Below are 144,179 nucleotides of genomic sequence, written 5' to 3'. Positions count from 1 at the left end.
ACACACACATATGCATATACATACCTACACGTACATATTTACATGTACATACATACTCATACACACATACATATATATGCATGCATATATATGTATGTGTGTATGTATATATATGTGTGTATACACACACACACATATATATGTATATATATATATATAAATTACCTCTAACTACCCTAAAACTGAAAAAAGGTGTCATGAGTTACAAATAACAAGTCTGCATGTAGGAATGTAAACTTCAACTTTGACAAGTACCTTAAGGCTTTCCTTTTCTGTTAATCTTTACACATTTCTCTTGATTCTTGTATTTGAAAATCAAAGTTTCTATTCAGCTCTGTTCTTTTTGATAAGAATTCTTGGAAGTCCTCTGTTTCATTGAAATTCCATTTTTCCCCTGAAATATACTCAGTTTTGCTTAGTAGGTGATTCTTTGTTTTGATCCTTTCTCCTTTGACCTCTGAATATAACATCCCAAGCCCTTCGATCCCTTAGTGTAAAAGCTGCTAAATCCTGTGATATCCTGATTGTATTTCCACTGTACTTGAATTGTTCCCTCCTCGCTGCTTGCAATATCTTCTTCTTGCTTTTGAAACTCTGGAATTTGACTACAATATTCGTAGGAGTTTTCATTTTGATATCTCTTTCAGGAGTTGATTCCTGAATTCTTTCCATTTCTATTTTACCCTCTGGTTCTTGAATATCAAATTTCCTTGATAATTTATCGGAAGATGATGTCTAGGCTTTTTTTTTATCATGGCTTTCAGGTAGACGAAAGAATTTTAAATTATCTCTCCTGCATCTACTTTCCAAGGCAGTTGTTTTTCCAAGGATATATTTCACATTGTCTTCTGTTTTTTTCATTATTTTGGTTTTGCTGTATCATTTCTTGATTTCTCATAAAGTCATTAGTTTCCATCTGCTCCATTCTAATTTTTAGAGAACTATTTTCATCAGTGAATTTTTAAACCTCCTATTCCATTTGGCCAATTCTGCTTTTTAAAATATTCTTCACCTCATTGGCTTTTTGGGTCTTTTTTGCCATTTGGATTAATCTATTTTAAAAGGTGCTAATTTCTTCAGAATTTTTTGGGTCTCCTTTAGCAAACTGTTGACTTGCTTTTCATGATTTTCTTGTATCACTCTCATTTCTCTTTCCAAATTTTCCTCTACCTCTCTTACTTGATTTTTAAAATGCTTTTTTGAGATCTTCCATGGCCTGAGACAGCTGCATATTTTTTTTGAGGTTTTGAATATGGAAGTCTTGACTTTTATGTCTTCCTCTGATGGTATGCTTTGTTCTTCCTTTCTAAAGATTTACCCAGGAAGTAATCTTGCTTGGTTTTATCTTTTTTTTTCCTATTTTGGGCATTTTCCCAGCTGGTTACTTGACTTTTGAGTCCTTTGTGAAGTGGAGGGTATACTGCCCTAAGCTTCAGTTTTGTGCACCTATTCTCAGAGATATCTCTAGGGACCTATAAGTTCTTACTTCCTCCAAGGTGACACAATCAAGGTAGAGGAATTTACTCCTCTCCTTGCCTGAGTTGTGGTCTGTGAGCCACCACAAGCATGTTTTTCTGCCCTGGAACTGCAAGTAAGCTTCACTACAGCCACCACTAGCTCCACCATGCCAGTACTCCTCCTCACCCTAGGACTGCCAATAAGGACTGAGACTCAGATCAGCCATTCACTTCCCCCAGCATCTTTAAGCCAAATACTCCAAAAGTGAATGCTGCTGCCACAGTGACTACCACTGCCCTGTGGTCCAGGCTGGAGCTGAACGAGCTCCCCTCAAACCCTGGTGAAAGAGATTTCTTACTGAACTTCGAAGCTGTCTTCAGTATTTGTGGGTTGAGATATCTGGGAACTGCAGGTTCTACCCATGATTCCTCACCCTGAAGCCTGATCCAGTCCTGTCCATGCTGCATGACTCACAGAGATTTGCGATCTACTCTAAGCCTGGTGTGATAAACCCTTCATATTGGCCTTTCCAGACTGTTTTGGAATGGAAATCTGCTTCACTCCTTCATTTTGTGGCTTCTGCTGCTCCAGAATTTCTTTAGAGTCATTGCAAACATTTTTATGGGCTATGAGCTGGAGATCTTCTACAGGTCAGCCCTTCTACTCTGCCAACTTGGCTCCACTACAAGTTCACAATTTTGCCAACAGTTTATTAATATGCCTATTTTCCTTATCTCCTCCAGCACTTGTCATTTCTCATAGATGTGACATGGCACTTCAGAATTTTTTCTTAGTTTTGCATTTCATAATCAATACTAACTAATATTATCTTTTCACGTTTATGATAGATAGATTGAATTTCTCCTTTTGAATATTGCCTGATTATTTCATTTCATTATTTATCAATTGGAGAACAGCTCTTATTTTTATAAATTCCACTCAGTTTCTTTTATTTTTCAAAAATGAAGACTTTATCAGAGGAACAATAATCAAGAATACTCAATGATTAGCTAAATATCAGCACTATTCCTTAAGGATCTATTTATAAACACCATTTTCACCCAGAGTGCTATGAAAAAGGAGAAAGAATTAGTAGATGGAGTACTAAACTTGAAGCCAAGAAGATCTGGATTCAAGTCTGATTTTTGACACATACATGGCTGTGTAACTCTGTCTGTAATCTTACTCTTTGAAACTATTACGTGTACAGCAGGCGACTACTTGCATTAGTAGAGGAAATCATTTCATGCAAGAGTTCCCTATACTGGTAAAATTAAAGTCCTAGTCACTATCTCTTCCAAAGTGAAAGCTATTTTAAGTATTCTAGGTATATATACACCTTTCTACATTTTACTTTGACATAGAATAAGCTTCAGCACCTTATTCTTGATGGGACAACTCTTTTATGAAAAAAAGATCTAATAGTAATTGGTGATCTATATATTTACTTTCACTAGTGAATAAGGTGTCATGGATTCAGTTTTCCCTGAGAACATTCTCAGGAGGGGGACACAAGCTTATTGGAACAGAGAGACTAATACAGAAGATCTATGTCATTACTGAAGCTTACTATATGATGGTGATAAAGTGGTTCCAAGGGAGAAATGAATGTATGCATTATATGTTATAAAGTTCTCCAGTACAGAAAATAATCATTAAGAGCAACTAAATATCATCTGCGGATCCAATGAGAAGACTGTTGAACACAGTAATATTATTTATTAAATAGAATAAGTGTGCTTGGTACCAGTGGCAAAGAATTACTAGCAGAAATTATGAGGAAACATAAGTTGATATGGTGTGAAGGTGATTAAATGTATGTTTTACTTTCATGTGTATACACAAAATGCAATACACAGTCCTTGGAACCAAGATGTTCCTTGTGACCAAATTGTTTTCAAGGGTTAAAGGATCAACTCTGAGATCTATATATAATAAATAGAATTAATGATGATTAATTATTAAAATAATACTTCAAATGATATAACAAATTTAAAGTGTTTTGTAATCCATAAAATACTATATGTATGTACATATATATGCTACTTATTAACATTATATTCTTTTTCATTGTTCACAAAATTGTGGATTTTTGACCTCACTTGTGTGGCTACTCCACATAGCAAGAAATTAATCCATGTTCTCTCACCATTAATTATTATTTATTTATTTGTTGGTTTGTTCGTTCATTTGTTTGTTTATATTTTCAACATTCATTTCCACAAGATTTTGAGTTGCAAATTTTCTCCCCATCTCTCCTGTCTGCCCACCGCAAGACAACATGCATTTTGATTACTCTCCCCCCAATCTGCCCTCCCTTCTATCACACCTTATCCCCATTTCCTCTGTTTATTGTAGGGCAAAAAAGACTTCTATACCCCATTACCTGTATATCTTATTTACCAGTTGCATGTAAAAACATTTTTTAACTTTCATTTTTAAAACTTTGAGTTCCAACTTCTCTCCCATCCTTCCTCCCCACTCATCCCCACTGAGAAGTCAAGCAATTCAATACATGCTATACATGTGTAGTTATTCAAAAGGCTTCCATAAAAGTCAGGTTGTAAGAGGCTAACTATATTTCCCTCCATCCTATCCAGAACCCCATTTATTCTGTTCTCTTTTTTGACCCTATCCCTCCTCAAAGGTGCTTCTTTCTAATTACCCCCTACTCCCATTTGTTCTCTCTTCTATTATCCCGCTCAGCCCCTTGCTTTTCCCTTTCTCCCCTATATTCCTCTAGTGTAAGGTTGATTTTCATAGCAAATTGAGTGCATATGTTATTCCCTCTTTAAGCCAAATGCGATGAGAGTAAGATTTATTTATTTCCCTCTCACCTCCTCCCTCTTCCTTTACATTGAAAAAGCTTTTACTTGCCTCTTTTATGTGAGAGATGATTTGCCACATTCTATTTCTCCCTTTCCCCTCTCAATATATTCCTCTCTTTCCTTAATTTTATCTTATTAGATATCATCCCTTCCTATTCAACTCCCCTTGTGTCTATATGTATATAATCCCTCCAACTACCCAAATACTGAGAAAAGGCTCAAGAGCTAAAAATATTATCTTTCCATGTAGGGATGTAGACAGATCAACTTTAGTAAGTCCCTTATAATTTCTCTTTTCTGTTTACCTTTTCATGCTTCTCTTGAAGTTTGAAACTCAAATTTTCTATTCAGCTCTGGTCTTTCCATCAAGAATGCTTGAAAGTCCTCTGTTTCATTGAATGGCTATTTTCCCCCTAAGTATTATATTCAGTTTTGCTAGGTAGGTGATTCTTGGTTTTAATCCTAGCTCCTTCGTCTTCTGGAATATCATATTCCTTGCCCTGCCATCCCTTAATATAGAAGCTGCTAGATCTTGTGTTATCGTGATTGTATTTCCATAACACTCAAATTGTTTCTTTCTGGCTTCCTACAATATTTTCTCCTTGACCTGGGAGCTCTGGAATTTGGCTACAATATTCCTAGGAGTTTTCCTTTGGGGATCTCTTTCAGGAGATGATCAGTAGATTCTTTCAATATTTATTTTGCCCTCTGGTTCTAGAATATCAGTGCGGTTTTGCTGGATAATTTCTTGTAAGGTGATGTCTAGACTCTTTTTTTTTTTTATCATGGCTTTCTGGTAGTTCCATCATTTTTAAATTGTCTGTTCTGGATCTATCTTCCAGGTCAGTTGTCTCCCCAGTGAAGATATTTCACAGTGTGTTCTATTTTCCTTTCATTCCTTTGATTTTGTTTTATAATTTCTTGATTTTTTATATAGTTATTAGCTTCCATTTGTTCAATTCCTATCTTTATTGAATTGTGGAAAGGAGATTTGTACCTCCTTTTCCATCTAGCAAATTCTGCTTTTTAGGGCATTCTTCTTTCCATAACTTTTTGAATCTCTTTTGTCACTTGGGTAATCTATTTTTAATAGTGTTATTTTCTTCAGCATTTTTTGGCATCTGTTTTAGCAAGCAGTTGTCATGTTTTTCAAGATTTTCTTGCATAGTTCTCATTTCTCTTCCCAATTTCTGCTCTCCTTCTCTTATTTGATTTTCAAAATCCTTTTTGAACTCTTCCATGGCCTGAGACCAATTCATATTTTCTTGGTGGCTTTGGATGGAAGAACTTTGACTGTTGTCTTCTGTTTGCATATTTTGGTCTTCCTTGTCACCAAAGTAAAATTCTGTAGTTTGATTCTTTCTCTAGATTTGCTCATTTCCCCAGCCATTTATTTTACTTTTGTGCTCTTTGTCAAGGTAATTCTCTGCTTCCAGTTGGCGTGGGGTGTATACTGTCAGTACCTCAATCTCCCCCAATCTGTGGGTCTAGAGCTCCAGAAATAGTGGCTACAACTGCCTCTGCTTCTGCTGTGGCTGCTAGGGGTTCCTCTGCCCCCTCTCCACTGCTACCCTGGTCCTGAGGTTGGACTACTCTACTCTCTCAACCTAGTCCCACCCGGTATTTTTTCTGACCTTTCAATTTGTACTCAGTGTTTTGGGATCGTGAAATCTGAAAACCATTGCAAGTGTGAGAGATTCAGTCCCGCCAAGGCCTGCTCAGGTCTCAGCTGTGCCAGCATGGCCCACACTGCACTGTACTCTGCTCCCAGCATGGTGTGATAGACACTTCCAGGTGACCTTTAAAGCTTTCTTGGGCTAGAGATTAGCTTCAATTTGTCATTCTGTGGGTTATGCAGCTCCCAAATTTGTTCAGAGCCATTTTTACAGGTATTTGACTGGGTTTGGGGAGAGTGCTCTAGAAAGTCAGTGCTGTTACTCTGTCATCTTGGCTCTGCCCTGACCATTAATTATTCATGCTGTCATTGTTGATATTATTATTATTTTTAGTTCATCCTTGTGATTGTGTGAGCATAAAGAATTGCTAATCTTGCAGAACCTCTTTCTTTCCAAAGCATATAGTAACTGTGCTATAGTGTACAGTCTTAGAAAGCTGTCTAGTCAAATTACTTACCCAGGTATCTCTGACACTTGGGGGAAATGTTAGAATTTGCATTCAGAAGGACTATACTACTTGAGCTGAACTTTGAAAGACATTCAGGATTCTAAAAGTGGAGGTAAGAAATGTTAGGGAGAAAGCCTTTCCAAGGGTACTGTGATCGGGGAATGCATACTATGTGTGAATTACAGTGACAGGGGTGGTTTAGCTAGACCACAGTGTATGTGAGTAGGGGTAATATGTAATTTATCTGAAAGATAGAATCGAGTCACATTATGATGAGCTTTAAATATTAATCCAAAAAGTTTACATTTGATTTTATATACAATGGAGAGCCACTGGAGCTTACTGAACAGGTTGATGACTTGATAAGAATGATGCTTTGAGATTCCCTCTTCCATAGTCATGTAGAAAATGAAAAGGGGAGAAGTGTGAGGCAGGAAGACCAGTTAGGAAGACAATTCAACAGACTAAGCCAAAAGTGAAGATTGTCTGGATTAACCTATAGATGTATAAGTGTAGAGAAGTTTATGGTTATGAAAACTATTGTGCAATTGATTTATCAGGACTTGTTTTTGTTTATCCTTTGTCCTTGAAGAGGGCCATCCCATCAGAAGATGATGCTATGACTTGCAAGTGAGTTGGATTTAAGTGAGGAATAGCTGTACAAGGTCACCAGCTTCACTTTCTCCTCCAGAGCCATCTGGGTCCTATGATAAGATATAGAATAAGATGACTGGAGATGATCTTGTATCAGGACTTGGAAAGTAATTCAATATATGGACTGAGGAAGAGTAAAAAGTCGAAGCTAAGCTGGCAAATATGGGTAATGAAAAGGATCATAAAGACCTGGACAAAAAAAGAGCTAAGTTTGAGAAATTAGGTTATGTGGGGGAGGGGGAAGATGAGTTTATTTAGATTTGTTGAGTTTGAAATGTCTATGGGATACTTTCTTCAAAATATATAATTGAAAGTTGGACTCCAGGGCTGGAGTTATGAGAGACTAAAGCTTTGAGCTAAATACCACAGATACAAAGAATACAATCCCCACTATAAAGGAGCTCACAATCTAATGGGGGATACAGCAAGAAAAGAACTATGTATAACATGTACACACAGGATAAATTGAAGGTAGTCAAGAGAAGGAAAGGCATTAAAATAATTAGGACTCTAGATACACAATAACTCAGGACTCACTGGCTTATCGTGAAATGTGAGATTTTAGCTTATATTTTAAGGGAACTAGAGAAACTAGGAGTCAAAGATAAGATGAGAGAACTTCACAGGCACGAGGTATAGTATGTGAAAGTGCCAAATCGGGAGATGGAGTGTCTTGTGTGAGGAACAGAGGGAGATTCAGAGTATGTTAAGGAGGAAGAAGTATGCTAAAGGAAGAGAATTTCAAACTTATTTCCCAGAAGTTACTGCACTCTGCTTTGCGATGTTATCCAGCACTTTCAGAATTCATTCAGGTTTAAAGGTTTTCTGTCTGAGGAGTCTCTGTTGCTTCCACCATTGTTGGCTGTCATTCCCTGTCATATCTAAGAACTAAAATCGGACAGTAATGTGAAGTTGTATGATAGAGAGGAAGTACACTAGATGTGTCCATCAGAAAAGTGAGTTTCAAATCCCAGTTTTTCTATTTACTAGCTGTGTGTTTAATAGATGAATTCCTTAACGTTAGGTACTGCCTTGTAAACTTGTATTTGTATCCCCAGCACTTAGTGCATTGTAAGGTTCATGTTGTTGTGTTCAGTCATCACAGTCTTGTCCTACTCTTCAAGAACAAATTTGTTGTTTTATTGACAAAGATACTGCAACATTTCATGATTTCTTTCTCTAATTCATTTTATATATCAGAGAACTGAGGCAAACAGAGTTAAAGGACTTGCCCAGGGTAGCATAGATAATATGTCTGAAGCTGGATTTGAACTCATGTCTTCCTTACTCCAGGCCTGATGCTCTATCCATTGCACCACCTAGCTGCCCTCAAGGGTCATAATCAATGCTTAATAAATTTTTTCTCTCTCTCTGTATATATGTGTGTCTGTATATGTATATGTATATACATGCACATATACATATATATGTGTATATTTATTCACACACATAGATAGACATAGATATCTCCATAGATCTACAGCCATCTCTCTCTTTCTGAGAGAGAGAGATAACATCAAATTTTTTGACTGTATAAAACACATTGCACAGTTTCCTTATCCTATGAGATCTTTCCCCAAAGATATTAAAATGCCATTATGACTTGAAAAGAGTAAGATTCCTAGCGTATGCCAAGGAAAGAGGAAATCTAAAATTGGTAAGCTATAATGCAAAAGTTTAAGGATCAGATTCTGCCAGTAACTGAAAATGATACTGTCTTTTTTATCTCTAAATAAGAGATGTTTAGCAAAAAGATAGCAAAAAGTGGGCTGCGAATCATTGTATTAATAGGCTTACCAAGATCCTAAAATCCAAACTGAATGGAAAGGACATTTTTAAAAAAGCAAATAACATTAATATAACATAAACATGCAATTCAAGTATGCTTTTTGATCTATATAATTGGTCATAACATATGTGACAAGTATTCCAACCATCATCACCACAACAACAGCAACAACAAAAGCCAGAACTACTGTTACTTATTACTTTGAAATATTATTTTAATACTTATGAAATTATTAATTATTACTTAGAATATATTAATTTATTACTTATAAAATATTTTTATTTTGCTTATTATATTTTATTATTACTCATTACTTATTGTTACTTATTATTTCATAAGGAATAATATTATTACTTATTAAATTATTATGTATCATTACTTATGAAATATTAATTAAATAGGACCCACTACCCTAAAGCATCACTCACTCTTTCCCATCAAAATGGAGAAAGAAAATTGACACACATTTTCAAAGGAAGTTAGGTAGTACAGTTATTATAGCACTGGACATATAATCAGAAAGACCTGAGTTTGAATTTTACCTCATTTACTAATTGTATGACTCCAGAGAAATCACCTAATATCTCTCAGCTTCAGTTTATCTTATGAAAAATGGGAATAGTAGTAGTAGCAGCAGCATCTATTATTTATGGATTCCTTTGAGGTTTGCAAAATGCTTTCCAAATATTATTTGATTTGATCTTAAGAATAATCTTTTAAGGTAGATTCTGGGACAGATTGAGGATAAATGACTTGCTCAGGATCACTCAGTTATTAAGTATTCGAGGTAAAATTTGAACTCACTTCATGTCCATATTATTGACTTTAAGTCCATTGCTCTATCTATCTATCTCTAATAATGGTACTTTCCTCACAGGGTTGTTGTGAAGATGAAATAATATGAAAAATTTGTTCCTTTACAAACTCAATTCTATGTATAAATTCAAGCTCTTCTCATCCTTAGAGCACATGATAAACAAGCCAAAATCCAATGGAAATGTGTTTTGAATAGGGAGACATCACTTTGTAGGGCAGCAGTAAATTTTGACAACATGTATATACCATTGTATTTATTGAATGTAATTGTTTTGTCTCCAGATGCAGCCTATGTAACAACTCCATGTAGGAATCAAAAATCCCTCTATGAACATCCTACAAATAAATTCATCCAACAATATGTTAACAAAAAAGTTTTGAACTCAGGTCAAGGAAATATGGAATCTTTGGGGAAATAGTGTGATTTAAGTTCAAAAGTACCAGGTTATTGTCAGCAGAAATTATGAAAGAAATGTTAGAAAGCATGCAACATAACTGCCGACTGCAAAATATTTTGTACCTATTGAGTACCTAATGTGAAAGTTCTGATGGCTAGAATTATCCATAAGAAATTTGCTATTTTTCATGCACTGACAGATGATGAATGCCCATCTTATACATTCCTCAGAATATCCTGATGAATCAACCATTACGTCTCTGAAAAGGTGGCCTTCTCTAGTGCAGGAGGGGAAGGGAGGGAGGGAGACAATTCTGAAATTAAAATGTAACAAAAATAAGTAAAATTAAATTTTAAAAAATAACCATTAAACCATAGTGGAACTGGACCATTATCACAGACTGAATTATTGACTGCAATTACCTAGACAAGTATTAAATCACAAATACATTAAGCCCAATAAATGTTGCCATGCAAGATGTTCATAATTTCCAAACCACTTGAAATAATAAACTTACAAAATTTAAAGAGGAGATCAAAGTCATGAAGAAATAGGCTCAGGTACATGTCATCCCTGTTGTCCTGTCTCTTGCTAGAGTTTTGGTGAGAATGCTTTCACTAAATTTACAGAGAATGATCTGACCTTTTCAAACTTTCAACTTTAGTTGTGTTTATTTTGAGCTATTTTAGCTACTTATAATGGGATCTATGTTGTTGTTCAGTTGTTTTTCAGTCATGTCCAGCCCTTTGTCAACCTACTTGGGATTTTCTTGGCAAACATACTAGAATGGTTTGCCTGTTCCTTCTTTAACTCATTTTACAGATAATGAAACTGTAGTTAATAGGGTGAAGTTACTTGCCCAGAGTCAAATAGCTAATTGGATTCGAACTCAGGAAAATGAGTCTTCCATGAGGGGAGGTTCAAAAGATGGGAGGTAGAAGAAACAAAGCAGAGCACCCTTCCAAGCTTCTATATTCAGAGTCCTCTGACAGTGTTTGATGTTCTCAGTGAACTGTACTTCTCACTCTGCTGATCCTCCTCTGAATTTCATTTTGTTCTCTATTCTTTGCATAAAAGAAATGAGTGATTGCTAATCATTTCCTATTTTATGTTAGAAAGAGTAGAGTTTTGAGGAAGGCAGCCTGAGAAAAGTGGGGACATATTCAATTTCTAGCATGAAAATTAGAGAAATAAAAGATTATTGCATTGTTCATTGATGGGAGTGGGTATCCCTGATGGGACTGTTCTGCTAGAGATTTCCTTAGCCAGACCAAGGTGATAAGTGAAAGGAGGAGTAAACAGAGAGAGACATTCCTAACTTGAAATGAATAAAAATTCCCTAGACTATAAAAATTAAACTCATCAGAGTAAGTCTGAGGCTGCTCACAATGAGTACGGAGAGAGAAGTCCCTTCCTGGGACTTTTCCCTGAAAAACACTAGTTTTTCCCTGCCTCCCCTTACCTTCTTTCCCTTTCAGAAACAGCTAAAAGTGGATGAAAATATCTCTAGAGCCAAAGATTTCTCCTCATTCATCACCTAGACCCATAATGGGTATTTTATATCACAAGTAGATGGAACTATTATGATGTGTATTGAAAAAATACTGATATCATTTAATAGATGAGAGTATTTGTTTAATAAATGCTTAATCCTTTCCCCTTGCCCCAAAAGGATCATAAGATCAAACCTCCCACTTCCTTCTCCCCAAAAGAACATTACACACATCTCTTTTTATTCCTTATAGAGCTTTTAGACTTTCATTTCCTTGATAGCAATGTCTGAGTGTTTATTCCTTACCTTACTGCCAAATGCAGAACTCGGCACACAGTAGGACTTAAATGAACTTATTTCATTGCATTAGGTTGTATTGCCCCTATGTATTTGAAGTCCTTTCAGTGTTTCACAGGACTAAGCAAAAATAACCAGATGGGACTTCATCTAATTTACACAACTAATTTCATTAGTGATAGGAAAAGTGTTTTTACTTTCCCCTTCCAAATAAGCATATAAGCAACTATATCAATACAGAATTGCCTTATTATTTTCATGGTGCTTCTACACTTACTTGGTGCCTGTCAATTGTAGAGTTGATATCACACCCTAGATATCTTAACTGGGTGAAGTCAGAACATCTGAATCTTAGTACTGCTCTGCCATTTGTTGGCTATGTGATATTGGGAAAATCCATTAACCTCTTTGATCCCTTAGAGAAGATATGTGAAATACTGTTATTATCATTGTCCTTCTCATAATTATGATTATCTCACCAGACACTTAATTAAACTAATATAGGTTATTCCCATTGAGGAAATTCTATCTACATTGCACATCACTATTTACTTATAACAGCCTCACACATTTGACTGTAATATTTCAAGAAGTTTTCTATACAATAATTCTTACAGTCAGCTCTGTTGATGCTGTCTCACCTCCTTACTTAATACCTTCTACACCAAATCTTAGGAATAGATATGTTTATTTCTTGGGTAAATTAATCTATTTGGATCTGAAAATCTGGAATTAAGCCATCTTCATTATTGAATGAATGTGATTTATAACTCATTCAGCCAACTATCCAGGACATCTTGGCATTTTCTCTGCTCCCTTGCATATACCACCCAGAAACTTCTTCCTCACCTTACTATAGGTACAGTATTCAAAGGAACGCTATTTTTAAAAAGGGCATGCCAGTTGATTTCCTTGTGAAACAACTCACAAATCTCATGATCCCATGGAAGAAAATTACCTTTTAGTGCCATTTCTGCCTTATATGAGCTCATTTTTTCCATTAAAATGAAAGTTCCCTAAAGTTAGGACAATCTCACTTCTTTGTATTTCTCTTCCAAGTGCTTAATAAAATCAATGACATTTCGAATTATTTAATAAGCATTCATTCATGGAGAGTATTATGTGCCCAGAGTCCTATGACTAGTATATTTCATAAGGAGACCTTAAACTCAAATCTTCTTGACTCCAAGCCTAGCCATCTATCCACTGTATCCCTGTTCCTCTCATTGGTTTTTTTTTTTATTATTACTTTCATTATTGTTTCCATCATCAGCTTCCTTATCTGAGAAGCGATAGGGTTATATTTCTTTATTTAAGTGATCCAAAGTCCTCAAAATTACATATTCTTTATTGCATTAAATTTTGAAGACAAGTCACAGTTTTAGATCATTCAGCTATGGATGTTACAGCTGTGGATCATCCAGAAGGACTTTGGTCAGTGCCTTGATAAAAACAGGGAATTAGCATCTGGCGGTTTCCTGTAAACCACTCCTTCATGTTTCTCAGAAAGGGCAGTAGTTGTGGTTTCAGCATTTCCTTAAACTTCTATACACTTTGCAATACAATGTGAATGGCCACTCAGATAGATTTGCAGGATGGCATGTCATAAAGGAAATGTTGACGGACTTTGAACAAGGAGATTGAGTTCAAATCCCACGTTAAGGAAGTCACATGAATTCTCCAAGTCTTAGTTTTGTCAGTTGTGAAATGGGAATAATAATATTTGCAAAACTTTCTTCATGGGATGATTATAAGGAAAACACTTAGAAAACCTTAAAATATTTTATAAATGTGAGTTATTATTACTTGGATACATTGACTTTTTGATTCTTTCTTGTTCTTACCATTTTAAAAATTCCTCAATATATGTCAGTAATGCATTAAATATATATAGATAGATATGTGCATATACATATACATATATACATACATATACATAGAGACATGTATATACACATATACATATATCTACACACATATACATCTGTATATATATATATATATATACATATACACATATACATACATATACATACAGACTTGTATATACACATATACATATATCTACACACATATACATCTGTATATATATACATATACTTACACACCTCTCTCTCTCTCTCTTTCTCTCTCTCTCTCTCTTTCTCTCTCTCTCTCTCTCTCTCTTTCTCTGTCTATCTATGTATCGACTTATCTAAACATTTCCTGGTCTGAAATTCATAGGTTTAAAGTCTATTTTGCAAAAAAATGGTACTCTTTCTGAGAAAACTAGAAAGACGTGTGTGGAGTGATATGATCAGTCAGAATTATCTATACAATTACAGCAATGATATAAAGAAAAGCAATTTCAACTGAAACTTTATGCTCTATAATGACTATTTACTATATTATATATAATAACAGAGCTATCGACCTTCTGACATAGAGATAATGGAAAAAACACAGAGAAAAGTTAATTTTTGGATATGACTAATGTGAGAAATTGTTTTGCTTGACTATGCTGATTTCTGTAAGGGGTTTTCTTTAGTGGAGGTGAAAGGAGGAAGATAGATATGAGAGGGGTAAGGATAGGCTTCCAAAAATAGAAATAGAAACAAAACATGAGAACAGAACAGAAGGAATGTCAGAAGGAATCACCTATCAGCAGGAAAGCTATGGAAGTTATATTTTGCCTTATTTTATCCTTAAAAGGAAAAAAAAGGAAAAATACTACTTGCACAGAAGAGATTTGCAATTTTATGTCCAGGTCTTCCTTCCTTTCACACTTATTATATATTTTTAAAATTTATTTCATATTTTGTTTTTCCCAGTCACATGTAAAAATATTAGAGTTCCAAATTATCTCCCTTCCTCCCTCCTCCAAATCCCTTCACTGAAAGGTCAAGCAATTCTATATAGGATATACATGTGTGATCATGCAAACCATGTCCTTAATAACCTTTTTGTAAAAGAAAACAGACAAAAAAATTCAAGAAAAAATAAAAGAAAAAGAAAAAAATATGCTTCGATCTGCGTTTGGACACCAGTGATTCTTTCTCTGGAGTTGGATGTAATTTTTTATCATTAGGCCTTCAGAGTTACCTTGGATCATTGTATTGCTGAAGACGCCTAAGTCATTCACAGCTGATCACTTTACAATATTACTGCTACTTTGTACATAGTACATTTCACTTTGCATCAGGTTATGTAAGCCTTTTCAGGTTTTTCCTGAGAGAATCCTGCTCATCATTTCTTGTAGCACAATCATAATCCATCATCATCATATATTACACTTTGTTTAGCCATTCCTCAATTGATGGGTAATTTCTCAATTTGCATTCCTTTGCCAACAGGAAAAAAAAACTGCTATAAATATTTTTGTGCATATAGGTTCTTTTCCTTTTCGATTTTTTTAATCTCTTTTGGGATACAGACCTTGTAGTGGTATTGGTAGGTCAAAAGGTTTTATAGCCCTTTGGACATAGTTCCTAATTGCTGTAAAGAACGATTGAATTAGCAAGATGGCGGAGTAGAAAGACGCACATACACATAGCTCCGAACCCACAACCCACAGAACGTTAGAGGGGACCAACTCACGGGGAATCCTTCACCCAGAGGCCACGGAATATTGGAGCGAGGGAGATTTCTGTTCCAGAGAGACCTGCAAACCTCTCGCGGGGGGTCCTTCGCGCTGTGGACTGGGTGCCGGGACTGGGAGCTGAGTGCAGCCCTGCAGCGGCCGCGACACCGTGAGGAAAAGATCCAAGCAGGCTATGGGGACGGGATCTCCAGCAGCCATGCGGATCCCTCCACCCACAGAGGGACCTGCAAACCTCTCGCCAAAGGTCCGTTGCGCTGCAGACGCGGAACCCCGCCCAGACCTGCGGTGGCCGCGGCTCTGAGAGGTACAGATCCGAGCAGGCTTCAGAGACGGGATCTCCAGTGGCGACACAAGCCCCTCCACCCACAGGTGACGGGGGTCGGTGAGAGAGTCTCTTTGGCAGGTCGAGAGGAGAGTGGGGTGCCCCCATGGCTCGGGCCCCCCCAGGAGATAGAAGCTGAGAGGCGGCTGCAGACAGGGGCTCCCCAAGTGGGCGGGAGCCTGGATCCATTGTGGAAGGTCTGTGCATAAACCCCCTGAGGGAACTGAGCCTTAGAGGCAGCCCTGCCCCGACCTGACCATCTGAACTTAATTCTCACACTGAATAGCAGCCCTGCCCGTGCCAAAAGCCCTAAGGCGGGAAGCAGCATTTGAATCTCACTCCCCAAACGCTGGCTGGGAGGACCAGGAGGCGAGGTGGGTGTGAGGAGAATATTCAGAAGTCAAGTCACTGGCTGGGGAGAATGCCCAGAAAAGGGAAAAGAAATAAAACTATTCATGGCTACTTTCTTGGAGAACAGACATTTCCTCCCTTCCTTTCTGATGAGGAAGAACAATGCTTACCATCAGACAAAGACACAGAAATCAAGGATTCTGTGTCCCAGCCCACCCAATGGGCTCAGGCCATGGAAGAGCTCAAAAAGAATTTTGAAAATCAAGTTAGAGAGGTGGAGGAAAAACTGGGAAGAGAAATGAGAGGGATGAAAGAGAAGCATGAAAAGCAGATCAGCTGCCTGCTAAAGGAGAACCAAAAAAATGTTGAAGAAATTAACACCTTGAAAACTAACCTAACTCAATTGACAAAAGAGGTTCAAAAAGCCAATGAGAAGAAGAATGCTTTCAAAAGCAGAATTAGCCAAATGGAAAAGGACATTCAAAAGCTCACTGAAGAAAATAGATCTTTCAAAACTGGAATGGCACAGATGGACGCTAAGGACTTTATGAGAAAGACAGATATCACAGAACATAGCGAGAAGATTGGAAAAATGTAAGATAATGTGAAATATCTTATTGGAAAAACAACTGACCTGGAAAATAGATTCAGGAGAGACAATGTAAAAATTCTGGGACTACCTGAAAACCATGATCAAAAGAAGAGCCTAGACATCATCTTCCTTGAAATTATCAAGGAAAACTGCCCTGAGATTCTAGAACCAGAGGGCAAAGTAAATATTCAAGGAATCCACAGAACACCGCATGAAAGTGATCCAAAAAGAGAAACTCCTAGGAACATTGTGGCCAAATTACAGAATTCCCAGGTGAAAGAAAAAATATTGCAAGCAGCTAGAAAGAAACAATTCAAGAATTGTGGAAATAGAATCAGGATAACACAAGATCTAGCACCCTCTACATTAAGCGATCAAAGGGAATGGAATAGTATATTCCAGAAGTCAAAGGAACTAGGACTAAAACCAAGAATCACCTACCCAGCAAAACTCAGTATAATACTTCAGGAGAAAAAATGGTCTTTCAATGAAATGGAGGATTTTCAGGTTTTCTTGATGAAAAGACCAGAGCTGGAAAGAAAATTTGACTTTCAAACACAAGAATGAAGAGAACCATGAAAAGGTGAACAGCAAAGAGAAGTCAGAAGGGACTTACTAAAGTTGAACTGTTTACATTCCTACATGGAAAGACAATATTTGTAACTCTTGAAACATTTCAGTATCTGAGTACTGGGTAGGAGTACGCACACACACATGCACACACACACACACATACATAGAGACAGAGTGCACAGAGTAAATTGAAGAGGATGGGATCATATCTTAAAAAAAAAATGAAATCAAGCAGTGAGAGAGAAATATTGGGAGGAGAAAGGGAGAAATTGAATGGGGCAAATTATCTCTCATAAAAGAGGCAAGCAAAGACTTATTAGTGGAGGGATAAAGAGGGGTGGTGAGAGAAAATCTTGAGGTCAACTCTCATCATATTCCACTAAAGGAAAGAACAAAATGCACACTCATTTTGATAAGAAAATCTGTCTCACAATACAGGAGAGTGGGGGACAAGGGCACAAGCAGGGTGGGGGGGAGGATAGAGGGGAGGGCAGGGGGAGGAGAATGCAATCCGAGGTCGACACTCATGGGGAGGGAAAGGATCACAAGAGAATAGAAGTAATGGGGGACATGATAGGATGGAGGGAAATATAGTTAGTCCTATACAACACAACTAGTATGGAAATCATTTGCAAAACTACACAGATTTGGCCTATATTGAATTGCTTGTCCTCCAAAGGGAAGGGGTGGAGAGGGTGGGAGCTAAAGAAGTTGGAACTCAAAGTGTTAGGATCAAATGTAATGTTCTTACCACTAGGAAATAAGAAATACAGGTTAAGGGGTAAAGAAAGCTATCTGGCCCTATAGGACAAAAGAGAAGATGGAGACAAGGGCAGAGAGGGAGGATAGAAGAGAGAGCAGATTGGTCACAGGGGCAATTAGAATGCTTGGGTTTGGGGGGGGAGGGGATAAAAGGGGAGAAAATTTGTAACCCAAAACTTTGTGAAAATAAATGTTAAAAGTTAAATTAAAAAAAAAAAAGAATGATTGAATTAATTCACAACTCTTTCAACAATACATAAATGTCTCATTTTTTCCCATATCCTCTTCAACATTTGTCATTTTCCTTTTCTGTCCTATTAACCAATGTATGGGGTAACAACTCAGAACTCTTTTGTGTTTCTCCAATCAATAGTGAGTTACACCATTTTTTCTGTATTGCTATAGGTAGCTTTGATTAATTCACCTGAAAACTAAGAATATATTTTGATCCAATATGATTTGAGGAATGGTTCTTATTCTTATAAATTTGTCTTAGTTCTCTATATGTTTGAGAAATTATGCCCTTATGAAAGAAACCTACTTTGATTTTTCATCGTTACAATTGTTCAGTGTATTTCTGTCTTTCCTGTGTCCCTTGTTTATTCTATTTTCCCTCTCTTCTTTCACCCTGTCCCTCCCCAAAGTGTTTTTCTTTTGATTACCCCTGCCCCCAATATACACTTCCCTCTGTCACCATCTACCCTTATCCCTTTCCCCACCCACTTTTCTGTAAGGTAATATAGTTGTCTACACCCAATTGCATGTTTACATTATTCCCTCTTTCAGACAATTCTGACGTAAATAAGGTCCATTCACTCCACATCATTTATAAGTATCATATTCCCATGTAGGATTGTACAATTTAACCTTGAGTGTCTCATGATTTCCCCTTCCTATTTACCTTTTATGATTCTTTTGAGTCTTGTATTTTATAGTCAAATTTTGTTTTTAGTTCTTTTCATCATGAATGCTTGAAAGTCCTGTGTTGTCCATCGGCCCTCCCCCCCTCCCCCACTGAAGGATTATACTCAGTTTGGCTGCGTAAGTGATTCTTGGTTATTATTCTAGCTCTTCTGCCCTCTGGAATATCATATTTCAAGTCTTATGATCCTACAACTTAGGAGCTATGAAATAATATCTTATCTTGACTGTGATTCCACCATACTCAAATTGTTTCTTTCTGGCTGTTTGCAATATTTTTTATTTGATCTGTTAGTTCTGGAATTTGGCTTTACTATTCCTGGCAATATTCATTTTGGGATCTCTTTCAGGAGATGATTGGTTGATTCTTTCAGTTTCTACTTTACCCTCTAGTTCTAGAATATCAGGACAGTTTTCCTTGATAGTTTCTTGAAATATGATGTCTAGGTTCATTTTCTTATCATGGTTTTCAGGTAGCCCAATAATTTTTAAATTATCTGTCCTAGATCTATCTTCCAGATCAATTTTTATCCCAAGGAGATATTTCAAATTGTCTTCTATTATTTCATTCTTTTGATTTTTATATTCTTTCTCAATTTCTCATAAAGTATTTATCTTCAATTTACACAATTCTAATTTTTAAGGACTAATTTTCTGTAGTACCTCTTTTCCCATCTGTCCAATGCTACTGTTTAAAGAGCTTTTCTCCCCCTTCAGTGACTTTTTGCGTTTTTTTTTTTCCATTTGGCCAATTGTGTTTTTTTTAAATATTATTTTAAAATAATATTTTGTTTTCTCCAGTTCTATATAAAGATAAATTTTCACATTTGTTTTTTAAAAAAAAGTTCCAAATTTTCTCTCTTCCTTTCTTATCTATCTACTCGGTGAGACAGTAAGCAATCTGGCATGGGTTATACATGTTCAGTCATACAAGTCATATTACCATATTGGTCATATTATGAAAGAATACATAGACCGAAAGGAAAAAATCTTTAAAAAATACAGAAAGTGAAAAATAGTATGCTTTGATGTTCATTTAGTCTTCATCAGTTATTTTTCCGGAGGTACATAGAATTTTTCATCATGAGTCCTGTGGAATTGTTGTGGATCATTGTATTGCTGAGAATAGCTAAGTCATATCCAGTTGATAATCATATATTATTGCTCTTACTGTGTGCAGTATTCTCCTGATTCTGCTCACTTCACTCAGCATGAATTCGTGTAAGTCATTACAGGTTATTCTGAAACAATTTCTTATAATATAATAATATTCCATTGCAATCTTATAACATAACTTGTTCAGCCATTCCCCAATCAGTGTGCATCCCCTCAATTTCCAGTTTTTTGTCACAGTAAAAAGAATGTCTCTTTGTACAAACAGGTCCTTCCCCCCCTTTTTAATCTGTTTGGGATATAGACTTAGAAGAAGTATTGCTGGGTCAAAGGACATGCACAATTTTAAAACCCTTTGGGTATCATTTCAAATTTCTCTCCAGAATGGTTATATCATTTCACAACTCCACCAACAGTGCATTACAATGCCAATTTTCCCCCATCCCATCCACTGTTTATTCTTCTCCTTTTATGTCATATTAATCAATCTCATAGGTGTATTGTGACACCTCAATTTGTTTTTAAATTTGCATTTCTCTAATCAGTAGTGATTAAGAGCATCTTTTTCCCTCAACTGTAGATTGTTTCAGTTTCTTCATCTGACAAACTCCCTACTCATATCCTTTGACCATTTATCAATTGGCAATTGTGATTTTTAATGCATTTTTTCCATGATTTTCTTGAATCACTCTCATTTGTCTTCCCAATTTTCCCTCTACCTCTCTTACTTGATTTTCAAAATTCTTTTTGAGTTCTTCTAAGTCTCAAGACCCATGCTTTGTTTTGTTTTTTTCTTGGAGATTTTGGATATGAGAGCTTTGACTTTGTTACCTTCTTCTGAATGTATGTTTTGATCTTCATTGTCACCATTATAACTTTTTATGATCAGAATTCTTTCTGTTATTTTCTTTTCCCAGTCTATTTCTTAACTTTTAACTATTTGTTAAAATATTGCTCTGCTTCTAAAGTTGAATGGTCATCATCCTAGATCTTAGCGTTTTGTCTAGCTGTTTTCAGAGATATTTCTAGGGACCTATTCATTTTCAGTTCTTCCAAGGTGGTATGATCTAAGGAGAGATGTGTATTAGTGTCCTGACCTTTGCTCTGGTCTTTGAGTGGCCACAAATACTTTTTCTGTATTAGAACTGTGAGGGTCCCTTCTCAACTGGGACCATAAGTCCTGGCGTGCTCAAGCTCCTCCTTGATACTGTCACCTAACACTGGGACTAAGATCCAAGTATGGGCAAAGAAATAGAGTCCTGCCTCGGTGCTAGCAAGGAGACCCTAGTAATCTCCTTCTGACCAGCTATTCTTACCATCTGTAGGCTTAGAGCTCCAGAAGCAGCTGTTGAAGGTGCTGCTTCAATGACTCCCAAGCCTGCTCCTGATTTGCTGGGGCTGCATCTTTGCTGGCACAGCCAGGATTGGACTGTGCTCCACCCTCACCTAGGTGCAACAGACCTTTCCTTCTGTCCTTCTAAGTTGTCTTTGGTTAGAAAATTATTTCACTCTCATCATTTTGTGGGTTCTGTAGCTCCAGGAACTATTTTATGGAATTATTTAAAGTTGTTCAGAGAGGTTTTGGGGAAGAGTAGCAGAGTTTTCTCAACCATCTTGCCTCCACCTATTATATTTCACTATGTCTTTGGTAACCAGAATATGAAGACAACAATAAAAAAAAAAAAAAGACATGAAAAGCGTGTTTGCTTTCTACCAGGTAAGAAAATACGTCTGTAACTAAAAATAAATACAAAAAATGAGGTAATTTTTTTGGAGGGTGGGAGCAGAAAATGAGAGTGCTAGCAGCTGGAGAAGAAAATATCTCATTTATGATATCGTGCAATATGGTGATTGTTTTCTTTCCAATCTAGAATTTTTTTCCCTGTGTTTTTATCTTCTAACAAGAGGGACAGTTTACATTCCTAAGCTCAGGCAACCTAGTATTTTGAGAAAGTGGCTTAGAATTAGGCAACCAGAGTTCAAAGCACTTCTGTAACAGTTAATAGCTCAGTGACCATGGAAAAGTCACAACCTCTGGTATCTTCAGTTTTCTTATCTGTAAAATTGGGATGATATACTTTTCCAAGACATACTTCAAAAATGATAAATATGAATTTAAAAAGAGAAAATCTCAATAGAATGTGTAGTATGAAGAGATGAATTTTAGGTTAGAGTAAGGAGACAGCCTTTGTTCTGTCCCCTTCTAAATAGCATAGCTACGTGAGTTCAAAAAATTCACTTCAAATTGAGTCTCAATTTCTTAGTAAAATGAGCTCATAATATTAACATTAATATACCTTAGGAGGCAACTAGGTGGTATATCACATGGTGCTGGGCTTGGAATCAGTAACACTCATCTTCCTGAGTTCTAATTTGGCCTCAACTAGTTACTAGCTATAAGACCCTGGGCAAAACACTTAGCCCTGTTTGACTAAGTTTCCTCATATGTAGACAGAGCTTGAGAAGGAAATGACAAATCGATCCATTATCTTTGCCAAGAAAACCCCAGATGGGGTCATGAAGAATTGGACAAGACTAAAAACTCTAAACAACAACAAAACCTTAGGAAATTTCTGTGAGGTACAGATTATGTAAGCAATATTGCATAAGGCACTATATGCAAGCGAATATTAGTTATTATCTCATTCTTTTCATTCTTTATTATCCACATCCTCTTTATTAATTATTACATATTAGTAATAAGCGTGTGTTTGTCCTTCATTGCCAAAGAAGACCATGCCATCAGAGAAATAACGACATGACTTGCACTTGACTTTGATTTGAGTAAGGGAGGGCTGTGCAGGTCAGCAGCCTCATTTCTCCTCCAGAACCATCTGAATCCAGTGACCAGATATTCATCAGGATGACTGGATATGACCCAGGATGAGGCAATTGGGGTTAAGTGACTTGCCCAAGGTCACACAGCTAGTGAGTGTCAAGTGTCTGAGATGAGATTTGAACTTAGGTCCTCCTGACTCCTGCACCACCTAGCTGCCCCAGTAGTAGTAATATGAGAGAAATATCAAAAGAGCACTGTGCACTCACAGTACAAAATGGCAGGAATAATTTAGATAGGAGGCAAGTCACTATGAAATTTTTTCTCTGTGCTTTTTAATATGTAGCAAAAAAGGATATTATTACTTTTCACATTTGTGATACAGTTTCAATGAAAAGTCTGTGTTCCCTAAAGGGGGGCTAATATTTCAGAGATAGTATGAAGCAATCTCTTTATAGACCTTAACCACCTCACAGAATACTTAGGATTAATTAGAAAATGGTTTTAAATAGCTTTGAGAACTCTGATTAATAAATACTATCAAACTAATTTATTATTTTTAATATAAATCACATCCCTCTGAATCAAAGATGTCACTTCTGAAGGAATTACTAATAAACTCCATTCAACACTGTTGATAAGAGCTATATCTTCTTGAATCCCAGTAATAATGCACAAATAAATTATTGGGCCTGAGCTCTTATCCTAAAGGCTTGGGTATACAGAAAAAATAAGAATTCCATTCATCTTGGAGGTGGAAAGCCCATGAGTTGACTAATCTGGTTGTACTTTTTCAAAGTGTGAATTCAGGTCTTTAAAATAACTTAAGAAAATCTCACACGTCTCTTTTGCCTCAGGCAGCTTGTGATGTTTCCATCAATGAATCTATCAATGAACACTTTGAACTCTTAAATATTTCGGCTGCCTTTAAAGCACCAAATATTTAGATTCATTTTCTGAAGTGCACTCTGCCACTTACAAAGTAAAGTGATGCAAATTCTCAAAGTATCCCTGAGATCTCATCTTTAAATGGGCATGGAAAACTTTGTGTCCAGTGCCTTTTCTTTTTCACTTTGTTATCTGAAAGAAGCACAATCCCTCTCTCTCTACGTAGGTACTGATCTAGGCAACTGAACGCCACTGAATTTATTCTATGAAAACAAATAGACTTTCCTTAGACAGCTTGACTGTTTCCCAAAGTTGACATATTCATATAGTTTAAACACTTTAACGTTACAAGGAAACTTTAGATCAGGGATACAGAGCTAAAAAGGACATCAGAAGGTCATCAGGTCTAAAGATTTCATTTTATTTTGCTTTAATTCTTATGTTTTTTCATTTTTACATCACCTCCATTTCCAAGGATATCTGTAGTCCCTCACCAAGTTCTGCAGCATTTACGTTTATTCCTAGGGTATTTTTTGTGCATTTGTTTTTGCAATTACACACAGTGAACCAATGAATAACTTTGAGTAAGTAGCTTTTTAAAAAAAAAAATAACATTTCACTCTATATCACTCCCCCCCACCCCAAACAAATTCCTATTTACTTTTCAGGTCAAACTGAAAATGTATTATCTTTCCAAAAGTTTACTTAATGAGTGAATCAGGGAGGAAGGGCCAAGATGGCGAAGTAGAAAGAAGCACATACACTTAGCTCTTACTGCACAGCCCATAAAATACCTGTAAAGAACTCTCAACAAATTCTAGAGCAGCAGAAGCCACAGAACAATGGAGTGGAGGAGATTTCTATCCCAGAGAGACTTAAAAGACCCACAGGAAAGGTCTGTCACACACTGGACCCAGAGCAGAGCCCAGCCCTGACTTGGCCACGTGGCACCTAAAGGAGCAGATCCAAGCAGGCTTCAGGGACAGAATCTCCAGCAGCAGTGCAGATTCCAACCCAGAGGCACCAAAGGTCAGTGAGAGGGACTTTTTGGCTGGCTGAGAGGGGAGCAGGGTGTCCTCCTAGCTCAGGCCCCCCTCAGGAGGCAGCAGTAGAGGCAGCAGTGGACAAGGGATTCCCAAAGCATGCAATGGCCGGCATCCATTGTTGAAGGTCTCCTTGCAAATCCCCTGAGGGAACTGAACCCTTGTGTGGTGGCCCTGCCCCAATCTGAGCAACTGATCTTAATCTCACACTGAATAGCTGCCCTGCCCCTGCTTAAAACTCCTGAGGCTAGGGAGCAGACCATCTGAATCTCTGCCTCCAGTGCTGACTTGGCTGAATTGGAGGCAAGGTGGTTGTGGAAAGGAAACTCAGAAGTCAAGTAACTGGCTGAGAAAATTCCCCAAAAAGGGAAGAAAAATAAGACCATAGAAGATTACTTTCTTGGGGAACAGATGTTGCCTCCTATCCTTTCAGATGAGGAAGAACAAGACATACTTTCAGAGGAAGTCAAGGCCTCCAAAGGGAACTTAAGCTAGGCTCAGGTAAAAGGAGACCTTAAAAAACAAGTCAGCAGCTTATTAAAGGAGAACCAAAAAAACTCTGAGGAAAATAACAGCTTTAAAAAGAGGCTAACTAGAAATATTAACTTTAACAATAAGAGAAGAAAAAGAAATTGAAAGAATTAGAACAGATAAAGAAGAAACAAATCTATCACTCTTTGCAGATGACTTGATGGTATAATTAGAGAATCCCAGAGAATCAAGTAAAAATTTACTTGAAATAATAAACAAATTTAGCAAAGTTGAAGGATATAATATAAATCCACATAAATCATTAGCATTTCTATACATTACTAACAAAACCCAACAGGAAGAGGTGCAAAGATAAATTCCATTTAGTTGCTGTAGACATTATGAAATATTTGAGAGTCTACCTTCCAAAATAATCTCAGGAGCTATATGAACACATTTACAAAACACTTTTCGCACAGATAACATGAGATCTAAATAATTGGAAAAGTATCAGTTGCCTATGGATAGGCAAAGCTAATATAATAATAATAATTTTACCTAAATTAATTTACTCATTCTGTTCCATACCAATTAAACTACTAAAAATTAATTTATAGAATCAGAAAAAATGTCCGCATTCATCTGAAAGAACAAAAAGTCCAGGATATCAATTGAATTAATGAAAAGAAATGCAAGGGAAGGGGGCCTAGTTTTACCATATCTTAAACTGTATTATAAAGCAGCAATCATGAAACTATGTGTTACTATCTAAGAAATAGAGTGGTGGATCAGTAGAACAGGTCAGGTTCACAAGACACAATAGTCAATGACTATATTAATCTAATATTTGATAATTCCAAAAACTTTGCCTTCTGGGATGAGAACTCATTATTTAACACTAACTACTGGGAAAATTTTATTGCATCTTATACTCTATATCAAGATAAAGTCAAAATTGATATATGATTTAGATATTAAGACTGATAATGTAAGCAAACTAGGAGAGCAAGGAGTAGTTTACTTTTCAGATCTATGGAAAAGGGATGAATTAATAACCAAACAAGAGAGAGAGAACATTCTGAAATTCAAAATGAATTATTTTCGTTACATTATATTGAAAAGTTTTTGCACAAACAAAGCCAATGTAACCAAGGTTATAAGGGAAGCAGAAAGTTGGGAAACACATTTTACAGCCAGTGTCACTGATGAAGGCCTCGTTTCTAAAATATATAAATAATTGAGTCAAATTTATAAGAATACAAGCCATCCCCCAGTTGATAAATGGTCAAAGGATATGAACAGGTATTTTTCAGAGGAAAAAACCAAATATAACTATAGTCATATGAAAAAATGCTGTAAATCACTATTAATTAAATAAATGCAAATCAAAATAACTCTGAGGCACCACATCACACCCATTGGATTGCCCAATATGACTAAACAAGAAAATGTTAAATGTTGGAGAAGATGTGGGAAAATTGGAACACTAATGCAATGTTGGTGGAGTTGTGAACTGATTCAACCACTCTGGAGAAGAATTTGGAACTATACCCAACAGGCTATAAAATTGTACATACCCTTGACCCAGTAATATCACTTTTAGGACTGTAGCCAAAAGAAATCATAAAAACAGGAAAAAGACTGGCATGTACAAAAATATTTATAGCAGATTTTTTTTTTTGTGGTGGCCAAGAGCTGAAAATTCAGGGGATGTCCATCAATTGGGGAATAGATGCACAAGTTGTAGTATATGAATGTAATGGAATAGTATTGTGCTATAAGAAATAATGAGCAGATAGACTTTAGAAAAACCTGGAAAGTCTTATTTGAAGTGATGCTGATTGAAATGAGAGAATCAAGGGAACATTGTGCACAGTACCAACCACATTGTGAGATGAATGACCTTGATAGATTTAGCTCTTCACAGCAATGCAAGCACCTAAGACAGCTCCAAAAGACTCACAATGGAAAATGCTATCCACATCTAGAAAAAGAACTTTGATATCCGAATGCAAATAGAAGCATACTATTTTCTCTCCTTTTGTTTTGTTTTGTTTCTTTTTTCTCATGATTCCTCCCATTAGTTCTAATTTTTCTTTACCTCATGACTAATGTGAAAAGATGTTTAATATGAACACACAAATAGAGCCTATATCATTATATGCTATCTTCGGGAGGGGGAAGGAGAGAGAGGGAAGGAAAATTTAAAACTCAAACTCTTATGGAAGTGAATGTTGAAAACTAAAATAAATTTTATATATATATAAAATATAAATATGTAGTATATGTTATATAATATATACATATACATATACACATATACACATATACACACATACACACACACACACACACACACATATATATATATATAAAACAAATAGCAGTCCATCTCCCTTTTAGTAGATATGTCTCTGTGAGTACTCTAAGATTCATAGTGTGATTTGCCCAGAGTAGTGCATCTAGAATATGTCAGAGGTACTAGGTTTTTCTAACTCCAAGCCCAGGAAGCTATCTCCATATTTTAGAACTTATGGAGCATTTTCCTCATAATAACAATGTGAAATGAAATGATATATCTGGTACAACCCACCTGGTAGGTGATAACTTTCACACTCACAGGCCAGTGACTCAAAAGTTCCGTACTTTTTTACCCTCTGAATATGCTATAAGATTTACATAGCAGAAGAAATGAAGCGGTGAATATTTTTCATGAAATATAGCCATAAATGAGACTTATATGTTTTTCCTGATCATCCTCAGTGATGATTAAATGTATTTTGTCAAATTAATTGTGTTCTAAAACCATGGTAAAATGGAGACAAACCTTTATACTGGAACTGTCATAACTTGAGAAAAGTCTTCACTTAATACCATTACCTTGCAATGAATAAATTCAAAAAATGAAAGCATATAACAGACTTCACAAAGACCAAAGGTTGAAGAAAAAAAGAAAAAAAGAAAAATAAATTATGATTCATTTTAAAAATTAAATGTTTATTAAGAAGCAACAAGATAAAATAAGGAAAAAAAACTGAGGCTTGAGAGCCTGACTTCAAATACTACCTTCAAACCTAACTATTCGTGCCCTTGACAAAGTCGTTTAAATGCCCTTATTTTCAGTTTCCTCATTTGTAAAATAATATTGGACTAATTGACCTCTGAGAAAGCTTTGAATTCTCAGTGCTTTCACTATGATCCTATGGCATATTATATGTTCTCAGGCTCTGTGCTAATCAATGGTGATAAAAAGAGAAAGTGATGATCTTTAGAAGGTTTACATTTTATTAGGAGAGAGATTTAAACAAATTTCAAACTAAATATGAAGTAAATTCAAAGTAATTGAGTTGTCAGAAGGAGGATTCCACATGCATTTGTAGAGATCAAGAAGAGGGTTATGGAAAAAAGAAATAGCTGAGTTGAGCTTCAAAGGAAAAGTTGTTAAAGGCATAGGGCATAGCCTATGCAAAAATATAATGCAAAAGATTGACATATGTGGGAAAAGGCAAACAGGTCAGTCTGTCTTGAAAGTAAAATATGAGAGGGAGGATAATGTGATATCTTTCTGGGAGTATAACATAGAGTTTATATTTAATCCTAGAAGCAATTGGGAACCGTAGATGGATATATCTCATACAACTAATTGAGCTATGCTGTGATATCGTCCCACCATTTCCAGTGACTTTAACAGTTAATCTGCCTTTCCAAATTGCTCTTGTGATGTCATGCTACTTCGATGCTCAGGTTGACATGTTGACAATATTTTAATTTACTAATACATTTTTTTTTAGTAATCACCTCCTAGATTCTTAACCTCTTCACCTCTTTGTACCTATATACGTACACTACTTTAGCACCCACTGATATGTTCATATCTGATAACTATTCCACCTCTAATAACTTGAATTTTAGCTTTGATTTTTCTGAAAACAGTACCCTTTTTATTTCTTCTGTAGCTTTTTATTCAGTCTTGGATCAAGTTCCAAGTCTATTATTCCTCCCAGGTCTCCCTTCTTTTCCTTAAAAAGTATGGCTAAACATTAATACACTACTGGGGGAACTTTGAATTGGAGCTACAGTTCTAGAAAGTAATTTGGAAGTATCCTCAGAAGTTACTGAACTGGATATATCCTCTGACCACTAATAGTACTATTGGGTAAAAAATGAGAAACAGATAAGAAAAGATAAAAGAAACAGAGGGAAAGGACCCAAATGCATCAAGAAATGTTTATACTTGCACTATTTGGAGTTGCAAAGAAACTGAAAACAATGGTGGAGTAGATGAAAAAAAAATGATATATCTGGTATTGTCTTACACTTTACTCACCTTTGTATACTTTATGAACCAGTAACATCTACCTTTTCTTTTTTCCTTACACATGATAGTCCATTTTCCAACTCCATGCTGTTTCAAAGGCTCTACCCCATGCTTGGAATGTTCTTCCTTCTTACCAACATTACCTGGATTTCTTCTCCTGTTTCAAGTAAAAAGTAATTTCACAAGATGCCCAATTTTCCCCATCACAAAACATAACTTTCTGCTTAATATTTTCTCCTCATATAACCTAAATATGAGAATTAAGTTCCTCTCTCCTTTGTCTCATTTCTTCCTTAGTATATACTATTTTTGTTTCTTTATTAATTTATTTATTTTTTAGTTTTAACATTCATTTCCAAAAGATATGGAGTTCCAAATATTCTCCCCAACTCTTCCCTACTCCCACCCTGAGATGGCATGCATTCTGATTAGCCCCTTGCCCAGTCTGCTCTTCCTTCTATCCTTCCCCCATTCCCTTCCCCTTTACTTTCTTGTAGGGCAAAATAGATTTAGATACCCCATTACCTTTACATATATATAATATATATATATATATATATATATATATATACATATATACATATATATATCTATATCTTATTTCTCAGTTGCACATAAAAACAATTTTTAACATTTGTTTTTAAAACTTTGAGTTTCTAATTCTCTTTCTTCTTCCTTCCACACCCACCCTCATTGAGAAAGCAAGCAATTAAATATAGGTTATAAATGTATAATTATGCAAAGCACTTCCATACTAGTCGTGTTGTGAAAGACTAACTACATCTCTCTCCATCCTATCCTTTCCCCCACTTATTCTATTTTCAACTTTGACCCTGTCCCTTTTCAGAATTGTTTGCTTCTGTCTACCCCCTTCCCAATCTACCCTCCCTACTGTCATGCTCCCCACCTTATCAGCTTCTTCCTTACTTTCCTGTAGGGTAAGATATCCAAACGAATATGTTTGCAATTCCCTCCTTTAGCTATATCTGATGAGAGTAAGGTTCACTCATTCCCTCTCACCTCTCCCCCCTTCCTTTCCCTCCATTGTGAAACTTTTTTCCTCTTTTATGTGAGATAATTTACCCCATTCTATCTCTCCCTTTCTCCTCCCAATATGTTCTTCTCTCATGCTTTAATTATATTTTTCAAATACCACCCCTTCATATTCAACTCATTCTGTGCCATCTATCTATCTATCTATCTATCTATCTATCTATCTATCTATCTATCTATCTATCTATCTATCTATCTATATTTATCTATCATCTCTCTCTCTCTATCTCTCTCTCTCTATCTATCTATCTATCTATATTTATCTATCATCTCTCTATCTATCTCTCTATCTCTCTATCTGTCTATCTATCTATCTATCTATCTATCTATCTATCTATCTATCTATCTATCTATCTATCTATCTATCTATCTGTGTGTCTGTCTGTCTATCTATCTAATTTTCTCCAATTACCCTAATACTGAGAGAGGTTTCATGAGTTAGAAATATCATCTTTCCATGTAGAAATGTAAATATTTCAACTTTAATAAATCCTGTATGATTTCTCTTTCCTTTTTTACCTTTTCTTATACCTGAAAGTCAAATTTTCTATTCAGCTCTGGTCTTCTTAACAAGAATGCTTGCAAGTCATCCATTTCATTGAAATTCCATGTTTTCCCTGAAGTATTATACTAAATTTTGCTGAATAGGTGATTGTTGGTTTTAATCCTAGCTCCTCTGACCTGCAGAATATCATATTTCAATCCCTGCATTCCCTAAACGTAGAAGCTGCTAGATCTTGTATTTCCACAGTATTTGAATTGTTTTCTTCTAGCTACTTGCAATATTTTCTTCTTCATCTAGGAACTCTGGAATTTGGTTTCAAGATTCCTAGGACTTTTCCTTTTGGAATCTCTTTCAAGGGGGGATCAGTGGATTCTTTCAATATTTTACCCTCTAGTTCTAGAATATCAGGGCAGTTTTTCTTGATAATTCATTCAAAGACGATGTCTATGTTCTTTTATGATCAATTCTTTCAGGTAGTCCAATAATTTTTAAATTATTTCTCCTAGATCTATTTTCCTGGTCAGTGCTTTTTGAGGAGAGATATTTTACCTTGTCTTCTATTTTTTTTAATTCTTTTGGTTTTGTTTTATAATTTATAGACTTCTCATAAAGTCGTACCTACATTTGCTCCATTTTAATTTTGAAGGAATGATTTTTTCAGTCAACTTTTGGACCTCCGTTTCCATTTGGTCAATCCTGTTTTTTTTTTTTAAATTTATTTTTTATTTAACGTTTAACATTCATTTTCACAAAATTTTGGGTTCCAAATTTTCTCCCCTTTTGTCCCCTCCCCCAACCCCAAAACACCAAGCATTCTAATTGCCCCTATCACCAATCTGTCCTCTCTTCTGTCATCCCTCTCTGCCCTTGTCTCCATTTTCTCTTTTGTCTTGTAGGGCCAAATAACTTTCTGTACCCCTTTACCTGTATTTCTTGTTTCCTAGTAGCAAGAACAGTACTCAACAGTTGCTCCTAAAACTTTGAGTTTCAGCTTCTCTTCCTCCCTCCCTCCCCACCCATTCCCTTCAGAAGGCAAGCAATTCAATATAGGCTATATCTGTGTAGTATTGCAAATGACTTCCATAATAGTCGTGTTGTGTACGACTAACTATATTTCCCTCCATCCTATCCTGTCCCCCATTACTTCTATTCTCTCTTTTGATCCTGTCCCTTCCCATGAGTGTCGACCTCAAACTGCTCCCTCCTCCCCATGCCCTGCCTTGCACCATCCCCCCCACCCTGCTTATCCCCTTATCCCCCACTTTCCTGTATTGTGAGATAGGTTTTCATACCAAAATGACTGTGCATTTTTATTCCTTCCTTTAGTGGAATGTGATGAGAGTAAACTTCATGTTTTTCTCTCACCTCCCCTCTTTTTCTTTCCACTAAAAAGTCTCTTTTATGAGAGATAATTTGCCCCATTCCATTTCTTCCTTTCTCCTTCCAATATATTTCTCTCTCACTGCTTGATTTCATTTTTTTAAGATATGATCCCATCCTCTTCAATTCACTCTGTGCACTCTGTCTCTATGTATGTGTGTGCGTGTGCATGTGTGTGTGTGTAATCCCACCCAGTACGCAGATACTGAAAAGTTTCAAGAGTTACAAATATTGTCTTTCCATGTAGGAATGTAAACAGTTCAACTTTAGTAAGTCCCTTATGACATCTCTTTGCTCTTTACCTTTTCATGCTTTTCTTGATTCTTGTGTTTGAAAGCCAAATTTTCTTTTCAGCTCTGGTCTTTTCATCAATAATGCTTGAAAGTCCTCTATTTCATTGAAAGACCAATTTTTCCCCTGAATTATTATACTCAGTTTTGCTGGGTAGGTGATTCTTGGTTTTAGTCCTAGTTCCTTTGACTTCTGGAATATCCTATTCCACCCCTTCAATCCCTTAATGTGGAAGCTGCTAAATCTTGTGTTATCCTGATTGTATTTCCATAATACTTGAATTGTTTTTTTCTAGTTGCTTGCAATATTTTCTCCTTGACCAGGGAACTCTGGAATTTGGCCACAATGTTCCTAGGAGTTTCTCTTTTTGGTCACTTTCAGGCCGTGATCTGTGGATTCCTTGGATACTTATTTTGCCCTCTGCTTCTAAAATCTCAGGGCAGTTTTCCTTGATAATTTCATGAAAGATGATGTCTAGGCTCTTTTTTTGATCTTGGCTTTCAGGTAGGCCCATAATTTTTAAAGTGTCTCTCCTGGATCTATTTTCCAGGTCAGTTGTTTTTCCAATGAGATATTTCACATTATCTTCCATTTTTTCATTCTTTTGGTTTTGTTTTGTGATTTCTTGGTTTCTCATAAAGTCATTGGCCTCCATCTGTTCCATTCTAATTTTGAAAGAACTATTTTCTTCAGTGAGCTTTTGAATCTCCCTTTCCATTTGGCTAATTCTGCTTTTTAAAGAATTCTTCTCCTCATTGGCTTTTTGAACCTCTTTTACCAGTTGAATTAGCCTATTTTTCAAGGTGTTATTTTCTTCAGCATTTTTTTGGAGGTCTCCTTTAGCAGGGTGTGGACCTGCTTTTCATGCTTTTCTTTCATCTCTCTCATTTTTCTTTCCAGTTTTTCCTCCACCTCTCTAACTTGATTTTCAAAATCCTTTTTGAGCTCTTCCATGGCCTGAGCCCATTGGGTGGACTGGGATACAGACTTCTGTATCTTTCCCTGATGGTAAGCATTGTTCTTCCTCATCAGAAAGGAAGGGAGGAAATACCTGCTCACCAAGAAAGTAGCCTTCTATAGTCTTATTTTTTTTTCCCCTTTTCTGGACATTTTCCCAGCCAGTGACTTGACTTCTGAGCGTCGTCTTCACACCCACTTAGCCTCCAGATCCTCCCAGTCAGTGCTTGGGGTCTGAGATTCAAATGCTGCTTCCCAGCCTCAGGGCTTTGGGCTGAGGCAGGGCTGCTATTCAGTGTGAGATTAAGTTCAGCTGCTCAGGTGAGGGCAGGGATGCCTCAAGGGCTCAGGTCCCTCAGGGGGTTTATGCAGAAACCTTCAACAATGGATCCAAGATCCTGCCTGCTTGGGGAGCCCTGGTCTGCTCCTGCTTCCACTGTTGCCTCACAAGGGGGCCTGATTTATGGAGGGGACCCCACTCCCCTCTCAGCAGGCCGAGAAGACCCTCTCACCAACCTTTGGGGCCCATGGGTGGATGGACCTACGTGGCCACCGGACATTCCATCCCTGAACCCCGCTCTGATCTGCTCCTCTCAGTGCCCCGTGGCCAAGGCAGGGCTGGGTTCGGCTCTGGGTCCGGGGCTCAATGCACCTTTTGCAAGAGGTTTTCAGGGCTCTCTGGAACAGAAATCTCATCCGCTCCATTGTTCTGCGGTTTCTGCTGCTCTAGAATTTGTTGGGAGTTCATCTTTACAGATATTTTATGGGCTGTGGGTTCGGAGATAGGGTATGTGTGTCTTTCTACTCTGCCATCTTGGCTCCGCCCCCCTCAATCTTACTTTTTATTTATTTTCATTTTTTTTTATTTTGTAATGTTTAACAATCACTGCCATACAATTGCGATTTTATCCCTCCCCACTTACTCCCCACTACCCCCCTCCCTCCCCACGACTGCATACAATTCTGTATAGATTTTACATATACTTTCCTATTGAGTATATTTTCACTATAGTCATGCTATGTAGTCAAACTAAGATAAATGAAAGAAATCGTATAACAAATCAGAACATGATACACAAACACATACACATACACAAACATGATCTGCTACAATATGTGAGTGACTTCCATATTTCTCTCTCTGAGTGTGGCAGGCATTTTGCCTTGAGAACCTCCATTGGAATTTTTTTTTTTTTTTTTTTTTTGGTAAGAAGTTCTTGTGTTATTACAAAAATCTAAGTCTACCAGAAAAAACTCTCACACACTGTGGTTGTTGCTGTGCATAAAGTTCTCCTGGTTCTGCTCCTTTCACTCAGCATCAGGTCATATAAGTCCTTCCAGGCCTCTCTGAAGTCTTCTTGTTCATCATTTCTTATGGCACAATAGTACTCCATTACATTCATATACCATAATTTATTCAGCCATTCCCCAATTGATGGACATCCCCTTGACTTCCAGTTTTTGGCAACTACATAGAGTGATGCTATAAATATTTTTGTACATGTGGGACCCTTTCCCATTTTTATGATCTCTTGGGGATATAGTCCTAGTAGCGATATTGCTGGGTCAAAGGGTATGCACATTTTTGTAGCCCTTTGGGCATAGTTCCAAATTGTTCTCCAGAATGGTTGGATGCGCTCGCAGCTCCACCAACAATGAATTAGTGTTCCAACTTTCCCACATCCTCTCCAGCATTTATCATTTTCTTGTTCTGTCATGTTTGCCAATCTTATAGGTGTGATGTGGTACCTCAGAGTTGTTTTGATTTGCATCTCTCTAACCAATAGTGATTTAGAGCATTTTTTCATATGATTATAGATAGCTTTAATTTCTTCCTCTGAAAATTGCCTGTTCATATCCTTTGACCATTTATCAATTGGGGAATGACTTGTATGATTATACATTTGGATCAGTTCTCTATATATTCTAGAAATGAGGCCTTTATCCCCGAGCTTAGCTGTAAAGATTCTTTCCCAATTTACTACATCCCTCCGGATTTTGGTTGCATTGGGTTTGGTTGTGCAAAAACTTCTCAGTTAAATGTAATCAAAGTTATCCATTTTGCATTTCATAATGCATTCTATCTCTCCTTTAGTAAAGAATTCTTCCCTTCTCCATAGATCTGATAATTGTAATTGTGTTCATATAATCCCTGGGTTTGTTTTGGCAGGTAGACTCCTAAGTATTTTATACTGTCTACCCTAACTTTAAATGGGATTTCTCTTTCTATCTCTTGCTGTTGGACTTTGTTGCTAATATATAGGAATGCAGAAGATTTGTGTGGGTTTATTTTGTACCCTGCAACTTTGCCAAAGTTGTTGATTAATTCAAGTAATTTTTTACTTGAATCTCTGGGATTCTCTAGGTAAATCATCATATCATCTGCAAAGAGTGATAACTTAGTTTCTTCTTTGGCTATTCTTATTCCTTCAGTATCTTTATCTTGTCTAATTGCTACAGCTAACATTTCTAGTACCATATTAAATAATAGTGGTGATAATGGACAACCTTTTTTCACCCCTGATCTTATTGGGAATGCATCTAGCTTATCCCCGTTGCATATAATGCTTGCTGAAGGTTTTAGATAGATACTGATTATTATTTTATGGAAAGTTCCCTTTATTCCTACATTCTCCAGTGTTTTTAGTAGGAATGGATGTTGTATTTTGTCAAAAGCTTTTTCTGCATCTATTGAGATAATCATGTGGTTTTTGTTAGCTTTGTTGTTGATGTGATCGATAATGCTAATAGTTTTCCTAATATTGAACCAGCCCTGTAGTCCTGGTATGAATCCTACCTGATCATAATGTATTAATCTCGTGATAAGATGCTGTATTCGTTTTGCTAGAATCTTATTTAAAATTTTTGTATCTATATTCATTAGGGAAATTGGTCTATAATTTTCTTTCTCTGTTTTGTCTCTTCCTGGTTTAGGTATCAAAACCATATTTGTATCATAGAAAGAATTTGGGAGGACTCCTTCTTCCCCAATTTTCAAGAATAGTGTATGTAGTATTGGAATTAACTGTTCTTTAAATGTTTGATAGAATTCACTTGTGAATCCATCTGGACCTGGAGATTTTTTCCTAGGGAGTTCATTGATGGCTTGTTCAATTTCTTTTTCTGAGATGGGGTTGTTTAAGTATTCAACTTCCTCTTCTGTTAATCTGGGCAATTTGTATTTTTTAAAATATTCATCCATCTCGTTTAGATTATCGAATTTGTGGGTATAAAGTTGGGCAAAGTAGTTTCTAATTATTGTTTTAATTTCCTCCTCATTGGAGGTGAGTTCACCCCTTTTATTTTTAATATTAGTAATTTGGTTTTCTTCTTTCTTTTTTTTAATCAGATTGACCAAAGGTTTATCAATTTTATTAGTTTTTTCATAAAACCAACTATTGGTTTTATTTATTAATTCAATAGTTTTCTTAATTTCAATTTTATTAATCTCTCCTTTGGTTTTCAGTATTTCTAATTTGGTATTTACTTGGGGATTTTCAATTTGTTCTTTTTCTAGCTTTTTCAACTGCAAGCCTAAGTCATTGATCTCCTCTTTCTCTATTTTATTTATGTAAGCATTCAGAGATACAAAACTTCCCCTAATAACTGCTTTTGCAGTATCCCATAAGTTTTGGTATGTTGTCTCACTATTGTCATTCTCTCGAATGAAATTGTTGATTGTTTCTATGATTTCTTCTTTAACCCAACCCTTCTTTAGAATTAGATTATTTAGTTTCCAATTGATTTTTGGTTTCTCTTTCCATGGCCTTTTGTTACATGTAATTTTTAATGCATTATGATCTGAAAAGGATGCATTGATTATCTCTACCTTTCTGCACTGGATTGTGAGATTTTTATGTCCTAATACATGGTCAATTTTTGTAAATGTTCCATGTACCGCTGAGAAAAAAGTATATTCCTTTCTATTCCCATTTAATTTTCTCCAAAGATCTATCATATCTACCTTATCCAGAGTTTTATTTACCTCCTTAACCTCTTTCTTGTTTATTTTGAGGTTAGATTTATCGAGTTCAGAGAGGGGGGGGTTCAGGTCCCCCACTAGTATAGTTTTGCTATCAATTTCTTCCTTCAACTCCCCCAACCTCTCCTCTAAGAATCTGGATGCTATACCACTTGGAGCATACATGTTTTGTAATGATATTGCTTCATTGTCTATGGTGCCTTTTAGCAGGACATAGTTTCCATCCTTATCCCTTTTGATTAGATCTATTTCTGCTTTTGCTTTGTCTGAGATTAGGATTGCTACTCCTGCCTTTCTTACATGAGCTGAAGCACAATATATTCTGCTCCATCCTTTGACCTTTATCCTATGTGTATCCCCCCGTTTCAAATGTGTTTCTTGTAAGCAGCATATTGTTGGATTATGGCTTTTAATCCATTCTGCTATCCATCTCCGTTTTATGGGAGAGTTCATTCCATTCACATTCACAGTTATGATTACAATCTGTGTATTTCCCTCCAACCTCTTTCCCACCATTTGTGCTTTTAGCTCTCCCGTCTCCCTTCCCCTCCTCAATAGTATTCACTTTTCTCCCCCTCCTCCTGCAGCCTTCCCCTCCTTCTTTTGACCCCCCTCCCTTTTAGTCCCCTTTACTCTTATTGCTTCTTTCCTCCCTTTTAGCCACCCTCCCCTTTCTTCCCCCTTCCCCTCCTACTACCTATAGAGCTAGTTAGGCTTATCTACTTAAGATTATTGTTCCCTCCTTTGAACAAATCAGATGAGAGTACCTCTCAAACAATGCTCATCTCCCTCCCCTCCTTCCCTCTACTATAGTTTTGTACTTCTTCCTGTGATATAATTTCCCATTTTCTGCTTCCCCTTTTCCACACCTCCTATTACATTCCCTTCTCATACTTAAATCATATTTTTACATGACATCATTTACTTTATGCCCGTTCCCTCTACATATATCCCTTTTATTATAATAGCTGCACAGTTCTCAAGATTAACAGGTATCATCTTCCCTTATAGGGAGGTAAACAGTTTGCCCTAATTGAGTAGCAAGTTTTTGTTTTTGTTTTTTCCCCTCTCTTTACCTTTTTATGATTCTCTGGAGACCTGCATTTGAAGATCAAATTGTCTATTGAGTTCTGGTGTTTTGGTCAGGAAGCTCTGGAAATCCCTTATTTCATTGAATGACTTTCTCCTTGCCTGAAATGTTATGCTGAACTTTGCTGGGTAGTTGATCCTTGGTTGAAGTCCCAACTCCTTTGCCTTACGGAATATTGGGTTCCAATTCTTTCGATCTTTTAATGTAGAAGCTGCAAGGTCCTGTGTGATCCTGACTGTATGTCCTTGATATTTGAATTGTTTCTTTCTGGCTGCTTGTAATATTTTCTCCTTCACTTGATAGCTCTGGAATTTGGCAACTATATTTCTTGGGGTTTTGAGTTTGGGATCCCTTTCGGGAGGGGAACGGTGGATTCTTTCGATGACTATTTTGCCCTCTGAGTCTAGTACTTCTGGACAGTTTTCCTTGATGATTTCCTGGAAGATATTGTCCAGACTCTTTTCTTCATCATGGGTTTCTGGCAGGCCAATAATTCTTAGATTTTCTCTCCTGGATCTATTTTCCAGGTCAGTTGTTTTTCCAATTAAATATTTTACATTTTCTTCTATCTTTTCATTCTTTAGATTTTGTTTGACTGATTCTTGTTGCCTCATTGAGTCATTAGTTTCTACTTGCCCAATTCTAATCTTCATCGTAGTGTTTTCTTCAGTTAGCTTTTCCATCTCCTTTTCCATCTGACCAATTTTTCCCTTTAAGGAGCTATTTTCTCCATTTAATTTTTGTACTTCTTTTTCCATTCGACCAATTTTCCCAGTTAGGTTTTGGGTTTCCTTTTCCATCTGATCAATTTTCCCAATTAGGTTTTGGGTTTCCTTTTCCATTTGATTAGCTCTGCCTTTTAGGGAGTTATTCTCTCCAGTTAATTTTTGAACTTCCTTTTCCATTTCTTCAATTTTCTTTTTCAGATTGATGTTCTCATCAGTGAATTCTTTTTTTATAGTTTTAAAATCATTGGCCAGTTTTTCTTTTATATCCTTCTTCAGACTTTCCAGGTAATCTAGTTGTGCTTGCGAGAAATTCATAGTCCCATCTGAGGTTTCAGATGGAAGTACAGTCTCAGCTCTAACCTCTTTGGTGTTTGTGTTTTGTTCCTTATCCCCATAGAAAGATTCTATGGTTTTTTCACTTTTCGTCTGCTTTTTCCGATTCATGATGTTGGCTGAGTGTTGTAGTTTTTTGTTCTTTCAGTCAGAAGGTACAGATCTTTAAGTTGAGCTGATGTGTGTCTAGGCTAAAAGCAGGCTTTTGTTTTTTGTTTCCCAGATCAACCCCGGGGTTAGCTTGTTAGGTGTGTGGGAGGGGTGGTCTGGTCTCAGGATATCTCCTCAGCTGACTTGAGGCAAGGGCAAGGTCAGGGGATGGTGATCCCAGCTTCCCTATTGTCTTCCCTTTTCCCCTGGAGGGCTAGGGCACGTCTAGAAGCTAACGCATGTTCCCACCCCTCCTGGGGCTCGTCTCCTGGCTCTGAGGCTTGCCTGGGTCTCAGTGCGATTTTTCTCTGCCCTGGGTCATCTGTCCCTCCAGCCGTCTCCGCCACCGTAGGAAGAATCCCCCTTTGCTACTTTTCCAGCCTCTGGTGTTATGAGACCACCCGCCCCCTTCTGCTGTTCCCGCTGATCCAGGATTAATCTGGGGAAGAATTTTATGGTTTCCTCACGGTCATCAGGGGGGAGGAGAGAGCACTTACTGATCACTCTGCCATCCCAGTTCCTGGAAGTTCAAGTAGTGACCCACCGAAGTCCATCTTCAGGCTGAAGATTTCAAGGGCTGCTGCGCTGATGTCTGGCACTCAGCGGCTCTCACTGGCTCGGCCTGGCTTATCTCCTGCTCCGCTGGTCTCGCCCGCCACTCTCGGGCTCCTCTGGTCCCCTCCACCCTGCCGCGCTGATCGCGCTGCGCTGTGCACCAGGGTCTTACCCCCGCGGAACAGATCCCTCCCGTGGACCCTCTGGTCCAGCCTGGGCCCCGAATCCGTCAAAGTCCGTCACCCACTGGATTCTACACCTCCAAAGTCTGGTCAGACTCCAATCCTAGAGATATCCAGAGGAGTTTTTCCAGGAGCTTAGGTGAGTCGTTGCTTTCACTCTGCCATCTTGGCTCCGCCCCCCTCAATCTTACTTTTTAAGACAATCTTCTCTTCATTGACTTTTTGGACCTCTTTTGTCTTTTTGAGTAAGTCTAATTTTTAAAGTATTATCTTCATCAGCATTTTAGCAAGCTGTTGACTTGTTTTCATGATTTTCTTGGATTTCTCTTATTTCTCTCCCTAATTTTTCTCTACTTCTCTTACTTGATTTTCAAAATCCTTTTTGAGCTCTTCCATGAACTGAGACTAATTGATATTTTCTTGGAGTCTTTAGATGTAGGAGCTTTAACTTTGTTTTCTTCTATTGGTATGTTTTGATCTTCTTTGTCACCAAAGTAAAATTCTCTAGTCTGATGTTTTTTTCTTCTGTTTGTTCATGTTCCCAACCAAATACTTGACTTTCTAACTCTTTGTTGAGATAGGACTCTGCTTCCAGTGGTAGTGGAGGTGGATGTATTGTTCCAGACTTCAGGGGTTTTGTATTAGCTGCTCGAATCCCTGTCTGTAGGCTCAGAGCTCCACAAGCTACTGCTGCTGCCCCTTCCACTACAGGCACTGACTCCTTCTCTGCCCTGGGGCTGGGGTCTGTCCCAAGCTGGACCTTGCCCCCTCCTCCACTCAGGTTCCAAGGAGTTTTCTCACTGACTTTCTATGCTGTTTTTGGTGTTTGTGTGTTGAGAAGTCTGGAAACCACCACAGTTGCCAGTGATATAGTACCCTGAGGCCTGCTGAGGCCAACTCTTGACTGCTTCGTACTCTGTGTGTTTCTATCCCAGTTTGGTACATGCTTCTTGTCAATATTCCAGGCAGTCTTGGGCTAGAGATTTTCTTCACTCCATCATTCCATGGGTTCTGAAGCTCCAGAATTTTCTTAGTGTCATATTTACAGGTCTTTGCAGTGTGGGGGGGGGGGAGAGCTCAAGCAGGTCCCTGCTTTAAGCCACCATCTTGGTTCCCCCTACTTAGTATATTTCTTTATCCTACCTTTTCCTTTACTGAGTCAAGCATAACGTTATCAACAGTACAATGACCAACTAAGTTCTAAGTTTATAAATTAAACAAATATCTTTAAAGCATCACTATCTCCCAGACACTGTACAACAGGCTGGAAATGCAATTACAAATAAAAAAAAATATCTACTTAAAGCAGTTTACTATATACTGGAGGAAGCATCAACTATACCCTCTCTCTCTTGCCTCTCTAATTATCTATCTATCTAATCTACCCATCTGTCTGTACACATACACACTCACACACAATATAACTATGAAATGAGTAAATACATATATGTGTTCATATATATATATATATATATATATATATATATATATATATATATATATGCAGTAGTTTAGGAGGGAGGGGAGAGCTTTAGAATTTATATCAAACAGAAATAATTTTATGTAGAAATTAGTTCTTAAACTGTGCATTGAAAAGTAGAGCTATGGGGGGGCACAGCCAAGATGGCGGAGTAGGAAGACGCACATACACATAGATCCGAACCCACAGCCCATAGAACATCTGTAAAAAAGAATGCCTGGTGAATTCTGGAGCAGCAGAGGCCACAGAACGGCGGAGCAGAGGAGATTTCTGTTCCAGAGAGCCCTGAAAACCTCTCGCAAAAGGTTCTTTGCGCTGCGGACATGGAGCTGAGCATAGCCCTGCCGTGGCTGCACGGCGCCAAGAGGAGCAGATCTGAGCAGGCTTCAGGGATGGAATCTCCAGTGGCTGCACGGGTCCCTCCACCCACAGGTGACAGGGGTTGGTGAGAGGGTCTCTTCGGTGGGTCAAGAGGGGAGTGGGGTGCATGCATAACTCAGGCCCCCTTGGGAGGCAGCAGCGGAGGCAGGGGCAGACCAGGGCTCCCCAAGCAGGCAGGATCTTGGATCCATTGTTGAAGGTTTCTGCATAAACCCCCTGAGGGACCAGAGCCCTTGAGGCATCCCTGCCCTGACCTGAGCAGCTGAACTTAATCTCACACTGCATAGCAGCCCTGCCCCCTCCCAAAGCCCTGAGGCTGGGAAGCAGCATTTGAATCTCAGAGCCCAAACACTGGCTGGGAGGATCCAGAGGTGAAGTGGGTGTGAAGAGAATATTGAGAAGTCAAGTCACTGTCTGGGAAAATGCCCAGAAAAGGGAAAACAAATAAGACCATAGAAGGTTACTTTTTTGGTGAACAGGCATTTCCTCCCTTCCTTTCTGATGAGGAAGAACAATGCTTACCATCAGGGAAAGACACAGAAATCAAGGCTTCTGTATCCCAGCCCACTCAATGGGCTCAGGCCATGGAAGAGCTCAAAAAGGAATTTGAAAATCAAGTTAGAGAAGTGGAGGAAAAGCTGGGAAGAGAAATGAGAGACATGCAGTCAAAGCATGAACAGCAGGTCAGCACCCTGCTAAAGGAGACCCAAACAAATGCTGAAGAAAACAATGCCTTGAAAAATAGGCTAACTCAATTGACAAAAGAGGTTCAAAAAGCCAATGAGGAGAAGCATGCTTTCAAAAGCAGAATTAGCCAAGTGGAAAAGGAGGTTCAAAAGCTCACTGAAGAAAATAGTTCTTTCAAAATTAGAATGGAACAGATGGAGGCTAATGACTTTATGAGAAACCAAGAAATCACAAAACAAAACCAAAAGAATGAAAAAATGGAAGATAATGTGAAATATCTCATTGGAAAAACAACTGACCTGGAAAATAGATCCAGGAGAGACACTTTAAAAATTATGGGCCTACCTGAAAACCATCATCAAAAAAAGAGCTTAGACATCATCTTTCATGAAATTATCAAGGAAAACTGCCCTGAGATTCTAGAACCAGAGGGCAAAATAAGTATCCAAGGAATCCACAGATCACTGCCTGAAAGAGATCCAAAAAGAGAAACTCCTAGGAACATTGTGGCCAAATTCCAGAGTTCCCTGGTCAAGGAGAAAATATTGCAAGTAACTAGAAAGAAACAATTCAAGTATTGTGGAAATACAATCAGGATAACACAAGACCTAGCAGCTTCCACATTAAGGGATTGAAGGGGTGGAATAGGATATTCCAGAAGTCAAAGGAACTAGGACTAAAACCAAGAATCACCTACCCAGCAAAACTGAGTATAATACTTCAGGGGAAAAATTGGTCTTTCAAGGAAATAGAGGACTTTCAAGCATTCTTGATGAAAAGACCAGAGCTGAAAAGAAAATTTGGCTTTCAAACACAAGAATCAAGAAAAGCATGAAAAGGTAAAGAGCAAAGAGATGTCATAAGGGACTTACTAAAGTTGAACTGTTTACATTCCTACATGGAAAGACAATATTTGTAACTTTTGAAACTATTCAGTATCTGGGTACTGGGTGGGATTACACATGCATACACACACACGCACATGCACACACACATAGAGACAGAGTGCACAGAGTGAATTGAAGAGGATGGGATCATATCTTAAAAAAATGAAATCAAGCAGTGAGAGAGAAATATATTGGGAGAAGAAAGGGAGAAATGTAATGGGGCAAATTATCTCTCATAAAAGAGGCAAGCAAAAGACTTATTAGTGGAGGGATAAAGAGGGGAGGTGAGAGAAAAACATGAAGTTTACTCTCATCACCTTCCACTAAAGGAAGGAATAAAACGCACAGTCATTTTGGCATGAAAACCTATTTTACAATACAGGAAACTGGGGGATAGTGGGATGAGCAGGGTAGGGGGGGATGATGGAAAAGAGGAAGTGGGGAGGATGAAGCAGTCTGAGGTCGACACTCATGGGGAGGGACAGGATCAAAAGAGAGAATGAAGGTAATGGGGGACAGGATGGGATGGAGGGAAGTATAGTTGGTCTTGTACAACATGACTATTATGGAGGTCATTTGCAAGGCTACACAGATTTGACCTGTACTGAATTGCCTGCCTTCCAGTGGGAGGGGGTGCGGAGGGAGGGAGGGGGGGGAGGTTGGAGCTCAGAGTTTTAGGAACGGCTGTCGAGTGCTGTTCTTGCCACTGGGAGATAGGAGGTACAGGTAGAGGGGTATGGAGGGTTACCTGGCTCTACAGGACAGGGGAGAAAATGGAGACAGGGGCAGAGAGGGATGATGGAAGAGGGAGCAGATTGGTGATGGGGGCAATTGAAATGCTCGGTGTTTTGGGGGGGCAAAGGGGGAGAAAATTTGTGAGGGAACAAATGGGGAGAAGATTTGGTACCCAAAATTTTGTGAAAATGTATGTTAAAAGTTAAATAAAGAAAGTAAGAAAAAAAGGAAAAAGGAAAGTAGATCTCTATAAAGTTGCAGTAAGATAAGGAGTGAGTACATTTCAGACAGGCAACAGAGATGAGAAATTTAGAATAAATGAGAAGGAAATTTTTGTTTGTTTTCTGAATTGCAGAGTACAGTATAGATAGAATATCAAAAGAAAATAGAGCTGGAAAAATATATTTGGTGAAGATTGTGTAGAACTTTAATGAATAACAACAGGAATTTTTATTAAATGTCAGAAGTAATAAGAAGCTTGTGGTAGAGGCTTGGGCAGTACATAAAGATCTGTAATTCACCTGCAACTGGATGATAGTTAAATCCAGAGTTAAACCTATCCTTAAAAATAAAAAATAAACAGTAAACTATTTTTTTTAAGATGGACTACAGACAAACATTTAAAAAAAGTGTCTAAGGCAAAAATTTGGGGAAGCACCACAGTTTCCTGATGTAATATAGATGATGAGCCAATAAGAGAATAAGGAGGGGTCAGAAAGGGAGTCATTCAATAAATATCAATTATATGCCTGCTTTGTGCCAAGTACTGGAGATATACAGAAAGGTAAAAGACAGCTCCTATTCCCAGAGCTCACAGTGTAATGGGGAAGACAACATGTGAAGAAGTATGTATAAAAATTATACAGACCATACATTAGAGCTAACCAATAGATGGAAGGCACTAGAATTAAGAGGCATTGGCAAAGATTTCCTGGAGAGGGTAGGATTTTATCTGGGACTTGAAGGGAATCTGGGAAGCTAGATGGTAGGCATGATGAAGCAACAGCATTTCAGGAATGGGGGAAATTCAAGGAAAATACCTAGAGCTGGGTGATGGAATGTCTTGAGTGAGAAAGAACAAGGAAATTAGTACCACAAGAATGAAGTATATTTTGGATGGGTTGGAGTATAAGGTGTAAGAACACAGGAGGACTTTTGAGGCAGCTTACCAAAGACTTTGAATGACAAATAGAGGGTTTTACATTTCATCCTGGAGGAAATAAGGAGCTCCTGGAATTTATTAAGTAGTCAGAGGAGGTGTATGATATGATCAGACACGTGTTTTAGGAAGATAACTTTGACAAGTTAGAGGAGTCTCTAATGGAGTGAGAAGAGGCTTAAGAATCAGCAGGCTGTTGAGGTGATAAGGACCTGCACCAGGGTGGTGGCAGTGTTGAAGAGAGAAAGTTACATGGACAGGTTATAAAGGTAAAATTAATAGATCTTGATTATAAGGTAAATAGGGGGTGAGAGAGAATGAGTCAATAAGACATGAGGACTGCAAACCTGGGTGACTGGTAGGATGGTGGTACCTTCAGAATTAATAAGGGACCCCTTGCAAGGGGAAGATATTTTTAAAAGGAAGAAAATGGGTTCATCCTGGAAAAACTGAGTTTCAAATATCTACAAGATATCCACTTGGGTATGTCCAACAGGTAACTGAAGACATGAAATGGCAATTCAGCAAAGTGATTAAAACTGAATAAGTAGGATCAAAAATCTCATAAAGAAAAAAATAGAATCCATGGAAACTGCCCAGGAAACCAAGTGAACAGGATAGAGAGCGAAGAGAAGTGGTCCCAGGAAATTGCCTCATAGGATACTCATAGGTAGCAGAGAAGTGTTCACATAAGTAGGAGGAGAACCAGGAGTGGGTAGTGTCAAAAAAAAGTTTGAAGACAGTGAATATCAAGCAAAATAGGATGATTGGTAGTGTCACAAACTTCTGAGAAGTCAAAATGGATGAAGATTCTGAAAAGGCCTTTAGATTTGGCGTTTACAAGATTACTGTTAATTTAGAAGAGAGCAGCTTTGATCAAATGAAGTTGGAAGACAGAGTTCATATAGGTCAGAAAGAGTGAGCAAAGGAAGTAGAGGTACCTACTGTAGACTGCTTCTTAAGAAGTTTAGCTACAGTTCTTTCTGGGGTCAGAGTCAAGATGGTGGAGTAACAGCACAGACTTGCTAGTGCTCTGCCCCCAAACCCAGTCAAATACCTGTAAAAAATGACTCTAAACAAATTCTCGAGCTGCAGAACCCACAGTAAAGCAAATGACCAAGTGAAGCAAATCTCCAGCATGAAACAGCCTGGAAGGTCACCAGGAAATGTCTATCGTGCTATGCTGAGAGTCTACTCTAGTACAGTCCAGTGTGGACCATGCTAGCACAGATGGAACCTGAGCAGGCCTTGGGAGGACTGAATCTCAGTCACCTGTGGTGGTTTCCAGACTCCACAACCCCAAAACACTGAAGATAAATTGTAAGGTCAGTAGAAAAAAATTGTGGGGCATGTGTGAGAGAGCAGAGTGGTCACAGCCCAGCCCCAGGGTGGTGGAACAGGTGGAGGAACCTGGGGAGGTGGAGCCCTGGGCAGCAGCAGCAGACGCAGGGGCAGGGGCAGCAGTTGTTTCTGGTGCTTTAGGCCCACAGATTGTGGGCAGATCAAGCCAGTGATAGTACATCCCACATTCCCACTGGAAGCAGAAAACTATATTGGCAAAGAGCTCAAAAGTCAAATAGCCGGGCAAATGAGGACAAACTGGAAAAAGAATAGACTATAGAATCTTACTTTGGTGACAAATAAGACTAAAGCAAACAAATAGACGACAACAAAGTCAAACCCCCTACATCCAAAGCTTCCAAGAGAAATATGAATTGATCTCAGGCCATGGAAAAACTCAAAACAATTTTGAAAATCAAGTTAGAAAAGTAGAGCAAAATTTTGGAAGAGAAATGAGAGTGATGCAAGAAAATCATGAAAAATGAGTCAATTGCTGACTGAAGGAGACCCTCAAAAACGCTGAAGAATATAAAAGTTTAAAAAATAGACTAACCAAAATGAAAAAGAGATCCAAAAAGCACTGAGAAGAATCCTTAAAAAGAAGAATTGGCCAGATGGAAAGTAAGTCCAAAAGCTCAGTGAAGAAACTAATTTCCTAAAGATTAGAATGCAGCAGATGGAAGCTAATGACAAGAAAAAAATAAAAAACTTATAAAACAAAACCAAAGGAATGAATAAATAGCAGACAATATGAAATATCTCATTGGAAAAACAACTGACCTGGAAAATAGATCCAAGAGAGACAAACTAAAAATTATTGGACTACCTGAAAGTCATGATTAAAAAAAAAAAAACAGCCTAGACATCATCTTTCAAGAAATTATCAAGAAAAACTTCCCTGATATTTTCAAACCAGATGGTAAAAATAGATATTGAAAGAATTCACCGATTGCCTCCTGAAAAAGATCCCGAAAGGAAAACTTTTAGGGATATTATGGTCAAATTCCAGAATTCTCAGGTCAAGGAGAAAATATTGCAAGTAGCCAGAATGAAACAATTCAAGTATTGTGGAAATACAAGATCTAGCAGCTTCTACTATTCCAGATGTCAAGGGAGCTAGGATTAAAACAAAGAATCACTTAACTAGCAAAACTGAGTATAGTATTTCAGGGGAAAAATGGTAATTCAATGAAATACAGGACTTTCAATTAGGTAGTTGGAGGGATATGTCTATATGCATATAGACAGAGGGTACAGGGTAAATTGAATACACTGGAATGATATCTAAAAAATAAAATTAAGGGTTGGGAAAGGTATATTGGTAGGAGAAAGGGAGAAATTGAATGGGGCAAATTATCTCACATGAAAGCAAGAAAAAGCTTTTTCAATAGAGGGGAAGAGGAGTGAGGTGAGATGGAAAGAATGAACCCTACTCTTAGCATTTAGCTTAAGGAGGGAATAACATGCACACTCAGATTGGTATGAAAATCTATCTTACATGAAAGAAAAGGAATTCAGTGCTGAGTGGAGGGATGATAGAAGGTATGGCAAATGGGAGGAGAGAGTAATTAGAAGTAAACCTTGCCCTTTTGAGAAAGGGTAGAATCAATAGAGAGAATAGAGTAAATGGGGAAAATATTTTTAGTCTTTCGTGATATGACTGTTATGGAAGTGTTTCATGTAAGAACACATGTATAACCTATGTTGAATTGGTTGCCTTCTCAGTGGGGATGAGTGGGAGGGAGGAAGGGAAAGTAGTTGTAATTCAAAGTTTTAAAAATGAATGTTAAAAAATTGTTTTTACATGCAAGTGGAAAACAAGATATACAGGCAATACAGTATAGAAACCTGTCTTGCCCTAGTAGAAAATAAAGAGGAAGGGATAAGAAAAGGGAAGTTAGATTGGGGGAAGTGGTAATCAGAATGCACACTGTATTGGGGTGGGCAGAGGGGAGAGAGAGGAAGAAAATTTGGAAATCAAAATTTTGTGGAAGTGTCTGTTGAAAATTAAAAATAAATCAATATTTTTTTAAATTAAAAAAATTAAAAAGAACTTTAACTACACAAGGGAGAAGAGATATGGGACAATATCCATTGAAGATGGATGTATCAAGTGACAAGTTTTTGAGGATGAGAGACATAGGAGTGTTTGTAGGCAGTAGGGAATCTGGTAGTAGACAAGGAAACATTAAAGATAAGTTAGAGAATGGGAACGATAGAGCGAACAAACTTCTGGGGAAGACAGAATGAAACGAGATCACTTGTGCATGTAGAGAGGTTCACCTTGGCAGATTGAAGGACCACCTCTTCATGCAAGATGGGGCAAAAGCCGTCTTTTGACTGATATGAAATGACTGATATGAAATGCAGGAGAAGAGAGAAGAATGTTATAGCAAATGGTCTCAATTATTTTAGTAAAAAAAATGAGGTAAAATTCTCAGTTGAGAAGATGGAGGAGATAGGAAGAACCTTGTGAGATTTGAGAATAAAAGAAAAGGTTTGGAAGAGCCATTGTGGTGAGTGGGATGGTGAGTTAATTAAAGATATGTAGATGTAGTGCCTTCTAGCAGTGAAGGTTCAGTTGAGGTTATGTAACAAATCTGTAATGGAACAAGGCAGAATGGTTTTATGATTTTCTCTACCTTTATGCAGCAGCATGTGTGTAGGAGTGAAGGAGTGAATAGTGGTAGTGATCCAAGGCTGAGACTTAGCAGTGCAATCCAGTCTTCCAGAATCTAGGGTATCACTTAATCCTCTTGCATTCTGGCCCTATCCATTTCCTTGTGCTCCTGATGAGGTCACAGTCCTAGAGATGGCTCTGGCTTTGGAACAATTTCCTTTGATTTCATGTCCTTCCAATATCTCCTTCCTAAGGAATTCAAATGTAAAAGCAGCTCATGCTTCAGTCCCTGTGTAATTTTGCCATCCAGTATAGGACTCAGGGGTTAATACTTTTCCCCTTTAAGTTCTGTTGTCTCATATGACACTTTTTATCCTTAGTTATTATTCCTGAGGGAAGCTGGGTTTGACAACAAACTTTCTTGTTGACATCTTTGCTAGAAGTCATGGTCCCTATAGTCTTTAAAAATTTTCACTGTCATCCCTATTTAATACATATGTCTATCAACTCTGATTTCAACACATTTATTAAGAAGCCGCTATGTGCCCGTTACTGAGACTGTTGAGATTCAAAGACAAAAAGAAAACAGTCCATGCCTTCAAGAAGCTTATAATCTACTGGGTGTGGGGTGGAGGTGGATATACATCTACACAGATAAATGTAAAGTGTATTTACGGCAATTTCAAGAGGTAATGAAAACTAACAGTTGCAGGGAGAGGGAGGTAGAAATCAATATTTAAAGCCCTTCTGGCCACCATCAAGGAATAACAAACATTTATAAAGTACCTACTATGTGCTATCTATTGCTTCTCAATCATCTCTATCATTTATCTATAGTTATCCATCTGTATGTATGTAAGTGTAAGTATGTGTACACATATAGACATAGTTACATGGGGGATTTTCAAGAAGGGCTAATGCTTCTGGTGGGAGGGCTTGCCAAGTCCCTTTAAGGGCTGTTTGTCCATCTTTGGTGTCCACCTTTATTTAACTTTCATCAGTAACGCCAAAGAGCTGTTGCATGCGCAGCAAATACCTCCTGATAAAACCATGTTGGCAAACAGTCTTTAACAGGTGGAGGGGTAACCAACAGGCCTCAAATCTATCATTTAGTTAGGGGGCTGTCTACCTCAAGCTTGTGAAGACTTCACCAGGCAGAATGGACAGATGAGAACAATTTGTTATAATGTCTATGAAGGCAGCTGAACTATGAGCTCTTAGAGCTTGGTTAGACACTGAAAATGCCAAGGTCATCCTCTATGTGCTGGCCTGTTGTCATTTGTCTTGACTTTGTCCTGTCAGAGAACTTTGGTAACTTTGGAAGTGAGAGTGAGGTTTATGACTTTGTGCAACTCTACCTTGTTTGAATGTAGTGTATATGAAAGTCAAGACATTACTGGTAATCCACTGTTTCATCCTAACTTTGTGATCTCACTGGCACTCTTTGAAAACAAAAGACAAAGAACAATATGTGGGTTTATAGAAATTCATTTGTGTATACATTTGTATGAATATATTTATACACATGTATACATATACACATCACAGACACAAATATATTTATTTATTTGCATGTACCAAGTTAGCATGAATATACTAAATTATTCTGATTAATATATATTATTCAGGCACATCTGGCTCTGTGACACCATTAGTGATTTTCTTGGCAAAGATACTGGAGTGGTTTTCCATTTCCTTCTCCAGCTCATTTTACATATCAGACTTAGGGGAACAGAGCTAAGTGACTTGTCCAGGGTCATACAACTAGGAAGAGTCTGAGGCCAGATCTAAACTAAGAAAGATGAGTCTTCCTTATTCCAGGTCTCACATTCTATCTATTATACCCCCTAATTACTCATATATACTAGAGTAATACATAACATGCACTAATAGTATATATTCTAATAATGTATACTAATACTATATATACTACTAACAGATAGTATTATAATCAAACATAACATTATATAAGAAAATGAGGCAACTAGAGATTCAGTGGATGTTGGGGTTGAAATCAGGGAGATATGGGTTTAAATCTAGCTTCAGACCATAACTAGCTATGTGATCCTGGGCAAGTCATAAAACCTCTGTTTGCTTTAATTCACTGGGGAAGGACATGACAAACCATTCCAGTATCTTTGCCAAGAAAACCCCATTAAAGAGGTGTCGGAGTCAGACATGACTGAAAAACTGAACAAGCATATATGAAATTACTAGGGAAAGAGAGACATTGAGAGAATGCTAAACTTCCCTCTGTCTTTGAACAGTTCCAAGGTGGAGAGGGAAGGGTTAAGTAATGCCAACATCCAAGCCTCTCTCAACATATTTTTGACTCATAACCCAAACTTATTTCTTCTTTTGTGATTTTTAATATTTTATTTTTTCCAGTACATATATAAAAATTAACTTTTAATTTTTTGAAAGAAATGACTTCTAAATTCTCTCCTCTCTTCCTTCCATCCCCACACATGGACAAAGCAAGCAATTTGATTCAGGTTATGCATATGCAGTCATGAAAAACATATTTCCATGTTACTCATGTTTTGGAAAAGAAAACAAAAAGCAAAACCAAGAAAAATAAAATTTAAAAAAAGTATGCTTCAATTTTCATTCAGATTCCATCGGTTCTTTCTCTGTAGGGGAGTTGTATCTTTCATTGTAAGTCCTTCAGAATTATGTTAGATAACTGTATGGCTGAGAATAGCTGTCATTCACACTTCATTGTACAATATTGTTCTCACTATTTATAGTGCTCTGGTTCTGCTCACTTCATTTTGCATCAGCAATCTTTCCAGGTTTTTCTGAAACCACAATTCTCATCATTTCTTATAGGACAATAATATTCTCTCATAATTATATACCACAACTTGTTTAACCATTCCCTAATTGATGGTCATCTCAATAATTTCTAATTCTTTGCCAGTACCAAAAGCATAACTATTTTTTTGTTCATATAGGTCCTATTTTTTTTAGGATATAGACCTAGAAGTGATTTTGCTGTGTCAAAGAGTATGCAAGATTTTATAAGTCTTTGGGCATAGTTCCAAATTGCTCTCCAGAATATGTGGATCAGTTCATAACTGCATCAACAGAGCATCAGTGTCCAATTTTTTTCCACATCTCCTCCAACATTTGTCATTTTTCTTTTCTGTCATACTAGCCTGTCTGCTAGGCACAAGATAATACTTTCCCACTGTTATTTCTTGATGAAGCTATTGTGTTTTTGAAATTTTTCTGTCAGGTACTGAATTTTATTTGAGAACTTATGCAATTCTTTTAAAGATCACAAGCTTCTTTCTGTTGCAAAAGTTTGTCTTCTTAATATTCTTCATTTATGTGAATCATGGAACCTGACAAACTCATGATTATCAATTCAGTTGATATTTCAAATGGTAGTAAGTCATATAATGATTATAAGAAGGCTAGACATTATTTTTTTTGCACAATGAATATCATAAGGTATATTAGAAAGGCATTTAGTATAAGTAGCACAATGGCACCATCTAGGAAATGTATTCTGTGCAACTAAATTACACTGACTGGTAAAACTGAGGAATTACAAATGGATAACTCAAGTGTTATATCGGTCCCTATCAAATGTTGTTAAAGGGTCTAAGAAGACCTCAAGATCTTCAGAGACACACAAGTTACTGGACATCAGGATTTTCTTTGTTCTGCATTTGTAACATAAACTCTAAAAACTTAGAACCTCAGAATATACTTTTTTAATCCATTAAAATTGTTTAGAAAGGGCATTATGACCTAGTTCCTTCCACTTCTTTCTCTATTTGTAATCATATATATATGAACGTAGTAGGCGTTTAATACATATTTGCTAACTTGTGCACATACACTCTGGGGGATTTATGAGGTGACACAGGAGAAAGGATTTTATGGGAATTGATGACACAGACTGGTTGTTCTCAGTAGTTGTGGAGGAAGTATTCAAATAGATGGGGTCCTGCATGACTTGACGTATTAAGACTTGTCATTTTGTTTTCCCTGGTCCTACTTTCAGCTCACATAGGATCAGTTTTGTGCACCACTGTACCGTCCAAAGCATAGTACTGCTTTAAATCTCCCATACGTCTTAGTGTTCATTTTCATCCTGCCCACTGTACATGTAGGCCCAGACTCACCCATCTTTCTATTTTATGACTTACCCTCTTTATATTGCCCAGGGCATCTCTTTCCTTCTATGTCTGATTCTATATCTAGCTTTTAGAATAGTTTTCCCAAAGGTATTCTTCCTCCTTCTTCAAAAAGTATATAAAATGATGCCTCTCTTTAAAATATTCCAAGGGTAAATACAATATTCTAGATATGGGCTTACAACAAAGAATAATTTAACCTGCAAAAATATCCTACAGGTTTAAAAATGGGTCTTCTATATTTTTAATATAGAAATATTAGACATATACATATATATATAGACTTATTTCTAATATTTCTGATAAAAAGTCTAGAGCAAGACAGGAACTTTGAAATGCAAACGCAAGAGTCCAGGGAAACCAGATGTGAATTTATTTGAAGAACTGGAAATTGCTACATGATGATGTTGTACTAACAAAGGGGAAAAAGGGTACCTCTTTAGAACTTTAATGTATGCAAGGATTTTGAGAAAGTTAACAATGAAAAACAGGATTTGGGGTAAGTTTCTTGGTTTTGTTTCAGGAGACAGAAGGGGGGACCAAGAAGGGAGGATAAAAGAAGAAATCTGTTATTACAGAAAACAGGAAGAAAACGCTAGATCTTGCTATTTCTTATAATTGTCATTTTTGTGAAGAATGTATAAACTTGGAGGAATGAGAAGAAAATATATCAAATGAATCCTAAGTCATATCTTTGACAACTGAGTGTTAAGAACACATAAGGGTTGGTGCAGAAATGAATCAAAACTAAATAGGAAAACAAAGGAGGATGGGGGTTTGTTAAGAGGTAGGATAATACTTTGGAGGGAATGCATACAAGTAAAAGAGAATTCCTAATCTTTCATGAGAGATGGGTAAAAATGAAAGAGTAGGTCAAATGCAAAAAAAAAAAAAAAAGGAAAGGAAAGGAAAGGAAAAGGAAAAGGAAGAAGAAAAGGAAAAGAAAGGAAAAGGAAAGGAATCTGAGGGGGTACTTTAGATTATTTTTTAATTAGGGCTTAGTTGACAAATTATAGCATATGTACATAATGGAATGCTGTTGTGCCACAAGAAATGATGAAAATAAAGGTAATTTCAGAGAATCTTGTGTTGTATAAACTTATACAGAAGAGAATGTGAAAAACTAGGAGAATAGTTAATACAAAAAAATCAACATTGTAAATACTACTACTACAAATAATTCTAATCAATGCAATTGCCAGTCTGGTGGGAAGGTGCTTATTATAAAGCATGCTCCCTACCTTTTATATAACGTCCTCACATGAATGAGAGGTGATAAACATTAGATTCAGAAAGGGCACATGTGTTTATATATGGCCACTGTATGATTTTGTCAGGCTTGACTATATTTATTTGTTATGTTTTTGCTTGCTTTGCTTTTGCTTTTGTTTAGTTTTAGATTTACTTATATTTTCTTTTAAATTTTTAATAGTAGGAGAGAACAGTGGGTGACTGGAGAACAACAACTATAAAAACAAACAAAAATAGAAGCCTCTTAGTATTGATCAGGAAATATTGATGGAAGGAAATTCAAAAGGAACTACAGTCCAGTAGGATAGTTATGAAAACAACTCATGGAATCTGTTATGTACTTTTTTTCAAAAAAGAAAATTCTATGAAATGATTTACAGTTTCATACAAAGTCCTCTGTTCCTGTTATGTTTTAGCTATCATAGTTCCCTCCCCTCCTTTTTATGCTGGTTGGGGAGTATGAAGGAAATAGAAATCATCCATGGTTTAAAGAAGGATTTATTTCTAGACCCTTTTGTTAACAACAATTGCTTGGGATGGTTTAATGTTGACATTCTAGCTAATTTTTTTAAAATGAAATAATTATGTCAATGCTATATAAAATAATGTCTATATTCATCAGAAATTTCCATATTTTCAAATATGTTTGTCTAAAAGAGCATGGGGACTACAGTCTTTTCTAAACATAACATGCTGTACATATGGTTACATAACGGATATTATTTGATAATACAGATAATTAAGAAGGTCCAGAAACACTGTTAAAATCCATGTGTGTGTATGTGTGTCTGTATGTGTCTGTATGTGTATGTATATGTGTGTATGCATGTGTTTGACTGTGTGTGTGTATGTGTGTGTATTCCTGATTTGGTGTGTTACAAAGACTTCTTTTGACATTCCTCCCTCCTGGTATTCCTTTCAGTGAATAATTCCAATAACACACCCTCAATGGAAACATAAGTTAAACTTGTGGACAGTGCTTTAAATTCTTTCACTATCTACTGTGCTTCCCTCTAACCCTCCATATTTGTTTGACTGGATGAAGGAGATTTTGTTTTCTAAAATTCTCCTATCTGAGTCTTCAGTGTTTCCTTCATCACTTTCTTTGATGCTTCATTTTGTGTTTTATCCCCAGTGCTTGCAATAGTATCTTGAATTTAGGGCTTTATAAATGCTTGTTGACTGACTTTATTAATTAATGTTGTGTGAACTTCGTCTTCTGATTCTTAGATCAAACTGGAAACTTAAAAGGCCTGAAATAAAAGTCTATTAAGAACAGTGTATATTATCAAAATTTAAAGTTCTATGTAGGTATGTTGATAGCCGCTGTGTTGGTAGCAACTTTTAACTTTATGTGTCATGAGCAAGTTATCAATAATGAATTTTGGGTCTTTTATAAGAAGCATCATTGGAATTATAATTTTATTTCAGTTTTCAAGGGGAATTAGATAGCAGATTTATAGGAGGAAATGGACAAGGGTTTGGTAAGCATGAATGCATTATAATCTACACCCTTAGAATGATGAAATATACAAAAATGAGATCATAGCTCATTTCAGATGTATTCATATAAATGCATAGTGCATGAATATAATTTTTGTACCATGTTTGCTCTATAAATGAACATTCTATTGACCTCTAGAAATTAAAATAAATTTGGCTAAATTTGACCAATGGTTTATTATATGCTTCATATTGCAGAGCTGAGGAAAAAATTAAAGTTTCCTGGAGTATCAGGTACTAATGATATCTACTCCAAGGTTATGCATATTTAATTTTACGTGGAATGTGTGTTTATTCATGTATGCAAATAGTTACATATGTAAACATATGTATATATTTGCATGTGTTTACATATATGTCTATGTAAACATAGACATTCATATAGAGAACGTTTGGGGGAAAAATTTGAGGGCATCAACTCTTTTACTCATTTTTTTCATTCCTTGGTACAGAGAAGAGTACCTGGCACAGAGGAGATAGCAAATACTTGTTGATTAATTACTTGATTAAATTAGATATGGCCGCTACTCTTTCAGAACTTATAGCCTAGTGAGAAACATAACAGCTCTGTAATCAATTGCAATACAAAATAGATCTTGGTGAGTACATAGAGAAGTGCAAGCTGGTCTTTGAGATCCCAGGAAGAATTTGATTCAATAACATTTTCAGATTTTCATTTGATTTCATCTTTTAGTTTCTCTATTTTAATTTCCCCTGTCAGCTGTCATTTCAATGATTTTTTTTTCTATTTTACAAGTGCATATTATCTCTTCTTCCTACTTCCTCCCCCCACCATAGAATGATTTTTTTTAATTCTGAAAATAAGTATGCATATTTCAGCAAAACAAATTCTCACATTGGCCTTATCTAAAAATGTTTATCTCATTCTTCAATTCAAGTCCATCCCTTCTCTGGCAGTTGGTGGATTGTGTGACTCGTTTCTAGTCTTCTGGGCTAAAGGCTGATCTTTATGTTAATCTGGGTTCTAAAGTCTTTCAAAAAATATTAATTTTTTTTAACTATCCCTAAATTACTCATATGTGAAAGAACTCACAAGTTGTTTGCCTCTTAGTACTTTGTGTGTCATTGAATCACTCATTTAATCTCTCAGGGACTTAGTTTCCTCAAATGTAAATGAGTGTTGACATAGGTGGCTGCTGATGTCCCTTATACCCTTATGATCCTATGATGAGATAAAGTGTTCAGTATCAGAAATTTGTATTGAAATAGACAGGAACATTAAAAATCAGGAAGCATGGCATGACAGAGGGTGGTGTATGGGCGAACCGTAGGACCCTGATTAGAAATCTGGTACAAAACTCAGGCTAGCTGCAGCAAGTGCTGTGCTATCTCATGTGTTTGCAGAAAACTTTGAGGCTGACGATGCGATAGAAATGTATAGCCTGACAATATGGGTGCTGGCCAGTAGCTTGAAAGAAAGCAATAGTGAAAATGAATTTCAATGCTGCCCGACACTTTTAAAACTAGATTTAGCTGCAGTCACATTAACTTAGATAATGGGAGAATTTTTCTTCATTGAAAATGCTCTCTGTCGCTTAAGAGGAACTCACTGAGGCAGCCTGCCATCTAGCTTTTTCACAGCAAAACTGGCTTGCAGACTGCAGATGAGAGCGTCTGGAGAAGAGACAATTTTAACTTAGCCATTCCTAATTTATCTCCAGCTTTTCCAAGTCATCTTCACTGCTCTATGCACGTTGGAACACCAGATTGTCCTCCCCTGGGAACAGGATGCGACCGGGGATCTAGAGAGCTGTCACACTGCGAGAAATAGCCAAACTGTGCTGATTTTCTTCTGGAGAACTGAGCACAGGGAATGAAACTCTTCATCCAGTCCTAGCCTTGCGGGCAGTAGATCAGAGGATACTGCCAGTTTGCTAATGGATTATTGTTGACGGGCAGGTTCTTTCTGAAAGGTACGTGGTAATTATCTCCATTCATTACCCAGTCTATTTATCAGGTAATGATCTAATGAACTAGTCATCCAAACATATTAGAAAAAAAAAATTCAGCAATCAGTATGGACTGAATGCTAGTACTTGACTGCTGCATGCTTATAGGAGAAATACTCAGTTCCCTTTTCTGGAAGATAGTAGCCTCTAGACAGGGAATGCACTGTCAGCAAATAGAAAAAGGGGGGGGGGGACAAAACAGTGCAACAGCAGATCACATTATCATAAGTTAATATTGACTCTCCTGGGAATTTTCCTTGTGTAACAACAATACAGATTTAAGGGCAAAACACACTTTGGAAACTCACTCAGCCATATGCACCGTGGCTATTTCTAGCCGGATTGTGCAAACAAGAGAGCTTTCCCACCCCTTCCCAAATGCTAACTTTTTCCTAGACTGGGAAAATTAGTCAGGGAGTTCTTTGGTTGATTGTTCCTTGATTGGCAGAAGGGCTGAGATTTGAGACCCTTCAGTGTGAGTTATTCATGTGTCTTTGAAATGCAGAGATGTTGTGTTGTTTATGGATGCGTATTGTTAATTTTGGAATCCCACTTAAGTCATTAGGGCAGATGTGTACATTTGTCTTAGGAAAAAAAGGTGATGGTTATCATAATTGTGCTTCACTCTGTGGGGCTAAATGAAAGTCATAGAACATCTTAGAGAAACTCATGTGTCTCTTCCTTCCAGTTTATCAGTGCCAAAGTGTGTAATTAACCAAAAAAAATCAATGAACTCTGTAGAAGGATATGCATTTTTGAAACTAGCCCCCAAATATAGGAGCCAATCGAGACGGAGAAAACCTGACCCTGCATTGAAAATGAGCGTATTGAACTGTGATACGCTAAACAGGGACAGCATGCTTTTTATGAGTTCAAGGAGGAGGGGTTGGAGTGGCTTGGATTTATGTGTCCAATACAAGAAGAAAAATGTTTGGAATCAGAGAGAAGGTTGATGATTATGGAGAAGATGAGATCAAGCATCCCCTCAGCCTAGTCAGTTAAGGAAAAAAATGTGAAGGAAGGGTTTTAAATTTGTTCATAGAACTTTGAGTCCTTTTTGTTTGGTTTTGTTTGTTTAATTTTGTTTATTTATGTTAAGCTAATGGCTTGAGTGCAACCTGCCATGTTGTAGATATTGTCCAAAACTCTGGAATTTAAGGATCTTCTACAACTCTTATATAGACAAGGTGTATTTGGAATAGAAGAGCTTACCTGATGGGCATTTACAACAGAATAAAATGCCTCTGAAGCCAACAGTAGGCTAATCATAAACTCAGAGAGAGGACGCAGGCACTGAGTTCCACAAGAGCACTTGTTAAATGTGTTCTAATTTCTTTGGAGCATTTGGGAGACCATTGGAAGAATAAAAGTGAGGGAGAGTGCCAATAGAGTCACCCAAGTAGCAACTTTAAGTGCATTTCCTCCTTTGCCTCAGAGGGACTGTAAAAAGAAAAGATGGAAAGAGGGAGGGTGAATTTAGCCCCTGAAGATTACTTTTGAAGGCTACTTTTTTTTTTCTTCTTTTTCTCCATGAAGCTTTGGAGGACTGAAGAAAGTGGAGGTTTAATTAAGATTTCCCTACAGACCCCTATGTTTGGCAGGCTTTTTCCTGTCTTGGTAAGACTTCTCTCCAGCCTTCCTTTTTTTTTTTTTTTTTTAAATCAACATACTTGCCTCTAAGTCTGGTTTCTCCCCTCTAATCTCTTCCAGCTCTAGTTGGAATGTACAGAACAGCTTTCTGAAAGGACTAATGCTCTTAGCTAGGCCCAAGTTTTACTACTAGGAATAGACTCATAGTTTTAAGGATGGAGGGGTTGATCAGTCAACTAGTCCATCCTTTTCACTTTATTGATGAGGAAATTGAGACTCATATAGACTAAGTGAAAAGGTCCAAAGTCACATAAGTTGTATAAATCAGAGGCGAGATTTGAACCTGACAACCGTCTGATTATAAATGTAGTCTTTCTACTATACCATACGGCTACCTCCAGTTCTCTGACTGATGCATATCAAAAGATCACGACACTTTGTATATTTTCTTTTTAAAACTTACCTTTTATTTTTTTTTCTTAATGGGGTTCACATGAAGATAATTCTGCAACAAGTCATCATCCATCCACTTGTTCAGGATTTCCCAGAAGTCTGAATCTGAGCCTGAGCTTTAATAATAAGATTAAATTAATGACTTTTAGGACACCTTGTCTTATTTCATTACTGTTGTTTTCTGGGTGTCATGGAGTCACAACATGCCACAACCACAACTTTTCAGTACTGTCCAAATCTTTATGACCCTCTTTAGGATTTTCTTGGCAATGATGCTGGAATGACTTGCCATTTCTTTCTCCATTTCTTCTTTTACAAATGAGAAAACTGAGACAAACAAGATTCAATGACTTGCCGAAGGTCTCACCTCTAATAAGTGTCTGGGACCAAGTAGAATTCAAAAAGGTGCATCTTTCTGACTCTAGGCACAGAATTCTATCCAGTGTGTCATGTAGCTGTCCTCAGTAATAATAATAACAATAGTTATGGTATCATAACTGCAATTATATATTCTTTACATATATTATTTGGTACTCAAAAAACAAAATCTGTCAAGGAGTTACTATTTTAATCCTTAATTTACTGATAAGGAAATTGAGGCTGGAAAAGATGAAAAGACTTACCAAGAGTCACACGAATAGTAAATATATGGATCAGAATTTCAACCTGACAGTGTCCAAGACTGTCTCCAATGTACCAACTAGAGTAGTCGGTAGTTGGTTGTTGAAGCAGGATGTCCCAGGTTCAAATCTTGTCTCTAGAATGTACTAGCTGAGTGTCATAGACAAGTTTCTTAAACTCTCAATGCTCTCAGTAACTTTCTCTAAGATTATAAGTTGCAGAGAAGGTAGTTTTCTCCCCTTAAAGTTCCCTATATCAATGAAATCACAACTAGGTCCTAGGGGTGGGGAACCTGTGGCCTGGAGGCCACATGTAGCCTTCTAGATCCTTAAGTGTGGCATTTTGACTGAATCCAGACTTCACAGAATGAATCCCCTTAATATATCCCCTTAATAAAAGAATCTGGTCTGTGAAGTTTAGCTTCAATCAAAGGGCAGCAATTGAGAAGGCCACATGTGTCCTCTATGCTGCAGGTTCCCCACTCCTGTACCTATCCTTATCCTATACTGTTATTATAAGGACTGTCTAAATTCTACACCATGAGCAAAGCAGGATACAGGGCAGGGTGAAAAAGAAAGCAGGGCTTCAGCATTCAGAATTTTATGTCCTTTTCCAGTTAGATAATACCAGGTGATAATGCAATGTAATCATTTGCCTGTTTGGACTATGGGAAGATCTGACAGCAGCTTAGTCATATTTCTCTGAATGTACATTCTGGAAATAAGATAAATAGAACAGATATGAAAATCAGGAGGGAAACATTCGGTTGTCACCTAGCAATAAAGACTTTTTATCTCTTCAACCTTGTAGTAACCTTCCCCACTTCAAACCCACCAGTTTCTCCCATATCCCCACAGGGATGACTCGCTCTTTCCCCATCACTTCCCCAGGATATCTGAAACTTTGTCCATCCTTCCAGGTCATTGGATAATTATCGTCCTTTGCCTGAATCTCAGCATTTAAAGAGTGTGTTGCTTTTCTTTATAGAGAAGATTATGACAAAAATAATTTAAAAAATAAAAATATAAACGTATGACTACAATTTCATTTTTATTAGTTGCTGTTAACTATTTAACATTTAGCAAATGTCCACAATAACTTTGAAACTTCAAAGCAAATTGAGTTGGGGGGAGGGGAAGAGCTAGAGGAGCAGGATGAAATTTGATCATATTCACTACTAAATCTGCCAGTTTATTAATATTTCAAAAGCTCTAATTGGGCCTGAAAGAAGAGGGAATTAAGCTTGGAATTTATTGACTATCTTATGAGTAGCTTAGGTATATCCTTTCTCGTGACCCTCGTCTATCTTGCCTGAGGTTCCTAAGCTGATTATATTTTAGTAACATCCAAATTCTATTGCTAATTCCAACATGAAACTTCCCATGATATGGTGTCTAGGCTTTATCTACAGCTGAATTCTTTAAGCCCTGACCCTTTTAGTCTTACATAACTTTTTAATTTTATTTTGTTTTCCTACTTTCTGGTAAATACAGTGTTGTGCTAACTTGGCTTCATTTGGTTAGAATTTTGTTCAGCAGTATCACAAGTTGTTAATATCCCCCATGACCTTTTCACACAAAGTCTTCCCCCCAAAACCTATTCCCCTTCTTCTTTCTTCCTTAACAGCATTGTATGTATATATGTATGTATTCATTTGTTCATTTATTTGTTTATTTATTTCGTATATTCTTTGAAAGGTCCATGGTGTTGCTATTGCCAATATATAAATAAATTCATTGAGAGCAGAGATTGTTTCTTTCTTTTCTTCTTCTTTTTATTTTTGGTCTTCATATTCTCAAAGCCTAGCACATTGCCTGGCACCTGGTTGGCATCTAAAAAATAATTGTTTATTCATGGATTGTGCTCTTGGCAAGCACAATGCCATGATAGGTACCCTACTGCACTATCACGTGACAGTCTTTACATAGAAAGAAGGGCATATTAAAACTGAATTGGAAAAACAGTGAAAACAATACCTATCCCCCCTCCTCTTAGCAGCCAAAAAAATAGTGACAGCTTCTTAGGATCCCTTAGCAAGGGGCAGATGTATTGAACTAGATCTTGTTTTCCCCATGTCTTTCTTCTCTCCAAGGAGAGGGGATACAAGCAGGCAAGTAAATTGTTGCACTCATTATCCTGCTTTCCTAGTGCCCTTCTGATTTACATTTCATGTTGCTCTAGTGGATTGTCTAGTGAGCTCATGACCTCAAGCTGCAAATACACAGATTAGATCAAGCCCAGGTTCGCCCCCTCCCATTCTCCTAAGGAAAAAGCAAAAAACAAATGGATAACTTCAAACAAAAACAGATGACAGATTCTGCTTTGAAAAGCCAGGAGCCTTCTTTTGGAGAGTGAAACTGTCAAGTGTGAATGTCAAACCCTAACCAGATGTTGACCTTTCCATTGAATTTGAAACTCAATACTTTAATGGTATGCAAAGCCAGACTGCAAGTTACTTGTATTTTCTCATAAAATTATTAGAAAAGTCCTGAGGCTGAAAGATGCAACCATTATTATTTCTATGGTATATTTTCTAGTAAGATCTTTAAAAAAAAAATGAATGCATTGGGGGCGGGTAGGTGGCATTGGATAGAGCACTGATCTTTGGAGTTAGGAAGACACAAGTTCAAATCCAGTCTCAGACACTAGCTATGTAACCCTGGGCATGTTATTTAATTCTAATTGCCTGGGGCGGGGGGGGGGGAATTAATGCTTTGGTAACCTGATATCTAGTACCACTGTACAGAGAATTGCCCTTAGACCTTGGAAAATCAAGGTCCAAGTACCCCTGGTTGTGTCACCTAGGATAAATCATATAATCTCTAAGTGTTCTAGGCAACTCTTTAAGTTACAGGCGTGATGCTGTTCTGTATTGATAGAGGAAGTTCCTTATCAGCAACACTTATACCAAGAACATCACCTCTGCTCCCTATATGCAAAACCATTTGAGTATAATGGGATACTTACATATGCTGTACAAGTGATTTTGGATTGTTGACCTTCCAAATGGAATTCATCATAAAGGAATTCCACAAAGTGACAGTTTGCTAAAGGTATCAAGTCCCAGAGTATTATAGGGACTGTTTAATGAGATCTGTAACCATTCAAAAGAGATTAGCTGCCTAACCATTCACTCAGGAAAACTAGGTAGATGAAGTAGGGCAGACAGATAGGGCAATGAACATAGAAAGCCCTGAGATTAAATCCTATTTTATATACTCACTAGCTATGTGACCCTGGACAAGTCATTTAACCTGTGCCTGTCTTAGCCTTAGTTTATAAATGAAAATAATCATAGCACCTAATTAATGGGGTTATGAAGATCAAATGAGATAAAGTGTGCAAAATGCCTTATGAATCTTAGCCATTAGTACATATTGCCTGACTCCTGCTATGTAACATGATGCATGAATCCATTAGTAATATCCTGGATGGGCAATGCAGATGGGCAGTGAACTGTACCCAGAACTGAATCAGAATCAAATGGATTGCCTTTAAAATATTGTGTAGCACTTTTAGCAAGATGTTTCCTTTTTATCCGCTTTTAATTTTCTTCTATGACCTTCCTCCAACATCTTCCCAGGGATCCATCTTTTCTCTACTTCTAATGAACACCTTGTTTTTAAAATATTCTCCTGTTGATGCAATATGGATAAATGTCAAGGAATACCAATATTTATAAAGAATCAAAATTGCAAATGATCCAAAGGGAAATGAAAAGACATCTTATGGTTGTAAATGCATTCAATCAAATTTTCAATAGTAACTGAAGGACAAGAAGTGAGGCATAATTAACATCAAGAAACTATGTAATGGAAAAAAAAACAAAAATTGCTAGACCATTCATATAGAGTAAGTCAAGGATAAGGAATGCACAGCTGGAGTTTTGAATGGTTATTCATGGAACACTAACAGAAACAGAGGACAGTCTCTAGGACATTGTGTTGATTGTCCATGGAGGATTAACCAAAACACATTGGCAAAGGTTATATTTGATGAGAGGATGTGGAAGAACTACTAAATGTTCCAGTGAAATAACACAAAACTTATCCACAATGATGAGATCATGAATACATCAAAGTGTCAGAGTATTGACAAATTACAGTGTATTTTTGATCTTGAGTATTGATTTACTTTGTGTGGCTCCTGTGTAAGTCACTTATTTTTCATTTGGATAGAAACAAGGACAGTCAAAAGACAGAGATGAGGTTGGTGGTACATGTCATTCTCCTTTCAATGTACCTGATCATGCATCTTACGAAGTGAATTACTGTGGGCAGGGTTGGGCAGAAGATGCAGGGAGATTACACTACCTTCTTTGCCAGATAAAACTTAATGGGTTGTTGGAAAGGTCATCACATGTCAAATAGCTAGAAAATTGCCTCTGCTTTCCAAAAGTCACTGGTGTCATCCTTCCATGTTATTCTTCAAACCCTAACCCCTCTTTGAACATGGCACAAAGCATTTATTTTATCATGAATTAACTTAGTCCTCCCCTTTCCTCCAATGGAATGTCAATCTATCAGTCACTTACCATGTGTCAAGCATTGTGATAAGCTGTAGGAATACAAAAAAGAGGCAAAAGACAGTCCCTGCTTTCATGGAATTTATAATTAAATGGAAGAGACAACATAAAAACAATTATATATAAATATTATATTTTATATAATATTATATATCATATAATATTATATCATATATTATATTATATATTATATAATAATATTATATATTATATAAAAAGCAAGATAAATATAGAATAAATATGAAATAATCAGTGGAGGAAGGGTACTGGAATTAAGGGTGGATGAGAAAGACTTCTTGTAAAAGATGGACTTTGAATTGTGACTTGAAGGAATCCAGGGAAGTCATTGGGTAGAGTTGAAGAAGGGGAACATTCTAGGCATGGGGGACAGTCAAATAAAATGTCTGGGGCCAAAAGATTGACTACCTTGTTCACGGAACTGCCAGGAGTCCAGTTTCACAAGATCAGAGAGTTTGTAAAAGGAAGTAAGGTGCAAGAAGACTGGAAAGTTAGGAAGGTATTAGTTTATATCCAGCTATTCATGACAAATGGAACCTAAAGATAATGGGACGTCACTGGAATTTATTGAATAGAGCAATGACATGATTGGATGTGTTATTTAGGAAAAACACTTTGGTGGCAAAATAGAGAATGAATTAGAGTGAAGAAAGACTTGTGGCTGCAGATGCACCAGAAGGCTATTGCAATACTCCAGCAATAAAGTGATAAAGGCTGGCAGTTAAGTTGTGACAGTGTCAGAGAGAAAAGGGGAGAATACAATAGATATTGCAGAGGTAAAATTGGGTCATGGCAGCAGTTTGAATATGGGAGTGGAGAGAGTGTAAAGTAGAGGATAACTGGTAAATGCTGAATTTGAGGGCATGGGATAAGGTAGATGGTGGGGAAGTTTTGGGGGAAAGATAAGTTTTGCTTTATAGATGTTTAGCCTAAGATGTCTACTAGAGTATGAGATGTATGAAAGAATGTCAGGGATGTTACACTGAAAGTCAACAGAGTGATTGGAGCAGGACAGATATATCTGGTAGTTATCAGCATAGAGATGGTAATTAATTCCATAGGAACTGATGACACCATCAAGTAGGATAGAGGGAAAGAGAAGAGGGCCCAGGAAGGAATGCTGAGAGACAACTGTTGTTAAAGGCCTTCATCTCAATCAGAATCTAGTAAAGGAGATTGAGAAAGAGCAGTTGGGTAGAAGGAGAAATAGAAGGGTGGTGTCCCACAAAACCTAGAGAGGAGAGAATAATATCATAGAGAAGACAGTGACATGCAGAGAAGTAAAGAAGAATGAGATTTGAGGAAGAGACTTTTGTAACTAAGATATCACAGGTAACTGTTCTGGATGGTGTAGTTTTGGTGGAATGATGAGATTGAAAACCAGATTGTAAGGGGTTAAACAGAGAATGAGAAGAGAGAACATATAGGCACCTATTATGTATGACCTTTTCGAGGAGTTTAGCCAGAAAAGACAGAAAGCATACAAAATGATAGAGAGGGAAGGATCAAATGATGTTTTGTACTTATTTTTTTTCAGGATGCAGGAGACATGGATATGTTTATCGGAAGTAGGCAATGAGCCAGTAGACAGGGAGAGGTTAAAATCAGTGATTAAGTAGGGCTTACACAGCACTACTATTGGAGAAGATGGAATGGAATGGGATTTCTTAAACAAATAGAGAGGTTGGCCTAGGTAAAGAGAAGGTCCTTGCACCATGTGAGATAAGGGAGGAAGAGTGGATAGGTGCAGAACCCATCTGAGTGATAAGATGAGAAAGGGAAAAGAAAAGGGAGTTCATAATAAATGGCACTGAGTGTTTTTTTTTTCTGTAAAAATAAGTTTTCCTGAATAAGGTAATACAGATAATAGTCATCAGAGGAAGGATATGAACTGACCCCTAAGTCAGTACTTTGATAAGAGATAAATATTAAAATTAGAAATTCAGTCTAAAAGTTTCTAGTCAGAGAACCTTTAAAAACTTCTATAAGAAGTGAAATTGTAGTGTAATTGGATGCATTTGACCCATGAATAGAAGAAAGATCAACAGATCCTATGGCTTTCTCACCCTATTAGAGTAGAGGTTATGTACTGGGTCACAGAGAGGTTATAATATATATTAGTGGAGGAAGTATTTACACCTGCAAAAGCTGGGGGTTTTTAACCTAGCAAAGACTTAGAACAGGATGAGTCAGTCAATGCTCTTAATGATTACAGTACCTGTAATACATCAAAATCTGACTAAATGTTGAGGATATAAGGAATGGAAAACAAAATAAAGAAGCAAATATCAACACAGAACAACCCTCTCCTCAAGGAGTTTACATGATGAATTAATAAATTCTGAACAGTTACATTGTATTATTTCTTACATGTTCTGGTTTTTTAACATGCCATTTCCTTCCAGCTGGGTCAGGTCACTCACTCAGCCATAGCATGAGTGTTAGTGGGGTGGCAGTGAATGAGTGCGTTAGGGACTAACATTCCTTGCTGTTAACTCATAAGGTTATTACCTTGTTAGGTTTCATGGTTTCTTGGCCTGTGCAGGCAGTTGTAATTCTTCTACCTCTGCCACATAATTCCTCTTCTGGAGAGTTTTTAACACTCGGGGAGAGGTAGAGAAAAATGTCTAGTTCTTCCTCTTGTTCGTTCCATGAAGCCAGGACCTTACCTTCTAATGGAAGAGAAAAGCCATGGTGGAGGAATCACACAGAAAGCAGATTACAATTATTCTGTTTGGCCCAGAAAGTAGAAATACAGCCATGAATAGTAATCAGAGACACACAGGCTTCTTGTAAGCAAAGACATCTTAACAATTAGAGCCATACAGAAGGAAAATAGAATTAAGATAGTATTTGATATTTAAAACCTTCAAGCAAAAGCTCGATTATATTTTGCTGCCACTCTTTTACTGGGGATTCTAAGGCAAGGATGGATTAAACAAGGTAGTGTTTGAGTATCCGTCCAATTCTGTGATTCTTGAACTCTGAACAAGTCATGGATCCTTAAAATGTTGATGTATTATGTGAAGAATTAGGGATAATGTTTTATTGAGGAATTGGAATTACATTCTATAAGGGGGACTAGATATAGTTTACTTTGACATTTTTACATTTTTTTGTGTTAGAAATTAGACTCCAAAAGCAATTTTTGGATCTCTTCCTTACAAACAAGAAACACACACACACACACACACACACACACACAGACCTACTTCTGAAAACCTATAAACTACTGAGAGTGAATACAGATCACAGTTCCATTGTTGAGGAGTCAGTATAGCAAAATTCATAGCATGATCAGTTTCAGAAACAGAAGACCTGGATCTAAATTCTGTCTTAGCCACATGCCAGTTTTATGAAACTTCATCTTTCTGATCTTCAACTTTCTCAACTGTAAAATTAGGGAGGATGACCTAAAATGTCCCTTTTAATTTCATATCTAGGATACCAGATTTCTCCTTTCTTCTCTGCCTATGCAATAGATTGTCAAAGTTATTTGAATGTTGAAAATGCACTTGAAATTGAACTAATAAAACAGAGAGTAAGCAAAAGAAAAATCAATTCTATCAATGATAATTTGAAACTTTTAGCAACTCAGATAACTGTCCATCAGCCTTTAAAATAAAAGAAAAAATGCAGATGTAAATATTAAATTATCTTCAAACATTCATATTTCTAAAATGACTTCAGTTCTTTTCTCAACATTTTACGATAGAAATGGGTGCTTCTGGAATGGCAAATGAGCTTCTATTCAGGAAAGTGTGCACTATCGTGGTAAGTATTGCATAGGAGACAGCCATATTTTCCAAACTGAATTGCTGTTATTGAATAAAGAGTTCGCAGGGTATGCCTGAATCATGGCCTTATCTCAGTCCTCCATTTTTATTTAAATAAGGTGGATGGACTTAATCAAGCATCTGCCATCTGTAGTGGTCTGTTGTATTGTCGAAAACCTAATACTGTGCTTCACGTCTGACACTCCCCAAAGGCAAATACATTAAACAAATGCAGCCTGTTTGTTTTCCATCAAATGAGGTTGTTTATTTACACGATCAAGACAGTTGCAAAGTCACATAGAAATCATAAGCTTTGGTGGACAAAAAAATCCCCCTAACCTTCTGATCCATAAGATGATCAGCACTTTGTTACTGGTGATAGTAAAATCCCTTCCCGTATGTTATATGGGGCTTAAGAATGAAGATTTCTAATGCTAAAAATTAGGAACAGAAGAAACATGACCAGTAGGAAATTGGAATAAAGACGTTCCCCTCCCCCTCATGGACTTCCTCACTAAAGTCCTATTCTGATGCCTCATAGTGGCCTGGAAGTGGCCTTAGAGTTTCATAGATGGGCTAATACAAGTTGTGCTATGTCTAACCAAGATGAAAACACTTTGAAGATGCAATGAGAGATGGGCTATATATTTGTTGTCCAAAGACAAGCATAACTAAGATAAAGAAGGTTCATTGCCTGGATGGCTACAGATGTGTGGATTTTCCAGACATAGTAACTCAAAGAGAAATAACTCATATATTATCAACAGCCCCTGCAGTCTACGTTGGAGGTGGGGTCATTCACAAGAAGAATCCATTGAAGTATAGAAACCTCTTTTCCCCAACCCCATATATTTCACACGTGAGAACCTTTTGTTTCTAGGCATTTCTCTATGTACAGTTTTACCTGCCTCCATGATAGAACTTTAGTTACTTTAAATAAATAAATAGCTTGATACTAAGAGGTCTTAAATCAATGAGTCAGAAATATATACTAGGAAGAGCAATGATTCTGGAGTCTTGGGACCTGAATTCAAATCCTACCTCTGATAAATTTCAATGTATGTAAAGTGAAGAGATTGGATTAGATAACCTCCAAGGTACTTTTCATATTTAAATTAATCATTTACTAATTATATTCCACCCATTTCACTATCTTTTTAAAAGATAGAGTTACAAAGACTACAGTTACAAGGACCTTAAAAAATTTGAGGAGATATAGGGGGGATTCATCATATGAAAGAGATGTTATGAAGATTTTTTGTGTTTCCTGAACCTATTTGACAAATATAGGCTATGGATCTCTAAGAATAATATTTTAAATGCATTAAAAAAAAAACATAAGATGACAAAGGAAGCCAATTACATTGAAATATAATTAGTATGTTTAAACAAGTTCAAGGACCTCAGGTTAAAAATTATGTTGTAATGCAAAATAATAAAAACAGAATAGAGAACAGAATGGTATATTACTGATAATAACCATCATTATATATTATCATTATAATAAATATTATAGCTAATATTTATTCACCACTTAAATTTTAGTGTTTCATTTACATATAATCTGATTTATATAACAATAATTTATGCTTGATGTTATGATTTTATTATCTTCATTGAAAATAGTAAATTAGGACAAAAAGATAAGTGACAATCCCAAAGAAGAAGGAGATAAAAACGGACAGATATACACACATACACACTCACACACACACGCACACACACGTGTGTGGTAACTCCAAAGTCATTTTGTGGTTAGGACATTAATGCATAGGGGCATCAGGAAAGATCAAGCATAGGAAATGAGGACTGAGCCAAGATTGGAACAAAGCTAAAGTCTACATCTACTTGGGCACTGAGATCACTCTTTAGGTCTTAGAACTATCCCTAAAAGAACTTAACCCATCTTTATTTAATCGGAAACTAAAAAGTGACATTTTTAGGCCTTTTTTGAATTTATAATATATACACCAAACATCTGCTTAATCGTATTGCAGAGCATATTGAGTATTCTTTGATCCTTCAGGAACAAGGTATCTGTATATGCCAAAGTGACATGGATTTCTTTCATTATGCATGTGTGATTTTGGAAAAAAATAGGTAGGTAAATGCAAGAGTTTGAAATGAAACTCCCAACTTTTTGGAAGATATTTTCCTCTAACTCATAACATATCTTTTTTAAATATGAATTGTTCATACTCTTACTTACGATGTTTTTATAGCACATATCTCAATGAAAAATAAAAGAATTCTAAAATAAGCCCCTATTGTGTTATTTCAGTGGGTATCCAGAATTTTACTCTTTCAGGAATGTTTCAATAATCTATATTAAGTTCCTTAGTCATAACAAGTATAGAGACAATGTCATTTGAAAAAAAAAACAACTAGGAATTCAGTTTTAGAGGCTTTTAAAGTTTAAACTTACAGCTATAAAAGTACAGGCAAGAAATTAATTGCGTGCTTGCAATTTCATGTCATAGAAAGAAGAGTACTGAACTTGAAGTCAGAAGACCTGGGTGGAAATTCTAATTCTGTTACCTCTTAGCCCTTTGAGATCTGGAAAATTATTTAACTTTTCCAAATCACAGTTTCTTCTTTATGTAAAATGAAAAGGTTGGACTGGACTGTCTCTAAGGGATTTTTCAGCTCTATCCATTTGTTCTACAACTCCAAGACGCTGAAGAAGCTACATTTTAGTTGGTGTGCTAATTAAGACTCATCCTATAAACATTTTCAATCTCAGAAATTCCTACAATCAACCACCACCAAATTGTGAAAGCCTGAGAATTGTAAGACACACTATCATATGAGTTATACTTATTGATTGGAAAGGACTTTGTAAGTAAGTTTTAGCATTCATATGAGACTCCCTAAAGGGGTAGCTGGATGGCTCAGTGGATCGAGTTTTGGCCCTTGGAGTCAGGAAAACCTGAATCCAAATGCTAGCTGTGTGACCCTGGGCAAGTCACTGTAATCTCTGTTTGCCTTAACTCAGTAGAGAGGGAAATGGCAAACCACTCCAGCATCATTGCCAAGAAAACCCCATGGACAATATTGTCCATGGGGGTCACAAAAAATGGAATAAAATCATAAGACTAAGCAAAATGTGGTTTATAAGGGTTATATGTTAAGGGAACTTTGAGTCCAATTCCCTTATTTTACATATGGGGAAACTGAGGCAACGAGAGCTTAAGTGACTTACCTACAGTCACGTAGTTATTGTCTTATGTAGAAATTGAACCCAGGTGTATTTTTATCTAAATTCATTGGTCCCTTACACTTATCATCATCATTAGAAATAAATCTACTTCCCCAAAACTTTTCAAGCAGTTTTCTCTTTTACTTTATGAGAATGTGTAAAGGACTGGAAAGCTGTAATAGTCTTTGGAGGAAACTCAATGTTTCCTGGTCCTCCTTGGTACTTGGCCTGTGCAAAATACTACAACACTAACCCAAACAGCATCTTGCTTTCCAATTAAACACTCTGCTTCACACCATTGCCCATGGGGCCTATCCAATCAGTTCAATCTCTATTTGTTTCGAAGATGGCCCAGTCTTTACTTGGTTCAGCTGAGTTCCTGATTTGGGCTTCTTCCAGAGACAGTTTCAGACTAGCAGAAAATTGACTTTCACAAATGTTCCCTTAAATATTACAGTAAAAGATTTTACTTTGGTTTTGAATTTAGATATTACCAATGATTCAAATGATGTCCATGTCTAACATTTTCTTATTATATATAGCCATTTTATCAACTGTTTTTTTTTTTCTGAAGTATGGTCACTTCTTGATTATTGATGGTGATCTAAAGTGGTCCCATAAACAAACTGACAGATAAACAAAAGCATCATTTATTGTTTATTCCAGATTCATTTTAATTTGTTCTTGTAATTGGAATATTTCTTGCCTTGGAGATTTTTATTGGAAATCTTCCAATAAAATAATGGAGTGAAACTATAAGGATCCAATTTAGGGAAAGTCAAAATGGTCCAATTCATCCCATCCTACATCATCTCAGTTTCTTCTTGATTCCCCTCTTGAAAATGGGGATGTGCAGTGTTTGTTCCCAGATCCATACCAAACACCAACCCAGGCAGGATTTATCTCCTTCTGTTTGATATCTGGTTGATGTGCAGGTTCCTTGGGGGCTAAGGAAAGTAATTAAATGTGATAGCTTCAAAGATCTTTGCTTCTAGCTCTTGTTTTTCTTCAGGTTACCTGTAGGGGTTAGAGTGAACTAAGATCAGTAATTTAATTAAGATGACTTTGTATATGGATTCAGTTTAATTCCACACGTAGTTATTAGGTGGTTATTATGTATGATATTCTACTAGCAGATGAATTTACAAAATTATATGCAAGTATATACATATATGAATATATCCAAATACAATTATTTCCATATACACAGATAAACATAATTATCCATGTGTATAAATATATATTTATATAGACAGTGGTCTGTTCATGTCATGAATATGCATGTACATAAATGTATACATGAAAATATGTATGTGGACATATGTGGACATATACACATGCTCATATAGATAGATATGTATGCTCATGTATGCATGAATGTGGTTACAGTTCAATGTATGCATACATATGCATATAGGTATATACGTAAACATATATCTAGTATGTCTATACCTCCTTATAACTACATGTGATATAAACTGACAGCTAGATCAATAGATAGATAGACCAATAGATGATAGATCAATAGATAGAGAGACAGAAAGGTAGACAGATAAATACACCAACAGATAGATGAATAGATACAGATGATCAATCAATAGATAGACAGATTTATGAAGATATAGATAGACCAATAGATAGAAGAATAGAGAGACCAATAGATAGACCAATAGACAGATCAATAGAGAGATGAATAGATAGAGAGATAATAGATTAATAAATAGGTAGATGAATAGACAGATGTAGATGATAGGTAGATAGAAAGATAGACATTTAGAAAGATAGATAGATTGATAGATAGATTGAGCTATAAGTATAACTCTAGTTATAACTATAGATAGATATAAACACACACATACTGTCCCTGCCCTCAAGGAGTTTCCATTCTACAAAGGGGTAATATGTGCCTGCATTTGTACTCTGATTAATTGTGGGGGTGGGGCAAGCAGGTGCTTCAATAGGGGACATCAGGAAAGATGGTGGCTGGATTATTCTTTGAAGGAAGATGTGGATTTTTTTCATAACCTTTAGAGGAGGGAGGGTACTCCACACACAAGAGACAACTTAGGCAAAGTCACAGAGGAAGGAGATTGAATTTTAATTGATTTTTATAGCACTTACATGGTATAAAGTAATGCTTTTTTACAATATGGTTGTTTTGTATAAAACATCTAGGAATTAGAAAACAGCAGGTACTATCATTTATATTTTAAAAGGTGAATTAGAGTCACAGATACTATAGATTTAGAAGGTACCTTAATGGTCATCTAGTCCAATCCATACAGGAAAAGAAATCCCTTTCATAATACACTCTACAATAATAAATTGGTAAATAAGTAATTATTAAATGCTTACTATATGCCAGCCACTAAGCTAAGTATTAGAGAATCTAAGAAAGGTAGAGACAGAGCAAGCCTCAAAGACTTCTCATTCTAGGAGGGAGACAATATGCCAACAACTATGGAAATTCAAAATATATGCAGAGTGGTCTGGGCTAGACCAGACCTAAGCAGGGCAATCTGCTGGTAATTTAGGTATGATATTATTTAGTCTTTGATGAAGACTTCTAATGTGAATCTACCCAGTTCCTTTGGAACGGTCCCATTGCCCCTTTAGGACAACTCTAATTGTTAGGAATTATATTGGATGTCAAACTAAAATTTGGTACTTTGCCTAGTCCCTTCCTTATTGAAATATGAAATCAATCTATCTGCTACCAGTTATTGAACACATTCTAAGAAATATGCCAGGCACTATGCTAAGTACTGGAGAGAAAGAAATGGAAGGAAGGAAGGAAAGAAGGAAGGAAGGAAGGAAGGAAGGAAGGAAGGAAGGAAGGAAGGAAGGAAGGAAGGAAGGAAGGAAGGAAGGAGGGAGGGAAGGAAGGAAGGAAGGAAGGAAGGAAGGAAGGAAGGAAGGAAGGAAGGAAGGAAGGAAGGAAGGAAAGAAGGAAGAAATGGAGGGAGGAAGGAAGGAAGAAATGGAGGGAGGGAAGGGGTGGAAACAGATAAGAAAACTGACATTCAGAAAAGTTAAATGACTTATACAACAGACTCTAAACCATAATAAGAAGTAGAATGCTAATTATATCTAATATGGAATCTGCATGAATAAGCTGTAATGTTAGTAAGGTTGATTACCAGTGACAGCTTAATGGAAAGCTTATGCACAATTCCCTTATTCCATCAGGTGGATGATCATACACACACACACACACACACACACACACACACACACACACACACACACACACACACACACCCTAAAAATAAAATAAGACAACTCTTGTTTCATTTATTTCTGGAGTAGAACCAAACAAATAATGTCATTCTTGCCACTGGTTGAGGCCTCTTTCTCTGTGGCTTAGTACACAGGTAGCCCAGTGGATATATCTTAAAACTTGCATTCAAATCAGTCAGACCCATGTTGAAATTCTGCCTGAGATACTTCTTGGCTATGTGACCCTGGGGAAGTCACTTAATGTCTCTGGCTCAGTTTCCTCAACTATAAAAAGGAGATAATAATAGCACTTTACCCATTGTCATGAGGATAAAGTGAAATAATATTTGTAAAGTGCTTGGCTGATAGAAGATACTACATAAATGTTAGCTATTCGTACGGTTTTTAACTCAGTCTCAGGTTTGCAAAACATTTAGAAAGTGCAATATTTTAAGAGTTTGTAGAAGAAGCAGGTCGTTTGGTCTCAGGCAGGCTTTAATATCTCCATAGTTTTAAAGCTGGAAGGAAAATTAGAGGGCATCAAATTCAGCCTCCTCATTTTTATAAGTGACAAAACTGAGCCCCAGAGGATTTGAAAAGAGATCTTGTCTCCTTATTTAGAACTTTTTCCACTAAACCGTAGTATCTCTCTTATTAGATGTGTCTTGGAAACTAAACTGTCTCCTTTCTTCCACAAACCCTCCAGGGATTCTCTAGATGCAGATGGGTGAGTTCTGCCATCCCCTTACTCCATCACATGTTTGGAGTCTTGAATGTACATTCTTGTAGTTCCCCACTTTGGAAGATCCCCTTGTTCGAGGTGCCCTTTTGTAAAGCAAGCCGCCTTTGTTCATTTATTAAACAGCAAAGTGCCAGGTATTCTCTTAGGTAAAAGGATCATAGGATTTTAGGACTGTGGATACAGACATAAAAAAGGATCTTAGGGCCTATCAAACTCAACTATTATACACAGATGAGGAAACTGAAACAAATAGGTGTTGAGTGACTTGCCAAGGTATATGCAGCTAGTTTATCCAATAGCTGCCTCCAATTAACTCCCTGGGCACGCACCTTGGAATAATTTTAAAAATTATTTATTTTATTTTTAAATTTTTCCATGGTCTAGTAAAATCATTAAAAAAGATGTTTGCACATGAAACTGCAAATCTTAATATTCTTTTTAAATATATAACAGTTATCATGCTTTTTTCCTTTTTTCTTTCTCCTCCTAATATCATTAAGTTCATCATTTCTTATAGGAATTTCCCAGAAAATAAGAAAACATGTATTTGGTGGCTTTGAGGAGATACCCATTGATTTTGTGGAATACATGGGGAAGTGAACAGATGTGATGTATTTTGTAGTGACCAAATGTCTGAGAGTTTTGAATCATGGGAACTGACTGAGGTATTGCCCTCCTGTTACTACCTCTCATTCATTTTTAAGACAACTGGATAAAAAGGACGTTTATACTGAGTTGTTATTGATAGCATTTTTAAATGTATATTTATAGTGCTCTTATGTGAGTGAATGGCTCCCCAGGCATCTCAGGTTAATAGATGATTATTTTTCTTGTGCACTTTTTATATATGTCGGTTATAGCACAAAAATCGGTGGTTTTGCCTTCCTAATGATAAGAATATATATTATTTAAATTATCCATTAGGCTACATGATTTTCCATTAAGTTCTCCACTTGAAGTTATTCGACCCATGTATTTTAAATGAGTGACAATGTGTTCTAGTGGAGAGAGAAAAAATTGACCTCCATCCTAAGAATAGCTAGGTTCAAGTTCTCCCTATGACACATTCCAAATATAAATCCTGAGCATGTCCTTTAAACTCTCATTTCCCCAAAGCAACTCTGTAAGAGGATCAGTTAAAAAAAAAAATCATCTGAATTGGCATAGGTGGTTTCTTCACCCAGGATCCACATCCTATCTCTATATTTGAATAAGATAGAATCTATAGCAATATGAATTTATTTCTTCTATACCACAGAGCACAATGCTATGATATGTCTAGCTCCCCTAATTTTATCTCCAGTGTCTCACAATCTAGATATCATCCTCAACTCATCATTCCCTCTTACCCCTATAAACAATCAATTGTTAAGTCTTGCCATTTCACTGTTAGAGCTTCTTTCCTATATGCATCCTTTCTTTTCCCTCTGACTGCAACCACCCCTAACGTGATGAGGACCTTATCACCTTACATCTTAACTACAACAACACTCTACTATTTGTTTTCCCTGTCTCAGATGAATAATTTCTCCTCCATTTAACTACCAAATCCATCTCCCTAAAGTGCAGGTCTGACCATATTCAATAAACATCTGTGCTTGCCTTTTACCTTCAGGTTAAAATTTATTATTTTTTTGTGGGGAGGGGCTTCTAAAGCCATTTGTGACTCAGACCTTTCCTACCTTTTTAATCTTCTTAAACCTTACTTCGATGTATTCTGTGATCCAGTGACAATGGCCTACTTCTTCATTGTAAATATCATTCCATACCACATTTGGTGTATTTTTCTTCCTGATCTCTGCCTCCTGGCTTCCTTCAAGTATAAATATTGTTCTGCCCTCAGTAAGGAGCCATACACATGTATGTGTGTGTATGTGTTTGTGTGTGCATATATATATATGTGTGTATGTGTGTATGCATATACATAAATGTGTGTATGTTTATATATATATGTGTATATATATACATCTATACATAAATGTGTGTACACACATATACATATACACACATAAATATATACATCCATACATAAATGTGTGCATTTGTGTATATATACCTATACATCCATACATAAATGTGTATGTGTGTGTGTGTGTGTCTTCCTGTATATAGTTCCTCACACGTCTCCTCCATTAAACTATTATCTCCTTGAGGGTAGTGACTGTTTATTATTCTTGTTGCTGTTTTTTCCTTTTCTTGCATCCCCAGTGTTTACTATAGTGCCTTGCACATGGTAGTGGCTCAGTAAATACTAGTTGACTGATGGACAAAATGGAGCAAGATTAGCTAGTTGCTTTAACTGAGCACTACATGTTCTAGGTTCCTTAGATTTTAACTCATTTTCTAAAGATTTTAAGTATTTTGTAGAGTCAAAGACTAAACCAGAAGAATGCGGAATTTAAAATCTTCTTGTAGAGATGAACACTGAGGCACAAAGAGATTTAATAATTTGCTTGGTCACATAGTTAGCAAGGGAATCTGAACCATGCTGTCTTCTCTCTCTCTCTGTCTCTCTCTGTCTCTCTCTCTCTGTCTCCCTGTCTGTCTCTGTCTCTCTCTCTTTCTCTCTCTGTCTCCCTGTCTCTCTCTGTCTCTGTCTGTTTCTCTCTCTCCTTGCCTCGCTCAATATCCCCCAACATCATGCATCACGCGATTTCTCAACGTACTGTTCAGTGAGCCCCCTCTTGCAGCAAAGTAAAAACAATTAAGTAAAACTGATTGACAACATTATTATGTTTGACAGTGCATGCAACATTTTGCTCCTGTAGTTCCTTAGCAAACCATAATTCGTTATCTGACCTCTGGATCACAGATTGTTGGGGTTTTTTTTGCATTTACCGTGAATTCACACACTTTTCAATTCCCTTCATTTACATTATTCTTGTCATCTATAATTGCTTTTCTATTTCTGCTTACTTCATTATCTACCAATTCATACAAGATTTCCCATGCTCCTCTGAATTTGTCACTTCTCTCATTTCCAACCTCAGTATACTATTGTCATATTTATATACCACAATTTCTTAAGACATCTTCTAATTAATGATAATATGCTTTGTTTTTAGGGAAATTTTTGGTTTTGATGTCTTTTTCTGCCACAAAAAAGTGTTGCTACAGATATTTGGGGGTTCATATGACTTTGGTTTTTTTCTTTAACTTCTTTGGGCTGCTAAGCGAACACATATTGCACTAAAGAATAAATATAACAGTGATATGTTAAGAAATGTAATTTACAAAATTTAGCTCACCTATTCCTTTGAAAATTAGTTTTAAAAGAAATAAAATATCAAGATAGTGATTTGGAACCTCTCTTTATCATTAAAAATAGCACACAGTGTGTTCCAATACTAGTCAAATATTTATTTATTCATAACATAGTTTTCATATTTTTGTCTTATTTTATTACATTTTATCAGTATCTTATTTTTACATAACCTATCTTTTCAAACACTGACTCCTTCCCCTGAAAGAAAGCTATTTCTTAAAAGAAATAACAAAAATGATAAAAGAAAACCTTAACACAATTAAAGAATGTGTTCAAAAATTGAACATTATATTTAGTATTCACTATCAGTGATCTTCCAGTTCTGGGGAGGGGAGGGTTGGTACAGGGGAAAATGCTTTTCATATTATTTTATTTCTTCTTTGTGGTCAAACGTGGTCAGTATAATTTCACAGTATTCAGTTTTGATAACTGTAACCAATTTTTCATCAGTGAGTATACATATATTCGCATAGTGAAATAGATATTGAACTCATATGAACTGTAGACTGAGTGTTGTAAGTCATGTGGATCTGGTGCTTTGGTTTCAGAACGGGAATGAAATGAGATACTTGAAGTCCATATACTAGTTTCTAACAGGCAACTTGCTTAGCTTTATTATGGAAATGCTATAGATGTGTCTCTGTGTTGATCATGCTGGTCCACTGACAAAGCTAGAAAAGAAGCAATTTCTCCCTATAAAGATCCTGACTTTTACATTTGGGTCACCGGGAATCTCTGTGAGCAACTGAAGATTTGTACCCCGATCCAGTTACATTTCAAGGAAAATTTCAATAATCTTTTAAGACTATGTGTATATATATATATATATACATATATATATACATATTCTTGTGTATATACATACATACATACATACATACATACATACATACAGACTGACAGACACATATACACAGGAGATGTTGTTCCCTACCATACTGGAACTAATAAGGAATGATATTAAATATAAAAGAGTAAATTAATTATAATACAAAAAGTATTTATACTCTTTGTATTATATATAATATATATTAAATATATAATATAAAGAGTAATTATAATACAAAGAGTAAAATAATTATAATATAAATAATAATATAATAATTAATAATAATTATTGAATATTGTCTAATATCAATATCATGGTGATATTTCTAATATTCATACCCTCAATTTCAAGTCTAAATTATGCATATCCCACATTTTTGCTTATTAGTTGTTTTATTTATAAATAATTGCACATTCACTTTGAGTAGCTTCTGTCATCACTTTATGGGTTTGAATTTGCAAAGATAGCACTTCAGAGGTTTTCTGGTTTTGTCTGTGTTGACCTCATGCCTCCAGTTTGTATATTTGTCTTTGAATAGAAGGTGTTAATTGTAGGTCATGGTCTGAATCACTAGGCTCCCAGATGAGAAAATCAATTTTGTTATTCTCCACTCCAGCAAGAATAGGATGGGAAAGGGGAGGGTCAAGATTTGTGATTTTATCTCTATAGCCACCCTTCTACTGTGGAACTTCTACTTCTGCCTAAGTAACTGGACAATTATTACGTAGGTTACAAAGAACTTTATACTAGTTAAAGGTCAAATAATCTTTTGTATGTTGGACTTATAAAAACCGACATACAATAAACAACTTAGTAGTTTGTTTGAAAAGAAAAAAAGTTATATATCTGATTAAATTATTGACTATTCTAAACACAAATATTTATTTTTATTTTAAAATCATATTCAATTATGGATTTACTTTTAGGATTCTTTTTGTTTTTAATATCGAATCAAAATTCTTTCCTTTCCTCTAACCTCTCCCTTACTCATTGAGAAGGTAGACAATATGATACTCATTATACATGTGAAGTTGTTCAAACATATTTCCATATTAGCCATGTTGCACAGACATGAACACATATTACTAACAGGAAAAATAGAGTGAAACATACAATATGCTCATAATGTCCTCAGTTCATCAATTGTCTTTCTGAAGATGGATAGTGTTTTTCATCCTGAAGCCTTTGGAATTGTGTAGGGGGATCATTGAATTGAGCAAAATTAGATAAGTCTTAGGGGGCAGAGTCAAGATGGCAGCAAAGAATCAGGGACCTGCTAGAGTTCTCCCCCCAAACCCCTCAAAAAACCTGTGAAAATGACTCTAAAAAAATTCTAGAGTATCAGATGCCACAAAATGGCCTACTGAAGCAAACTTTCAGCCCAAGACAATCTGGAAGATCAACAGGAATGATGTTATCACACCAGCCTGGAAACAGAGCACACCAGTGTGAACAGAGGTGGAGCAGGCCTTAGGGGAACAAATTGCTGGAGGTTGCTGCGAATTCCAGACTTCTCAACTCACAAATGAGAAAGACAGCTTCAAAGATCAGTGGGAAAGGTCTCTCACCTGACTGAAACAGCCACAGCCAAGGGAAGTGAGCCCACCACATAACAAAGAGCTCAAAAGTCAAGTAATTGCCTGGGAAAATGAATAAAAGTGGAGAAAATAAACAGACTACATATTCTTACTTTCTCAGTGAAGAAGTATTTTCTTATGTCATTGATAACGAGGAATATCAAAACAGACAACCAGAAGAAGACAATAAAGTCAAAGCTCCTGCATCCAAAGCCTCCAAGAAAAAATATGAATTTGTCTCAGCCTATGGGAGAGTTCAAAAAAGATTTTGAAAATCAGGTAAGAGTAGTAGAGGAAAAAATGGGAAGAGAAATGATAGTGATGCAAGAAAATCATGTAAAGCTAGTCAACATCTTCCTAAAGGAAATCCAAAAAAAATACTGAATAAAATAACATCTTTCAAATTAGACTAACCCAAATGACAAAAGAGATCCAAAAAGTAAACGAAGAGATGAATGCCTTAAAAAGCAGGATAAAACCAAATGGAAAAAGAATTACAAAAGCTAACTGAAGAAAATAACTCCTTAAAAATTAGAATGGAGCTAATAGAAGCTAATGATTTTATGAGAAATCAAGAAATTATAAAACAAAACCAAAAGAATAAAAAAAGAAGACAATGTGAAGTATTTCATTGAAATAAACAAACAAACAAGTGACCTGAAAAATAAACACAAGAGAGATAATTTGGAAATTATTGGACTAGGTGACAGCCATAATAAAAAATAGCCTAGATATTATCTTTTAAGAAATTATCCATGAAAACTGTGCTAATATTATAGAACAAGAGGTTCAAACAGAAATAGAAAGAATCTACCAATTACCTCCTGAAAGAGAACTCAAAATTAAAACTCCAAGGAGTATTGTGGCCAAATTCCAGAGTTGCCAGGTCAAGTAGAAAATATTATAAACAGTGAGAAAGAAACAATTCAAGTATTGTGGAAACACGATCAGGATAACACATGATTTAGCAGCTTCTATAATATAAGATTGAAAGACCTGGAACATGATATTTCAGAGGTTAAAGGAAAGGGATTAAGACCAAGAATCACCTATTCATCAAAATTCAGTATAATCCAGGGGGAAGTGGAACTTCAAAGAAATAGAGGACTTTCATGCATTCTTTTGGAGAAGACCAGAGTTGAATGGAAAATTTGATTTTTAAAAACAAGAATCAAGAGTAGCATGAAAAGGTAAACAAGAAAGAGAAATCATAAGGGAGTTACTAATGTTGAAGTATTTGCATTCCTACAGGGAAAGATGATACTTGTAACTCATGAGACCTTTCTCAGTATTAGGACAGTTGGGAGGAATATATATAAATATATATATATGTATATATATATATATATTATATATATGTATATATATACATATATGTATATATATGTGTATATATATAATATATAAATATATATACATATATGTGTATGTATATATACATACACATGTATGTGTGTATGTATATATGTGTATGTGTATGTGTATATACACACTGTCCTGGGGTGGGGGAAGTGGGGAGATGGAGAGTAATTTTGAAATTCAAAATTTTGTGAAAGTGAATGTTGAAAACTGAAAATAAATTAATCAAATTTTATAAAAAGTATTACCAAATATCTGCATGGAAAAGCTAGATAAGTCACTATTTCAGTTCATATGTCTTTCCATATTTTTCTGAAATCATACCCTTCATCTATTCTTATGGCACAATAGTATTACATAGTCATATATGAGAACGTATTCATTTTCCAATTGATGGGCAACCTCTCAGGTTACAACGTGTTTCCCACCACAAAAAAAGCTGTTATAAATATCTTTGTACAAAAAGGTCTTTTTTCCCTTTTGTTTGATCTTTTTGCAGTACAGACCTAGAAGTAGTATTTCTCGGTGAAAAAGTATGCATGGCCTTATATCCCCTTATTTATAGTTCCAAATTTGAATAGATGTTTAAACAAAATTTCTTGTAATTTGCATTACATAGGAAGAAAATCTCTATTTCTGATTAAACTTTTAAATGTACTTTTCATCAAGATGTTGAATGTCTTATATTGTTTGCTTTTTACCTATACTTAATTCATCAGTACAGGGAATTTGAAAACTTCATACACTGATACAGAGTAGAAACTTGGTAAAAAGTAGTTTTAGAAAGTTGCCTGAGGCCACCAAGAACTTCAGTCATTTTCCCAGCTTCAAAAATTGAGTATCTGTCAGAAACATGATTCTGTTCAATTATGTATTAAAATGTACTTTTGAAATTATCTAAGTACTTTTCCCAAATGCTGTGTTCATGATATACTATTAAATTATGTTATTATTAAATGAGTGTGCAATGAACAATAATTTTAAAATGTAATAATCAAGTTTAACTGAAACACTTTCCTTACTATTGTGGCCAAAAAGTCCAGGCTCTACCTGGACAAAACACTTTTTCTTTCCAGGCTCACATTTTCTCATTTGTAAAATGAGGACACTAGACTAAATAGGCTTTAATATCTCTTTTAGCTCAACACCTGTGATCATGTGACTAAATTGTAAATGGTTTGAATTACTACCGCATCCAAATCCTAGTTTTTAACCCTAGTTCTTATTTTTTCTCATCGTCATTATGCAATGTCTAATGAAATGATTTCCTCGGAGTAGTATTGACATGTAAGATTGAATATGATCTACAGAGAATAGTAAATAGGACCATTTCACTGTAATAAGGAATGTCTGAAGGAGAGGAATGTATAATACTCCTGGAAAGTTAGGCTAGAACCAGATGGCACATAACTTCAAATTTCAGATCCAGGATTTATATTTTATTTTAAAGGCAACAAATTAAGTGCCACTGCTTCTTATTATTTTGATTTTGACAAAGAAAGTGACATAGTCTGCTAATATGGCAATTATGTTTTACATAATTTCCGGTGTACAATTGATATCATATTACTTATTTTTCTCAATGGGTATTGCTGGGAGGAAGGAGAGAATTTAGAACTCAAAATTATAAAAAATTAAAAACGAATAAATAAGTAGACAAATGAATAAATGAATAACTGAATGAATGAATATACAAATCAATAAATGAAAGTAAGTAATAGACAGAGCTATGCTTTAAGGATATAAATTTGTCACCAATGTAGAGGATATTTTTAGGAGTGAAAGAAGGGAAAATTTGGGAGGCTATTTCGCCAGTCTTGATTAAAGGTAAAGAAAATTTGAATTTGAGTTCTTCCCTTTCAGTAGAAGAGTGATATTGTAGTAATGAGACTTGGAAATTGATTATATGTAGGAAGTGAGGGAGAATGAAGAATTATGAATTATTGTGGTTATAATCCTTGTCAAATAGAAATAGGCAGAAGTAGAGACCTCTTCTCTTGGCTTATGCTTGAGTAGAAAGGAGAAGATAGAAAAAATTCACTAAATCACTGAAGGAGAGTAGATTTATACGAAAAGAGACTCATGGTGGTTTTCCTTTGAAAAGAAGACTTTCACAACCACTTTCCAAATTCAGTTTAGGCTTTCCTTCAGACTGGGAGCTGGAAGGTGTCTTAGAAGTCATTTTCTTTCAGCTTTCTCATTTAACAAGTAAAGACAATGAAAATCAGAGAAATTGAAAAATGTGTCCAACGTCAGAGAGACAGTGTCATGGTTGGTATCTCCACCCAGGGTTTTTGATAGTTGAAACAAATGTATAGAAACTTACAAATTGTTCGTTTTTTTTAATGGTTCCAATAAATATGCAGGATATGTAAAACTCACAGAATCATGAGGCTCAACTTGGTTGGTATAATGTTACAGTGGAATCCATTCTAGAATTCATAGAATGGGCTCTTCAATTAACCAGTTGTAAAATTATGAAGGAATTACCTTTAACCCTTTATTTCTTCAGTTTCTTCATATGTAAAAATAGCAATATTGCTACTATTAATTGATATTAATTAATTCAATTAAATGAGTTGATAACAGTTCATTCAGTTAAATGAATTAGTTGAAATTTGTACTATTTGTCTCACTGAAATAAGACGACATTTTTTGCATCCCTTGAAATCCGTCGTCATTATCACAAATTTGTAGTTAGAAAGGATCTTTCAGGTCATCTAGTAAATGTTGTCAAATTCATATACAAACAGACCATTTTCTATACATAAAGATTCTAATAAACCACCTCTTGACTACATACATATATACATACACACATGTGTATTTATTCAATTGTATGTTTATTTTGCTAAATATTTTGCAATTACTTATTAATCTGAGTTTGGGTTAGCACTTGGGAATATTTTGTACCTATCCAAGGGTACAAAAGGGCCAAGGGTCCTTTTCTGGATACCCCTGATCTAGTTCAGCTCCCTCATTTTACAGATAAGAAACTTGAGACATGGAGATGTCAATATACTTGCTCTATGTTATACACAAATAGAAATAGAAAAGTTTGAATTTGAATTCATCTCCTCAGTTATCAAGATAAAATCAATATGTACATGTAAGTTATTATTAAATGAAGATGGTATCTGTTTTCACATATCCACTTTTTAAAAGATATCATATCATGGATCTAGAACTGAAAGGGAATATTTTATCCATCTGTTTCAAATCTTTAATTTTACAAATGATTAAAGAGTAGACTAAAAAGGCTAAGTAAATTGTAAGGCAGGGCAATAAACATTATTGAAGAATTCCTTACATGCCAAGAAAGGTGTTAAGTGCTTAGAGTGCAACAACTCCTACCCTCAATGGGCTTATATGCATTTTTTGATAATTTCTTTGAAATTTATTTTAAAATTAACTTTAAAATAAGAAAAAAAGGCATGGCAACATATTGTTGAATTCACATTTTTAATCTATCAGTTTTTGTTTTATGGATTAATTTATCCCATTGACATTCTAAGTTATAATAACTTCTTTATTTTTCTCTTTCCTATTTCCCTCACTATCTTTCTCACCTTATCAGTATTTCTCTTAACTTCTCTTCTCTAATTCTGCTGGCTATATTGCCTCCTATTCCTTAACCTGCTCACCTCTGCAATCCTCCCTCCCTTATCCTCTTTCCGTATGCTATCCCCTTGCCTTCTTCTTTCATTCTTAATTTAAAAGACTTTTATACCTATCTACCTATCGATCGATCTATCTATATATTGTTCTCTAACTCTTCCTGATGAGGGTACTACTTGAACTACCTGGCCTCTCCCCTACTAGTTTCTTCTGTATCAATTTTTCCCTTAACACCTCATTTGTATGATATAATTACTCTTTTTTATCTCTCCCTACAGAGTTGTTTTTTTTTTTTTTTGAGTCCCCAGTGGACTTATATACATACTAATGGATGAAGACAATATACAAAAAGTAGTTGCGAGGTGGTGGTGGTTTGAGGGATGTACCCTATAGGTAGTAAGTTGGCAAAAACCAGAATTCCAACTCAGGTTCTACAGTTCCAAGTTTAAGGCTTTCCCCACTTTGCTGCACTACTCCATATTTAAGTGGAACATAAAGCTTTTATAGAAAAAAAGGAGGAGGAGGGCAATTTCTTATACCCCTACTAGTAATTGAAAGGAAAAAACTAAAGTAGCAATATAAACTATGAAATTCCCACACTTCTGAGGTAATTATGAGATTTTGGGGTTGGAAACTTGTTGGAGAGATAACTAGAAAATATAAAAGGCTACAGCTGTGTGACTCCAAAATTCCCCTTCCTACTTAAAATACGCATTCTATATATTTCCTCAAATTCTGGGTAGCCTGTAATGTAAAGGTACAAACAGATTCCTGTGACCTGCATGTAGACTTAGAAAACCACATGTAAACATCATTTATGCTGTATTTTTATTTACTTTATAAAATATTTCCCAATTATATTTTAATCTTTTCTTGGGTATACTTGGTACTTTTGAGAGGTGTGTGTTTAGTGACTCTGCTGTGATGGAATATAGCAATGCACATTTGCTCTTTACTGAACATACCATGATGGAAGATTAGAATTTTGGAGTTGCGAAGGACCTTTGAGAATTAAAGTCATCAAACTGAATGCTACCATTTAGCAGATGGGGACCCTGAAAACTACAGCCACAACTATTGTTACAACAGCATTAACAATACCAGAGGGACAGTGTTTCATACTAGATAGAACTGATATCAGACTTGGAAGCATATGGGTTGAATGAAATCACAGGTTCTGTTCAAGAAAAAAAAGAACTTGACCTCATGGTTTTTTGACTGTCCCTTTTTTCATTCTTTGGGCTGAAAGTTTGACATTCCTCCTACGTCTGTCTACCCCACCACCAGGGTCTATTTAATTTTGGTCTTTTTATCTCCAATTTCTAGTCACTGGCACATGGCAGCATTTAATATGTGTTTGTTAGTTGATGGATTGAATGACAACTTTGCCGCTGCTAGACAAAGTCATGTAAATCAGTCTGATCATTTCTTTTTCTTCACAACTTTCTACCCCCATCCAAACAACTATATTTCCTGGGATATCTTCTCCTTCTAATACACATTCAGTTTGTCCAAGTGCAAAACTCCTCCTGGTAATCCACAGCCCCATGGTAATCCTCTCCTCCTATGACCTTTGACAATGAAGATTTTCCAAGAATATCTTCCTCATAGGCATATAGGTCAGTTATAGCTGTACTAATCCTATCCACACATCCCATCCTGAAGTTCTTTGCTCCTTATTGGTGAACATTCACCATGTCTAGTATGGAACCATGTATTTGTAACTACTTCCTGATCATATATCATTCTCCCCTCCAATCCTCCTCTTCCCAGTTTTAGCAATGACTACAGCAATCAAATCAAAACCACTACTCCTAGAAAGTGGAAATATGCTCTGCATGACCACACATGTCTAGCCTATGTCAAATTGCTTGCCTTTTCAGGGTGAGGGAAGTCTGGGAGAGATTTTGGAATTCAAAATTTGAGAAATATAGAATATTAAAATTGTTTTTACATGTAATTGGGGAAATCAGATATTAAATACAAAAAAAAAGGAAGTACATGTCAATAAATTGCCATATGACTGTCATCACTTCCTCATACACAAGACATTCATCCCTGGACATCACTTCTCTTTGAGATTTATGTTCTACTTTTAGAATATAAATTTTATAAGTATAAATTTATATTCTACTTTTAGAATATAATTTCCTGATAGAAATACCTATTGAACTTGCTTTTATTTTTATCCCTTGGTGCTTAGACTTAAGTAAACATCAATACTTTATTTTCACTTATTGATTTTATTCATTTACTGTGGGTCCATTAAAGGACAATGTCTCAGAAATGCAAAATATGCAAATTTGCAGACATCCTCACTGCAAATATTCATATGAAATATTTATGCCCTACCTGTGGTAGAGCTTTCTGATCTCATATTGATCTCATCAGCTATAGTCAGATAACACTGTTCCTTGAACCCAACATAGTGATGCCATTCTGACCTTTTTCAAGTATGAAAACAGACAACCAAACTTAGAGCTAATAAAGATCTTAGCTAATAAAGATCTTTGTTTTAGCACTTAAAAATTCAAAATACTGAGGATAAAGTGATTAATACTTTTCTCTATGGACTAGCACATGAACTGGACAGTACCTCAGTACAGTACCTTAATATCCGCTCTTCCATTTATTCAAGTACCTCCCCTGCTTCCAAAATGTAGAGCAGGGGAAAGCTTGACTTTCTTTCTTCTCCAGCAATTATCAGTAGACTTTCAAGTAGGAGGGCATCTAAGAATCATAGATTATGTACTTAAAGAGGGAAGAAACAAATTGTAAAAATAAATTTCACTTGCTAGTTCATATCTACAAATTTCAAAAGCATTAATGTAGGTAATATTGCATAACATCCACTTTCAAATACAAATAGATGATAAACTATAATTTCACAGAGAATTATAAACATTTTTATCCACTTGTCATTCCTCTCCTTTAGGCAAAGTGCTCTTTGATGACAAATAAATTATTGAATTCAGAATCAGAGAGAGCTACTCTCATACAATACAAAAACAGTGTTCAAATTTTTGTTTGCTTGGTTAATATGATTTCTTTTAAAAAAATTCAAACTGTCTTCAAGTGCCTAGTCCTATTCTTTTTTTCAGAATGGGATCCACAGGTGTGGAATGTTTCATGTAGTGTTAGAATTTTTATATTTGTTAGTAAATTTTTTTTCTTTTTTTTTAAATTTATTTATTTGACATTCATTTTAGCAAAATTTTGGGTTCCAAATTTTCTCCCCTTTTGTCCCCTCCCCCCCAAAACACCAAGCATTCTAATTGCCCCTATCACCAATCTGCTCTCTCTTCTATCATCCCTCTCTGCCCTTGTCTCCATCTTCTCTTTTGTCCTGTAGGACAAGATAACTTTCTATACCCCTTTACCTGTATTTCTTATTTCCTAGTGGCAAGAACATTACTCGACAGTTGTTCCTAACACTTTGAGTTCCAACTTCTTTACCTCCCTCCCTCCCCACCCCTTCCCTTTGGAAGGCAAGCAATTCAATATAGGCCAAATCTGTGTAGTTTTGCAAATGACTTCCGTAATAGTTGTGTTATATAAGACTGACTATATTTCCCTCCATCCTATCCTGTCCCCCATTACTTCTATTCTCTTTTGATCCTGTCCCTCCCCATGAGTGTTGACCTCAAATTGCTCCATCCTCCCCATGCCCTCTCTTCCATCATCCTCTCCACCCTGCTTATCCCCTTATCCTCCACTTTCCTGTATTATAAGATAAGTTTTCATACCAAAATGAGCGTGCATTTTATTCCTTCCTTTAGTGGGATGTGATGAGAGTAAACTTCATGTTTTTCTCTTACCTCCCCTCTTTATCCCTCCACTAATAAGTGTTTTGCTTGCCTCTTTTAAGAGAGATAATTTGCCCCATTCCATTTCTCCCTTTCTCCTCCCAATATATTTGTCTCTCACTGCTTGATTTCATTTTTAAGATATGATCCCATCCTCTTCAATTCACTCTGTGCACTCTGTCTCTATGTGTGTGTGTGTGTGTGTGTGTGTGTGTGTGTGCGCATGTGTGCGTGTGTAATCGTACCCAGTACCCAGATACTGAAAAGTTTCAAGAGTTACAAATATTGTCTTTCCATGTAGGAATGTAAACAGTTCAACTTTAGTAAGTCCTTTATGACTTCTCTTTGCTGTTCACCTTTTCATGCTTCTCTTCATTCTTGTGTTTGAAAGTCAAATTTTCTTTTCAGCTCTGGTCTTTTCATCAAGAATGCTTGAAAGTCCTCTATTTCATTAAAAGACCATTTTTTCCCCTGAAGTACTATACTCAGTTTTTCTGGGTAGGTGATTCTTGGTTTTAGTCCTAGTTCCTTTGACTTCTGGAATATCCTATTCCACCCCTTCAATCCCTTAATGTAGAAGCTGCTAGATCTTGTGTTATCCTGATTGTATTTCCATAATACTTGAATTGTTTCTTTCTAGCTGCTTGCAATATTTTCTCCTTGACCCGGGAACTCTGGAATTTGGCCACAATGTTCCTAGGAGTTTCTCTTTTTGGATCTCTTTCAGGCGGTGTTCTGTGGATTCCTTGAATATTTATTTTGCCCTCTGGTTCTAGAATCTCAGGGCAGTTTTCCTTGATAATTTCACGAAAGATGATGTCTAGGCTCTTTTTTTGATCATGGCTTTCAGGTAGGCCCATAATTTTAAATTTGTCTCTCCTGCATCTATTTTCCAGGTCAGTTGTTTTTCCAATGAGATATTTCACATGATCTTCCATTTTTTCATTCTTTTGGTTTTGTTTTGTGATTTCTTGGTTTCTCATAAAGTCATTAGCCTCCATCTGTTCCATTCTAACTTTGAAAGAACTATTTTCTTCAGTGAGCTTTTGAATCTCCTTTTCCATTTGGCTAATTCTGCTTTTGAAAGTATTCTTCTCCTCATTGGCTTTTTGAACCTCATTTGCCAATTGAGTTAGCCTGTTTTTCAAGGTGTTATTTTCTTCAGCATTTGTTTGGGTCTCCTTTAGCAGGGTGCTGACCTGCTGTTCATGCTTTGACTGCATATCTCTCATTTCTCTTCCCAGCTTTTCCTCCACCTCTCTAAGTTGATTTTCAAAATCCTTTTTGAGCTCTTCCATGGCCTGAGCCCACAGATTATTTAGTCTGGATGTTTGGGAAACAGAGGCCTTGACTTCTATGTCTTTGTCTGATGGTAAGCATTGTTCTTCCTCATCAGAAGGGAAGGGAGGAGATGCCTGTTCACCAAGAAAGTAACCTTCTATAGTCTTATTTCTTTTCCCTTTTCTGAGCATTTTCCCAGCCAGTGACTTGACCTCTGAATATTCTCCTCACGCCCACCTTGCCTCCTGATCCTCCCAGCCAGAGCTTGGTGTCTGAGATTCCAATGCTGCTTCCCAGCCTTATGGCTTCCGCAGGGGCGGGGCTGCTATTCAGTGTGAGATTAAGTTCAGGTACTCAGGTCAGGGCAGGGCCACCTCTCAGACTCAGTTCCCTCAGGGGGTTTATGCAGAGACCTTCAACAATGGATCCAGGCTCCTGCCTGCTTGGGGAGCCCTGGTCTGCTGCTGCGTCAGCTACTGCCTTCCAAGGGGGCCTGAGTTATGGGGGCACCCCGCTCCCCTCTCGACCTGGCAGGAAGACCCTCTCACTGACCCCCATCACCTGTGGGTGGAGGGACCCACGTGGCCGCTGGAGATCTCGTCCCTGAAGCCCGCTCAGATCAGCTCTTCTCCGTGCAGCAGCCGCAGCAGGGCTGGGCAGGGCTCCACGTCTGCAGCATGACGACCTTTTGTGAGAGGTTTACAGGTCCCTCTGGAACAGAAATCTCCTTTGCTCGACTGTGCTGTGGCCTCTACTACTCCAGAATTCGTCGTGAGTTCCTTTTTCAGATGTTCTATGGATTGTGGGTTCAGAGCTATGTGTATATGCGTCTTTCTACTCTGCCATCTTGGCTCCGCCCCTTTGTTAGTAAATTTTGCTGAATTTTTGCTCTTCTTACTTTTTTATTTTCTTTTTAAAAAAGCTATTTTTTATATGAGATGACTTTCTGAAATGGAGTTGAGGAGGAATATAGGGAAAATCTACATGATATAAATGCAATAGATAGTATTTTGCAAGCCAATTAGAAAGGCTTTTCTGGGCAGGAAAATTATCTCAAAGATTTTCCAACACCCCTCATTTTACCAATGAGGAACTGAGACCTTAAAAGTCAAATAATTTGGTCAAGATCACATAGATAATAAGGAACAAAATTTGAATTTCAGTTCTGATGACACTTGTGAAATATTCTCTCCCAAGTAGAATTTTGCCTCTTCCTTGAACTTCTCTTAAAGCACAAGTGAGATTCCCATGTAATTTTTATTACTTTCCTAGACCCTAGAACAAGTCTTATTGTTAACATCTTACCTTGCTATTTAGTTATTTTCAGTCACATCTAATTCTTTATCACCCCACTCATGGTTTTCTTGGCAAAGATAGCAGAGTGGTTTGCCATTTTGTTCTCCAGCTCATTTTACAGATAAAGAAACTGAGGAAAACAGGATTGCATGACTTGCCCTGGGTCACACAGTTAGTAAATGCCTTAGTTGATGCAGGAAGATGGATCTTCCTGACTATGGCCCTAGCCCTCTATCCATTATACACCTACCAGTCCAGTCATACCTGGCTTACAGCATATGGCAGGAGAATAAATTAAGAAGATACTTGTATGTCTAATTTCCAGTGAATTACAATACAAGACATCATGTTACAAATTAAAGTCATTATTTGGGACTTTTCTCAAACTTATTTCATTTGTTTCTTTAGACATCTTAGCTAAGAGTGTTGCCTCACCTCAGCCTTTCCAGTTGATATAAGGTTCCTAAATCCCCAGGATAATAGGTCAGGCTAATTTTTATGCTGAGCTTCATAGACTTAAGTTTTAAATACAACTTCACATTCTTCATTTTCCAATCTCATAGCATTCTCTAGTACTCTTATGCACTAATCACATTATAATATGCATGATGCGGGATGTTCCAAATATCTCCGTACAATTTTAAGCCTTTAAAGATTAATGTTATTTAATTTATTAATGCCTCACTCAAAGCAAAGTCAAGTGCAAGTCATGTCATCATTTCTATAATGGCACGGTCTTCTTTGGCAACAAAGGACGAACACAACAACAACAACTACCCTAAGACTTTTGGGACACTCTATCTCCACATGTGTGTAATCATTCCTACTCAATTGTGAATTCCAAGGCCAGAATCAAATCTTATTTCAGAGTTCCATCTCAGGGTTAGAGGGGATCTTGGAGACCATCTAATATATGTCCTTTCTGAAGATGCATTGCCCTCTAAAATATGCAATTTGTGCAAGGTTATTTAGGCAGTAAGTTTCAGAGGGGATATTTAAAATTCAGGTCCTTTGGCATCTACTGCCTATGTGATCTTGGGCAAATCACTTAACTTTTCTCATCCTCATTTTCCTGATCATAAAATGAAGACATCAGACAAGAAGTTTCTGGGATTCCTTCCGAATCTATCAAATGAGATGAGAGAATGAATAGTTCATTCTTTAAACATGAATAGACAATCACTATCACATATTGTTATGTTTTAATAATATATTTTCTGAATTAGCTAACCAGAAATGCTGTTGTAAATTCAAACATTTTATAATCTTTTATGGGCCCAATGAGGTTGAGTTATCTGTTCTAATATGACTGTAGCCACATGTGGATTATATTAAAATAAATAATTTGTTTTCTTTGTGTTCTCATTGCTAAAGGATTATTATAATAATTATCTATTTTATGGGTATCTTGAAAAGATCTTAGGAATTATAAGAACATTTCATAAATCAATGTATTTATTGTAAAGCATAGTTTTATTTTATAAATTATTATATAGTAATTATTATTGTTGAAATAACTATAATATTAAATGGGACTCTCACATTTACTTAGTGGTTGATTTTTAAAAGCAACTTGAAAAAAATTCTTTTTCATTTAGCAATGTTTAAGAAAAGCCAAAGTAGATGCTTACAGGTTTTGTGTCTCTTCTGAAAATTATTAAAATATCACTTCAGAAAGTGGCTAAGCAAAGAATGAAATAATGGCCAGGCCTAACTCAGGCCAGCACTCTGGTCGTTAGGAGAATATATGAACAAATTGAGATACTTACAGGACATTCAACAGTAACAAAAGGTTTACTTAGTCATAACATAGAAAGGATATTCAACTGAGAACTTAGGTAGATAGGATTCATCACTTTCTTAATGCATTTCTGGTCAGTAGAGCAGGATATGATCAATTAAGGGATATGAAAATACTTGAAAAGTCCACATGTCCATGGAATCTCTTATTCCACATTTCAAGGTCTTTTTTATTTTCTTAGGTGACCAGCAAACCATACCAATGTCACCGGAGATCACCAGGAAGTTACATTAGCTGAAACCAAGCTTGAACCTTAGATTCCTGGCCTATATTAATGGATAGCTTCCTTGCCTCTTCAGGGAAATAATTGGCCTAACTTAAATGGGGTGGTATGGGGAGAGATAGATAATTTTGTAGGCACTGCTTCTAACTGATCTATTCATAATCATAAAGGCAACTAGAAAGAGAATAAAGTATTGAAATGGAGTCAAAAAGACCTATAGTTGAAATTCCAACTCAAACACTTATTAGTTATGTGATCCTGGGGAAATCATTTAATCTTTCTGCTTCAATTTCCTCACCTACGAAATGAAAATAATAATATTTCAGTTACAGGCTTCTAAAAATCAAATGAAAGAACTGATAACAAGGATAAAGTGCTTTACAAACCTTAAAGAAAAGAAAGTATTTATGTAAATACTAGTTATGATAAACATGATGGTGAGTTCACTAGGCGGATGTATCCTGGGCAATAGTATATTTAAAAGAACATTCCCTTGGAGGACTATTCATTTTATTGACTTTTTCTATTTTTTTCTTGTAAGCCCATTCACACTGATGAGGTTGGTGGTAGAATCTCATTATCACTTGGTCCTTAAACCAAAACAATCAAAAGGAAGCACCCACTTAATGGAAGTCATCTCCATTTGCTTAGTCAATATTAATTTAGTAGCTACTAATTAATTTGGTGCCTACTACTAGGTACCACATATTGTGCTGAACACTAGAAAGATATAATAATGATGGAGATATGGTGGGTTAAATTCATTCTGCATATTATTTTCTCAGTCTAATTTATTTCTTTTTTTTCTTTCACTTTATATAAGCATTCTATGCTTCTCTCTCTTAATCCGTTACTATTGCTTAAGTAATAAGAGAAATGAGTCATTACTTGTATGTAAGGAAACTAATTTATCCATCCTCAATCAATGAAGATTGACTATTTCCAGTTCTTGGCTACTACAAAATGTTAACTCCTTTATTTTTATACTTGATGACTGCTTATCTCATTATAGACCATTTGCTCATTCAGCAACTGCTTCAAGATGCTAGAAAACTGATAAATTATGCTGACTCTTCCCACCTTCAAGTCTTAGCTCTGGCTTTTAAATACCCTTTCAATATGCTAACAGAACCTAAATGAGAAGAATTAAATAAACCCTTAGATCTAAACACAACCACAATATACTAATTTTCTGATAGCAGTACATGTTTACTAATTGGTGGATACACATATATACATACACACACATACAAACACATACACAAACATGTTTTTATATATTTTCTCCATTGGATTCTAAAGTCCCAGAGGAAAGCAACATTATTATTTCCTTTAAAAAAAAATCTATCACAGTTACTAGAATGTATACAGTCAATACAAAATATGTTTATTGATTTTTTGACATTTCATTATTCCTAAAGTTACCCTCTCCATTTCTATTACTGATGATCATAAGAATTTCAATCTTCATTTAATGAAGTTGAGTATATATTTGGGGGACCATAAATACATTTTTGCCTCTATTCATCATTATTTCCTGGGATATGGCACAAACATTTTAGAAATGTACTCACTGTCCTATCCTTCAAAGACATTTAATCATAGACAGAAGTCATTAAGAAACAATCCACAATAGTTGTATATTGATTTAATAGAACCATGAGTTAAACCTTATTTATTGAGTTTCTTGAACATGTCCTCCAGGACCCAATCAGGAGCCTCAGCAAAGGTATGATGTGGCATAACTAGTGTGTCTCTTGATATATCAACCTTGTCATGTTGTCCCTTGGAAAATGTTACAAGTTTTATAACTCATTTTATTACTTAATTTCTGATATGTAACTTGAAACAGTAATTTGAGAATCAAATTTCAAAATTTTCATAAAGCAGATTTTAGTAGATACTGAGCTATTCAGGGACTTTAGAAAGTATACAGAGAAGAAGAAAAAAAAATGCAAGTGTTTACCTGTTCTCATTGAATTAGAGACGGGCCATTAAGGAATCCTTTGGAACTTGCTTTGTTATTTTTGAGATTTATTTCTAAAATCTTGCTAGGTGAAGGTCTGATTAAATGCGTCTCTACATTTCTTTGTAATTGCATTTCTGGGTTGTAAATGTAAAAGAAGGGATGGTGGAAAAAATCTTCTCTCAGGCAGATCTATAGTACTTGTTAAATTAGAAGCCATCTACTTTAATCATCAGAGCACACAGATGATGCACTCATTTAATGTTTTCACATAAACTTTGTTTTGTAATATTTTATTTATGTATGGCATCTGTTTAGTTCCCAATGGTGCAAGAGATTTGGCTGGTCTTTAGGTTTATATATCAGGACCAAAAATGCTGGCAACCAGAACTGTTTGATGGGAAACATATTTGCCAATTCTAATATTTTTTCCCAATATAATATTAACTAATTTTCAGAATGATGATTCTAAGGTACTGTAGAACATTGGAGTACCTTCAGAATCTGTCAGAAAGAATGAATTTAATTTTTAGGGCTTAGTGTTTTTATGGTATCCCAATTCCTTGGATTACATCAAACTTGCACTTTCATCAGGAATGCAAGTCTGTTCAAATACAAGCAAATGTAATTGAGAGAGACTTGTGAAAAGTCACACATATTTCTTTGCATTGTTTTATTTTCACCTTTAGGCTAAAACTCAGTAGGAAACTAGAAATCATGTCCTATCAAAGATTTCAGACACATATTTTCATCAGAATTGGAAAAAATGCCTAGTCTTCCATCTTGTTGGTCATGTCCAAACATACATTCTTACTCATTAGATGTTGTAACAAAATATCTTTAAGTTTGTCTCCCCTCACCACCTACTCACACCAATTCTTTTATTAGTGAACAGATATAAAGAAATAATAAGTTCAAATCTGGGATGTTTTATATTCAGGTGTAATTTTGTTTCAGTATTTTGTAGATAATTCATATTAGTTAAAAATAATGCATTTCATATTTTCTTAGCTCCTAAGTTAATCCAAATTCAGAAAAATTTTATATATGATAGTTTCTCATCACTATCATCACCATTTTTCATTAAAGTATTGATAAATTTGTTTTCTGGGTAGTCAGATCGGTAGCATTCTGCCAATCGATGTACCTTGTCCAATTGCACCTTTACTTTTAGATTTTTTGTTCTGCTTTTTTTTCCTGTTAGACATTTCCTCATATACCATATAGAACTTTCCCACCCCTGGCCCAGTAAGTCTTATCTTATATCAAGAAGAATAATCAATATTACTTAATAACATATACAACATCTCAATTTCTTTTTTTCAGGGAGGGATTATTCCTAAGCAATACAAACTTTAATCAGTGGAAAATACATTCTAAAGAAAAAGTTTAAAAAAAACTAAAAGAAAAGAGCAATAACTTGAAATAAATTATGGTTTAGAAAAAAATGCAATCAAATAGAATGAAGGAAGGCAGAAAATTGTCCTAACTGAGAATGTGAATGGGGTGAAATCACTCATAAAATGGAAGAGGTTAGATCTAATTAGAAAACAAAATCTAATAATACGTTGATTATAAGAAAGGAATTTAAATGTAAATATTTGCATAAAGCTAAAATAAAAATTTGAGGCAAAATCCATTATTCCTCATTTGAATATACTCAAAGAGCAGAGATAGTAATTTCAACTTTCTAAAAGGCAACAATAAAAATAGATTTAACTTTAAAGAGATAAAGAATGAAGCTATATTTTGCTGAAAGGTAATCTATATACTCAATTAGTTTCAACACTTAACGTATGTTCACCCAGTGGTATAACATAAAGGGAAAATGCCAAGCCTAGAGGCCTGTATTGGGCTACCCAAGTCTTTCTTACCTGTCCCAGGTCTTTGGTTGGCCAAACCGGATAAACGTATGAGAGAAAGGACGTTCCAGAGTCGAACAGGGGTTGAGCTTTATTACAGGGTTTCGGTTACAAGTGCAGGGAAGTCTTCCTTAGGAGGAAGAGGGGGAGATTTCCTAAGGAGGCTAAGCTTAAGGGATTGGAAGTAGAAGTACAAGCGGGGAGAGAGGGGGAGGGGAGAGAGGAAAGAAAAGAAGCGGAGCCTACTGTCCTCTTTGGCTCCACACGTGCTAAGAGAGAGCTTTCCGGCTTCCTCAATCCTACTTAACCTTCAGCCACACAGTTTGCATCTCAATACCGTGCTGTTAGGTAACTAGGTGTGCTCCAATCCGGGACAATCTCGAGGGCAGGGAGACTCCACCCATCACGTATCTCCCGGGGAGAGGCGGAAATACCCGAGCTAGCCAAGCTAGCTCAGTCTAACCTTCTCGAATCCCCGCTGTTCATGGAGGGCCTCGTAAGACTCTAAGATTTAGAAGTCCCACTTTTACCCGCCCGAGACCGTCCACACGGAATTGAGCTTCCAATCCCAACAGGAAAATATGAATCACAAGTAGAAATAAATAATAAAGCTCTAATAATGGCACAGCTAACTATATTTTATCCAACATCCCTATGAACCCAAACAAAACAAAAAAGAGGAAAAATAGGCCAATGAATTGGGGATAAAACTAAAATACTGGAAAACTAAGAAATTAATAAAACACAAAATTAGAAACTTTGAAAATTGAATAAGAAAATAATTAGTTTAGAAATAACAAAATGAATTAATCAAGAGATGTCAGAAGTATTTTAAAGCCTGTGAATAGATAGACTATTAGCTAAGTCACTTTAAAAAAAGGAAAGAAATCTATATCCCCAGTACCAAAATGAAAAAAAAAATAAGGAATTCAAAACAAGTGAAGTAGAAACAATATTATTAGAAACTATTTACACTGATATATGTCTAAATTTGAACAGTTAAGATGAAATTAATGGATACTTATAAAAACGAAGCTTTTTTAATAGTATGTATGTAGAATGTAAACACCCAAATTTCAGAGGAAAAAAATATATACATAAATTCATTTTTTCCAGCAGTGATGGGAGAACCTCCAGCACCACATGAATTCGCTAGTGAATTCTATCAGATTTTTAAAGAACAATTAGTACCAATATCATAAAAAAGAGCTCCTACCCAACTTTTTCTTTGACAAAAAATATAGTCTTGTTGCATAACACAGTGAAAGTTAAAACAGGAAAAAGAAAACTCTAGACAAATATCCTTACTGAATAAAAATGCTAAAATTTTAAACAGAATAATATCAAAGAGTCTAAAACAACATATAACAAAGACTACACACTTTTAACAGGTCAGGTATATAAAACAAGTTCAGTTAAATAAAAATGAAATTGTTAATCATATTAATAACAAAATGATCCAAGTCATATGCTTATATTAATGGAGAACAATGTTTAACAAAATATATCACACAAACACACAAATAAACATATGAAAACAGACTTTTTCAACAAAATGATAATATATTTCTAAAGCCAAGATACACCATTATTTTTAAATGAAGATAAACTGTAGTGTTTTCAAATAAATTTAGGATTTACTCTTGATTATGCCTGAGATACTAATAGAAATTGTGGGGATAGTAAAGAAATAACAACAAAAGAAATAGTGAAAATAAACATAGCTAATAGAAACATCAAATTTTGTTCAGACAATCATATGGTAGCCAGAAGAAATGATACAAAGACACTCTCAAGGTCTCTCTCAAGAACTTTGGATTGGATTGTGCAACATGGAAGACACTGGCACAGGACCACTCATCATGGCATGCCCACCTCAGAAAGGGTGCTGTACTCTTTGAGCAAAGCAGAATTGAGACGGCACAAAGTAAACACAGGATGTGCAGATTTGGGATATCTACCCCAAATATTCACATGGAATATCTGTGTCCAACCTGTGGTAGAGCATTCTAAGTTTGTATTGGTCTGATTAGCCACTGTTGGACTCACTGAAATTTCACTTTGTCATGATGATGTCATTTTGGTCCTCTTGATGAATGAAGGACAACAACCACCAACCAAATATTTAGAGAATACTAAAGAATCAACTTAAATTAATTGAAACAATTAATAACTTTAGCAAAAATGCAGTTTATCAAACTAATTCATGGATACCATCATTTCTGTATAATATCAATAAAACCAGCAAGACTATGTTGAATGTAAAATTCCATTCAAAATTAGTACAAAATTCATAAAATACACAGGAGTCTACCTTCTAATATAAATATGTCAAGAAGGAGAAATAGCCCACATATAAGGAGGACCTCATCTGCTGTGAAAGAGATTTGTTTGTGGTATCAACACTGACAGAATAGAACTCTAGTCTCTTCTCCCTCAACCCTTGTGCAAAGGAACCTTCCATTCCTGCCAAGAAAGGAAGCAGGAAGTTGGGGCTAGAAGCTGCTCCCCTCAGATGGACAGGATACCAGACTAGAAGAACACTGATCTGCTTCTTTAAATATTATGAATGTATGAGATTTTGTAGGGTTCTAGGTAAAGTCTGATTACTTTGCATTGCTCGGAGAGGGGAACTCCAAGCTTTATATTTAAGACTTGCTCTTTCTTTACCTAATATGAATTTCACAATATACACACAAAACAAATAGCTAAGAACCCCATTCATCTGAATCATAACAAAACAGAAATCAGAAAAAGTGTATGTATATATATCTCTGTGTGTGTGTGTATACATACATATATATTTGTGTGTATATATGTATATGATAATAGACAACAGACAAGAGAGAATGAAAGATTATTCCCTTTGGAAGTGAGGTAACTCACCTCAACCAAGGGAGAGGGTATTGCATTTCACCTAAGGTGAAACTCCCAGAAGTCTCTAGTATAACACTCTAGAAGTATACATATTATGGAGACTTCCAGCTCCTCTTACATTCCACATTGTTTTCCTCAGCATCCAGAGGTGGCATTGATCTCTTCCATCTTATCTCTCAAAGTTGGAAGCCAGAAGCACCTGATATAACTCAAATTTTCAAGCAAGACTTGAAGCTTGATGAGTTCCCAAAGGAACTTGCCCTGAAGAATGGCAAAAAGGACTGAAAAGAGACGGACCTTGAAAATGACTAAAGGAGGTCTCCCAATTGAAGAGTCCTTAAAGATGACTAAGCCCATTGAAAAGTCCCACAAGGGACTGGCTGAGAAGTGAAGCTCTTGTCTTTTGCCAATCCTGCTTCAAAAAATACTAGATTTAATGTGAGATGATCCTGTTCTACTACAATCAGTGTGACCTTGGCTAAGGTACTTTACTCTAGGGACCTTAGTTTCCTAATTTATAAAATAAGAATGTTGGACTCTTCATGCTTTAAACCAGTAATCATATTGCAACATGTGTGTACTGTCCATATAAAATATGTATTTCTCTGTGGTTTGTCCAAATGAAGGTTGCAATAGATAGCAATGAACATCTGAAGAATGAATATATTTCAAGAAAAGCCAGCCTTATGTCTGGGAGGGAAGGAAAGGAAAGTCCACATAGCACAAATTGCATGAGTACTCTTTAATCCAATCTTTGAGGGGGTATGGAACTAGAATTACACCCATCTTCCCTTCCTAAATATTGCTGGCTTAGGGATATAATAGGTTCAAAAGAAAAGTCACTTCCATGCTTATTCATAAGCTGGGAGGGTTACTCTAAACTTGTAAACATCTCATTCTTAACAAATTCAGTCTTCTGAATAAAAGGTCTTCTCAATTAGCTAATGGTAAATAAACATATTTATTCAACCTAACTGCAAACATAAATTTGAGGAATTAAGCAAATGAAAATATATCAGAAAATACACAAAATAAATGAACTCTTCAGATTGGAGTTGAATGAGATCTCAACTTAACCAAGAGAGAAGCCCCTATCTCATCTTTGGAGAAACTTCACCAGAGTCTAGGGAGAAAGGATGAAAATTGAGAACATGCTGAAGAACCAACTTCCCCTACACATCTGCAGCTTTCAGAGTCCTTGTCTCTCCACCTTTACATGTTGAGGTAGTCACCAATAGGTTCTGGAATCAAACATATCTTTCTCAAAGAAATTAAAGGAAACAAATGAACAGAAAGATGAAGAATGTATCTCCTGTTCAAAACTCTTACATTAAATCTATTTCATATGTATCAGCTGATGCCCAGTATTCTGTCCACCAATCCAGAGTCACATATATGCAGTACATAAATACCTTAGGCATGGGTTGAAACCTAGAGTATAGTATGATTTATAACTGTAGAAACTTTTTCTTTATCAATTGCATTCCCTCTCAGCCCCTAGTAAAGTATTATGCATATTCATAGTAAGCACTGGGGGATGGGGAACTTAGATTATTTAATGTTTTCATTCAGAAAACATTCATTAGGCATATACTATGTGCCATGTACCAAGCATTGTGTTGGGTGCTGGGAATGAAAAAACAGGAAGAAGATAGTCTCTGATCTCTGGGACCTTAGTTTTTAGTTGCTTATTTTTATTTTTATTTTTTATGAGTGAGTGAATGCATCCTAAATAGTTCCCAAACAAGACACTGACTAATTTGAATCCTTCCCCTGTTAGCTTTCCCTTTCCTTCATCTCAGACTTTCACCGTTTTTTCACTCCCCTCTTCATGCTGAGGACACCGTTATATTCAAGGTCACATAGGCTTGATACCTATATAGCATCTTTGAGTTCTTTCTCTTTGTTTTTCTACCACAACTGCCCATCCAATATTTTGCCAAGACCCATAAATTTTATCTTCATAATATCTCTAAATAAGACCCCTTGTCTCTCTGACACTGTCACTACTCTTATGAACATTTTCATCACCTTTCACCTAGACACTGCAGGAATCTACTGTTTTATCTCCCTAAACACCTCTCCTCACTTGAATACATGTTCCAATTTAGCTACCAAAATGATTATCCTGAAACACAAGTCTGATCATGTCTTCCACTTACCCAATAAATTCCAGTGTCTCATTATCACTTGTGAGATTTTATACACACACACACACACACACACAAATACATACATATATATATATATATATATATATATATATATATATATATAGAGAGAGAGAGAGAGAGAGAGAGAGAGAGAGAGAGAGAGAGAGAGAGAGAGAGAGAGAGAGAGAGAGAGAGAGAGTGTCATTCAAAGGCCTTCCTAAATTGCCTACAGCTAACTTTCCCATTCTCCTGCTATCCAGTAACACTGGGCTCCTTGCTGTTTTCTGAATGAGGCACTCCATCACTTGAATTAGATCATTGTCACTGGTTGTCCTCCAGGCCTGTAATTATTTCCCTCCTCTTCCCTACCACCTGGCTTCCTTCAAGTCTCAGTTATTCATACCTTCAACCGGAAACCTTTGCTAATACCCTTTAATGTTATTACTTTTCCTCTGGTAGCTACTTCCCGTGTACGCTGTGTATTTTATTTGTACGTAGCTGTTTGCATGCTTTCTCCCTGGCTATGCTGTGAGCTCTCAGGAACCAGGACTATCTTTTGCCTTTCTTTGTCACCCCGGGGATTAGCACAGTACCTGTCACATTCTAGTATTTAATGTTTATTCATTGACTGTCTCTGAAGGAGATGATAAGTAGAAATATAATAAAACAAAAGTGTATCTGAAAAAAAACAACAACAGGAAAATAAAAGATCTTGGTAGTCCCCAAACAAGTTAATTTATAATAACTGCATGATTGGGCAAAATTGGCTCACTGACTGCTATCTCTCAGCTGAACACTTAAGTACATCCCAATGGGCATAAGCCTATCATTAAATATCATTACTTGCAAATTTCCTCATTATCTTTTCTGTCCTTTGGATAAGTAATAAGAAAGCCAATATCCTTATGCATTATTTCATTTACCATTGTGCATTGCTTTTAAGAGATGTTTTTCATTTTTTTTTCCTTCATGATCAATCATCTTATGAAATAGGTCAGTTTCCTTGCATGTAATGATTAGCAAACCAAGTAACTTACATTATTAGAACCTAATGGATTGACCCAATTGGACAGAGTCAGCCTCTTTGGGTGCTTAATAAATGTGTATTGAATGAGACAAGTTTGAGTTTCCAATTAATTTATTTTAGTTCAGTAAACTTTTATGAAGTTCATGATACCTGCAAGACTTTGTGCTGGAGGTTCCAGATATAAAAGCAGTATTGATAGTACACTCCCTTCAGGAGCATTGGAGGGAGGAGGGAGGAGGGGGAATGTATTCCAAAAGCCCATTTCTTCTATTGTTGCCTAAGACAGGCAAGACTGTGCTAAGTGTAATGAGAAATAATGAAATAACCTCATGAATAATTTGGGCAGGGCTGTAAAGAAGGAAATATATAGTTACAGTACAATGACTTGAATGATTTAGGAACTGGCCATTGACTTTCCTCTTTGACTTAGAAATAACAAAAATAAATGCTCATTATAGAATATATGATGAAAAACATCCCTTCTCATTTGCATTTTGAAACATTACATCCAAACCTTAAGAATGAGTTTGTGGGTTGAGGTTTTATTATTTATATTCTTCATAGCAAGAATTAAGAGTTATACTTCTTTCTGTCCCTCACAGCAGACTGATACGGTAAACATTAAATATATATAAATGAGAGGCCATGTGGTATAAATAATGGAGAGTAAGCCTTTAGTCACCTAATTAATAAGCATTTTTAAGAGCCTATTCTGTACTAGGAACTGTGGTAAGCACTGGAGGGACCAAGAAAGACCATAGAAAATACATGCCCTCAAGGAGAACATAATCAAACTGGAGAGGAACAAATAATCTATACATAATAATTGGAAAATAAATAACCAAGGAAAATCATTAGAATTAAGAGGATTGGGAAAGGCTTCCAGGAGAAAATAAGATTTTTTTATTTTTTTCTTTATTTATTTTCAGTGTTCCACAATTACTACCATACAACTTAGATTTTTTCTTTCCCTCCCTCCCACCACCTCCCTGCTTCCTGCTCGTCAGCATACAATTTTATATAGGTTCTACAGATGCATTCCTATTAAATACATTTTTACCATAGTCATGTTGTATAGAAGAATTAAAATGAATGGGAGAAATCATATAACAAACCAAAACGTAATACAAAAGAAAATGATCTGCTACAATCTGTGATTGAATTCCATAGTTCTTTCTCTGGATTGGAAAATAAGATTTTTAGTTTAGTTTTTATCTTAAAAGACTGGAATTCATATCTAGTCTATCATATTTTACCTTTCAAGCTATTTAATCTCCAGATTCTCTATGACTCTATTTGATTATAAATTGCAGAGAAAATGTCAACTTGCATCAGTAAACATTTTGCCAACTAGTTGATTCCCTACATCAGTGAAACCATAGGTCCAATGCGTGTCTGAATATGTACTCAGACACACTAAAATTATATATACTATATCATATTTATGATATATAATTATTTATACATATCATATATAATACATATGATATAGATGGAATTATATATGCTACATTATATTTATAATAAATTTATGTGCTGCATAATATTATATAATGTAATATATAATTATATACAATATTTGTGTTATATTTAATAACCATGATTATATCATAAATTATATATATGCTATATTATGATTATTGAGATATTTTGCATCCTTAAACATATATAGTTATTATCTTAATAGAATCATATTTTTTATGTACCTATAGACACTATACTTGCATATCCCATTTGGCTGTACATTACATGTTATGCATACATATATGTGTTTTTAAACATATCATCAGGACAAAAGAAAGACGAAAAAAGAAAGAAGACAGAAATGGAAAGACAGAAAGAGAATGGAAGATCATTTATTGCAAATTTTTTCATTATCTTTACTTTCCTCTGGATAAGTAATAAGAAAGTCAGCATCCCTAGTCATTATTTCACTTATATTGTACATTGCTTTAAGGAGGTGTTTCTTGGTTTTTCTTCATGATCAGTCATTTTATGAAATAGATGTTTCCTGAAAATAAAGAAAGGAAAGAGAGAAGGAGATAAGGAAAAAAGGAAAAGAAGGATGGAAGGAAGGAAGGAAGGAGGAAATGAGGATGAACTGTAACCTCATCTCCTTATTTAGATCCAAACTAAGGAAATTCCATCTATTAATGTTGAGTTTCACCAGTGCTTGTAAATCCATTTGACCCTAGATATGTTTTCCTAGGAAGTTCATTGATGGCTTGTTTGATTTCTTTTTTTTTTCTTTTTAAAATGGGGTTATTTAAGTATTTTACTTCCACTTCTGTTAATCTGGCCAGTTTATACTTCTGTAAATATTCTTCCTTTTCACTGGGATTATCAAATTTATGGGCATAAAGCTAGACAAAGTAATTTCTAATTATTGTTTTAATTTCTTCTTCATTGGAGGTGAGTTTACCTCTTTCATTTTTGATGCTGGTAAGTTGTTTTTCTGTTTTAATCTAATCAACTAAAAAGGGTTTATTGATTTTATTGTTTTTCCCCATAAAATAGCTATTATTTTTATTCATTAGCTTGATGGTTTTCTTAATTTCAGTTTCATTAATCTCTCCTTTAGTTTTCAGTATTTCTAATTTTGGACTTAATTGGGGATTTTCAATTTGCTCTTTTTATACCTTTTTCAGTGGCATGTTCAATTCATTGGTCTCCTTTTTCTATATTTTATTCGTGTAAGCGTTCAGAGATATAAAATTTCCCTTAACAACTGCTTTCGCTGTATCCCGTAAGTTTTGGTAGTTTCTCTCTTTATTGTCATTCTCTTGAATGAAATTATTGATTGTTTCTATTATTTTTTTTGTTTGAGCTACTCATTCTTTAGGATTAGATTATTTAGTCGCCAATTAATTTTTGGTCTGTCTTTCCATGGCCCTTTATTCGATATAAATTTTATTGCATCATGATCTGAAAAGCATCCATTGGCTTTCTCTGCCTTTCTTTACTGGATTGCAAGGTTTTTATATTCTAGTACATGGTCAATTTTTGTGTATGTGTCATGTACCACTGAGAAAAAAAGAAGACATATTCCTTTCTATCCTCATTTAATTATCTCCAGAGGTCTATCATATCTACCTTTTCCAGAATTCTATTTACCTCTTTAACTTCTTTCTTGTTTATTTTGAACTTAGTTTTAACAATTTCAGAGACAGGGAGGTTGAGGTCTCCCCTTTAGTATAGTTTTGCCATCTATTTCTTCCTGTAACTCCCTTAACTTCTCTAAGAATTTGGATGCTATACTATTTGGTGCATACATGTTTAGTAAGGATATTATTTCATTGTCTATGATATTTTTTAGGAGGACACAGTTTCCTTCCATCTCTTCTGATTAGATCTATTTTTACTTTTGCTTTATCTGAGATTAGGATTGCTACCCCTGCTTTTCTTTTTCTTTTTTTTGCATCAGCTGAAGCTTCTACTCCAGCCTTTTACCTTTATCCTGTGAGTATCCCCCTATTTCAAATGTGTTTCTTGTAAACAATATATTGTGGGATTATGGATTTTAATTCATTCTTCTATCAGTCCCCATTTTATGGGATAGTTCATCCCATTCACATTCAAAGTTACGATGACCATTTGGATCTTTCCCTCCATTATATTTCCTCTCCTGCTTTTGTTTTTATTTCTCCTTTCTCCCTTCCCCCCCTCAAGAGTTTTACTTTTGACCACTGCTTCCTTCAGTATTCCCTCCCTTTTATCAGCACCCCCTCTTTTCCCTTACCACTTATTCCCTGCCTTTCAATCACCCTTTCTTGTCCCTTTCCCCTCCTACTGACTGTCGGGCAAGTTAGATTTGCATACTCAACTGAGTATGTTGTTCCCTCCTTGAACCAAATTTGATGTGAGCAAAATTCAAACAGTGCTTATCTACCTCCCTTCTTTCCCTGTACTATAACATGTTTTTGTGCTTCTTCATGTGATGTAATTTATGATTTTTTGCCTTCTCGTTTCTTCTTCTTCCTTCACATCCTTTAATTACATTTTTAACTTCTCTATGCATATTCTTTTTAAATGTTATAATAAATATACAATTCTCAATTATCATCCTCCCATATGGGGATGTAAACAGTTTACCATATTGAACATTTTCTCCCTCTGTTTACCTTTTTAGGCCTCTCTTGTGTCTTACATGTGAAGACCAAATATTCTATGGAGTTTTGGCCTTTTCATCAGGAAGGTCTGGAAATCCCTCATTTTATTGAATGTCCATCTCCTTGCTTGGGAGATTATGCAGAATTTTGCTGGATAATTGTTCCTTGGTTGTACTCCAAGATCCTTTGCTTCACAGAATATCATATTGCAATCCCTCCGATCTTTTAATGTAGAAGCTACAAGGTCATGTGTGATCCTGACTGTAGTTCCTCAATACGTGAATTGTTTCTTTCTGATTGCCTGCAATATTTTCTCCTTGAGCTAATCATTCCTGAATTTTGCAACAATATTTCTTGGCATTTTCAATTTGGGATGTCTTTCAGGAGGTGACTGGTGAATTCTTTCAATGGCTATTTTGCCATCTGGATCAAGGAACTCAGGGCAGTTTTCCTTGATGATTTCTTAGAAGATATTGTCCAGGCTCTCTCTTTTTTTATCATGACTTTCCAGTACACCAATAATTCTTAGACTTTCTCTCCAGAATCTATTTTACAGGTCAGTTGTTTTTCCAACGAAATACTTTGCATTTTCTTCTTTTTTTCATTCTTTAGATTTTTTTTTGATTGATTCTTGACGCCTCATAGAGTCATTAGTTTCAACTTACCCAGTTCTAATGTTTGACAAATTGTTTTCTTCATTTATCTTTTGGACTTCCTTTTCCATTTGTCAAATTTTACCAGTTAACTTTTGTACTTCCTTATACATTTAGTCAACTTTACTTTTTAAGGAGCTGTTCTCTTCAGTGAATTCTTCTTCTTTTTTTTTTTTTTTTGTCAATTGTATTTTTAAAATCACTGGACAATTTTTCTTCTACCTCTCTAATATGGCTGGTAATTCCTTCTTGAGTTCTTCCATGAATACTTTCAGTGCTTGAGCCTTTTGAGTCAGATATGAGTGTATTGTCAGTGCTATCCTCTTCTGAATTTGCATTTTGATCTTCCCTGTCCTGGTAATAGGATACTATCGTCTTTGCTTTTTTGATTTGCCTCTTGCTCATGGTGGTTGCATTTTCCTCACTTTTAAAATTGATTTCTGCTCTTGGGGCACAGGGTTGAGTGTTTGGGGTCTGGTTTCTGGCTTTGTGCATTGTGACCTCTAGTTCTTTCATCTAGAAGCTATATAATACTGCAGCTTAGCTGGTGCTGAGCTGGGCAGTATGTGTCAAGGTTGGGGCCAGTTGAAGTCTTTCTGACTTTCCCTGGGGTTACACTGAAGCTCCTGGCATGAGGAGTGGGAGAGGAGTTGTCTGGTTGTAGGAGTAGTCCTCCTCTCTCATGTTTATGCTAGAGCACAGGCAAGCTCAGTGGCTGGTGAATCCCATCTATGCTGGTGTCTGCCCATTTTCCCTAGCTGTACTAAGGCATGCCTGTGTTGCTGGTGTTGGCACTTACCATCTCCACCCTCCTGGGGCTCAGGCTCTTCTGCTCATTCATTGAGTTGGTGCTTGATGGAACACTTCTGGTCCTGCACTGATCCACTTTAGCCACAGTAGGAGGGACCCTTCCCATTGATCTCCTTAGCCTCCTGAGCTTAAAGACTGTGATACCCCTTCTGCCATCCACAATATTCCAGGTTTTTTCCTGGAGATATAATCTCTGGGTTCTTTGAGGTCAACAAAGGGACCTTTAAAGCACTTACAATTTACTCCATCATCTTGGCCCAGAAGTATCAGTTGTATTTTCAAAAATCTGCCAAGAATAATATTTATGTTTGAGGACAGGGGATCAACCAGTGAACTTTCCATAATAAAAGTCACTGTGTAGGTGCTTTGCTGGTGATTTTGAGAAATTGAATTTGTATTTAATAAAAACAATACACAATGTTATAAGATATATGATTCATTAGTCCAAATATTGTTAATATATTTTGCTAGATGTCTTTGTAAATGAATATATAATGTGTGTATGTATGTATATGTATATATATATATAACATATATATAACATGATGTTATTTTATGGTGATTGAAACAATCTTTAGAGAAATTACTGCCAAGAGAATTACAACTGCAACAAAATATGAGATAATCTGAAGCAGAAGCTCCTACTGGGAATTTAAATAAAATCATTTCTGTATCTGTCATACAACATACTTTTACATAGCCACCAATCAGAGAAGACCACAGGAAAGAAGAGAGAGAGTAAAATGCAACACATGATTGATCCTTACAGTAGTTTCTTATGTGGTCTTTTTCTTATATTATTTCTATCTGGAAACTAGAAAATCAGTCTTTTCAAGATAAATGGTATTTTAAGGAAACTGGTGTAATAGTAGCTTACAAAAAATTCAATAGTTGTAATGTAACAAGGATTTGATAGCTTGAAATGATGCACTATCCAAATGTCAGATTAATCTTTTTTGATATTACTTCTCCTTGTACTGATATTTTAAAATAATTTCATTCTGGAGTCTTATATGTGCAATATAATATTATATATACATGTACACAATCACACACATATATGTATGTTTTTATAAATACATAAAATTTAAGTTTACTTTTGAGCTAGGAGAGGCAGATTTGCAGCTTAATTTTTTCCTTTCTTTTTTCATCATTTTTTGCTGTATTTTTACTATGTTTGATGTTAAATTAAATAGGATCCTATCCAAAGCTGCCTTATTTCATGATTGTTTCTGTTCTCTTCAACTCTCAACTACCACTTCCATAATTCTTTAGAAAATGTCAAGTAAAGCACACTTTTGTCAAATACTCCTCACTCTGATTTCATTTCCCTAGCTCTCCAAAAACTTTTTAAGGTGATCAAGTACATTATTTGCAAGGAAGTTATTCAAATTATTAACATTGTCATTTGCCACCTAAAGATACTGACCAAAATATATCTGTGAAACCAAAGAACTCTTTGAGATATTGGAGATTTAGAGACTGAGATACATTTCCTGAATTTATCCCCATATCTAAGTAGTAAAATTTATGGGGAAACATAATCTAGCGTTTTTTGCTTATTTGTTTTAATGTATGTATAAAGCAAATGTATTAGACCTTCCAACTTTAACAACTAAAGTGTGGGCATTAAGAACCTTACTTTCTTCAGGATCAAAGAATCTAGCTCAAATCTCCATTATAGTAAAATGTTTTTCTACTCCTTCTAACCCTCACCCAATATCCAGTGCCTTCCCTTTGAGATTACTTCCAGTATAAACTGCATGTATCTTGTAAATACATAATCTTGCATGTTATCTCCTTCATTAGAAAGTGACCTCTTTGAAGGCACAGAATGTTTTTATTTTAGCTTTTCTTTTAGATCTTTTTTTTTGTATCCTCAGTCTTCAGTAGAGTGCTTTATACACAGCAAGTATTAAAGGCATGTTGACTGATTTTTTTCATTCATGTTCAACTGTTTGTGGTAAGTTTATACATATTCCTCACTCTGCTGAAGTAGACTTGTCTTTCAACAGTAGAAGTATTCTGTCTCCAGGACAATACTTGAAGTCCCCTACCTTGGTAAAATTTATCAGACTTTTCACTTTGCTGCTAATGCCTTCATGGCATTACCCCACTATTTTATGACAAGTAATAATAATGAATTATGAATGAATAATGAATTAAAACAAGAACACCCCTCCCCAGTACATAACAAAAATATTCATGATTTCCTTTATATCACTCAGACTTAACACCCACCCACCTACCTCCCCACCACACATACACACACAAGTATATATACACATATATACATATACACATGTGTGCATTCTTATATGTATACCCATATGTAATCACAAAATGACAATTTAAATACATCATTCAGTCAGCTATTTTTTCATCCCTTTGACACAAAAAACCCAATAGTTTCTTTATCTCATAAAATTATCAAAATTATTATTCCTCTATCTTATATCTTTATTCATCTTTCTTTAATATGTCCATGTGTAGTCTCAGTTGGAAAAATATTGCTATCATATCTACCATGTGTCAGTTACTGTTTTATGTGTGGATATAAAAAGACAAAGTTATTACAGGAATTCTCATTAAGAAACTTACTTTCTTCAGGATCAAATTACACCACATACATACAAAATATAGATATACATGTCACAAAATGACAATTTATATGCAAGTCATTCAGTCAGCTATTTTTTTATCCCTGACAGAAAAAAACAAACAAACAGTAGTTTCTTTATTTCACAGAACTATCAAAATTATTGTTGCTGTATATCTTTCTTTAATGTATTCATTTGTAGACTCAGTCAGAAAAGTACTACTATCATATCTACCACGTGTCAGTTACTGTTTTATGTGTAGGTATAAAAAGACAAAGTCATTACAGCAATTCGCATTAAGAACCTTACTTTCTTCAAGATCAAATGGTAACAAAATTCTTTAGTTGGCTAACCTATCTGAGATATTTTAAAGTCAGACAATGAGTATTTATTAAGTACTTATCATACTTGAGTTGGAATACACAGTTGGAAGAGAAAGGCCAAAAATTTTTTTGCTGTCATGGCAGTAATATCCTAATGGAGAGGAAACACTAACTAGAAGATATACAAAATCATTGGAATCATTAGATATACATTCAGGATATGTAAATTAGTTGGAAGATAAGCTCAGACTTAAGAGAAGACTTAAGAAACTAACGCACCTGGCTATTGAGTCTTAAAGGAAATCAGAGACACCAAGGATTGGAGATGTGGAAGGAGAGTATTCCAAAATGGAGGAAAACTAGTTCAAAGGCACAGTTGTGAGATAGAGGGTCATGAGTGAGGAACAGCATATAGGTTAGCATGCCTTGTTTGTATGGAGAGAGTAAGAAAATTGAAAAGTTAAGAGGGGCCAGACTGTGAAGAGTTATGAATACTGTATTCATATTTGATTCTGGTGGTCCTAGGCTAGCAATAGAGTTTAAAGAGTAGGCAGGTGACATAATCAAATCCACACATTAAAAAAAAAAAAAAACACTTTGGCAACTCAGTTGAAGATGGATTGGAGTAGAGGGAGACTTAAGTCAAGAAGATGAATTAGAAGATCATTGAATTACTATGTGGGCAAAATGATGAGGGATTGAACTATGATGGTGGAAACAAGAGGTATATAATAGAGATGTAAAGGTAGAAACAACATCATTTGGCACCAGACTGAATATGTGGGCTTAGCAAGAGTAAAGAGTTGAAGATATTCTGAGGGTGAGAGAGAATGTGACTGGGGTTATGGTTCTGCCTGTTATTAGTCTAAAAGGGAGTGTAAGGGAAAGAATAACGAGTTCTGTTTTGTACAAGTTGAGTTTAAGATGTCCAAGGGACAATAAATAATTTAGGAGCGGAGCTCAGGAAAAAGACTAGGACTATAAATCTGGGAAACAGATAATGGGGAATCATCCAGATAATACAGAAAAGATCTATAGAGAGCTAATAATTGCACCCATGGAACCTGATGACATTACAGAGAAGACTATTCCAGTAGTCTTAGTGAGAGGTTATGAGGGACAGAAGTAGGACCATAGTTGTGAGTGCAGTGAAGTAGAAGTAACATATGTAAGAGATGTTGTGAAGGTAGAGACAAGATTTAGCTATAGATTGAATATGTTTAGCGAGTTATACTGAAGAGATGGACACCTCAGTTACAAACCAAAAGCATTATGATACCTTTAATACTAAAAGAGAAGTTCAGGTGAAAAAGGGGACTTGAGTAAAAATAGGGTAAAATCAGTCAGGTTGAAAATATGTTGAGACATCCCATTTGATATGTCCAAAAGGTGAAGAAATTCCATGTACCAAAAGATGGGGAAATGTTATCACAGGGAGGACAGAAAACTCTTCAGCATCATATTCTGATAACACATATACACATGCACACACACAATCAGTTTAATAGTGAAAAAGGAAGGTCTGTCTAAGGAAACCAATTTAGATTACAAGGAACTCATTAACCAATTGATTAATTAATTTAAAAGAACTTTACATCAGATGGAAATATGGATAAATGAAAAAGAATGACTACAAATCATGACATAGTTCTCCAAGAATATTTTCAGGAGTATTACAGCTCAGAAAAAGGTAAAGCTGGTGAAGAATACCTGTGACTACAAAAATGGTTATATGAGAGAAAATAAAAAATAAAAAATTCAAAGGTGTAAGGATGCTTCTCAAGGAGAATGAGAAATAACATGTGGAAAGAATATTAGTCTTCTCAACTTTTCTTTTCCTCCCCCACCCCTTGCCAAGAGGAATTATCTTTGCATTAAAAGGATGGGATTCAAATGTTAAATAGAGAAATAACAAGAAAGTGCCTTCTGATTTCAATGAGTTTGAGTTACCTGTTTCAAGTCAGCTCGGGGAACTAAATGTGATAACATTACAAAAGTATATGCATATTTATATTTTTATATACATCTAAAAATTGTGTGCACATATAATTAAACACTATAAAAGTAAATGCATCTTTAAATGTGTGCATATATATATATATATATATATATATATAACTGTGTATGTGTGAGCATAAGAGACAGAGAGAGAGAGATAGAGACAGGGCCAGAGAAAGAGAAATCATCTTTTTAACAAAAACAATCTGGTGGTTTAAGGGAATTGTAAGCTCCATATGACTATGATTGCAAGGTTATAAGCGAACAATAAAGGTTTATGCAGTCTGTAGACTATATTATAAAAGGCACTCTCTAAGTTTGCAGAGATGATGTTTCTGCTTCAATCTATCTTAGACAAACCCCATCTGGAAAAGCGTACTAAGTTCTGAGTGCCACATTTTGGTAAGGAAATAGATAGTCTGGAGAGCATCAAATTGAAAGTGAAGATTATGGTGAAGGGACTCAAGCATAATTTAAATAACTGGGAATGAGAAGTTGAATAAGAGGTGACAAAAGGAACATAGTTTCTCTCCTTGATGGTTTGTCAGAATGTTATGTAGGAGAAGGATAAGAGTTGCTTTTCTTGGACTCAAAAGGAAGAAAAAAACAATGGGTAAGAGGTAGGGACAAACATTTTACCACCTACTAAATATCTCTTTTATAATAATGAAAGTTGCAAAGAGCTAGATCTAGGTTTGATGTCATGGAATAAAAGGAAATCATATTAAAAGTTAAAGCCATCTCAAAGTACAATGGAAACAGAGGTGGAAATTTCTGATTGTCAGAGTTCTAGCAAATGCTGGCAAAATCATTCTTGGATATATTTTAAATGGAATTTTTTTTCAGGCTTGGGTTGATTTATATGGTGCTACGGTTCTCTTTTTCTAAAATTTTGTGAGATTGTGGAAGCTACAAACACTGTACCTGGAGTGTTAAAAAGTATGAATCAAGAGCAGACAAGAATATGGAAATTACTGTCTACATCCAAAGTCAGGATAACTGAGACTCCAAAATGGATATAGTGAGCCAAATTGATTTGACAAGAAATGAGCCAATTTGCTTCTTTTGGAAACAGTTCCATATGCATGACTGTCATATTAGGGAAGAGAATTAAGGGACTCTTCAGCAGGAAAGATTTCATGTCACTGACATAAAATCTTATAAGTTTTGCTGCTAACTGGGGGCTCAAACCAATTTAGTTATGATTATAGTTTTCACCTAGAGCTCAAGCTCTTTTCTATGCTCCTTCCATTCTCTGTAGCTGGTTGCTATAGAGGTAGCAGAAATGACAAAGTATATAATTACTTAAAATTTATATGCTTCATTTGATATTTGTTTCCCTTTAATCCTTTGTCATTTCTTTTCATATTTCTATGCCAGGAAATAGCACTTCAAATCACATAAATATCATGAGGGGAAATCTTGTGGTACATTAATGTTTCTAAAACTCAGCTACATACACATATTTTAGACAGTATTTTTGGTGCACTGTGATGGTAAAGAAGAGAGAGTTTTGTTGCCGTTTTGTGTTGATTTAAAAAAATTTCTATCTTTCCATGTGCAATTACATAATATATAATTCTGATTCTTTTAATACCCTTAATATTTATTTCTTTGAACTGAAGTAGTTGTATGGAAAACTATGGTCAATGAAAGTTGTTTGTTATGCTTTATGAAAACTAACTGCTGATATGTCTGACCTCTTTTAAAAAGACTGGGATGTATTTTCTTTTTAAAATGCAATTGTATTGATGTATTTTGTATTTTTCTTTACATCATCAGATTTCTGCCCTCCCCTCCCTGGAATCCTATATCCTCACCCTGATCCTTCCATTAGCTAACTGCCTAGTGGTATCATGCTGAACAATTGGCTTAAAATCCCTGGGTCTCAGTTTTCTCATCTATACATAAGGATAGCTATCTTGAAATCATTTTTCCAGTTGTATAATTCAATATTTCCACAATATGAATACTATAATGAAATATTGCTGTTATTCTAAATTTCCTTTTGAATACCAAACTTGAACTGTCTTTTTTTAATTCTGGCACCCTAATTTGCAATTGTTTCCTCTATGATCATATATTTTTATTTCTTCAATGCGGTATGATCTTGTCTTTTGACTCTTATGGGCCCTGTCAATGAAACACAAGTTCTAGACAGTACTATCAAGTTGGAAAGACTCCACATACAAAACAAGTGAGGGAGTGAGAAGTGCAAAGAAGCCTACTGAAGTTTAGGGAGGATTATTATAGAAGGTTATCCAAAAGACATTGACATTTTATTGATTATAATCCCTCATTCAAATATCTATCTTATTTTTCTTCCTTTTTTAAAATAATACTTATTTATTTATAGTTTTCAACAATCATTTCCACAACATTTGGAGTTCCAAATTTTTGCTCCAACTCTTCCCTCTGCCGATCCAAAAACAGCATGCATTCTGATTACCCCTTCCCCCAGTCTACCCTCCCTTCTATCACATCCCTCCCTTCCCTATTCCCTTCTCCTCTATTTTCTTACAGGGCAAGATAGATTTCTGTACCCCATTACCTGTATGTCTTATTTCCCAGTTACATGTACAAACAATTTTTAATATTTGTTTTTAAAATTTTGAGTTCCAACTTCTCTCCCTTCCTCCCTCCCTACCCATCCCCAGAGAAGGCAAGAAATTCAATACAGAGTATACAACTGTTGTTATGCAAAAACTTTCAAAAAAAACCATGTTGTGAGCTTTTGGCTTTTTTCCCAAGCTCGGTGCCAGGATCTACTATTTCAGTCACATCCCAGAAACAAGATGGTGAAGGTCGGAGTCAACAGATTTCGCCATCTTGGACACCTGGTGACCAGGGCTGCATTCACCTTAGGTGGAGTAGACATCATGGCCATCAATGACCCCTTCATTGACCTCAACTACGTAGTTTATATGTTTCGATATGACTACTCATGGCAAGTTCAAGGGCACAGTCAAGGCTGAGAATGGGAAACTGATGATCAATGGAAAAGCCATTACTATCTTCCAGTAGAGGGATCCCACCAATATCAAATGGGGAGATACTGGAGCAGAGTATGTTGTAGAGTCCACTGGAGTCTTTACCACCATGGAAAAGGCTGGGGCTCACTTTAAGGGTGGAGCCAAGAGGGTCATCATCTCTGCCCCTTCTCCTGATGCCCCAATGTTCATGATGGGAGTGAACCATGAGAAATATAATTCCCTTAAGATTGACAGTAATACTTCCTGCACTAACAGCTGCTTGGCGCTGTTGGCCAAGGTCATTCATGACAACTTTAGCATTGTAGAAGGACTCATGACTACAGTCCATGCCACTACTGCTACCCAGAAGACAGTAGATGGCCCCTCTGGTAAGCTGTGGTGTGATGGGCATGGTGCTACCCAAAACATCATCCCTGCTTCCACTGGTGCTGCTAAGGCTATAGGCAAGGTCATATCTGAGCTGAATGGGAAGCTCACAGGCATGGCCTTCCGTATTCCTACTCCCAACGTATCTGTTGTGGATCTGACCTGCTGCCTGGAGAAACCTGCCAAATATGATGATATCAAGAAAGTGGTGAAGCAGGCATCAGAGGGACCCTTGAAAGGCATCTTGGGCTACACAGAGGACCAGGTTGTATCCTGTGACTTTAACGGCAACACCCCCTCTTCCACCTTTGATGCTGGTGCTGGTATTGCCCTCAATGACCACTTTGTCAAGCTCATTTCTTGGTATGACAATGAGTATTGTTACAGCAACCATGTAGCGGACCTCATGGTCTACATGGCCTCTAAGGAGTAAAGTGGAACACCATGGATCTTCATCCCCAGTCGAAAAAGGAGTTCCACCACTGGGGAGTCTACATTCCTAACTTATGTTCCTGTACTGGGGATACCATGCCCCATTCACATCCCTGTCCCAATATACCCCTGTGGTAGGGGGGAGAAGACTAGAGTCCTGTATTGTGTACCACCAATAAAGTCACCACATTCAGTGCAAAAAAAAAAAAAAAGTCATGTTGTGAAAGATTATATTTCCCTCCATCCTATCCTGGCTCCCTCTATTCTATTCTCTATTTTTGACCCAATCCCAAGTGTTTACTTCTAATTATCCCCTCCTCCCATTTTCCCTCCTTTGTATCATCTCCCCCCCACACACCCTACATATCACCTTCTCCCCTACTTTCTTGTGCTGTAAGATAGCAAATTGAGTGTGCATGTTATTCCATCCTTAAGTCAAATGTGATGACAGCAAGGTTCTCTTTTTTCCCTCTCACCTTCCTTCTCTTCCAGTACATTGCAAAAGCTTTTTCTTGCCTTTTATGTGAGAGATAATTTACTCTATTCTATTTCTCCCTTTCTCCTCCCAATATATTCTTTTCTCACTCCCTAATTTTATTTTTTAGATATCATCCCTTTCTATTCAACTCACCCTGTGCCCTCTGTCTATATGTATATTACCCTCCAACGATCCAAATATTGAGTAAAGTCTCAGGAGTTACAAACATTATCTTTCTATGTAGTAATGTAAACAACTCAACTTTACTAAGTTCTTTATGATTTCTCTTTCCTGTTTACTTTTTCGTGCTTCTCTTGATTCTTGTGCTTGGAAGTCAAATTTTCTATTCAGCTCTGGTTCTTTCATCAAGAGTGTCTGAAAGTCCTCTATTGCATTGAATTATCATTATTCCCCTGAAATATTATACTCAGTTTTGCTGGGTAGGTGATTCTTGGATTTAATCCTGGCCCCTTTGATCTCTGTAATACCATATTGCAAGCCCTGCCATACCTCAATATAGAAGCTGCTAGCTGTTGTTTTATCCTGATTGTATTCCCACAATACTCGAATTGTTTCTTTCTGGCTATTTGCAATATTTTATCTTTGACCTGGGAGCTCTGGAATTTGGCTCCAATATTCATAGGAGTTTTCCTTTTGGGATCTCTTTCAGGAGGTGATTGATGGATTCTTTCAATGTTTATTTTACCCCCTGATTCTAGAATATCAGGTCAGTTTACCTGGATAATTTCTTAAGAGATGATATCTAGGCTCTTTTTTTGATCATGGCTTTCAGATAGTCTCATAATTTTTAAATTTTCTCTCCTGGATCTATTTTCCAGGTCAGTCGTTTTTCCAATGAGACATTTCACATTGTCTGCTATTTTTTCCATTCCTTTGTTTTTCTTTTATAATTTCTTGTTTTTACATAAAGTCATTAACTTCCATTTGGTCCATTCTAATCTTTAAGGAATTATTTTCTTCAGTGACTTTTTGGACCTGCTTTTCCATCTGGCCAGTTCTCCTTTTAGGGAATTCTCCTCATTGACTTTTTGGATCTCTTTTGCTATTTGGATTAGTCTATTTTTTAAAGTGTTATTTTCTTCAGCATTTTTTGGGTCTCCTTTAGCAAGCAGTTGACTCTTTTTCATGATTTTCTGCATCACTCTCATTTCTCTTCCCAATTTTTGCTCTACTTCTCTTACTTGATTTTCAAAGTCCTTTTTGAGATCTTCATGATCTGAGAACAATTTATATTTTTCTTAGAGGCTTTGAAGTTTTTGGCTTTGTTATCTTCTGTTTGCATGTTTTGGCCTTTCTTGTCATTGAAGTAAGATTCTATAGTCTGATACTTTTTCTGGTTTTTGCTCATTTCCCCACTCATTCATTTGCCTTTTGAGCTCCTTGTCAAGGTAGTTCTCTGGTTCCTGTGGGGGTAGCAGGTATATTGTCGGCAGCTCAATCCCTCCACAATCTGTGGGTTGAGAGCTCCAGAAACAGGGGCTGAAGCTTCCCCTTCCCCTGTTGCTGTTGTGGCTTCTTGGGTTCCTCTGCTCCCTCCCCTCCTCTGCCTCTGTGGGCCTGGGGCCAGACCACTATCCTCTCTCACACAATTCTGACAGGTTTTTTCCACTGACCTTACAATTTGATCTCAGCATGAAGTCTAGAAAGCACTACATGTGCAGAGAGATTCAGTCTCCCCAAGGCCTGCTGTGCTTGCGTGGCCCACACTGGACTGTGCTGTGCTCCCAGCGTTGCACAATCAACACTTCCCAGTGACCTTCCAGGCTGTCTTAGACTGGAATTTTGCTTCACTCAATCATTCTCTGGGTTCTGCAGCTTCAGAATTTGGTTAGAGTAATTTTGGCTGGGCTTAGGGGGAGTGCTCTAGAAAGCTGGTGCTGTTACTCTGCCATTTTCACTCTTCCTTCCCCACTCCCCCAGATATCTATCATATGACAAATGAAAAAGCCAAGAGACAGAGTTTCTGGGTAATTAATAATCAATTTATTAATTAGACTAATAATCAATAAATTGATGGTCAGTCATTTCTCTCAGTAACCAAAAACAAATATAGAGACACTGAATGCTTTAAATAGAAGAAATTAACCCTGTTTGGTGAACATATAACCAGAAGATAGGCTAGAAATTTTTGACTCCTTTTGCTGAGTACATGGTTTAATCATGAGGCTTAACCATATCCAAAAATCTGAACAGGGGAATTGATCTACACTCAGACCACTCTACTTGATTTTCTCCTCCATGATCTGGGCCACACTACATCTTAATGAAGTGGTACAAGTGCAAGGCTGTTCTATTTGAGGCAAGAACTTACCCAGAATGGTTTCAGTTTATACTCCACCCTCCTATCCTGGTTTGGTGGGGTCTAGTAAAACAATGAGGAGCATATTCCCCAAGGATGAATCTCATCAATCAGCCATCTCCTTCAGATATTAACTGAGCTTCTGCACTAGCTGGGCCTTAAGTGAGGAAGTAGAGAGAGAAAAATCCTGAATCCCAATTTAATAATTAGTTATTAACATAATGGAAAAAATAATTTCTCTAAATCTCATAAGATAGAGAGGAAGTGCCTACTCTATATAAAATTGGACAATTTGAAATATTTATTTTACAAATCAGTAGTATAGTAGCCTAAAAAAATATGACTCACTGAAGAAAATAATTTTTCTTCAATCAACAAAATTTTGGTTGAAAAACCCAACATGAGACTTCGTGTGTGTGTGTGTGTGTGTGTGTGTGTGTGTGTGTGTGTCCAGATGTAATGAGTGACAGAGATAGGAACTGGACCCATGTTTTTATTTTCAGAAGGAATTCTGAGAAGAGAAACTCCTTCAATCTAATGCAAATTGGCACCTTCTTTCAAAATTGTAGTCTCAGGAAAGTGCCTAGGACCCTGGGAGACCAACTTGTTTCAGACACCTGATTTTATCAATTTGAGGAAACTCTCAACATTGAATCTCCCTCAATTAATGATCAGTGCTGATCAGTAACACTTCTGTGCTTTATAGTTTAGAGTATTGCCTGATGTCCCAAGGGAATGGTGGCTTCTCCAGAGTTACCAAATCAGCATGGGTCAGACACCGGACTTGAACCCAAGTCTTGCTGACTAGAAAGTCAGATTTCTAGCCATGGAGCTACCTCTACCTCATTCATATTATAAAGTATAATTTGGTAAATACGATATTTGATTCCCATGATTGAATTTAGTTATAAAATTTTACTTCAAATATACATTTAACATTTTTCATATTAAAGGTTAAAATACCCAAGTTCTATTAAACATGCATGCATATGCGATACTAATATTAAAATATATGATATATAATTAATATAGATTCCACAGATGTGTATATATGTATATATATATGGATGTGATATATACACACAAATGCACACATGTGTATGTATATATATATATGTATATACATATATGTATGCATGCATATGACATATCAATTTGCCAAATCAATATTGGCACTCATTTAAAAAAATACTAAGCATTTGTAGTACAGAAGGCATACCTCTCTTTTATCCAAAATGTTCCACTAGTTTTATTAATATAGCACTTCAAGTCTTGCCACAATGATCATAGTCTACCCTCCACAGTTTGAAAAAATATTTCCTCACCTCCGACCCTTGGGATCTCAAGTCTCTTTAAACACTCAACTTAGGTATCACTCCTTGCATCAGAATTTTTGCAAATCACTTACTCTTTTCCTCTTTAAATAATCTTACATTTGCTTATCTGGATTTGGACATGTGCACACACGTAAATATGCATTCTCACACATATGTGTATGGATACACATGTATGTATATATATGTATGAATATATGAACACACATGCATTGTGTATATTTCTGTGTGTGTGTTCTCCTGTCTCAAACATGGAGGTGGGCAAGTATAGTTAATAGAAAACCTGCCTAAATGTCAGAATATCCTGGGTTAAAAATATGAATTTTGATATAAAGACCACGTTGCTGTTGGCAAGTAATTTAATTTTCATGTGCTCAAGAATTTTGAAAGACAGAAACTGAAGAATTATTGGCCACATGTGGTAGGAGAAGTTTTGTTAAAAGGAGTTAGTTCCTTTTAGGATGTAATCAAAAGAGAAGATCATTATACATACACAAATACATAGATATCAGTGTAGGAACTATACATAGACTTGTCTGCACCTGTAATTTCACTGGAGTAGGGTAGCATCTCCTTGCACTACACTTCTTCCTCCATTAATTGTGCAAGCGGAGTTTTAGGGCCAAGCATTCCATATATAGTCTATATGGGGTAATCTCTCTCTGCTTTCTCAACCTACTACTACTATATTTTCCTTATTTATTCTCTTTTCATGTTATAGAGCATCCAAGTGATGATGTATTTTGATATTTCCTTTTAATTACTGAATTTTTAATATATCTCTTAATAAATTTCTCTGGGCCATTATCCAATTTAGTTAATATTCAATAAAAAAAGAGAAACCTCTTTTCCTGTATCCTGTTCCTCTACTCTATATCACAGCCCTTCTCCCTAATCTTCTAGGATTGAATAAAAATCAGTCATCGGCTATATTATTTACTAACAAGACGATGAACACTAATATATGCACATCCAAATTTCTCCTCTCACCTTACATATACAATCTCTGTATGTATACCTGCATATATCTCTGTGTGTATGTAAATAGTGCTATATATCTACACACAAATACAAATGTGTATATATGTATATATATATATATCTACACTCAGCTAAACTATCTCTCTGTGTGTATATGCATGTATATATATATATGTATATGTGTACACACGTACACACCCTTGTATATTTATAAAATCACAGCTGAGGAGAGAATCACACAGTCACCTTTAACCTTAACTGTAATGATTTAATTATCAGCTTTGAAAACACAGTCCCACCATTTATTTCTCTCAACATACCAATTCAATATGTTCTCAATAACTTTCTTCATTTTTCCTTGCAAGATAATGGTTAAACCAAGTTCTCTAAGGAAATAAGTTTTCTTAGCCCTTTTTAGCTGTCCTCTCTTTAGTCATGACAGTTGATTCCTCAGAATGACAATCAAACTGTCTCCTTATAGGATCCCCAGAGAATGACAGTTAAACTACAACTGTCAAGCATTCCTTTTCTTTTAAACATATAGATACAACATATATTTCTATTTATACCTTCTATGGGAGAACCATTGAATCTCTTAGCCTCTCTCTCTCTCTCTCTCTCTCTCTCTCTCTTTCTCTCTTTCCCTCTCCCTCTCTCTCTTCTGCCTCCCTTTTCCTTTCCCTCTCACTCTCCTTCCTTTCCCCTTTCTTTCCTCATATATCCATACACATCTGCATGCATTTATGTGTATAGAGACATATATGTATGTATATACTATGTATTATGTAGAGAGACATATATATGTATATGTCTCTGTCTACATAATACACATGCATGCATTATCTCTCCATAGCTGTATAGACAGATAGCGATATGATATATCTGTATGTGTTTCTGTGTATGTGTGTATATGTATATATGTATATATATATGTGTGTGTGTATGTATGTACAAATATGTCTCAAATGCTTACCCAAAATAAGCATAAATTATTTATGTATGTGTATAGTTTTGTGATTTCTAAGCATAATTTATTTGTCCTCGAATGCATTTTTGCATGAATATAGATATATATAGGAATGTCTATAAATATTTACAGATGTCATGAGGCAGTCTGCTATCTTGGATAGTGAGCGTGCCTTGGTGTCACTCTGACTTGAGTGCAAATCTGTGCTCCTGCACATGGCATGTGATCCTTCATTTCTTGGTGCTCAAGGTGATGTCATCATGGCTCTGATGTCATGTTTTCTTGAAAGGGTCCCACATGAACAAAAATGTTTATAGCAGCATTCTTTGTAGTGGCCAAAAACTGGAAATCAAAGGGATGCCCATCAACTGGTGAATGGCTGAATAGATTAGGGTATATGAATGTGATGGAATACTGTTGTGCTATAAGAAATGATGAATAGGAAGACTTCAAAGAGTCCTGGAAAGACTTATATGATCTGATGCTGAGTGAAAGGAGCAGAAGCAGGAGAACTTTGTGCATAGCAATGACCAGAGTGTGTGAGAGTTTTTTCTGGTAGACCTGGAACTTCATTGCAATGCGAGGACTTTAAAAAATCCCCAATGGTCTTTTAAGGCAAAATGCCTTCCTCATTCAGAGAAAGAACTATAGAATTCAATAGCAGAATGTAGCAGATCATTTTTTTGTGTGTGTATGTATTACATTTTGGTTGGTTATATGATTTCTCCCATTCATTTTAATTCTTCTACACAGCATGACTATAGTGAAAATGTATTTAATAGGAATGTGTGTGTAGAATATACATAAAATTGCATGCCATCTCAGGGATGGAGGGAGGAGTAGGAGGAGAGAGAGAAACAAAAAATCTAAGTTATATGTAGATTGTGATTGTAGAGCACTGAAAATCAGTAAAATTAATTTAAACAGAAAAAAAAAAGAAAATGAAGGATAAACACAGACTGTGAGTAGACCAAACTGCCTGAGTGTTGATCAAGGTAGCTAGGTAACCCAGCTCATCCTCTCCCATCTGTCTTCCTCTTCCCTTTCTTTGGGGCTTTGGGGTTTACTGACACATGTCCTTCCTTCCCTCCTTCCTTCCTTCTCCTTCCCAAAATCTTAAACCCAGTGTATTCTGAAGTCCATGGACTGGACAATAAGAGGTCCCTGCTCAAGTTCCACTTAATGGTTGGCTTAGAGTCATTATCATTAGTAACAGTTCCTGTTGATTTAATTATTTTTTTCTTTTGTTCGTTAAAAGGGCCATTCCCTGACTACTTCTTAATGAGTCCTATTCACTCAATGGACATTACTACCTTCAAAATGAGTACCTGTAAAGGCCAGCATAAAAAGGCAAAGGGCTCTCATTGCATCCTGGGCCATCTCCAGTCATCCTAATGAATATCTGATCACTGGACCCAGATGGCTCAGGAGGATAAAGTGAGATTGGGGACTTTGCACAGTCCTCCCTCCCTCGAAACAAAGTCAGTGCAAGTCATGTCATCATATATTGATGTCATTTTCTTCAAAAATGAAAGATGACACAGACAGGTGCTCAAGGAACTCTGCAGGATTCTCAGTTGTACAGAATGCACTGAGTTCCATTAGTAGGTTGTGTTTGCTCTATTTATTACACTAAAATCGTCTTAGATCCAGTCCAAAGCGCACACTCCCACAAACATAGTACCACAACCAATATCAATCCCCTTCACTCTCCTCTCAAATCTCAACAACCAAAAATATATGTCTATAACAACCTTATTTAAATAGAAACTTGGAAAAGCATTTACAATACTGCTTATCAGGGAAGAGAAGAGAAGAGCATAGCTTACATTTACTTACAGTTGAGACCAGGATGGTTTTAGGACAGTTTGAGTTGATAACTAGACAATTTCCTTTCTTTCTGAGTAACGACATACTGCGCTGAACAGCACTGCATCAGGGATAAGATTGAATTGTGATAAACCTGAAAAATAGCTCCGCACTTAAGCATCCTCAGTACAATTGTTAAACAAATCCCAGATCAATAAGCCAGGGATCTTCTGCAAGTTGCTTTTTTTCCCGCAGAGCATAATAGTTTACTTTTTTTTTTCTGAAGTAAATCAAAAGTTGAAGGGGAATAAAGAAAAGAAATGAGGCTTTTTCCTCATAAATAGGATCTTGGGCATCTACCTAAGAATGTAGCATAAACGTATCATAGTAAAGACTGAATGAGACAAGAACAAAATGTAATGCTGATCTACTTCTAACTCTGAAATGATTGTCTTCTTTTTCATACCTTAGCTAATAGTAAAAATTTCTTACATTCTAGTAAATATTAGTTAGTTAATTAAATCACATATAAAGTGCAAAAGTTAAATGCCAGCAACTATTACTACTCGTTCTCCTCCTGTTCCTACTCCTCCTACAACTACTACAATAAGTATTTATTAGGTGCTACTACTTATCAGAAACTTTGCTAAGGTTCTGAGAATACAATAACCTAAGCAAAACATTCCCTATTCTCACATTTTAACAAAGCAGAAAATAAGTAAGCACATTTGCATGTGTGTATATATATATGTATATATATATGTTAATATGCATGTAGATATATTTATACACATACATGAGACAGCTAGGTATTACAATGGATAGAGTACCAGACCTGGAGTCAGACAGATGTATCTTCCTGAGTTGAAATCAGGTCTCAGACATTTACTAGCTGTGTGATCCTGGCCAAATCATTTGAGCCTTTTGACCTCAGTTTCTTCATTTGTAAAATGAGCTGGAGAAGGAAATGGCAAACTATTCCAGTATCTCTGCCAAGAAAACCCCAGATTGGGTCACAGAGAGTCTGACGTGACTGAAAAAAAAGACTGAACAACAAGACAATTTACCTCTCATGTGCTTTAAGGTTCTGATTTCATTTACCTTTTGTCAAAATCCTCATGCTATGCCCCCTGTTGGGTTTAATAGCCAGCCAGCTGACTGAGCTAGACCCTGCAAGTCTGTTAATCCCATTATATCAGGTGCCACATTTTCATTATAATACTCTCTTGAATCTGTGGTTAACTCTCATCTCTGCTGCTAAGGATCACAGCCCTTAAAAACTTCCTTTTTTATTTGCTTTTTTAAGTTATTCTTCTATGTCAGTGTCCATTTGGAGACCATATGTCTTTCTGCTTTTTTGCTGCAAAGTGTAGGGAGGGTAGATAGAAAAAAAATCTTCTTTTTCTCTTTCACCTTCTCAGGGGTAAGTTTCTTCTTAAACTTTAGCTACTGTCTGGACAAGTCAGAGCTGAAAAACTCAGTATTTTTAGATGTAACAAGACCTTCATCAGTCTGTCCATTCCCATTACCTTTTCCAGTTCAACACAAATAAACTTTCATAAGGATTATTAACATATCTATATACTTAATTAATACATGAATGTCATTTTATTTTATTTTGATGACATTTTATTTTATTTTAAAATTATTTTAAATTTTGACTTTTTCTTTTATTTGATGTATATAGTTTTTTACATTCTATTATTTAATAGGGAAGATTCTTGAGCCTACATATATTTTTGACAAGTTACATTTTTTAAACCAAGAGTTAGAAAGGTCTGCTTTGAGTTATTCTAACAAATCTATCTTTGTTGGCTTTTCTCATTTAATTCAGCAAATACACTGTACCAGGTGTAAAGGAAGATGCAAAGATAACTAAGACCTTGCCCTCATTTCTGTTCTTCAGCAAAGCATAAGACTTCGGAATATAATCACCTGAGAAACCTTCTTCGTACCATTAGAATGACCTTTCCAAGGTACAATTGAGTCATACACAAAATTATGGTTTTTCATCTTTGTTTTCCTTGAGTTATTTCTTATGTGGACTGTTGTCTTTGATTATTTTTTCTTGTGTATGTATATATATATATGTATATATTAGTCATATGTCATTATATATATATATATGTATACTATGACAATAAGAATTTATGCACATAGTGGAGTCATACATATACATACACGTATATGAAGACATGTGTATATGTATATAATTTATTTTCCTACCTTTTAGCTCTGCTTAGTAAATATTTACTCTCCTTACAATCCCACCTGCTTGCTCTACCATGAAAATCTTGTGAATCAGAGCCAGGTGACTTGAATAACCCAGTTTGCTCTGTATAATGTCTCATAACGTTATGAAGAGAAGAAATAGATATATTTGGGTATTGCTGAGCCTCTGCTCAGCTTCCTAACCTGAGGTTAAAAAATGTGCATTTTGATAGCTGTTTTTCATTATATTTAGCTTCTTTTTAATTCTATGTATTTTATGCATTATAAAAACATCACTCTGAGTAGAGTCCATGGTTTTACCAGGCTGCCACACATCACAGCTTAAGAGAAGCTTATATAGACCCTTGAAAAATAATGACACAGGGCAGAGGTGGACTGCTCAAGAATTGTGGAAAATAAATCATAACATTGTGAAGTTCACTGTGATTCATTCTCATTTGGAGAAAGTAAAATCACATAATAGGTTTGGGTTGTTCCTGATTACAGGGCAATTTTCCTTGAGCTCAAAGAACAAGAGAATTCCATTCAAAGGGAGAAATCCAAAGATTATATATAGTATATTATAATATTTATAGTAACATATATAATATATAATAATGTAATATAATACATAATATATAATAACATTATACATTATATCCATAGCTTATTGGACACTGTATTAGAAATAAATACAGGGTAGTCATAAACTCCAAGTAAGTGTATAACAAGTCCCATGCACACCAAAATATGTACAAAGGCATTTGTTTGTGGTAGCCAAGAAATGGAAGCAAGGAAGACACCTAGCAAATGGAGAGTGGCTAAACAAATTATGGTGTATGAAAGTTGTGGTATAAAAGCGATGAAAGTGATGACTATAGATACATATAGGAAGAATTATATGAACTGATCAAAATGAAATAAGCAGAACCAGGAAACAATTTACACAATGACTTCAGCAATGTAAATGAAAAGAACAATGAAACCAAAAAATATCAAAACTACCAAATTATAATGACCAAGTTTTAACCTGAAGAAGATGCATAAGAAGGTGATTCCCCTTTTCTTCACTGAAAAACTGGGAGATCATGGGTTGTGAACACTGCATACACTGTAACGTCAGATTGTTTGGTGCATCGCTTAGTTGTTTGAATTTTCAGTTCTAAACCTTCTTCATCCTTCCCCTCTCCATTCCATTGTGAAGGCAAGAACTCAGTAGATGTATGAAATCATGTAAAACATATTTCCACATTAGTCATGTTGCAAAATAAAAAAAAAAGTAAAATAAAGGGAAAGAAAATATACTTTAATCTGCACTTAGAATTCATCAGTTCTCTATAATGATGGATAGCTTCCCTAGAAATTATTGTGGATATTGTATTAATCAGATTAGTGAAGTTTTTCATAGTGAATTGTCATTGCAATAGTGTTGTCTCTCTGTACAGTGTTTTCCTATTTGTGCTTACTTCACTTTGGATCAGCTCACATACCTAGATTTTTCTGAAACAATCCCTTTATCATCTCTTATAGCATAACAGTATTCCATCACAATTACACCACACAACTTGTTCATTTATTTCCTGATTGGTGAGTATTTCACCAAATCTCCAATATTTTTTTACTACAATAAAGGAGCAGATTATAAATATTTTTGTACATATGAATTATTTTCCTTTTTCTTTAATCCCCCTGGGATATAAATTTATTAGTGACATTTCTGAGTCAAAAAGCATAAAGTTTTAAAACTCTTTAGATATAGTTACAAATTGTTTTTCAAAATTGGTGAGTTTTTTTTTGAACTGTTGTTTTCCCCACTTTTGTATTATTCCTTGTTTAATTCAATGACTTTCTTGGAGTAAGATGTGAAGAGGGAAGGAATAGATTGCCAGATGTTCATGCTATGAAAATAATAGATTATAAACACATATGTGTATACATGCATATGTATATATATAATGCACACACACATGTATATGTAAGTGTGTATATTATACATACTCATATAAACATACATAAACCTATATACACACATGCATGTGTGTGTTTTACAAAGAAGGGAAGGAAAAATAGGTATTGGGAACTTGCTTATTTATCCAAGTCAGTAAAACTCCATAACTTTACCCAACATCCACAAAATTGGACCCCTAATTGCTTGAGGAAATATCATCACTAGAACAGTAGGGCTGAAAACTACAGAAGAAGATGACAAGGTGCCACCTGCTGGGACCTATTGCAGGAATGGTGACAGACACAGCTGGTTGAGCTCTGCGGAAGACAGACACCATCTGCAGAGAACTGCAGGTGGGGAAATACTGCAGAGCATGGTGGGAAAACCATGAGAGGAGGCACGGAGGAGAAGCAGCCCTGGGCTTCCCCTGCTGGGTCCCTAAGTAGGACACATGAACTGAATAGGCTTTCCAGACATAAAACCTGCTGGGAAATCCTACTGAGGGCATGATGGGAAAAGACTGAAGTTATACAGGTAACTGAGGGACAAGTTGCTCATAAGCAGGTGATACTATCGTCCATGAGCTCTGTCATGATGAATCTTTGTTGTCTTCTATCTGTAAATAAAACTTTTTTCTCACCACTTATTTGAGCCTTATAAAGCATGATCTAATGAGAGGAGTTGATAAAACAGTCCTATGTCAGATAGTGAAGTGCAGATATTGTCAAGGTAGAAGAAATAAGAAAAAAAAAGATCAGTCTGTGCCTATGCTTTTCAGGGAAGGGGACAAGATTCCATATGAGAATTACAAGTTAAAAAGAACAGATGTTTTCAGTAGACTTCCAACTCCATGAATCAACCATATGAAATAGCAGTCTAACCTCTAGAGAAAGCACACAACGTCATAGACTTCACTAATAGAAACGTTGGTACAGAATGGGGGAGGTGCTCTTGTGATCTGCTCTGGTCAGATCATAGATGTGTTACTGGGTTCAGATATGGATGCTCCATTTTAAGAAGAATATCGACAAACTGGAGTCTGATGAGAACAGGTTGATCAGGATCCTGGGAGGGTGGGAAAGCACACTGTATGAGGATTGATTGAAAGACCTGAGAATATCCTGCTTAGGGAAGATTTAAGGGATTGGAGCTACATATATTCAGTTTAATTTAACAAGTATGTCTGGAGTACCAATTCTGAGTGAGGCCCAATGAATGTTACGCTGTGGGAACATGGTGAAAAAATGAAACATGTCCTCCTTTTTAGAAGACTACATTTAACTGCGTTAGGCTGGGCTTCCCATTCGCCTTCATTGCACATATTCAAGCAGTTGCTAAATCTTAACATTTCTAATTTCATAATGTTTCTTGTATCTAACCCCCTCTCTAGTCACATAGCTGCCACCTTAACTTAGGCCCCTATCACCATGGTTGCAATGGCTTCCTAAATGGTCTTTCTGCCTCTGGTCATTATTCCAGTCTATCCAGAACACTACAGCTGAAGAAATGTATCTGAAGCATAGAGCTAGTCTTGTATCTTGTCTCCTCAGTTCACTTCAGTAGCTTCCTAATGTATCTAATATGAATTTCAAACTTCTCTATTCAGCTCTTAAAGTCCTATATATCCTAGTGCTACCTTGTATTTTCAATCTCATCAGACATTAACCTTAGGTCCTTTATATTTTGTGATCATGAAAAAAACAGTTTTCTCTGTTTCTTACACTTAACACTCCATCTTCTCTCTCAGTGTCTTTGTACTGGCCATCTCCCATGCCTGTAATGTACTACCTCTTTATCTTTGCCTCATAGAGCAGATTAAGTGACATCTTCTGCATGCAACCCTTGCTAATCTCTCGACAATGCCCTCCCTCCCTCCCAAACTACCTTATTTTGAACTACTTAGTATATGTTTGTATAATATACACATACATGCACACATATGTACACACTTGTGTGTACATATGTGTGCATGTATGTATACATGAGTGCATATGCATACACACAGGTGTATGCACATATATCAGTGCACATGCACATATGCATATGCATGTATACATATGTGCAAATACACATATACATAATATACGCACATGCCATATATACATACATGCACATGCACATATACATGTAAACACACATGCATACCTGTGCATCCGTATACACACATACATACATACATAAATATATACATTGTTGTTTTCACCCTTCATTACTGAAGAAGACCATGATATCAGAGAAATGATGACATGACTTGCACTTGACTTTGTTTTGAGTGAGGGGGGGCTGTGCAGGTCACCAGTCTCACTTGTCCTCCAGAGCCACCTGAATCCAGTGACCTGATACTCCTCAGGATGATTGGAGATGACCCAGGATACACTGGGAGACCTTAGGGTGAGGGGATATCCATTCATTGAATAGGCCTCTTTAAGAAGTAGCCAGGGCATGGCCCCTTTAATGAGACAATGGAAAGAAAGACATCAGGCTGGGAGGGAAACAGCAATAGCTACTATTGATAATCACTCTAAAGCCAATAGGGTCCAGAAGAGAGCCTTTAGGCAGGGGACAGGGGCCCCATGGTGTCTGAGTTTCAGAGTACAGTAGACTCAAGCTTCATACCGAATGCCTTTTTCTATGTACTTTCTCTCTCATTAGCATGTAAGTTCATTACAGTATGATTGGTATCATTGCTTTCCACTTTTACCCCTAGAACCTAGCTCAGAGCCTTGCACAGATTAGTTGCTTGTTGTTTTTTGTTCATTAATTAGTTACTGGGGTGGGAGGGGTAAAGATATATGTACAAAATCTTTTATATAAGCCCTGTTTACAAGGACAGATCTTTCCTCCACATCATGCTGGTTTCCTTAATAACTATGCATTCTGGGGATAGAATCTGAGGGTGGAGATAAAGTACCCAAGACTAAATGTGATTAGAATATCATGAATTTTCATGCTAAGTGGGTTATTTTAAAAAAGAAAAGCTAGATTGTTTGGCAGCAGAGCTAGAAAAGATCGTGAAGAGACAGTCATGCTTGATCAGCATTATTGAGAGAGAGAAAAAAAATACTGGGAGATAACAACAACAAAGCTCCATGAAAGAAAAACTCCTAGGTGTTGATTCCTTGTAGAATATCCCCTACCCCTCTCTAATGTGACTTAGTCAACTTAGTCTCAGAAGTGACAGGCACCCAGAATATTGCTTTAGACCTACCAGAAATCATCTCTTGCTTTCTTGCTGACAGTTATCTACAGGAAATAGGGCATGGGGCCACATTGTTATATGAACTTTAGGAAAATTAAATGGGTGAATTGAGCCATTAGTGAGGCTGCCTTTGCTGCTGACAACTTCATATCTGAATGCTAAGCAGCCACTTGGGAAGTCAGTTTCATGTATTATCATTTTTCTACTTCATGAACTAAAGGTATACTAAACTATAAAAGGTATGTTTCCTTATGGGTTCTGTAAACGAAAAAAAGAAATAAGCTCTCAGGAACCACCATTCCTAGGTAAATTCACAATTTGTAGCTCAGTAAAACTCTAATTAGAAATATTCTTAATGGAAAATGAGACATGATCTTTTCTTACTATATTTGGAGATGATCTTGGAGCAAATTCCAGGTAGGGCCAAAAAATATGAGCCAATTTTGTGACAAGTTAATGAAATATTATATTTGAATGTTTGTTTTGCATTTATAAAATCCAACAATTATGCACCTGTACCAAGGATAGGTGACAGTTATTCATCGCAGTTAGGGTAAACATTCAAATCTTTAACAAGAACATTCATCTTCACCTGGGCAATTTGTGATATGTTTCTTCCTCATACTTGGGCAAAGCTTCTATAATATCTATACTAACGTGGATCAAAATGGTTGATACAGATACAAAGTAATTGCAAAGTAGTAGTAGGAAAAAGGAGGATACTAACAACATGGGAACGGAAGAGAGACTCAAGAAAAGCCTCCTGTCATAGATTATGACTGAATTAATCCTTGAAAGAATACCCTAGATGTGAAACTGGGAAAGGACTGCATGAAAGACATAGAGGTAAGCTTCTGAAAAGGCACCAAGCAGCAATGAAATGTTGTTTACAGGGTAGAAAAAGTAGATCACTTTACCCATAGATAGAGTGTAATTTGTATCTTATTACTGGAGCTATAGAAAACTATGTGGAAGTTCTTGAATATAGTTAGACATGTTTTAGGAATAGTAGTTTTGTATCTGTTATATTAGACAAGAAAAAGTCTGGATACTGAAGATGAATTATAAAGTAATTGCAATAGTCTGGTTATAATAAGAATAATGTCTATAAGTATTTCTGCCACATACTTGCCAAGCATTGTTTCCTTGCTATTGTTAAGGAAACTCCCACTTGTTAGCTGCTAGATTTTTCTAAAGGTATCTCATTACACAGTGGAGTGAATGAAGAAAAAGGTATGAACCGTAGCAATGATATGGAAGTAAAACAAAAGAAAAAAACTTAACAACTGACTGAATATGGGTGATGAGTGAATGAAAGGTTCAACATGACTCATAGCCAAAAACCTTAGCAACTTAAAGGTTGGTGATACCCTTGAAAGAATTTTTTAAAAAAAGGTAAGTTTGGAACAAATATCTAGTTTATTGGTAAATGAATTATTTTGCACAAGTTAAGTTTGAGGTTCTTTTGTTCATGAAGGAGTTGGAGCCATAGAAATTCAGCTCCCAGAGAGATCATAGCAAAAACGATTGACACAGTAGAAGAACATATGAGACAGGGGCAGACTAGGTCTCTGATTTCCTTGGTATTGGAAGTTCTGATGTGGAAAAACTTCCTATACCAATGTAAACCTGCATTGTGTAGCTTGTAAACTTTGAGAGTTGTCACCAAGTCTTTCAATTACTGGCCCATATTCTAATGAGAGAGAGAGAGAGAGAGAGAGAGAGAGAGAGAGAGAGAGAGAGAGAGAGAGAGAGAGAGAGAGAGAAAGAGAGAGAATCTTTGCAGTGCATCTTCCTATATGGAGCAAGATGTGGATGATGCTTCTGAAGAAGACATTGAAAAGGAAATCTATATTGAGTAGGTAGAAAGAAAGCTTGAATGTGAGACTTAGGAAGGAGGGCATATTCATAACACATGATAGTTACCTTAAAGGTTTGAAGGACCATTGTGAGGAAAGGAGATAATTTTTTTTTTGTTTTTTCCACAGAGGGCAAAGCCAAGAGCAGTGTATGTATGCTAAAATCTTTTTAAACATAGTCTTGATGATAACATTAAGTTTCTAGCAATTATAGTTGTCCTAAAAGGAATAGGTTCCCTTTGGAGACAGAAGGTTCCCTATCATTGGGCATAGTTAAGAAGAAGTTGAATGGTTACTTGTTGAAAGTCTAATTGAAGCTTTTAGGAGTACCTGTTAGACCTATAATTGGTCTCTGAGGTCCCTTCAAATTATGAGATTTGGTGGCCCTTAGAAGTTACTTGGGTCATTGTACCAAGGAATCTACTGAGTTGAACTTGCTCTGAAGAAGATTACCACTCAAGGATGCTCATTGACTAATTCATTGATTGTGTGTCCATTATGGCTGATTTTCCTAATTGATTAGGTCTTTACAGAGAATAAAATTGTAAATCACAAGTATTCATGGGCATATCAACTTTAGTCTTTGAAAAATAAGATGGCAAAAATGTCAGCATTTTTCTAGTGCAATGATTCACTTTTTGTGTGATATTGTGATTAAATAAACCTAGATAACTTGACACACCTAAAAAATCTCTAAATTATGGAATCATAGACCTTATGGATTTTAAGGAACCTCTGATGCCACGTTGTCCAACTAGTATCTGAGTTGTAAGCATGAACCCTCCCCACCCCTAATCGAAGGTAAATTTCTATCTTTGCAAATTCCATATATGGTTAAGGGTTCTGTCCACTCTGGCCAAATAGAAGAAGTCATGCCTTAGCCACATGATAGTCATTCAAATATGTGGGAAGTTATCATGTTTCTTCCAAGCCTCCTCCAGGTTACACTTTAATCAATCCTCATATAGTATGATATCATGGCCCAGGGTTGGGGAACCTTTGGCCTCAAGGCTAGGTCCTTGGGTGCAGCCTTTTGACTGGGTCCAAGCTTTACAGAACAAATCCTTTTATTTAGGGGATTTGTTCTGTGAAGCTTGATTTCAGTCAAAGGGCCACACTTGAAGATCTAGAGGACCACATATGGCCTCTAGACTGGAGGTTCTTTAGCCCTGTCATAGCACTTCATTGTGTGAATACCTCTTTAGGGCTCTCCAATTTATCCATAACAGAGATGCAGTTATCATTTTAGAATCAAAGAAAATTTTGTAATAAGTATCAAATTGTTTCTGACTTCAAATAGATATATTTGGGTTTATCAACACTACTCATAATATATGTTTACCAATACAATTAAAGCAAACTATTTCATCAACCCATTCAAATGCTCAAAGGGATCTTTGATCTCCTTGGTGTCACAATTTTCTACAGTAATGAAAATCCTTCATAGCTGTCTATCCTATTTGACTCACATCAGCGTAGTCCTAAAAATTCACCCAAGGGGAACAACCCAGTGTACTTGAGGAATTCCTTGCCTTTACTCTCTTGACATCATGAGTATACCAACGAAGTACACAGTCTGTTCAACAGACTTTTTATGGGACAAGGCCAACTTCTTTATCCCATATACATTTGCTTAATCTCCTCCTTTACAATTCACTATTTGTAATGTGCTGCATTCTCCTCATGCCCACCATGGATCTATTCATTCTTCTTATATGATCATTGAAATTTTGTTTTTTATTTACAATTAACATGAGGAATGGATACAGAGCTTCCTTCAGGCCCAAGAAGACATGATCAAGCCCTGCCTTTGACACATAGTAGCTTGGGATCCTGGGTAAATCACTAAAGCTTTCATTTTTTATGGAAACTCTACTACTGCGACTTACAGAAAAGGTGCCCACATTCATTGGTAGAGAAAGTTTCCTTATGAGGAGTTTCTTACAGTAATCAAACTAGAGGTCAAGTTCCTATTCTTTTAATTATTTTTTTCTTTTCATAATTTAGCTAGAAAAATCATTTAAACACAAATTTAAAGGAAAACATTAAATCACAAAATCACCACATAATAAAGTCTTTTCCAAATCTTAGTAGATGTCCAGCTCTATAGAGTCCTTTGCTACTCTAATTATCATGAATAATCTATATTAAACAATATTGTACAATACAGGTGATGGTGTATCTTTAACATTATCCTTATAGCAAAAGCAGCTGGATTATGAGTTTGCTGCACCAGTTTGGTAGTTTGAAATGAGGACCAAGTTGTAGCTGAGCCATTGGAAAGTTTTAGGATTAGCGTACAGCTCTCCTCTGAAAGAAAAGCAAAATAAAACACTAGTTTCATCAGAAAAAAATAAACTATCCTCAACTCCCATATTATCAAATGACATAATATTTATGAAGTACTTACTTAGCACAGTACCTGACATGTGAAACTGTATACAATTATTTTTTTTATTTTTGTCAAATTTAATCTTGTATTTGTTATTATTATTTATCATATCACAACAGATAGCAAGATTCAGGACCTCATTTCACCAGATTCATAGAACTTCTTTCAACTTGACAGTCTTATGCCATTCAGCTCTTTAATAACGATCTCTTAAGAGTTTAAAGCATAATTTAAAGAAATATAGATATTGGGAGCAAAATCTGACAATAAAATATCCCAGAGACCCTGGGGAGTTTTGAAGCCTTCACCTCTACCTACCTATTTGAAATGTGGCTTTGCTTCAGCAACTAATGCTCATGTTCATTGACTATGAGCTTTAGTGCACTATTTTATTTTAAAATGTCTTTTATTTTTAATTCATGGAATAAAAAAGCATTTCTAAAATATAATACAGTAAAAAAAGACAACTGCAAGTGAAACTGCAAAATAATTATATACAACTTGCTATTCCTTTAAAATATAAAATTATCATGTGTAAAACAGGTACACACCAGCATGCAAAAGAGATGCTAGCTCAGGTTTGCTTTTGATCAGATCAAACAGGAAGGACAGGAAGACAGCTTTGGAGGAGTTAATATTCTTACTTTAATCTAGTCTAGTCTTCTCACAAAGGGTTGGTGATAATAGGTTCCCAAATACAGTATTTCCCGAATCACCCTTCTTAAAGGGGCCAACAAGGAGTGGAGGGGCAACTATCTCTATGTCTTGATGGGGTCAATCGAGACAGGCACAGTTTGTGCACTACCCTAAGTCCCCTCAGGCCTCAATGGGGGCAAATTGAGGCAAACTCAAATGTTCCCCCCAAGCCTTGATGGGGTCAGTCAAGGCATACAAACATTCCAGCTTGTGCATTCAACCCTAAGGATTCCCTACTCACTGACTAGTTCCCACCTGTTTTATAGAGTAAGGCACAAAGAAGGCGTATTGCCAGCAATAGCCTCACAAGTTTACATTATCTCCCCATTGTATCTCACTGAGCAGTTGCAGCGGATATTTACAATTTAAGCACAAATATTTACATTACTTATCATTATATAACACTGCACAAGCATGGTGGAGATGTTTGCAAGTATGAGCCTGGAAAATAAAGATTGTTATGGCCATGGATCCTAAAAAACTAGACTCTAAGAAAGAATAACAAAAATTCACGTTATGCTAAAATCCATATTATTTACAATACAACATATAAATTTTCTTTTATCTTTTCTTCCAACTCACTCCCCCACCCTACAGATGGCTACCATAACACAGAAATAGTCATATATATATATATATATATATACACATATATATATATACACACACATATATGCATGCATGTATGTATGTATGTATGTATATGGATTTTACATCTATTTTCAGTTCTTTCTCTGGATGCAGATAATGTCCTTTATTTTTAATTTGCTTATGATAATCAAAATGACTCAATCACTCAAAGTCATCCTTAAAATGATTTTGCTGTAACTATGTACAATATCTTTCTGTTTCTGATCACTTCACTCTTCACCATTCCGTGTAAATCTTCCCATGCCTTTCTAAACTCACTGAGCTCATCATTTCTCAGCACAGTAGTATTCCATCACAACAACATACCCCACTTTGTTCAGTCATTCTCCAATTCATTTTCCAGTTCTCATATTCGGAGTTATACTTGTTATTTCCTCCATCATATTTTGACTCACTATTTTCTTTTTTCAGCCTCTCTTTTTACCCTATTCCTGTTACATTATCCTCTCCCCTCATTACTCCTCATCCTAGCCACCCCTTCAAGAGTCCCTCCTGCAGTGCCCCTCTGCCCTTCCAATCACAATCACATATCCCTCCCAAGGTCCAAAAACTGTAGTGCATTCTTATGTATTATTTTATTCTATGAAAAAAAAAAAACCCTTCTCTTTGCACTTCTCAATCATTATTCTTAGTGGAAGATCTATTAGAGAGGTCAAGTGGTATAATGATTGGAGACTTCACCTTAAAGGTAGGAGATCTGGGTTTGAGTCTTACTGCTGACCCACATTGTTGATGTGATGCTAGGTTAGTCACTTAATGAAGTGATATAGACAACTGCCAAGTTTTATGGCAGATCCCATCCTATATTGGTAGAGGAAGTTTCATCACCTGGAAGTTTCTTATGACATCAATATGACATCTCTAGCTATTACTATTGTCCTTAAATATCTATTAGCCACTATTTCAAAGATTCTATAGACAACATGGACCAAAACTATGTTGGCCATCAGGCTATTTTACTGGATCAATCCATATTGTGTTTCTGATGATAACAGTACTACAGGTTGACTTTTCTATGTATGCCTTTTCTTCAGATTATTTTTATGGAAGCATTTTTCAGACTGATCTCAACCATCATATGTTATCATGTGAGTGATTTTCCTATAGCCCGTAAATACTACATTCTACTTCTTGGAAATGCCTGGAAACCTGTAAAGACAGATGTACCCACATATTTTTTTTCTGGTTTTAACTGCATATGCTCCAAGAACATAGACCAAATCCCAATGAAGCAGTAGCAGGGGAAATAAAAAAGTAAACAAAGTCTCAAGAAAATAAAGTTGCTACACAGAGAGAAAACAAAATAAATTCTATGGGAACTCGGAGGAGAGGAAACTGAGTGTGGTTTAAAGTAGTTGGGTCAGGCTTCATGAAAGATGCGGAACTGCGTTGAACTCTAAAGGAAAGATAACATTTGACTCATTGGAAGGGTGTAGTGTGGGTGTCTAAAGGCCATTCTCGTAGGTGCCCACACCTCTGCAAGGCCTTTTCTAAGTCTCTCAACTGTTAGTGACCCTCCATTTTAAATTATTTTACATATTTAAAAAAATTGCTTATCTATTTACGTGTTGTTCCTTCCCTACCCTACCTTACCAGCAGTAGATTTTAACCTTCTCCAGGACAGAGGATGCTTCATTTTTATTTCTATATCTCCAGTACCTAGCACACAGTAGATACCTAATTAGTGCTTATTGAATGAATAATTTTGGAGGACCAGATCTGTGATTTCATAGATAAAAGGAACTTTCCATGATGAAACTCCCTGTAAAAATTTAGATGGTCATCAGCTTTGCAGGATGTAGTTTTAAAGAGTTGCCTAGGGGATCAACAGGTTAAATGACTTACCTAGAACCACAAAGCAGAATGTATTAAAGGTGAGACTTAAAACCAGAATCTCTTGATTCATTGGCAAACACTGTATAACACAGTATAACACTGCCTATGAATAACTAGCCTATGTAAGACTGTAGAAGCAGAGAGGAGCCTGCCTCACAGAAAGGGATTAGTGTTGAAACAGTGGAGATGAAGTAGACAGGGTATTAGCATAATAAGGGGCGCAATAGAAGACCAAGAATTAGGGAGTCTGTGGAGGGAAATGAAGAGTAGGGAAGTCACATGGAGGTATCAGAGAACCAACAATATAGCGTAGGTGCTATTGGCCTATGCCAACAATCCCTGCTTCATTTTTCTGAGAGCTCTTGGATCGAGATAAGACAAAGCTTAGAAGAGAAGGTGTGTCATTTACCACTCTTTCTATAATGGATTGTATTTGTTTTCCACTAATGACTCTATGACTGAACCTAGATGTCAGTACTGGAGTCTTACCTGAAAACGCAGTGCCAAAAGCATTATGGTGATGAGATTGTGTATTTCTATTTTCTTTCCCTCATATATTTTTACTGATTACATAGCCAATCTTATTATATCACAAAGGAAACTGAAAATTTAAATTCATTGCAAAGTAAAGTTATTTAAGAATTTTCTTGGGAGGAAGAAGTTGAGAACGTTAATAATTTTCATTTGATGTTCAATTTGAATTTTTTTCAAAAGACAAAAATGTTTTCTTTAGTTCTATGTGTTTTTACATTTCTCCTTAGAACCTGTTCTAAGTCATCTTGTTTCCTTCCATTTCAGGATAGAAATTTCATCTTGCAAGTGATGTTTCTACATTAAATATGAATCCTTAATAAAGAAAAATCACATAAACATTTATTGTCCTATAGTTTGCAGCATACATTCTACCTTAGGAAACGCAGCAATATTTCTCATTTATATTAGTGTTTAAGAAAGGAATGCATAGAGGGGAACTGGCTTTGCTTTCTGCATCAGGGAAAGGAGATATTGCGTTCATTATTTGGGAATCAATATAATGCATTCATTTTTCCTGCAAATAGTGGGTGACATTTATGTTATACTTTAGTTTCCTTCTGTCTGAATGACAAATAGGTCATGAAATGGCTGTCTAACCCAGCCTCTGTATTTAGAAAGTTGATCTTGGTACTAACTCATGCATCATATCTTAGCAAAACA

The 144,179-nt window shown here is 36.1% G+C and overlaps 1 long non-coding RNA gene and 1 pseudogene across 1 annotated transcript; one reads left to right on the top strand and one right to left on the bottom strand.

Annotated features, from left to right (window-relative positions):
- Window positions 1-73,757: 73,757 nt before the first annotated feature.
- LOC140531527 (uncharacterized) lies at window positions 73,758-125,864 on the bottom strand. The gene is made up of 4 exons (XR_011976353.1): window positions 125,738-125,864; window positions 123,115-123,259; window positions 90,338-90,479; window positions 73,758-74,136 (listed from the first exon to the last, which is right to left on the bottom strand). It is a non-coding gene; the product is annotated as an uncharacterized lncRNA (long non-coding RNA).
- LOC140531526 (glyceraldehyde-3-phosphate dehydrogenase-like) lies at window positions 119,294-120,305 on the top strand (annotated as a pseudogene).
- Window positions 125,865-144,179: the final 18,315 nt, after the last annotated feature.

Source organism: Notamacropus eugenii, chromosome 3 (genome assembly GCF_028372415.1).
Source record: "Notamacropus eugenii isolate mMacEug1 chromosome 3, mMacEug1.pri_v2, whole genome shotgun sequence".
NCBI lineage: Eukaryota > Metazoa > Chordata > Mammalia > Diprotodontia > Macropodidae > Notamacropus > Notamacropus eugenii.
The sequence above is the reverse complement of the archived record's forward strand: the minus strand, read 5'-3'. Positions and strand labels throughout refer to the sequence as shown.